At 41.8% G+C, this 123,928-nt stretch overlaps 3 protein-coding genes and 2 non-coding genes across 8 annotated transcripts; 3 read left to right on the top strand and 2 right to left on the bottom strand.

Moving 5' to 3' along the window:
- Positions 1-14,148: 14,148 nt before the first annotated feature.
- Positions 14,149-50,297, bottom strand: Ndufs1 (NADH:ubiquinone oxidoreductase core subunit S1). Of its 4 annotated transcripts, XM_042679144.1 has the most exons (21): positions 50,182-50,297; positions 49,625-49,722; positions 48,558-48,604; positions 47,769-47,833; positions 47,260-47,357; positions 44,460-44,567; positions 42,044-42,120; positions 38,874-38,955; positions 38,653-38,783; positions 38,043-38,228; positions 35,828-35,962; positions 33,822-33,936; positions 32,114-32,259; positions 31,704-31,832; positions 28,605-28,734; positions 26,524-26,684; positions 24,839-24,993; positions 21,127-21,302; positions 18,853-18,987; positions 18,680-18,752; positions 14,149-14,616 (listed from the first exon to the last, which is right to left on the bottom strand). In XM_042679144.1, exons 4-21 carry the CDS (start codon positions 47,827-47,829, stop codon positions 14,525-14,527), a joined length of 2,190 nt encoding a protein of 729 aa, XP_042535078.1. In that variant the 5' UTR covers positions 47,830-47,833; positions 48,558-48,604; positions 49,625-49,722; positions 50,182-50,297; the 3' UTR covers positions 14,149-14,524. The 4 variants fall into 4 exon arrangements, with proteins under 4 accessions (XP_042535078.1, XP_042535079.1, XP_042535077.1 ...); XM_042679145.1 differs by lacking the exon at positions 49,625-49,722; XM_042679143.1 differs by lacking the exons at positions 48,558-48,604; positions 49,625-49,722.
- Positions 50,298-50,701: 404 nt separating this feature from the next.
- Eef1b2 (eukaryotic translation elongation factor 1 beta 2) lies at positions 50,702-53,722 on the top strand. Its single transcript, XM_042679309.1, has 6 exons — positions 50,702-50,903; positions 51,408-51,530; positions 52,168-52,294; positions 52,587-52,653; positions 53,299-53,424; positions 53,525-53,722. Exons 1-6 carry the CDS (start codon positions 50,824-50,826, stop codon positions 53,677-53,679), a joined length of 678 nt encoding a protein of 225 aa, XP_042535243.1. The 5' UTR covers positions 50,702-50,823; the 3' UTR covers positions 53,680-53,722.
- Positions 52,426-52,505, top strand: LOC122107595. Its single transcript, XR_006147381.1, has one exon. It is a non-coding gene; the product is annotated as a small nucleolar RNA SNORD51 (small nucleolar RNA).
- Positions 53,055-53,186, top strand: LOC122107597. The gene has a single exon (XR_006147383.1). It is a non-coding gene; the product is annotated as a small nucleolar RNA SNORA41 (small nucleolar RNA).
- Positions 53,723-57,014: 3,292 nt separating the features above from the next.
- Positions 57,015-101,904, bottom strand: Cmklr2 (chemerin chemokine-like receptor 2). The gene is made up of 2 exons (XM_042679266.1): positions 101,809-101,904; positions 57,015-58,368 (listed from the first exon to the last, which is right to left on the bottom strand). The coding sequence occupies exon 2, from the start codon at positions 58,339-58,341 to the stop codon at positions 57,277-57,279; it is 1,065 nt and encodes a 354-aa protein (XP_042535200.1). The 5' UTR covers positions 58,342-58,368; positions 101,809-101,904; the 3' UTR covers positions 57,015-57,276.
- Positions 101,905-123,928: the final 22,024 nt, after the last annotated feature.

Here is a 123,928-nt window from a genome sequence, read left to right as displayed (position 1 = left end):
TAAGCATCTAAAATTGAGTTTACTGAGCTACAATTAAAAGGCCATGTTCCTCCTGAAGGCTATGGGAATTACATCTTTGCTCTTCCCAGCTCCTAGAGGTTACCTGCATTCCTCGGCTTCGGTCCTTTGCTTCATCTTCAAAGGCTGCAGAACAGAATCTTTCAATCTCTTAACTCTAGTCCTCTGCCCTTGCTCTTACAATTATCCTGATAATGAGGTCCACCTGGATGACCCAAGAATATCGTCTTCCTTTAAGATTTTTAACTTAATCACAGCCACAAACTCCCTTTTGCTATGTAAGGTAACCTATTCACAGGTTCCAGGATGAAGACACAAATCTGAGAGCCATTCTGCCTTGTACCTGAATGGATCTGACTAATAGCTCTATAATTATTTCAAAGGAAAATATCTACTCCTCCCTTTTTTCTTTTTTGAGATAATCTCATGTGGACCTTAAACAGAAGATCCTCCTACTTCTGCCTCCTGAATGCTAGGATCCCAGGCAAGTGCTATCACACCTGGCTAAACTTGCCTGGGGGAGGGGGTCAGTGGGGATCCCAGCCACAGCTGCATGGATGTGGGACTATAGCTCTGGAGTTTAGCTATGTCTCTAGCCCGTAAAATATTCCTTTAATAGCGTGCTCTTTTGCTTCTTAGTTCAGTGAGTAGCATTTTAAAATATACTGGTACATTTGTCTTAATCCTTCATAAAAAGTAAATGTCATGAATCCTCTTGGTGAATTAATGTCCACAGGACATTGCTTTTGATGTTAAAAACTTCTGTTGATCCATCTGTCTGTCCTCCTTCACATTTGTCACCAGCAGACTTTTTCCCAGTTGCATGGTGCTTTATACTCTGTTGTTATATGATCCATATTCATGTTGCTTGGTTGGGAATTCCTAGAGCCAAATGAAAAAAATTACCGGTGTTCTAAACAAGATACAGGGCTGCCTATACTTCCAGCTACTCAGGAAACCTGAGGCAGGGTTCACTTGAGCTCAGATATTTATGGTCAGCTTGAGGGACCTACTGAGACCCTGTCTCAAAAAAATAAATAACTGTTCTTTGTGAACCCATCTTTTTCTTGCAGTACTGAGGATGGAACTAAAGGTTTTGCACTTGCTAGGCTGGTGCTAAATGCTGACTCCTGCCTCCAGCCCCGTTTTGTTTTGCAGGCTATATTTCAGAAAGGGTGTTGCTTCCTGCTGGGATGTACACCTAGACCACAGTCTGCCTATTTTTCAGGAGCAAGCCGTAGCATACAACTTTCCTCTCTATAAAGACAGAATCTTTTTTTTTTTTTTTTAATTTGCCAGTCCTCAGGCTTGAACTCAGTCCGAGCTTCTTTTGCTCAAGGTTAGTGCTCTACCACTTGAGCCACAGCACCACTTCTGGCTTTTTCTGTTTATGTGGTACTGAGGAATCAAACCCATGGCTTCATGCATGCTAGGTAAGCACTCTACCACTGAGCCACATTCCCAGCCCCTAGAGAGAATTTTTTTTTTTTTTTTTTTTGTCGGTCATGGGGCTTGAACTCTGGGCCTGGGCGCTGTCTCTGAGCTCTTCAGCTCAAGGCGAGCGCTCTACCACTTGAGCTACAGCGCCACTTCCGGTTTTCTGGTGGTTTATTGGAGATAGGAGTCTCACGGTCTTTCTTGCCCGGGCTGGCTTTGAACCGCGATCCTCAGATCTCAGCCTCCTGAGTAGCTAGGATTACAGGCGTGAGCCACCAGCGCCCGGCTTTTCCCTAGAGAGAATTTTATGGACTTTACTACCTCAGCTGGTCTGAAACTGGTCCTCCCAATCTTAGCCTCTCATGTAGTTTAGGGTGAAAAGTATATGCTACTCTGCCCAGCTATGTGTCAAGAAAGGGTCTTACAAACTTTTCTTCCTAACCTGGCCTGGAATTGTGATTCTCCCAATATGTCTTCCAAGTAGCTAGGATAATAGGTATGAAACACCAGCACCTGGCCTTATACTCTTGGCTTTACGTTCTATTCATGTATTCAGTAAGTAAATGTTCATTGAGTATCTGACTTTGCAAGGTTCTACAATGGATATTGGTGACAATAAGATGCAATAAATTATAATTCAAAATATGGACACTGCTTTTAGTAGTTATCTTAGGGAGTAATTCAAGTATCTCATTCATTCATATATCTTATGACTAGCAGGTAGTTTCTAAAACTAAAGACTTCCCATCTTTTTTTTTTTTGTCAGTCGTGGGGCTTGAACTCTGGGCCTGGGCACTGTCCCTCAGCTCTTCAGCTCAAGGTGAGCACTCTACCTCTTGAGCCACAGTGCCACTTCCAGTTTTCTAGTGGTTTATTGGAGATCAGAGTCTCATGGTCTTTCCTGCCCCGGCTGGCTTTGAACCGAGATCCTCAGATCTCAGCTTCCTGAGTAGGTAGGATTACAGGCATGAGCCACCTGCGCCCAGCTTAAGACTTCCCATTCTTATTACTTTCAACTGACTAGAAATAAAATGATCAGGAAGTGGCACTGTAACTCAAGTGGTAGAGTGCTTGCCTTGAGCTGAAGAGCTGAGGGATAGTGCTCAGGCCTAGAGTTCAAGGCCCACGACCGACAAAAAAAAAAAAGAAATAAAATGATCAATATAAAGCATTGTGTGTAAAAGACCATGTAAATTGGACATGGTAGCACACAGCAGTTAGGAGGCTGAGGCAGAAAGACAGAGTTCAAGGTTAGCCTGAGCTATCTACCTTAGGAGACTCAGTCTCAACTGAAAGACTTCTATTTATTCACTATTGTACCGGGACTAAGGCATAAACTCTCATTTGGGTTTTTCTTTTCTCTTTCTTTCTTTTCTTTCTTCCTTTCTTCCTCCCTCCCTCCCTCTCTCCCTCACTCCTTTTCTTGGCAGTCCTGGGGGCTGAACTCTTAGCCTGGGCGCTGTCCCTCAGCTCTTTAGCTCAAGGCTAGCGCCCTGCCACTTGAGCCACAGCGCTACTTTCAGCTTTTTTTATGTGGTGTTGAGGAATCGAACCCAGGGCCTCATGCATGCGAGACAAGCGCTCTACCACTGAGCCACCTTCCCAGCCCTCACTTGGGTTTTTCATCTAACCACTCCAGCCACACCTCCAGTCTAGTTTTTATATGTTTATTTACATATTGCTGGTCTAGCATAATAAATAGATTGCTTAAGTCTGAACCAAACACTCTGGCAGTCAGAGTGGCTAACAAGGGCTAACTCGCAGGAGTCACCAGGATGATGATGATGATGATGAAGAAATAGGAATACTTCACGGTCACTTTTCCAGGAGAAGGAAAGGATAAGGCATAGTACAGTTAATTGAATTTAAGGGCAAGCCTACTTCATACTTAAAGAAATTCTAATTGACACTTAGAGTGATAAGGGGACTAACACCTTAGAAGTTACTTCGTTTGGTGGGGAGTTCAAGAGAAAGACTAAGGAAAGAACTATGGGCTGTATGGAAATGATAGGAAATGGATGGCTGGTATCTTTTTGGTCGTAATGTGAACAGATGCAATACTGCATCAGACCCAGCAGAAACAATAACTTCAACCATTTATTGTGTGTGATCATGCTGAGTCAGAGGGTGAGTCAACCCTACTCTGCAGAGAAAATGCTCCCAAGGAGAAAGGAATGACCTCTTCCTGAGCAGAAGGGTCTACTTAGAAAAATCTTTTGCTCAATCCCTTAATCAAGATTTTGTTGTCTGGGGAGAATTATCTGTTATTCCCAGGGGTAAGCCGTTGACTTGTTCTATTCAACACTGGGACAGGACATAATAATTAGAGTTAACATCTGAATGTTCACATTTAAGAGCATGTTGGATACTGCCCAGTGTATAATATTGAGTACACTCAGTTCTTATCTTGTAGCCTTAGTTGTAAAGCTGCTAAGGGTAATAGCGTGTTGTTGTATTAGAAGCATAAAAGCCCCTAATGGTCCATTTGCTGTCTCATCTAGCTGAAAGGGTCCTGTGCCTTTTGAGTATTTTTCATTTTTCTCCCTGAAAATTATTTCTCTTGCAATGTACTTACTGGATTAAACCACAAATATGAGTAGAGGAACTAATCAAAACATTTGAGACTTTCAAGAATCAAATATATTATTTAAAATGATTACAGTCAGGTACTGGTGGTTCACACCCATAATACTATTCAGGAGCCTGAGATCTGAGAATTGTGAAGTCAGCCTGAGCAGGAAAAGTCTGAGACTTTTTTTTTCTTTTGTTGGTCGTAGGGTCGGAACTCTGGGCCTGGGCACTGTCCCTCAGCTCTTCAGCTCAAGGTGAGCACTCTACCAGGTAGAGTTTTCAGGTAGTTAATTGGAGTCTCATGGACTTTTCTGCCTCGGCTGGCTTTGAACTGCGATCCTCAGATCTCAACCTCCTGAGTAGCTAGGATTTCAGGTGTGAGCCACCAGCGCCCATCTAGTCTGGGAGGCTTTTATCTCCAGTTAACCAACAAAAAAGCCAAACGTGGGGCTGTGACTCAAGTTGTAGAGTACTATCATTGAGCAAAAAAGCTCAAGGACAGCACCCAGGTCCTGAGTTCAAGCCCCAGGACCAGCATTAAAAAAATAAAAAAAATTATTCATTTTTGGCACTCAATAGGGGATTTAAAGAAAAGTCACTCCATGGTATTTGTCCTAATATCCCATTTTTGGATGAGAATCATTCCAGTTTCACTAAAGAGAAATATATTTGGTAAGCCAAGTCAGAGTAAAGGACAGAAAAGGTGGAGGTGATGTGTACAGGTGTTGGTGGCTTGGCCTATAATCCTAACTACTCAAGAGGCTGAGATCTGAGGATCATAGTTGAATGCTGGTATGGGCAGGAAAGTAGAGCTGTGGCTCAAGTGGTAGAGCACTAGCCTTGAGGGGAAAAAAAAGCTCTGACATCACTCAGGCCCTGAATTAAGCCCCAGTATTGGCAGGCACGCATGCGCACGTGCGCACCCACACCCACATCCACACCCCCACAGATATGTAATCATTTCAGTTTTCATGACGTGATAGTAACACTTGATTGGGAATGATGCGAGAGGAACATATTGAAGCAAGCCACTGGAAACAGATGATAGACTTAAAAGTCCATTCTGTCTCTTCTGGAACAAAAACTTTGCAAACAGATGGACACACACACTTGGAGAGCAAAGTGAAGGATAAACAAGAAGACACACAAGAGCTACTGAAGAATAACCCACTGCTCAGGGAGTGGCGCTACCCAGGATACTTTCCCCAGCCCTTTCCCTCTGGGTTTGTACATACAAAACAACCCAGTCCATGAAGAGATGCGGTGGTTTAGTTCTTGCTAAGTAAACAAGAAAATTCCAGTTTATACTGTAAGGGAATTATAGTTTGTGAAGCTACAGGCAGGTCTTTGTTCTATTATTTAATTTTATCTATGCAGTGATACACTTCAAACAAAGACCAGGTTGCTTTCATTATTAAAAGGGAAAAGGGGAGCTTTTTTTTTGCTTTCCTTTTTAAGTCTCACTTCACTATAACTTCTCTTTGTTGTTGGTTTGTGAGCCTTGAACTCAGCCTGAATGCTGTCCCTAAGCTCTTAGGCTCAAAGCTAGTGCTTTACCACTTTGAGCCACAGCTCCACTTCAGTTTTCTGGTGGTTAACTGGAGATGAGTCTCACAGACCTTCTTGCCCCAGCTGGCTTCAAACTGCAGTCCTCAGATATCAGCCTCCTGAGTAGCTAGAATTACCGGCATGAGCCACTAGCTCTGGGCTTGCTATACCTTTTTCTATTTTTCCTTTGGTTGTGGGGCCTGAACTTGGCCTAGGCACTGTCCCTCAGCTCTTCAGCTCTGGGCTAGCACCCTACCACTTGAGCCATAGCACCACTTCCGGCTCTTTCTGCTTATGTGGTACTCAGGAATTGAACCAAGGGCCTTATGTGTGTAAGGCAAGCATTCTACCACTGAGCCATCTTCCCAGCCCTCGCTATACCTTTTTGATTTCAGATGATCCCCGAGCTTCTTACCAGCAAATTATGTTTCTATTCTAGACCAATGGGAGCAAGTTACTACCAACAGGAACAGAAGGCAAATTTTGTCTTGGGAGAGTTAAAAAAATTTTCAATAGCCTGATCAGTCCTACTTTGTCCCATGATTTTTTTTAATTCAGAAAATACATTTATGATAATATAATGTTCCATTGTTTGGCAGGGAGGTTGCTTATCTTGCTAAAAAATACAGTAAACCTCATGCAGCAGAAGTAAAGAGGCTATAAAAACAGTTTGCATTCAGACACTATTACTTCATGTTAACCTCTAACAACCTAACAAAGAACCAATTCCGCCTATGAAAGCTTAACCTCAGAAAGAGCATTTCAGAGCAGGGCGCTGGAGTCTCGCACCTCTAGTCTTAGCTACTAAGGAGGCTGAGATCTGAGGTTCAAAGCCAGCCCAGGCAGAAAAGTCCGTGAGACTCTCATCTCCAGAAAACCACCAGAAACCCAGAAGTGGCATTGTGGCTCAAGTGGTAGAGAACTAGCCTTGAGCTGAAAAGCTCAAGGACAGCACCCAGGCTGAGTTCAAGCCCCATAACCAACCAAAAAAAACAAAACCAAAACAAAACAAAAAAAAACACAAAGAGCATTTCAGTTGTTTATGCATAAGTTCTTGAACTACATTATAAAGCTTAAAGGGGCTGGGTTATGTTCAGTCTAGCGCACACAAAAAAAATCTGTATGCTAAGTCATAGGTTTTATTCTATGTATAACATGCGGTCTGCCAGCTCTGTACTAGATAATAAGAGTTTTGTATGTAGCAAGTGATGAAAAAATGTATTATGGTCTCTTTATGTCTATATTATTATGGTATACATTACAGGGCTTATGGGAAAATCTAAGTATCCCCCAGTATCTGTTCTTTTCTCGTGTTCTTTTTGTTTGCTTGTCTGTTTTGAGAGTCTCCCTATGTAGCCCTGGATGGCCTCAAAATCAAGGTCTTACTTCTGCCTCCTGGCTCCTGGGATTATAAGCATGAGCCAACATCTGGCTGGTTTTACTTTTTTTTGTCGTTTGTGGGGCTTGAACTCTAGGCTTGGGGGGCTGTCCCTGTGCTCTTCAGCTCAAGGCTAGCACTCTACCACTTGAGCCACAGCGCCACTTCTGGCTTTTTTTTTCTGTTTGCTTATGTGGTGCTGAGGAATCGAACCCAGGGCCTCATGCATGCAAGGCAAGCGCTCTACCATTAAGCCATCTTCCCAGCCCCTTGTTTTTACTTCTTTAGCCATCTTTCCATAAAGAAGCAAGGTGCAGCTGTGTGTGGTGATACATACCTGTAATCTTGGCACCCAGGAGACTGAGGCAAGAGGATGGGGAGTTTGAGGCCATGTCTCAGAAAACACACATGCACATACACAGGATAAAAAGGAAGAGAGATAGGGAAGAATTCCTGAGTTTTTTTTTGTTGTTTTGTTTGCTTTTTGGTTCCGGTCGTGGGGCCTGAACTCTGGGCCTAGGCGCTGTCCCTCAGCTCTTCAGCTCAAGGCTAGCGCTCTACCACTTGAGCCACAGCACCACTTCCGGCTTTTTTTGGTTATGTGGTGCTGAGGAATCGAACCCAGGGCCTCATGCATGCAAGGCAAGCACTCTACCACTGAGCCACCTTCCCAGCCCCAGAATTCCTGAGTTTTAAGACTGATTTTACCAATAAAATGCAATGGAAACGATGCTATGTAACTTCTAGTCATAATAAGTCTCCTTGATCTCTAATAAAATAATCTTAAAAGACCTGAGCTACCCTTTAGAAAGTCAATCACCCCGAGACTGCCATGTTGGTAGATATTTAGAAGCCATGGAAAGCAATCCCATTTGAACATGTCAATCCAGTGAAGGAGCAAACATGTGAGTGAAGATGCCAGCTGGGAGCTAAATCCTTCCACTGCAGCTGTTCCAACTATTCCATCTCCAGCCCCTTGAGCTATCCCTTTAATATACCTATCAGGGCCCCAGCCTTGTGGAAAAAGAAGGGTTGTTCTCTTCTCTGCTGTGTCCCTTCTGTATTCTGAACCCACAGAATCTTACAAGCATAATCAAATGGCTGTTTTCTACCATTATTTTGAGATAGACAGTTTGTTGCACAGAAAGACCTAGAATGCCCTCTTAGAATCTCCTTTTAGTTTGGTAGATGGCTTCTTGGCTACATTTCTTTTCCTTTTTCTTTTTTTGGTTGTGAGGCTGAAACTCTGGACCTGAGCGCTGTCCCTCAGCTCTTCAGCTAGTACTCTAGCACTCTGAGCCACAGTAGCACTTCTGAGTTTTTCTATTTATATGGTGCTGAGGAATCGAACCCAGGGCCTCAAGCATGCAAGAGCAAGCACTCTACCACTGAGCCACCTTCCTAGCCCCCTAGCTACATTTCTTAACCTCCTTTATCTTTATCTCCTGTATCTTTAAGTCCTTGGCATGTGAGTGAAAAATAATACAATTCTAAATCATATCAATACAACATTAAGTGTTAGCCCTCTATTGCTTTCCTCTTATCACTTCTTACGGGCTGATTTAGTGATGTCTAGAGCAGCTATCTGGGATCCCATAGACAGACAGTGGATGTCATGGATTGGATTCTCCAGACTTTGAGCAGCATTTAATGTGTACAATATTTACTAAGGAGCTCCCTGGGGGTCAACACCTAGGTGAGAAGACTAAAGCAAGCAAGAGTGTGCAAAAGAAAAAGTTGTGCAGTAATGCATATTCAACAACACTTTAGCCAGGCTCAGGGACTAAAACTGTCCTCTTTGGGGCTGAGGTGGCTAGACCCTTTTTTTTTGCCGGGGTGGGGGTGGGGGGTTGAGGTGGGGGCAGGGAAGCTGGGGTGCCTGTTCTGGGGCTTGAATGCTTAGGCACTGTCTCTGAGCTTTTTTTGCTCTATAACTAGGCCTTTACATCAACCACCTCTTCACTGGTTATGGGGTATCCTAACATATACTTTTATAGCTATTATAATCAGTTTATTAGGTATCTATTACTATATAACAAAACAACTCAGAACTTTAAAATGGCTAAGAACACAATACATTTATCTCACACAATTGCTGCGTGTGGGAATCCAGAAGCACAAGGCTCCAGGCTTCAGGCTCAAGCTATTTTATGAGGTTACAGCCTAGGGTGACAATTATCCCAACTCTACTATGGCCAGTGGAGTTATCTTACCACCAGGGTTGCTGGCAGGCTTCTTCTTACATGGAACCTCCCCAAGAGTTAGTATTCCTAGAGACCAAGGGCTAAGCTGCCTAAATGTTCTCACAATGTATTTGATTTGAGGAGTGATTTAGCAGTTGAGTAAACCTGAGGGGAAACAACAGTCCTTTCAAAACCTACTATCTGCAATGATACATGTTCAGTAGCAGTGATTAAGTCCCATTCACTCAAGGGGAGGGGATTACAAACACAACATGGATCCCAGCAGGCAAGGTTGGCTAGGGTCATCTTACAGGCTGACTACCACTGTAGCATGCACATAATTTTGCATCCTCTTATTTTTCTTTGCTTTATTGAGGCAGGGTCTCCCTAGTTTTCCAGGCAGGCCTCAAACCTGCCTCTGCCTCCTGAGTCATAGGCTTACAGGCATGTGCCATCACGCATGGCTCAATGTTAGTATTTTTTTTTTGGAGGGGGGGGGGGGTCTGGTCGTGGGGCCTGAACTCTGGGCTTGGGCGCTGTCCCTCAGCTCTTCAGCTCAAGGCTAGTGCTCTACCATTTGAGCCATGGTGCCACTTCTGGCTTTTTTCTTTTTACTTATGTGGTGCTGAAGAATCGAACCCAGGGCCTCGAGCATGCAAGGCAAGCGCTCTATCACTGAGCCACCTTCCCAGCCCTCAATGTTAGTATTTTTAAAAAACAAACAAACAAAAAACATATTACCACTGCTTTGGCTGCTAAACCTGCTACATTTCCCTGGGGAGCTTGAATAATAGTTGGGTAATTCTGATCCAGTTAGCTGACAGTTTACATTATCCTAGTGCTTTTTTGTTTTAGTTTTTTGGACTTTCCTACCCAGGCTGACTTTTAACCTGGATTACATGCATGAGTCACCTGGCTACTACTTTTTTTTTTTTTTTCTGGTCATTGTGGGGCTTGGAACTCAGGTGTGGGCGCTATCCCTGTGCTTTCCTACTCAAGGCTAGGTCTCTACCATTTTGAGCCACAGTGCCACTTGTAGTTTTCTGGTGGTTAATTGGAGATAGGAGTGTCAGACTTTCCTGCCTGGGCTGGATCTGAACCATGATCCTCAGATCTTAGCCTCCTGAGTAACCAGGATTACAGGTGTACATACCAGCACCCAGCCACTGTTTCCTCTTTTGACAATGTTACTTCTGCTCTTAGAAGCAACTCAGTAAATCTTACTGCAACTGGCAAAAATTCCATCAAAATAGGGCTGGGAAGGTGGCTCAGTGGTAGAGCGTTTGCCTTGCATGCTCAAGGCTCTGGGTTCGATTCCTCAGCACCACATAAGCAAAAAGAAAAAAGCCAGAAATGGCGCTGTGGCTCAAGTGGTAGAGCGCTAGCCTTGAGCTGAAGAGCTGAGGGACAGCGCCCAGGCCCAGAGTTCAGGCCCCACGACCGGACCCAAAAAAAAAAAAAAAAATCCATCAAAATAAAGAGAGTTCTACATAATACATTTATTTTCACTAGTCTTATGGTCTGTAGTAGCACTAGGTTAACCTCAGACAACTTATTAAGTTTTTCTGAGTCTAAAAGGAATGCATTTCTTTAGGAAAACATAAACTGGAGGTTATACAAGGGACTTTCCCTCCCCTCACAACCGAGTTTTTCACTTTGTTTTAAGTTTTAGGATCAATGACATACACACAAGGACTTTCACTACGAACTCCTAAAATTGTCAGCAGCATTTTGAATATGCATTTTCAAATAATGATAGTACTCAATTATTAAGTACACCATTATACTTGCTGTCAGTCAGGAAATAGGTTAAGGTTTGTCTGTCTGTTAATTTTGTTTTTGGTACCTGGAGCTTGAACTTAAGGTCTGGGCATTGTCCCTATGCATCCTCAGTGCCCTCTTCCCCCCACTCATCACCCCCATAGCTAGGATTACAGGCATGAGCCAGCAGCACCAGGCAGGTTAACGTTTTTATAAGCTTTCTAATTTAATTTTCATTAACAACTCTTATGTTAGAAGTAATACAATGATGAAGAAACAGCTTTCCAACAAGGAACAATCAGTAATAAATGATTGTAGGCAAGCATGGTGGCACTCCTATAATTCTAGCACTATGAAGCAAGACTAGAGGATTATAAATTCAAAGCTGGCTTGAGTTACATGGTAGAACCCTGTTTCAAAAATCAAGCACTGGGGAAAAAAAAAAAGTGCTGGGATTGTAGCTTGGTAGTAGAGTACTTGCCTAGCATTTGTAAGGCCTTGGATTAATCTCCCACACCATCAGAAAATAAAAATAAGTTAGCACCATTGGCTCATCCTTGTAATCCTAGCTAATCAGGAAGCTGAGACCTGAGGATCTCGATCCAGCCTGGGCAGGAAAACCCAGGAGATTCTTATCAACTACCAAAAAGTGTAAATGGGGGCTGGGAATGCGGCTTAGTGGTACTGTGCTTACCTAGCATGCATGAAGCCCTGGTACCACATAAACAGAAAAAGCCTGAAGTAAGACTGTGGCTCAAATGGTAGTGTGCTGGTCTTGAGCAAAAGAAGCTCAGGGACAGTGCCCAGTCCCTGAGTTTAAGCCCCAGAACTAGCAAAAATAAAAATAAAAAAAATCCATAAATGGAGCTGTGGCTCAAAGTGATAAAACACTTGAGCACAAAAGCTCAGGGACAGTGCCCAGGTTCTGAGTTCAAGCTCACAGATTGGAACACACACACAAAAATAATAAGGTTGAAAATTGGTTATCAAGAGGTATGGCACTAATATACTCTTGCCACTCTTGCCCTAAGACCAAACACATTCTCCTGTATTCCTAGCTACTCAAGAGGCTGAGGCAGAGGGATCACCTTAGACCTTAGCCCAGAAGTTCAAAATCAGCCAGGGCAACGTAACAAGTAAAAGGCTCTTAACAACATCAATAATCTCACTCTAGACACTAGTCTCTAGCTCTGTAATTATATCAAAATAGCTAGACGCTGATGGCTCACTCCTGTAACCTAGATACTCAGGAGGCTAAGACCCGAGGATCACGGTTCAAATCCAGCCTAGGCAGGAAGGTCCATGCAATTCTTTCTTATCTGCATTAATCACCAAAAAACCAGAAGTGGAGCTGTGGTTCAAAGTGGTACAGGGCTGGCTTTGAGCAAAAGAGCTCAGGGACAGCGCCCAGGCCCTGAACTCAAGCCCTGTGAGTGACCCCAATCCCCCCTAAAAAGGAGGATCACAGTCTAAGCTGGCCTGGGCAATACTACTTCAAAATAACCAGAGCAAAATAACCATAGCTCAAGTAGTACCTACTTGTCTAGCAAATATGAAACCCTGAATTCAAACTATAATACTGCCAAAAGGGGTAAAAATAGAGCAAAATAGTAAACATATATTAAAAAAAAAAAAGAAAGAAAATCTACCTTTAGATTATCTCCATTACTAATCGTAAAATTTTACTTATTTTTTTCCTGTCAGTCCTGGGGCTGGAACTCAGAACCTAGGCATTATCCCTCAGCTGCTTTTGCTTAAGGCTAGCACTCTACTACTTGAGCCACAGTGCCACTTCCAGCTTTCTCTATGTATGTGGTACAGAGAAATTGAACCCTGAGCCACCTTCCCAGCCCTTCACTTGCTTTTTGTTTTGACAAATGGAAAGTATAAAAGCTCCTAGTTTCGGGCCTGGGAAGGTGGCTCAGTGGTAGAGCACTTGCCTTTGCATGCCTGAGGCCCTGGATTTGATTCCTTAGCATCACATAAGCAAAAAGCAAAAAGCCGGAAGTGGTGCTATGGCTCAAGTGGTAGAGTGCTAGCCTTGAGCTGAAGAGCTGAGGAACAGTGCCCAGGCCCAGAGTTCAGGCCCCACGACTGGATCCCCCTCTCCCCACAAAAAAAGAAAAAAGCTCCTAGTTTCGTCTTCAAAGCAGGAGAAATGTCCTGCTTTTGGGGCTATTTAAAAGCCTCAGACATTTGGTCTGGCCTTTCCAAGGCAACCACAGTCAGTACTTGAAATTCAAGAAACATTATTTTTGCCAGTCCTGGGGCTTGAACTCAGGGCCTGGGCACTGTCTCTGAGCTTCTTTTGCTGAAGGCTAGCACTCTACCACTTGAGCACAGTGCCACTTCCAGCTTTTTCTGTTAATGTGGTACTGAGGAATCGAACCCAGGGGTTCATGCATGTACGCAAGCAGTGTACCACTAAGCAAAAGCCCAAGAAACATTATTTTTAAGTTGATAATTTTATATAGCCTATAAATGATGATATATATATCATCATGCTGGTAACTTTTTTTGTTGTATGGCCTTGGACAAGCTACTGCTCACTGAGCTTTAGTTTCTTCATTTATAAATAAAATAATACTGTCTCAAGGGTTGTTGCAAGGACAAAAGAAAATGCATGTCAAACTAGAGTGCAAATCACATGGAAAAGACTGAATAATTACCAGTTATTATGATGACATTATAACCATCCATGACATATATTCACATATACATACTGTATATATGTATATGGTACATGCATGTATACATATGCATATGGCATGTATGTATGTATATGATTTTTTTGGTATGTGCCCACTTTGTGTGTGCTGTGGGGCTTGAACTCAGGGCTTAGGCACTATCCTTAAGTGTTTTTGTCCAAGGCTTACATTCTACCACTTGAGCCACAACTCCACTTCTGGCTTTATTGGTGCTTAACTAGAGATGAGAGTCTCACAGACTTTGCTGCCTGGGATGGTTCTGAAGTGAGATCCTCAGACCTCAGCTTGCTGAATAGCTTGATTATAGGCGTGAGCAAACTGAACCAGTCCTATTTGCCCAATAAGATAGAATGCTTTCATCTTTACTTTGGCATTAGAAAGATGTGAGCCTTAATGAAAGGCTTCTGTATCTCTTTTTCTGCAGTGCTGGGGCCTTCTATCAGACACTCACCCTACCATGTTATGGTATGTCTCCAGTCCTGGAAGATTTCTTCGTCTCATCCATTCAACAGGCTTAAATGTTATATGAAAATAAACAAGATGATTCACATTTTAAGGTTTTCTTTGTATTTATCACAAAGCTTATCACCACTTTTACAGGAAAGAGTAAATGTATACAGATTTTTTTCAGTGCTGGGGATTAAACCCAGGGCCTCATATGCATGCTAGGCAAATACTCTACCACTGAATTGGCCTACATCTCCAGCCCCTACACATAAGTTTTATCAAACATTTACACACAATATACAAATTTGAAGCTGACAAGTTCTTTGATAACTGCAATATTATTTTCAAACAAGCAAGGTATGCATAACCTTAAATATTATGTCATTTTTTTTGAAAGAGATAAGGTTTATGAGATACTCCAATATAATTGTCCATTAGGTATCTGTACCAAAGCTGGGTTCCAAATAGATCTTTCAGCATATGGATGGCTCCTCTACTGCCTGGGCACCCTCTGTGACAGCTTTGACACACTTGGCCATTGTCTGTGAGGCTCTGCTAATTGAATCTGAAAAATAATTAAGAGAATGTTTTTGGGTTTTTTTTTTTTAATTTTTTCAGTTGTAGGCCTGAACTCTGGGCCTAAGTGCTGTCCCTCAGCTCTTCAGCTCAAGGCTAGCGCTCTACCACTTGAGCCACAGTGCCACTTCCGGCTTTTTCTGCTAAGTGGTGCTGAGGAATCAAACCCAGGGCCTCATGCATGCAAGGCAAGCGCTCTAACACTGAGCCACCTTCCCAGCCCCAAAAATGTTTATTTTTAATATAACTTTTTAAAAAGCACATAGTAAAACTTAAATGTTGCACTTACTCAAAAAAGGACTATTAAGACTCTTTGTAATTGGGGCTGGGAAGGTGGCTCAGTGGTAGAGCGCTTGCCTTGCATGCCTGAGGCCCTGGGTTCGATTCCTCAGCACCACATAAGCAAAAAGAAAAAAGCCAGAGGTGGCACTGTGGCTCAAGTGGTAGAGCGCTAGCCTTGAGCTGAAGAGCTGAGGGACAGCGCCCAGGCCCAGAGTTCAGGCCCCACGACCGTACCAAAAAAAAAAAAAAAAAAAAAAGACTCTTTGTAATTATATGTAACCAACAAATTCTAAAGATAAGTTCCATATTGGCTTAATACTTTTAGTAACTACCTCTAGCAATAATCAATCATTGAACAAATGGACAACATACAACTTTATAAAAAAAAAATAGAGAGCCAGGCACTGGTGGCTCACCTGTAATCCTAGCTACTCAGGAGGCTGAGATCTGAGGATCACTGTTCAAAGCAGCCTGGGTAGAGTCTGTGAGACTCTGATCTCCAATAAACCACTAGAAAACCAGAAGTGGCACTGTGGTTCAAGTGAGAGCGCTCGCCTTAAGTTGAAGAGCTCAGGGATAGCGCCCAGGCCCAGAGTTCAAGCCCCACGACTGACAAAAACAAAACGAAGTCAGCCCAGACATGAAAGTCTGTGACTCTTACCTCCAATTAACCAGCAGAAAACTGAAAGTAGAGCTGTAGCTCAAGTAGTAGAGCAATACTAGCCTTGAACAAAAGAGCTTAAAAACAAAACCCAGTGCCTAAATTCAAGCCCCACAACTGCCCACAAAAAAAAAAAAGGTCATAATACCATTATAAAAATGCCTTGAAAATCCTAACTTTAACTGAATAGTCCTACTTTTTGGGTAAATAAAAAATAATATGGCTGGACACAAAAGGCTCATGCCTGTAATCCTAGCTATTCAGGAAACTGAGTAGAGAGAATCAAACTTCAAAGCCATCCTAGGCAGACAACCCTGAGACACTTATCTCCAATTAACCAACAAAATATCAGAAGTGGAGGTGTGGCTCAAATGACAGAGTGCCAGCCTTGATTTCAGAAAAGCTAAGTGAAAGTGCGAGGCCCAGAATTCAAGTCCTATCCCTGAAAGATGAATGAAAAAAAACGTATTTTTTCTTTCTAATTTACACTTTATTGTTATTTAGAGGTGATATTCAGCAGGGTTACCTTTACATACGTCAGGTATTAAGTACATTTCCTATGACATAATGTCATCTATTCCCTCATTTTCTCCCACTCTTTCCATCTCTACCCACGAGTTGCATAGTTCACTCTCATTAATGTCCAGTGTGCTCCACTACTGCATTTTGAAAAAAATGTTTTTAAAAATTGTAGTTTTTTTGTGTAAGTAGAGTCATAATGATTTTTCATTGTATTAGGCTAAGGAATACATTCTAAAACAAATGTACCTTATCGGTTCAACAAAAAGAAAACAAAATTATTAAAACCAATCTTTTTTTTTTTTTTGGTCGGTTGTGGGGCTTGAACTCTGGGCCTGGGCGCTGTCCCTCAGCTCCCAAGGCGAGCACTCTACCACTTGAGCTACATCGCCACTTCCGGTTTTCTGGTGGTTTATTGGAGATAGGAGTCTCACAGTCTCTCCTGCCCGGGCTAGCTTTGAACCGCGATCCTCAGATCTCAGTCTCCTGAGTAGCTAGGATTACAGGTGTGAGCCACCAGCGCCCGGCTTATTAAAACCAATCTTACATACAAACTACATTTTTTTTTTTGGTCCAGTCGTGGGGCCTGAACTCTGGGCCTGGGCACTGTCCCTCAGCTCTTCAGCTCAAGGATAGCGCTCTACCACTTGAGCCACAGCGCCACTTCCGGCTTTTTTCTTTTTGCGTATGTGGTGCTGAGGAATCGAACCCAGGGCCTCGAGCATGCAAGGCAAGTGCTCTACCACTGAGCCACCTTCCCAGCCCTGATTTTCTTTTTTTAAAGGCAGTACTGAGGTATAAATTCAGGGCCTTGCACTTGCTTATTTGCTCAGCCAGCATTGTACTACCTGAGCTGAGCCATGCCCCTAATCTGGCAACTGCTAGTTATTTTGGAGATGGGAGTTTCATGGACTTTCCTGCTCCTGCTGACTCTGAACTATGATCCTCAGATTTTCAGCTTCCTGTGTAACTAGAATTCAGGAATTAGTCACCAGTATTCTGCCTGCCAAAAATTATATATATACATATATATATATATACACATACACACATATATATATATATAGAGAGAGAGAGAGAGAAAGAGAGAGTGTGTGTGTGTCCTGGAGCTGAGGCCATACCTCAGTGGTACAGCAATTGCTTTAATATATATTTGCCACCCTATATCATTTGATGTCCATCATAGAAAAATGGATAATAAACAAAATGATATGTAGTCTTATGTCCTATTTTTCTTTTAGCAAGACTAGCATTTGAACTCAGGACCTTAAGCTTGCTAGACAGGTGTTATACCACTTCAGCCACATACCCCAGCCCTTTTTTGCTTCAGTTATTTTTTTTAGATAAAGTCATTTTTGTGTAGACTGGCCTCTGTCTGAGACCCTCTAACTCTCTGTCTATACCTTCCAGTAGCAGGGACTACAGGCCTATTTGGTTGGTTAAGATAGGTTCTAACTTTTTTTTTTCTACCTAGTCTAAACCCAAAGTCCTTCTAATCTCTACCTCCCTAATAGGCATATACCACCATGCCCACCCCTTCTATATGCTCTCAGGTAGGAAACTATCGTAAAAATTAAATCATTATTTTAAATATTTTAACAACAGCCTTGAAATCTGTAGAAAAAATTTTTCCTAGCAATTTACATCAGAGGCACTTACTAGCCCACATTTAAAAATTTGACCATTTTTTTTTCTTATTGGTTGTGGGACTTGAATTCATGACCTGGGTACTGTTGTCCTTGAGCTTTTTTGCACAAGGCTAATACTCTACCACTTTGAGCCACAATGCCACTTCCTGTTTCCTTGTAGTTAATTGGAGATAAGTCTCATGGACTTTCCTGTGTAGGTAGGCCTCTGAGCTAAAATCCTCAGATCGTAGCCTCCTGAATAGCTGGCACCCAGCTAATACTTGATTTTTCTATCTATAATTCTCAAAAAAAAAAATAAATCTTTGCTGCTGTTTACCATTCAATAATTCTTCCAGACTACTGACTACTACATAAACAGTAATTTTACTCACAGTAGTAAAATCTAAAATCTACTAAATCTTTCTGGATTTTCAAACTTTGGCTACATCCAGAAACAAGTAATAGTGCTGGAATGTAGCTAAGTGGTAGAGCCTATCCAAGAATGTACAAGGCTCTGGGTTTAATCCCCAGACTGGAAAAGAAAACAACAACAAATAACAAACAGTCCAATCAGATTGTATTAGTTCTGATGTTTGAAAATCTTCAGATTAAAAGTAGTAAATGCTGGGTGCTAGTGGCTCATGCCTGTACCCCTATCTACTCACAAGGCTAAGATCTGAAGATCGAGGTTTGAAGCCACCTGGGAGGAAAAGTCCATGAGACTCTTGTCTTCAATTAACCACCAAGAAGCTAGAAGTGGAACTGTGGCTCAAGTGGCAGAACGCTAATCTTGAGCAAAAAAGCTTAGGAACAGTACCCAGGCCCTAAGTTCAAGCCCAGGACCAGACCAAAAAAAAAAGCCCAACTTGTAAATACTAACTACCAGCTAGTTATTTTTAATACTAAATGAAGTTCTTCGATTCCTTCTCATTTTCATATTTGGCAGTCATGTTGATAGTTACCTGTCATGTAGAAGTCTTTTATAGTTAGCTGAGGTGGAACCAGGGGATCAGCAAGCAGTTGCTGGTTCACTAGCTGCAAAACAACCATAAGAGACCAATAGTAATACTGAAAACAAGTACTATTACATTGGTAAACATACCATTATGAAAACTGCAAATAAACAAGCTTTTACCTTGGAGAGCTCATTTGCTTGCTGAAAGTAATTAGCTCCTTCAACATCATCATATCGAACAAGATTTGGAGAGACCTCTTCCAATCGGCTCCTCACTTGATCCAGAGTCTCATAAGGAAGAGTCATACCAGCAATCTACAACAGAACAGATCCATAAAAATGACACAAAGCTTTACTACTAAAAAATGTTAGAGATGGTAATGTGGCTTAGTGGTAGAGTGCTTGTCTTGCATGCATGAAGCCCTGGTTTCGATTTCTCAGTACCACATAAACAGAAAAAGCCAGCTGTGGTGCTATGGCTTAAGGGATAGAGTGCTAGCTTTGAACAAAAGATGCTCAGGAACAGTGCCCAAGCCCCAAGTTCAAGCCCCAGGACTGACCCCCCCCAAAAAAAAATGTTATAGCAGAACTGAGAGGTACATTCCTGCAATCCTAATTCCTTTGGGGGCTGAGGCCTAGATGATCACATTTTAAAGCCAGCCCAAGCAAAATAGCCTGTGCAACTCCATCTCCAAAAGCTAAACTAGATGTGTGGTTCAAGTGGTAGAACACCAGCTACAAGCAAGAAGACTGAGCAAAAGTGAGGCCTTGATTTCATGTCCCAATACTGACATTGGTGGGCTCATGCCTATTAATCTTAGCTAATGAGGAGTCTGAGATCTAAGGATTATAGTTCAAAGCCAGCCTAGGCAGAAAAGTCCATGAGACTCTATTCTCCCAATAAACACACACACACACACACACACACACACACACACACACACACACGCACGCACGCACGCACGCACGCACGCCAGAAATCTAGCTGTGGCTCAAGTGGCAGAGTGCTAGTCTTGAGCAAACAAGCTCAGAAACAGTGCCCAAGACTGCAGCCTCAGGACTTGTGCCAAAAAAAGAAAAATATAATAATAAAAATAAAAATACCAGGGCAGAGCCAGCAGTGTATTCAATCTCCTTCCCAAACGAACATATAAACAAACAAACAAAAAATGCTTAAACTAGCCAGGTGCCGGTGGCTCATGCTTGTAATCCTGCTTAGGAAGCTGAAATCGGAGGATCACAGTATTGAAGCAAGCAAAGGCAAGGAAGTCCATGAGACTGTTATGTCCAATAAACTCCTCAGAAAAAGCCAGAAGTGACATGTGGCTCAAGAGGTAGAATGCCAGCCTTGAGCAAAAGAAGCTCAGCGCAACACTCATTCCAAGTTCAAACCCTAGGACCAGCACACACACTGAAAAAAATGATTAAAATATTTTTTCATTTTGTATAGTTTACTTGTTTTATATATATTATACATACAAACATATGTGCATTGTTTTTATATTTATGCATTATTAATATTACTAATAAATCTAAAATCAACTGTCAACTGGTACCTGGTAGCAAGTATTGAATTTTTAAGGAACCATCAAGTGAGAAACACAAATGTCAAAAATTCTACTTCAGGCCATACACTTGTAGCTTATGCCTGTAATCCTAGTCATTCAGGAGGCTAAGATCTGAGAATCTCAAGATTCAAAGCCAGACTGGGGAGGAAAATCTATGAGACTTTTTTTTTTTTTTTGCCAGCGTGGAATCTATTCAGATCCTCTTTGCAGTTCAGACAATACATAATTTTTTTTTTTAGTTTGAAGATTATTTTATTATTTTTTGGAATGTTTTTATTATCTTTAAGCAGTTTAACAAAGGCTTTCAGCCGGGCGCTGGTGGCTCACACCTGTAATCCTAGCTACTCAGGAGGCTGAGATCTGAGGATCGCGGTTCAAAGCCAGCCCGGGCAGGAGAGACCGTGAGACTCCTATCTCCAATAAATCACCAAAAAACCGGAAGTGGCACTATAGCTCAAGTGGTAGAGCGCTCACCTTGAGCTGAAGAGCTGAGGGACAACGCCCAGGCCCAGAGTTCAAGCCCCACAACCGACAAAAAAAAAAAAAACAAAAAAAAACCCAAAGGCTTTCAACATAGCAGTTTCTTTGTTAGTCATGGTGCTTGAACTTGGGACCTGGATGCTATCCTTGAAGTCTTTTTCCTCGAGGCTAGTGCTCTACCACTTTGAGCCACAGCTCCCCTTCCAGTTTTGTGATGGTTAACTGGAGAGAAAAGTCTCATGGACTTTCCTGCCTGGGCTGGCTTTAAATCATGATCCTCAGATCTCAGCCGCCTGAGTAGCTAGGATTACAGGTGTAAATCACTAGCTCAGTTATGAATTTTAATAAGCTAATATGGCCAATATTCCTTAAGCAACACTACTAAGAAATGTCTCAAAAATAATACCTCAGAGAGAGCTCTTAGGATTTTCCAGTCTTCTCTAGCCAAGCCGGGTGGTGTCACTGCTACTTTAGTCTGCTGAGCTCTGCCCTCAGTATTAACGTATGTAGCAGACTTCTCTGTGTAAGCAGCTCCTGGGAAAATAACATCCGCTATGGGCGCTCCAACATCACCGTGATGTCCTATGAAAAGAAAAAAAAAAGATGCATTGGATTTTACTAAAAATAATGATTAGTAAGCCAGGTATGGTCCACATCTATAATGAAAACACTTGGGAGTTTGAGGAAGGAGGATCTTCAGTTTAAGGTCATACTAATACTGTGTCTCAAAAAGTTTTAAAGTATAAAACTTTAAAAATTCCAATTTTATAACTGACTCTAAAGAAGAAATTCAGAGCTTTATATGCAATCAATCTTCCACTGAACTATATATATGCCCCTTATTTTCCACTTTTTTTTTTTTGTCAGTTGTGAGGCTTGAACTCTGGGCCTGCATGCTGTCCCTGAGCTCTTTAGCTCAAGGCAAGCGATCTACCATTTGAGCCACAGTGCCACTTCAAGTTTTCTGGTGGTTTATTGGAGATAAAAGTCTCACGGACTTTCCTGCCTGGAGTAGCTTTGAATTGCAATCCTCATATCTGTCTCCTAAGTAGCTAGGATTACAGGTGTGAGCCACCAGCACCCAGCATTTTCCACTTTTATAATTACAAAATTATTTTTTAAATTAAAACAATACAGTACTAGATGAGTACTTAAAGTCCATTTCATCACCAACAGTGTAAATACAAAAAATAAGTATTTTGTATAAATACAAAAATACGTATTTCACACATACATAGTAGACAAATATACAACATGTGTGTAAGAGGAATACTACTTACAAAATGGTAATGACCAGATATACCAGTTAGTGGAGGTATGTGAAATTTAAGATAGGATTCTGAGTAATAACAATAAAAACAGCCTAAAGAAAAAATGTAGAATCTTCTAAAAGACTATCATCCACTAATATTTTTATAGAACCAATGAAAGAAAAGGTTACTCAAAAGAGAACCAGTGGCTTATGCCTGTAAATTCTACTTATTCAGGAGGCTAAGATCTGAGAGTCACAGTTTCAAGCCAGCCTGAACAAAAAAGTCTGTGAGATTTTTTTTTGGTCCCATGGTGGGGCCTGAACTCTGGGCCTGGATGCTGTCCCTCAGCTCTTTAGCTCAAGGCTAGCGCTCTACCACTGGAGCCACAGCGCCACTTCCAGCTTTTTGTTTATGTGGTGCTGAGGAATCGAACCCAGGGCCTCTGGCATGCAAGGCATGCGCTCTACCACTGAGCCACCTTCCCAGCCCCTTTCTTTTTTCTTATGTGGTGCTGAGGAATTGAACCCAGGACCTCATGCATGCAAGGCAAGCGCTCTACCTCTGAGCCACCTTCCCAGCCCCTTCCATGAGACTCTTAACCACCAGAAAACTGGATGTGGTGCTGGCCTTGAGTTCAAGAGATCAGGGAGTGCCCAGGCCTCAAGTTCAAGCACCATGATGAAAAAAATAAAAGGTTGCACAATATAGATAGGTCTTGTTACTCTAATTTTATTTTTCTTTTGGTGCCACTAGGATTTGAGATACTACTGAGTATTATCATTTTATTGGAATTGTCGTCCTTTGTGCCAGTATTCAGGCCTGAACAGGGTCTTACATTCTTTATGAAGCTGATGACCTACTACTTGAGCCACACCTCCACTTCCAGCATTTTGCTCAGAGTCTCTTGGATTTGTCTGACCCGGCCAGCTTTGAACCTTGTAACTTTGTAAAATAGCTAGGATTACAAGCATGAGCCACAGGCACCCAGCAAGAACAGGATTTTAATGTATCCATTTTGGTGTAACTACATCAAACTAAAGCTTTAAAATATTCTATAAGACATTTCATGCCAATGAAAGCCTATTATAAATTGTGCTTTTCATGTATAATTACTGTAGAAGTTTATGCAACACTGTTACCTGTGTAATATTTAGGCAGGCTACACAACAATTCATCTATTCCAGGAGAACTTAATTACATTTACAATAAGTAGAACTCAAAAAAATGGACCAAATCTCAAAAACCACAGATTTGTTTTTTTGTGCTGGTACCAAGGCCTGAACTCAGGACCTAGGCACTGTCCCTTAGCTTTTTTGCTCAAGGTTGGTGCTCTACTACCTGAGCCACAGTTCCATTTCCAGCTTTTTGTTAGTTAACTGGAGATAAGATTCTCAGCCTTTCCTGCCTGAGCTAGCTTCAAACCACAATTCTCTGATCTCAGTCTCCTGAGTAGCTAGACATGAGGTACCAGTGCTCTGCCCAATCCACACATTTCTATATTAAATGTAACTCACTAAAGTAACTATACATGGTTACATCCCAGCAATGGAGAGGTGAAAGCAAAAGGATGGACATTTGAAATTCCGCTTGGACTACAAATTAAGTTCAAGCCAGCCTGAGCTACATACAGACTTTGTCCCAAAAAAAGACTGGGAATGTAGCTCAGTGGTAGAAAAGTTGCCTAATATGCCCAGGCCCTGGGTTTGATCTCCACACAACAACGAAAGGTTAATTCACTAAATGTCCTCTTAATGAAGGACTTAAATAATTTCACACTGCTTGTATAAAAGTGATTTCTCTTAATAACAATGTAAATATTCTTTGACACAGGGTGTTTTACTATGTAGTCCATGTTAGCCTTGAATTTACAATCCTCAGGATTATAAGTGTGTACTTTTTTTTTTTTTTGCGTCTGGTCGTGGGGCCTGAACTCTGGGCCTGGGCGCTGTCCCTCAGCTCTTCAGCTCAAGGCTAGCGCTCTACCACTTGAGCCACAGCACCACTTCCGGCTTTTTTCTTTTTGCTTATGTGGTGCTGAGGAATTGAACTTAGGGCCTCAGGCATGCAAGGCAAGCGCTCTACCACTGAGCCACCTTCCCAGCCCTATAAGTGTGTACTTTATAAGACATAATTTAACTAATCCTATGAACATTAGGATTGCTTCTAATTTTCTAATTCTTAGTTCTTTTTTTGGTCAGTTGTGGGGCTTGAACACTGGGCCTGGGCAATGTCCCTGAGCATTTCAGCTCAAGGCTAGCGCTCTACCACTTGAGCCACAGTGCCACTTCTGGCTTTTTCTGTTTATATGGTGCTGAGGAATCGAACCCAGGGCCTCATGCATGCCAGGCAAGCACTCTACTACTGAGCCACCTTCCCAGCCCTAATTCTTAGTTCTTACATAACAGAAGGTAATTATTCTTAGTGATGTGAACTATGACATTATGATAATACCTGTGGATTGTCTTCAAGAATGAATTGGTTGGGGAAGGCAAATCTCAAATGCAAAACATTCAGTCCACCAAATAGTTTTTGTGATTACTCCATAAGCGCGCGCGCGCACACACACACACACACACACACACACACACACACACACACACACACACGTAGGCTCGCCTCAAAGGCATGTGCTACAACTCCTAGTGCTAAACAGTTTACTATATACAATGAATCAGATGTTGTGGCACAAGATGGGCATGGTGGTACATATTTTGAATCCCAGCGCTTAGGAGGCTGAGGCAGGCAGGGGGAGTTCAAGGCTAGCCTGGGCTATGTAACAAGACCATTTCAAAAAAAAAAAAAAACAGTATACACACATACACACACAAATTCTCTTCTGTTTTGGAGGTTATGAGTGCTATTTACCTTGATAAACAATGAAGCAATCTTTTGGTAAGTCCTGTCGTGTGATACAACCTCCATCTGCTCCCAGCAGAAACAGCATTTTGGGAGGGTGCTTGCGAATTGCTTCTACCCCAGGTTTATAACCAAGGTCTAAAGCAGCTACCTGACTCGCAATCCTGTTAAAGAGTTATAGAATGCAACAGTATTGTTAGTGTAAAAAATTCAATGTGTTGTGGGCAGTGATGGAGTGGGAAACAGTAATAGTAGAGGAAGGGAAAAATTGTCATAAGAAAGAAATATACTCATTACCTGATTTATGAAATGGTAACTTCTCTGTATAATAACATCTTAATAATAACAAAATGAGCAGGGCTCATGCCTGTAACCCTAGCTACTCAGGAGGTTGAGATTTGAGGATCTTTGTTTGAAACCAGCCCAGGCAGAAAAGCCCATAAGACTGTTTATCTCCAATTAACAATGTTAGCCTTGAGCAAAAGAAGCCCAGGCCCTGAGCAAAAGCCCCAGGACTGGTACAAAACAATGAAGGACTGGGAAAGGTGGCTCAGTGGTAGAGTGCTTGCCTTGCATATATGAGACACTGGGTTCGATTCCTAGCACCACATAAACAGAAAAAGCCAGAAGTGGTGCTGTGGCTCAAGTGGTACAGCGCTAGCCTTGTGAGAGACAGCGCCCAGGCCCAGAGTTCAAATTCCATGATCAACAACAAAAAAATTTGTCTCCAATTAATCAGCAAAAAGTCAGAAGTAGAGGCATGGCTCCTAAGTGACAGAGCAGGAGCCATCTGGGAAAAAGCCAAGCTAGAACAAACGGCCTTAAGTTCAAGTCCCAGTGTTTGCAAAACAACAACATGGAAAAATAACATTAAAAACATTTGGTACTAGGACTGGGAAGGTGGCTCAGTGGTAGAGCTCTTGCCTTGCATGCCTGAGGCCCTGGGTTCAATTCCTCAGCACCACATATGAAAAAAGAAAAAAGCTGGAAGTGGTGCTGTGGCTCAAGTGGTAGAGCGCTAGCCTTGAGCTGAAGAGCTGAGGGACAGCGCCCAGGCCCAGAGTTCAGGACCCATGACCGGACCCAAAAAAAAAAAAAAAATTTGGTACTAGCTCATAACAGAGAGACAGAGACAGGTATAATGCACATCTGTAATCTCAAAATTCTATAACCAAGGCTAGCCCGGGCTACATAGCAAGGCACCCTTTATTATAAAACAACAACAAAAAACAACTTTTCAAAGAATGTTTAACATTGTTATATTATCAGGAGAAATAACTTTTATACAAACTGTAAAATTATTTAAGTCCTAATACAGGACATTTAGTGAGCTACTTTTCCTCTTTTTGTTGTATGAGGATTAAACCTAGGGCCTGGACAGTGCTGGGCATAACGACTGCTCTACTACTGAGCTACATTCCCAGGCCTCGGGCCACTTATATAGCACATTCCCGGCTACATTCCCAGTCCTCAAGCTGGCCTGAACTCCCTTTGTAGCCCATCCAAGCCTTGAAATCTCTATCCTTCTGTTTTCATTTCCCATTTCCCAAGTGCTGGGATCTGATTAAATCATGCACTACTCTTAATGAATTACAATTGAAAACAGAAATAATATTTATCTGAGTATGACAGCGGACAAGAACAAGTATGTAGAAAGCTATTTGAAATTTTAGTATATAAAACAATCAACAAACCTATGAAGGATATTCATAACTTTCCAATCAGCTGTAACACCACTGGTCACCCGAATCTTCTGTGCAATGTTAGAAACAGTGGCAAAAATAGCTGCTCCATCATTTCTCTGGAGTGCAGAACTGCCTAAAACCACCATTGGTTTTTTAGCTTCCTTTAAGACCTATTAAAAAAAAACAACTTTGAGATAAAAGTATTGCAAGTGAACTAAACTCTAACTGTATAGCTGCCCAAAATGAAAAGAACTGGCATATAGCTAGGCACGATGATGTACACCTGTAATTTTAGCACTGAGAAGTCTGAGGGAGGATGACTGTGAGTTCAAGGTCAGCTTGGGCTACTTAGCAAGACTTTGTCTCCCAAACAACAGCTAAAAGAAATCAGAGAATTAAACTGGGTGGCAGTAGCTCACGTCTGTAATCCTAGCTACTCAGGAGGCTGAGATCTGAGGATTGTGGCTAAAAACCAGCCTGGGCAGGAAAATCCATGAGACTCTTTTTTTTTTTTTTTTTTTTGGGGGGGGGGGGGGGGTCCGGTCCGTGGGGCCTGAACTCTTGGCCTGGGTGCTGGCCCTCAGCTCTTTAACTCAAGGCTAGCACTCTACCACTTGAGCTACAGCACCACTTCCGGCTTTTTTCTTTTTGCTTATGTGGTGCTGAGGAATCGAACCCAGGGCCTCAGGCATGCAAGGCAAGCGCTCTACCACTGAGCCACCTTCCCAGCCCCATCCGTGAGACTCTTATCCCCAATTAACCACCAGAAATCTGGAAGTGGTGCTAGCCTTGAGCTGAAGAGCTCAGGGACAGTGCCCAGGCCCAGAGTTCAAGACCCATGATCAAAAAAATAAAAAATAGATAAAAAAAATCAGAGAACTAGTTTCTATTAGCATCAAGGAAAATAAAAAAAAGTAGCATAGTTGCATCAGGCACTGGTGGCTCCACTTGTAATCCTAGCTACTCAGGAGGCTGAGATCTGAGGATGTTAGTACAAAGCTAGGAAATCCATGAGATTCTCATCTCTAATTAGCTACCCCCAAACTGGAAGTGGAAAATGATGATTATTAGCCTTGAACAAAAAAAAGCTCATGGACAGCATCTAGGTGCTGAGTTCAAGTCCAAGAACTGACTCTCTGACACACACACACACACACACACACACACACACACACACACACACACACACACACACACACACACACACACACACACACACACACACACACACACACACACACACACACACACACACACACAGCATATTCTTTCTCACTTCAAAAAATGAAAGAGCAGCCAGGTGCTGGTGGCTCATGCCTATAATCCTAGCTACTCAGGAGGCTGAAATCCAGAAGATAGGTTTGAAGTCAGCCAGAGCAAAGTCCACAAGGTTCTTCAAAATATACAGCACAAAGCTAGCAAGCAATCCAATCAAGCATGAAGTCCCAAGTTCAAACAAGCAATGGCAATTAGAAAACAAAAGGAAAAAGGAAAATAGTATGACAAGTATGATCAAAGTAGTATTTTAGACTATAACAAACTATTTCAACAGGAATATAATAGACATTCTCAGGAAACAAGATCTCAAGAAATTAGAAACCTAATTTTAAAAAAAGATAAATTAATGAGATACATAAAGAACAGAGAAGAAAAAAAACATAGAACCAAGTGCCAATAGCTCAAATCTATAATCATACCTACTTGGGAAGTTGAGAACTGAAGGATAGCAGTTTGAGTCCAGCCCAAGCAGAAAAATTCTTGATACCCTACTCAAATACAGACAGCAAAAAAACAAGGCTAGCCAGCCTAGACAGAGTAAGTCTCTGAGTTCAAACACCAATACTGCCACGAAACAGGCAAAAATATACAGGATGAGATTTCTTTGAAGAATCACATGGAAGAGGCAAGAGTTCATCTACCAGTGAGTTATATCCCCAGTCCCATGCTGTACTTTCTTCCATGTCCTTTTGCTTTACTGCTAAAACTTCTAATCATAACCATCCTGTTATTACAAAGCTAGTAAACTTAAAAAATAGCAATATTTTTTAAATAAAGAACAATAATGGTAGACACATATAACTTGAGATCACCTGGCTGAATGAATGGCTGCCCGAAGCAATGTCCTGCAGAATTTGGGGGGAGTCTCCCAGGTGATCATATGTATAAGTGAGGTCCACTGGACTGCCTATGAGGGCCACTTTTAAATCATTATGAAGCCAGCTGAAATAAAAACATTGTTTTTAGAGCTAAATAAGTAAAATACAAGTTTTTCTCAACAACATAAGATCCTACCTCTATTTACAATTACAAAATGTTAAGTACAGAAGAACTCAGAGTAATTAACCTTACTGGACATAATTTATGTAATAGTTACAAAAATACATGCCAAAGCAATTCAATGCACTAATTTGGTACACAGGGATGCTAACTGTAGACTCACAATGCTAACAAAGACTCAGAATAACTAATCTGAAGTTTTAAGTTTACAGTATTTGCATAGCAATTATCTTTTTAATTATTAATGGCAACACAGTTCATGTAAATAAACTTACCTATATATTATTTGCACTCAACAACTATGGATCTACTTACTTCATGAAGTTGTAAGTGTGACCACATATTGTGGTTTGTTGACAGTACTAATTTTTATCTGTTAGCAGGAAATAATAAACAGCTTCCTCTTTTTAGTTTCCCAATGTAGACATTAAATTACATGGTTTTAGTAAGTCTCAAAAAAAAAATATTGGGGCCAGGCACTGGTGGCTCATGTCTATAATCCTAGCTACTATGAAGGCTGAGGTCTGAAGAACACAGTTTGAAGCCAGCCAGGGAAGGAAAGCCTGTGAGGCTCTTACCTCCAATGAACTACCAAAAAGAAAAAAAATTGCTGGGAGTAGATCTGTGGTTCAAGTGATAAAGCACTAACATTGAGAGAGAGAGAGAGAGAGAGAGAGGGGCTCAGGGATAGAATCCAGCCCCAAGTTCAAGGCCCAGTACTAACACTGACAAACATGTAGGTGCATACACGCAAAGCCTGCAAACAAAACGGGGCTCTGAAAAGTCATGTCACTGCTTGCAAAGTATAACTTTAGAATGGATGCTGAACAGAAAACATTAAATTGTTATATCAGAAATTATGGAAACCTTTTTGCAAGGCAAGTGCTCTACCACTAAGCCACCTTCCCAGCCCAAGGGTTGGTTATTTTTTCTTTTGGTTTGGGTTTTTTGTTTTAACTATTTTTTTTTTGTCTTTTCTTTTTTGGTACTGGGGATGGAACCCAGGATGTTGCACTTGCTAGGCAAGCGCTTTGCCACTGAGCTACATCCCAGCCCTGGAAAACTTTTTGAAAGCTGAATATAAATTGTGAACTACGTAACTTGTATCAATATTAAATTTTTCTTTTGTAGATTAGGTGATCTTATATCAATATTCGGTTTTTTCCTTTCCTTTCCCCACTACCCTCCCCTTGTTTTTTATGTTTTACACCAGTACTGGTACTTAAACTCTGGGTCTTACTCAGCTTTCTTACTCATGGCTGGTACTCTACTACTTGAGTAAAACCTCTAGTCCAGTTTTTTTGCTGGTCAACTAGGTATAAATCTCTCAGACCTTCTGCAACGGCTAGCTTCAAACCTCATTCCTCAGATCTCAGTCTCATGAGTAGCTAGGATCACAGGCATGAGCCACTGGCTCTTGGCTGAATACTAAATTTCTTAAGAGAATGATTTTATTTTAGGCAACGTACACTGAAGTATTTAAGAATAAAAGGCTATTATGTTTGTAAGTTATTTCCAGATAATTCAGAAAATTATACTCACGTCTATATTTGTACAAAGAGTATACACCATAAAATATGGCATATTGTTAACTTCATTTAACATTACTTGTAAATATTATAAGTAAATGAGAATTTTAAGACTATTTTAAGTATCCTAAATTATTTTAAAGTAAAAAGCTAACAGAGCTGGGCATGAGGTTCAAGTGTGTAATCTTGGCTACTTGGCAGTCTTAGATCATGAGGTCTGCTGTTTGAGGCCAGCAGTTCACAAGAGCACTCCTCAACAAACAGCTGGGAACAGTGGCACGCATCGTTATCAGCTACTTAGGAGGGAGTGAAAGAATCATGGTTCCAGGCCAGACTGGGGAAAAAAAGTTCATGAATCTCCATTTCAACAGAAGCTGGGTATGGTGGCATCTGCTTGTCACTTCAACTGTGGGAAACATAAAATAGGAGTATGGTCCAGGCATACACTAGAAAGATGGCTCAGCAACAGAGCACCTGACCAGTCAGCAAGTATAAGGCTCTGAGTTCAAACTGTAGTACTGACACTCTCCAAAAACAAAGCTACCAAAACGCAAGGCCTGAGCATTCAGGAGGCTGAACCAGATCCAGAAGATCATGGTTCAAATGCATTAGAAAGAACTAGCTCAGGACAGCATATAGGCCCTGAATTCAACCCAGGCACAAAAGAAAACAAACAAAAAAATTAAGGCCAATTGTTTCTAAGTCTATAATTACAAAATAAATACTTGCATTTTTAGAGAGAGTGAGAAAGGAGGAGAAAAGGAGAGGAGGAAAGGAGGAAGGGAGGCATGGAGGGAGGGAAAGAGGGAGGGAGGGAAGAAGGGAAGGAAGTGGGTTAGTTACTTAGTTCAAGGCCAGCCTGGGAAAAAATAGTGAGACTCTATTTTGAAAACAAAATGGGCCATAGTTCCAGTGGTAATACATTTAATTAGCAAGCGTGAGGCCCTGGGTCAAACCCCAATATTAAGAATACTCAATGGTGGAGTGCTTGCCTGACATGCATGAGGCCCTGGGTTCAATTCCTTAGCACCACATAAGCAGAAAAAGCTAGAAGTGGCACTGTGGCTCAAGTGGTAGAACGCTGGCCCAGAGCTAAAGAGCTGAGGGACAGCACTCAGACCAAGTTCAGGCCCCATGACCAGCAAAAAAAAAAAAAAAGTATATAAATATTTATTACTATATATTTAATAAAAAATAAATTAATTAAAGAGATGGTATGGTGGGAGGTAGTCAGACAGACCTGTTTAAAACTGTCCTTCAATTACCTTTAGTAATTATTTAGTCTGACTACAATGAATACTAGGAATCAACTAAAATATATATTAAACAAACAAAAAAAAAAATCACATACTTAAAAAAAAAAAAACTCTATATATTACTAACCTCTTTCGAATTCTAGCATTAAATAGTGGTGCTTCAAAACGTGGATTTGTACCAACCAGAAGGATTACATCTGCTTCTTCCACACCAGCAATTGTTGTATTTAGGAGGTAATTGGAACGCAAATCCGTACTAGAAATACAGTATTTAAAATGAGTTTTCTTTAAAGCTGAAAACACCTGGCACTCCCCCAAAATTTCATGAAACACGTCTAAATTAAAACAAAGTTCTAATACTTATTATTAACTAAATCTCCTAAATTCTCCTTTAGCTCTTGGTTTCATTTTGGTCTATAAGTAAAATGGCATTGGTGACTATTTTGGAGAATACACTGTATACCACAAATGTCTTTTACACATAACTGTAACTGAAAGGAATAATGTGAACCTGGACCATAACTTCCTATTTCTCACCCAGCTCCTGCAGTGGGGAAGATCTCTTCAGTACATAAGATGTCAGAATCCACTCTATTCAGTATATCTTTCAGAGCTACCAGGGCTTCAGCATCCACCAAACCACCTGCAATTGCTGCCACCTCTTTACCTTGAAAGCTCTGCAACTAGAAATGGATAATAAGCAAATCAATGACAAACATATAGTAAGCAATGAGTTGCTCAGAAAAAAGAATAATTTTTTTTTTTTTTTGCTAGGTCGTGGGGCTCTGGGCTTGGGCGCTGTCCCTGAACTCTTCAGCTCAAGGCGAGCTCTACCGCTTGAGCCACAGCACCACTTCTGGTTTTCTAGTGGTTTATTGGAGATAAGTGTCTCACAGACAGCCGGGGTGCCCGTGGCTCACGCCCGTAATCCTAACTACTCAGGAGGCTGAGATCTGGGGATTACAGTTCAAAGCCAGCCCAGGCAGGAAATGTCCCTGAAACTCTTATCTCCAATAAACTACTCAGAAAATCGGATGGAGCTGGGCTCAAGTGGTAGAGCACTAGCCTTGAGCTGAAGAGCTGAGGGACAGACAGCGCCCAGGCCCAGAGTTCAAGCCCCACAACAGAAAAAAAAAAAAAGAAGAGTCTCATAGACTTTCCTGCTCGGGCTGGCTTTGAACTATGATCCTCAGATCTCAGCTTCCTGAGTAGCTAGGATTACAGGTGTGAGCCACTGGCGCCCAGCAATAATCATCATTTTTATGTACCAAGAAAGTAACACACTTTTAGTTTTATTATCTAATCTAAAAGTGCAAACAGTAGAGGTGCGTGTGAGGTAAAGCTGGTTATCATCTTAGAGGGAAGTCTTCTAGTTAGGAACAAAGGAGCTGAAAAATAAAGTCTAGAGAATGAAGATTATGGAGTTAGTTACAGGAAATGTGACCACTTCTGAAGTACTATCCCCTCTAGGCCTTAATTCTGTTTCTACCTTGACTTTTCTATCTAGAAAACTATTCCTCCTGCTTTTTTTCTTCTTTGAAATGAAGCACAAGGCTTCATTCATGCTAAGCACATATAAACCACTGGGTATGACCCAATTCTCTTCTTCTTCTTTTTTTTTTAATAGGTCATGGGGCCTGAACTCTGGCCCTGGGGACTGTCCCTCAGCTCTTCAGCTCAAGGCTAACACTCTACCACTTGACCACAGCACCACTTCCAGCTTTTCCTGCTTATGTGGTGCTGAGGAATCAAACCCAGAGCCTCATGCATGCAAGGCAAAGCACTCTACCACTGAGCCACCTTCCCTGCCCCCCAATTCTCTTCTTATGCTGACAAGATCACATTTATTTTTAGGATTTACTAAAACAAACAAATAACATCTTATAGGAAGGCATCTTGGTACTCGTTTTAGTTAGGTCTCTTATTCCTATGTGCTTTCTCTCAAATCAGTCCACAAATTGTACCTACTTAGTATATTTCTTCCTAAACTATAGCATTCTGGTAGGTAAAGATTTTGTGTTCGTGGTCTTTATATTCCCATATTTAGCATAACATCTAATATACAGCTCTCAAAAACTATCAAATGGAAGATTAATTATAATCTTTATAATACAAAACAGAAAGGAAGAGACCCATTCATTAACTTATGGCAAAACTATTTCTTAAAAGTTACACACTAATTATTTTACATTTCTTTCCTTTTTCTCTTTCTTCACTCCTTTTCTTTAATATTTAAAAATTTTACCATTCCAGCTACACGAGAGAGTGCATCCTCCCAGGAGGTATAGGTTAAAAGCCCTTTTTCATTTCTGACCATTGGCTCAGTAAGTCTTTGACGTTTCAGCCCATCATAGGCAAATCTAGACAAAAGAAACACATCGTTTATAGAATCTCAGTAAAGAAGCAATTATAATTTTTTTGTTGTTGGTCATGGGGTTTGAACTCAGGGCCTGGACACTGACCCTGAGCTTTTTTTTGCTCAAGACTAGCACTCTACCACTTGAGCCACAACACCACTTCCAGCTTATTCTAAGTAGTAAGTCTCACAGCCTTTCCTGGGCTGGCTTTGAACTGCAACCCTCAGATCTCAGCCTCCTGAGTAGCTAGGATTACAGGTGTGAGCCATCAGCACCCAGTCAGTAACTATAATTTTCAGGTTTAAAAATCTATAAATATACAATTAAATATACAATTGGTTAAAGTGACAACTAGAATAAATCTCTAGACATTACTATCCCACAAGTTTTTGTGGGATAGTAAAGATTATTTTATGAGCAATTCTTTTTTTCTTTTGGGTCCGGTCGTGGGCCCTGAACTCTGGGCCTAGGCGCTGTCCCTCAGCTCTTCAGCTCAAGGCTAGCGCTCAACCACTTGAGCCACAGTACCACTTCCGGCTTTTTTCTTTGTGCTTATGTGGTGCTGAGGAATCCAACCCAGGGCCTCAGGCATGCAAGGCAAGCGCTCTACCACTGAGCCACCTTCCTAGCCCTTATGAGCAATTCTTAAAACCAAACTACTATCTAATAAGGTCTGATTTGGAGCTAGAGGTGCATCTTGAGTGATAAGAGCATTTCCTATCAAAGTCCCAGGTTGAATCCTCTGCATACAAAAAAAAATAAAGTTTCTTAAATTTCTAATCTGAGTAATCTTAAAACTTACAACAACAACAAAAAGGTATGATCTGGAGGCACGGTGGCTCAAGCTCACAATTCTAATTACTTGAGAAGTGAGATAGGGGCTGGGAAGGTGGCTCAATGGTAGAGTGCTTGCCTCCCATGCATGAGGCCCCCTGGGTTTGAGTCCTCAACATCAGCAGAAAAAAGCCTGAAGTAGTGCCGTGGCTCAAGCGGTCAGAGTGCTTGCCTGAAGAGACCCAGAGTTCAAGCCCAACCACAACTGACAAAAAAAAAAAAAAAAAAAAAGCATCTAAGAAGTGAGATAAAGGGAATCAGACTCTTGTGACCACGAATAACAACAATAACAAACACCAACCAAAAAAGCAGCGCGCGTGTGTGGACACAAACAAAAACACCTCCATATCCCACCATGGTGAAAGAACAAACAGGTAGACTGCAATCCAGGTCATAAAGTAAGACCTAGTGCAAAAATAACCAACATAAAAGGACTGGCAGTGTAGTTCAAGTGATAGAGAGTATCGCTTAGTAAGTGTGAGCCCCTGTGTTCAAACCTAAGAACTACCCAAAAAATATCTCCCAAAACCAAAAGACATAGCTGAAAATCATAGAACTTGAGTACCGCTACTTTATTGAGATTATGTTGTGCAAATTCCTATATTTAACGTGAATTAACGTAAATTACTCTACTTTAAATTCTCTAGATGGGAGGAAAATTCTTTATATCCAATTTAATATGAAAACTAGCAATAGATCGATCCGGAATTGTTTTTTTTCCATTTGTATATAAAATCTCAGACTTAGCCAGTGCTAGTGGCTTATACCTTTAATCGCAGCTATTCAGGAGGCTAAGACCTACAGCATCACATTTTGAAGCCAGCCTGCACAGATAAGTCTCTGAAAGCATAATGCAAGTCTGGAAGTATGGTTCAAGGGTTGACTGCCAGCCATAAGCAAGAAAGTCATCCCAGAGTACAAAACCTGGAGTTCAAGCCCCAGTACTGGCAATAATAAAATGAATAAATCTCTCAGACTTCCATAGTATTATTTTCATTAACTAATTTGCAAATGAAAATAATGATTTCTCATCAAATGCAAAAGTTTAGTAAAACAATACCGGGTTTTATCAGAGATCCATTCTTCATTGATGTCCTCATGCATCCGTGGCAAAATCCTCATCACCTCTCCAGTTCTCGTGCTCACTATAATATTACTTCCAATTGCATCCATTACATCAATGGATTCTGTCTTTCTGAGAAAATATACACACATACTATGTTGTGAGAATAAAGTTTCTAATAGCTGATTTATAAAAAAAAGATTAACAATTCTTATTCTCAATTTCAGAAAAATAGTACTAAAAATCTTCATATTGTAAATCATCACCTAAATTCTTTTTTTTTTTTTTTTTTTGGGTCCGGTCATGGGGCCTGAACACTGGGTCTGGGCGCAGTCCCTCAGCTCTTCAGCTCAAGGTTAGCACTCTACCACTTGAGCCACAGCGCCACTTCCGGCTTTTTTCTTTTTATGTGGTGCTGAGGAATCGAACCCAGGGCCTCATCCATGCAAGGCAAGCGCTCTACCACTGAGCCACCTTCCCATCCCCATCATCACCTAAATTCTTAATGTGGTATAACCTTTAAAACTATTTTTCTGACAGAGATCAATTAGAAGGAATCTAACTAGTTAAATATGGGACAATTTTTTTTGGGGGGGGGTGGGTGTCAGTTGTGGGGCTTGACCTCAGGCCCTGGGTACTGTTTCTGAGCTTTTCTGCTCAAGGGTAATGCTCTATTGCTTGGAGCCACAGCTCCACTTCCTGAGATAATTGAAGATAAGTCTCAAAGACTTTCCTTCCCAGGCAGGCTTTAAACCTCAATCCTCAAATCTCAGCCTCCTGAGGAGCTAGGATTACAGGGGCGAGTGACCAGCACCCAGTTTGTTATTTATGTTGACAATCAAATTGCCACAGCAGAATACAGGTGGCTCACGCCTGTAATCCTAGGTACTCAAGAGGCTGAGTTCTGATGATCACAGTTCAAAGCCAGCCCAGAGGAGGAGGCTGCAATGCTTGGTAAGAAATGTACGCATTAGGGGCTGGGAAGATGGCTCAGTGGTAGAGCGCTTGCCTTGCATGCCTGAGGCCCTGGGTTCGATTCCTCAGCACCACATAAGCAAAAAAGAAAAAAGCCGGAAGTGGCGCTGTGGCTCAAGTGGTAGAGTGCTAGCCTTGAGCTGAAGAGCTGAGGGACAGCGCCCAGGCCCAGAGTTCAGGCCCCACGACCGGACCCAAAAAAAAAAAAAAAAAAAAGAAATGTACGCATTATCCTGCCCATGTAATTGTAACCCCTCTGTACAGTATGTTCACAAATAAAATAAATTTAATTAAAAAAAAAAAACAAAAACTAAAAAAAAAAAAAAAAGCCAGCCCAGATAAGAAAGTCTGTGAAACTCTTATCTCCAATTAACCACCAGAAAACCAGAAGTGGCACTATGGCTCAAGTGGTAGAGCACTTAGCTTAAGCTGGAGAGCTCAGGGACAGTCCCCACACCTCAAGTTCAAGCCTCACAACCAACAAGCTCACACACAAAAAAGGGGAGCTAGTTAAATAAAGTGTAACATCCAGTTGAAACTTCATACACAGTAAGAGACGAGACTATAAAAGGATCAAGACTTTTTTTTTTGGTCGTGAGGCGTGAACTCTGGGCTTGGGCGCTGTCCCTGTGCTCTTCAGCTCCAGGCGAGCACTCTAAGGCTAGAGCCACAGTGCCACTTCCGGTTTTCTAGTGGTTTATTGGCGTAAGAGTCTCAAGGACTTTCCTGCCCAGGCTGGCTTTGAATTGAGATCCTCAGATCTCAGCCTCCTGAGTAGTTAGGATTACAGGTATGAGCTACTGGCGCCTGGCTCATCAAGACTTTTTTTACTCCTTAGAACAGGTTAAAAAAAAGTGGTTAGGTACTTAAACATAGTCTCCTAGAAAACTACAATTTATTTGTACAAGTTCATCCTATCCTTTAATCTAATTACTTATCTTCAAATAAAAGAATGTTTACAGACCAAACCAATTAAAATTTAGGAAGACAATGACACGGAACCTTTTGAATAGCAGTCAAAAAAAAAAAAAACCAGGGGGGAGGCTGGGAAGGGAGGTGAAGGGTAAACAAAGGAGGAGGCTGCAATGCTTGGTAAGAAATGTACGCATTATCCTGCCCATGTAATTGTAACCCCTCTGTACAGTATGTTCACAAATAAAATAAAATTAAAAATAAATAAATAAATAAATAAATAAATAAACCAAAAACAAGCTTACCCAAAATGAAAGATAAATACCTTGTTTCCCAAGGTCGGGCAGTAAAGGCATAGGGCTTAGAGGTTAGGGCACCCACGGGGCAGATATCAATGACATTCCCAGATAATTCAGACATAAACATCTTCTCTACGTATGTTCCAACTTGCATTTCATTTCCTCTGCCTGTTGTTCCCAAATCATCTACTCCTGCAATCTCACTCGCAAACCTATAATATAAAAATTTATCATCAAATGGTTGGGTCTAGCAAAGTTATTTCCTAGGCATAAGGATAATGAACTCTGAAACTCTAAAAAGGTATTAGCTATTTTCAATGGCAAGAATAGTCCTTGAATTAAAAAATTCAACCAATGTTTGCTTTTAATTTAAGGTATAATATACAAACAGAAAATTGTACAAACCATATGTATAAGCTTGGCAAGTTATCACAGAATGTTTATAGATTATTAATTTAAAAATCAAACTGAAAGTTTATACTAAAAGTGAACAACTCCTCCCCCCACCCCAACAACCCATTAAAAACAGCTCATTCTCCTACTAAACTTGTCATTCTTCCCAGATGTGTTATTCACTAAATTTTAGGGCTAGTAAGGTCCCCATAATATTCTGGAAGACAGAAGGACAAAAAGTACCTGATGCACCGGGTACACTGAATGCACCTAGTCATAATGGTCTTTACCAATGGCCCGATGTTCTTGTCTTCTACTGCACGTTTCCCCTCTAAAAACCGGCTTCGATCACTTCCAAACATCATGGACTGGTCCTTAAGTAAATTAGGAAATAGTTAAATCTACTGCTGCTTATGAAATTAAAAGAAGAAAATCAAAAAGATTTACAAAGGTCTATCAGATACCTGCAGATCACATTCTCCACCCTGGTCACAAATAGGACAGTCCAAAGGATGATTTGCTAGTAAGAACTCCATCACACCTTCTCTGTATGAAAAATTGTAATATATATAATATATAATAATATAAAATGATACAAATACCTATCACTCAAAAAATTTTATTTATATAGGCTATTTAAATAATCTTCACAGTAAGCGGGGCACCGGTGGCTCATGCCTGTAATCCTAGCTACTAAGAAGGCTGAGATCTGAGGATTGCGGTTCAAAGCCATCACGGGCAGGAAAAACCATGAAACTATTGTCTTCAATAAACCACCAGAAAAAAACGGAAGTGGCGCTGTAGCTCAAGTGGTAGAGCGCTAGCCTTGAGCTGAAGAGCTGAGGGACAGTGCTCAGGCCCAGAGTTCAAATCCCATGACGGACAAAAAAAAAAAAAAAAACGATTAAAAAAAAAAAACTTCACAGATACTTTATTAGAGTTACTATTAGTTTTATATTTGTTATAGATATGGCAATATATCATTCAAGTAGGATTAAGAGCACAATGTAGAAAATGTTTTGTAAGTGTTAAGAATAAAATAGTATAGATTCTAGGAAACCATGCTTTTTTTCAGTGTTGAGGATCAAGCCCAAGGCCACTACATGCTAGGAAAATGCTCTACCATTGAGCTACACCTCCGCCCTGAAATAGTTTATTTTTTTATTTGCTGTATATGGGGTGCTGTTTAAATATTTCTATACATATATACAATGGACCCCAATCAAACTCACTGTATCATTCTCCTGTAACTCCCATGCTTCCTTCTTCTTAGAAGGATTTCAATAAATTTTATTATTCTATTTTTACACATACAAACTCTGACTACATTCATCCCTATTAAATCTTCAGTAGTCCCACCCTCCTATGGCTAATCCATTCCCAACAAAGTCTGTTTTAACTTTCCTATCTTTTTTTTTTTTTGGTCGATCTCGGGGCTTGAACTCTGGGCCTGGGCACTGTCCCTGAGCTCTCCAGCTTAAGCTAAGTGCTCTACCACTTGAGCCATAGTGCCACTTCTGGTTTTCTGGTGGTTAATTGGAGATAAAGTGTCTCATGGACTTTCCTGCCCAGGCTGGACTTCAACCACGATCCTCAGATCTCAGCCTCCTGAGTAGCTAGGATTAGAGGCATGACCACCAGCACTTGGCAATTTTCCTTTTGTTTTATTTTAGTGTAAATTAATTGCACCAAAGAGTTTCACTATATATCAGATATACATATTACATTTTGTTCAGAATATCCCCCTCCATTACTTTCTCAGTACCCACTCTCAAAACCTCCTATTCAGATTCTTTGTCATCATCATACATAGTTGCTATATATTTAAAAATTATTCATCCTCTTCCATTTCCCTCTTTCCTCTCATCCTCATGCATTTTTTCCCCCTGGTTCTGAGGATTGAATTCAGAGCCTGGGTGCTGTCCCTCAGCTCTTTGGCTCAAGGCTAGCCCTCTACCATTTGAGCCATACCTCCACATCCAGCTTTTTTTGGTGGTTAACTGGAAGTAAGAGTCTCATGGACTTTCCTGCCTAGGCTGGCTTCAAATCATTATCCTCAGATCTCAGCCTCCTGAGTAGGTAAAATTACAGGCCATCAGTGCCTAGCAGATAATGTCTTTTATTCTCTTTGTCCCCAGAGCTAAGGACTGAATTCAGTGCTATGCACTTGCCAGGTAAGTGCTCTTCCACTGAGCTAAATCTCCAACTGCAGATAATGACTTCTAACAATATATAATTACCAAAGTTGCTGAGCCAGTGGTGTATGCCTGTAATCAGTTACTCAGGAGGCTGAAATCTGAGATTCACAGTTGAAGCCAGCAGGCAGGAAAGTCAAAGAGACTCTTTACTTTAACCAGCCAAAATGCTGGAAGTGGAGGTGTGACTGATGTAATCGAGTGTCAGATGTGAACAAAACCGCTAAGGATCAATGCCCAACACCTGAGTTCAAACTCAGTGGCACACATCAACACACACACATGTGTGCGCACACATAAACCAAAAAAACTGCTGAAAATCTTCATACTAATTCAAAATGAAATTAAGAGAAGCTCAGTGCATGACTGATATGCACAAATCCCTGGGTTTGAATATCAGTATCATAACATAAGAAGTTAATAATAACCAGTCACAGCAGCTGGTAATACGAAACTGAAACAATTCTGCTCAGGCTGAAATTCTAGGAGCTTCATCACAAGTTGAGTAAATTAAGGGATTTTAATGGTGATCCCATACCAAACTGAATACCAAAATGTCTCAATTGATCACTTCTGCTGTGTACTCCTTTTTGTTGCTCTTAAAAGTAAAGCAGCCAGGCACCCATGGCACATGCCTGTAATCCTAGCTACTCAGGAGGCTGAGATATGAGGATCATGGTTCAAAGCCAGCCCAGGCAGTAAAGTCTGTAAGACTCTTATCTCCAGAAGTGGCGCTGTGGCTCAAGTGGTAGAGTGCTCACCTTAAGCTGAAGAGCTGAGGGACAGTACCCAAGCCCAGAGTTCAAGCCCCATCACCACCACCACCACCACCAACAACAACAAAAGGAGTAAAGCACATCAGCCAGGCAGCTGGCGACTCACACTTGTAATCCTTGCTACTCAAGAGGCTGAGTTGAGGATCACAGTTCAAAGCCAGTCCTGGCACAAAGTCCCTGTGAGGCTATTATCGCCAATTAACCACTCAAAAACTGGAAGTGGCACTGTGGCTCAAATGATAGAGCGCTAGCCTTGAACACAAAGAGGCTCAGAGACAGCACCCAGGCCCTGAGTTCAAGCCCCACAATCAACTCTTCCCCCAAATAAATAAGTAAAGCAACATCTTTCTAGTTTGACACTAAACTCCACAACTGTAAGATACTTTTAAACATCATGCTAAGAAGGTCTGATACATACAGACATGGTGGCACAGTCCTTTAATTCCAGCTCCAGAAGTGGAAGCAGGATTGTTGAGTTTTTCTAGGCTAGCTTAGACAAAGATAGAAAGACCCTATCTCAAACATGAAATAAAAACTAAAGGTCTGGGAGTATAGCTCAAGCGATAGGAGTGCCTTCAAACATGTAAAAAGCCTAAGATTCAATCTTTAATACTGAGAAAAAAAAAAATAGCAAGAAAGAAAATCAACTACATTAATAAATACCTGGCTTTCTTAGTTTTTTCTGAGTTTGTCAGGATATTCCAACCTTTCATTACTGGCATAGCACAAGCAGCCACAACCTAGAATTTCAAAGGGAAAAACAAAAACTTGTATTTATAAGCAAACTTGTAAATATAAGCAACCTAGTGTGCAAAGCATTAAATTACATAAAAGCATTAAATTATACTTTAAAAAAGCAGAAAGTATTTTTTTTAGAATTTTTTAAGTTTCCATAATCATAATGTGCTAATCTGACCTTTCAACCTTCCTCTAACAAACAAATAAGACATTGCTATGGTTTCATTATGGCCTATCCCCCAAAGATCCATGTGTTGAAAAGTCCATATCCATCTAATAACATTGAAAGATGGAGGGATGGGACTTTTAGGAGATGGGGCCTAATGAAAGGTTAACTGGACTATAAAAATTAATTCTGAGGGCTGGGAAGGTGGCTCAGTGGTAGAGCGCTTGCCTTGCATGCCTGAGGCCCTGGGTTCGATTCTTCAGCACCACATAAGCAAAAAGAAAAAAGCCGGAAGTGGCGTTGTGGCTCAATTGGTAGAGCGCTAGCCTTGAGCTGAAGAGATGAGGGACAGTGGCCAGGCGCAGAGTTCAGGCCCCACAACCGGACCTCAAAAAAAAAAAAAAAAAAAAAAAAAATTCTGATTTCTCAGAGCAGTTAGGTCTGTAGGAGGAAGTTCAAGCCCCACGACCAACCAAAAAAAAAAAAAAGAAGAGCTGGGAATGTAGAGTGCTTTCCTAGCTTGGATGAAGCTCTCGCTTCAATTCCTCAGTACCACATACACAGAAAAAGTCAGAAGGGGCACTGTGGCTCAAGTGGTAGAATGCTAACCTTGAGCAAAAGAAGCTCAGAGACTCTTGCCCATGTAATTGTAACCTCTCTATATGGTATTTTCACAATAATAATAACAACAACAATAATAATAATAATAAAAAGCTCAGGGACAATGCCCAGGCCCTGAGTTCAAGCCCCAGATCTGCAAAAAAAAAAAAAAAAAGTTCTCATAAAAGTGGACTTTCATGAAGCCTGAGGCCCTCAACAGAGGCCAGCTACACGTGTCAGTTAGTTTATAAAATAATCTCTCTGATATTTAATTATCATAACACAACAAAGACATTCAATACAATTTCCCACTCTGCTCTAAAACAGAACATTAAAAAACTGTGCTTCAGGGGCTGGGATGGTGGCTCAGTGATAGAGCGCTTGCTTTGCATGCCTGAGGCCCTGGGTTCGATTCCTTAGCACTACATAAACAAAAAGAAAAAAGCTGGAAGTGGCGTAGTGGCTCAAGTGGTGGAGCGCTAGTCTTGAGCTGAAGAGCTGAGGGACAGCGCCCAGGCCCAGAGTTCAGGCCCCACAACAAAAAACCAAAAAAAACAAAACTGTGTTTCATCTATAATCCTAGCTACTGAGAAGGCTAAGATCTGAGGATCACAGTTCAAAGCCTGCCAGGACAGGAAAATACGTAAGACGTTTATCTCCAATTAACCACTAAAAAGCCAAAAGTGAAGCTGTGGCTCAAGTGGTACAGCACAAGCCTTGAACAAGGAAGCTTAGGGACAGTGCTCAGGCCTGATGTTCAAGCCCTAGGACTGGTAAAAAACAAAAACAAAGAAATGTGCTGTTACACCACATCTGTAATCCTTGCTACTCAGAAGATTGGGATTAGAGGACAACAGTTCAATGCTGGCTGAGCAGGAAAGTCTGTGAGACTCTTATCTCCAAAACAAGTTAAAAATGGATCTGTGGCTCAAGTGGTAGAACACTAGCCTTGATCAAAAGATGCTCAGAGACAATGCCCAGGCCCTGAGTTTCAGTCCCAGGACAGGAAGGAAGGAAGGAAGGAAGGAAGGAAGGAAGGAAGGAAGGAAGGAAGGAAGGAAGGAAGGAAGGAAGGAAGGAAGGAAGGAAGGAAAATAGGTGGCTCATACCTGTGTTAATTCTAGCTGCTCTCAGGAGATTGAGATGTAAGAATCATAATTCAAAGCCAGACCAGGCAGTTGAATCTGAAACTCTTATCTCCAAATAACCAGAAAAAATCTAGAGGTGAAGGTGTGGCTCAAATGGTAGAGCACTAGCCTTGAGTTAAACAAGAGTGTGAGGCCCTGATCTCAAGCCCTTGTACCAATGCTTGTGTACATGTGCATGCACACATATACACCCCCCCATCATCTTTAATTTCTAGACTTGTTACAATTATATGACACGTATGTTCAGAAAGCCTATCTATAAATATGGTTTCAGTTTTGAAATGAATTCCACAAAAAAAATACTCAATTCACAGATAGAAATAGACAGGATGATGATATCGTCTACAACAGTATTGATATGGTTTGCTACAAGATTTAAAGTCTTCTACCTTCTACAGTATGGTGTGGAATTCTAGGTATCAGGTACCTTGGGAGCCTTCTCAATTTCAACTAGGCACATCCGGCAGTTTCCAGCAACAGATAACCTTTCATGATAGCAGAATCGAGGGATCTGCATGCCAACCTTCTCACAAGCCTAGAAGATAAAGGAAAAACATGGTTTTGTACTATAATAACTTGATATTACCTTGTTCTTGATTAGTTAGAAGGGGGGAAAAAAAGAGGCCATCTTATTATTATTATTATTATTTTTTTTTTGGTCGGACAGGGACCCTGAACTTTGGGCCTGGACACTATCCTTCAGCTCAAGACTAGTGCTCTACCACTTGAACCACAGTGCCACTTCCAGCCTTTTCTGCTTATTTGATGCTGAAGAATAGAACCCAGGGCCTCATGCCGCATGCAAAGAAAGCATTCTACCACTGAGCCACCTTCCCAGCCCAGGTCTCATTGCTTTTATCCATAAATATTTCTTGATCTGTTTTAACTTCAATTTCTGAAGAGATTTATCATCTTTGCTTTTGATCTCAACCTATCAGTGCTAAAGGTGCCTCAGAAAATTGAAGTTTAAAGTTCTCCAGCATGCTTTCATCTTTTATGGAAGAAAGTACTAATCTGTGCTAAACGCTTTACTTCCTATGTCTTCTTTCAACCACTGTCCACAAAGGCTTCCTCTTCAAACTCTGATCTTGTGGTTTCATACCTGGACTTCCTCCTTGCTTCTTTTGGGCTCCCTTACTTTCCCACACTAGATGACTAGCATCTAGTTCTATCTTTGGTATGATATACTCCTCTTACTACTTACATTCTTTCTGGGCCAATCTCTTCCCAGTATCTGTTTTCCCAAATATGGAAAGTTAAGTCTGCTCCACCAATTATAACTCCTCCTTTTCTGTTAATTCCTTTCTTCTGGTCTATGTTTATATTCTAGTTAGGTCTTCAACCTTCAGCTTTTACTCTGAAATAATTTTATAGCTTCCAGTGTTTTACCTTTTAGTCAGCAAAAATGTATTAAGTTTTCATGTGCTAGACGCAGCAGGCATAAAGGTAAACAAGACAAAATCAGCATCTTAAACTTCTTCACATATTGTATGATTACATCTAGGCCTTCACTTGCAGCTACAGTCCCCTTCTCTAAGCTTCAGACTTAAATAGGCATTTACACATGTACATTCAACAGACAGTTTAAATTTAACCTATTTTTCCCAACCTACATCCCCAAATAAGCTAAAACAACAACAACAACAAAAACCACATTGTTTTCTCAGTCTCCATCATTCCAAAGGCCTGTTAATCTATATTCTTAGTCTCTCCATCTTGTATTCACTTACATTACTACAATGGTTGTTTTTTTATTTCCTTCTCTGAAAATATCACATACTCTTTCCTTACCTTCTTCAGTTTTTCTTCTTTTCAGTTATCAATTGCTACAGTCACAGTCACATTACTAAGTAGCTATTAAATTTTCTGATGGATCTATTGAGTTCTCTAGCGACTATTTTATTTCATGACCAGAACTTCTCTGCCTCAATTACTTGATATACTGTCACCTCATCTTTTATTTGTACTATGTTTTATCAACATCAAATTTTGAAGCTTCCTGAACACAGAAAGCATCTGTTTTAGCTAATTACTTTCTCCATAGGAAATGTGTGAGCCTCTTCTTCTCACATAAATATACCTTTTCATCGTTGGGATCAACTGAAAACTCTTCCTACCAACTCTTATTCATGTCAAAATACTTTCCATTGTACCTTGAACACAGTTTTCTTATATATTTAGTACTTTCATGTGTATTCCTGGGTGAGAGCCCAGAAATGAATGCTAAAATGAACAACATTTGGCTCTGTGATAACCTGCAGATGGAATGAAGCATCACTTCTCCATGACCAAATTTGTTACTTTTATAGAAACTAAATATTTAAGGTATGAATTCAATAACAGAATACCCTTCATATACTTGCTTTATAGAGTACATTCATAGAAATGTCATTAAAGCCAGGCACTGGTGGCTCACACCTGTAGTCCTAGCAACTCAGGAGGCTGAGATTGAGGATCGAGGTTCAAAGCCAGCATGAGCAGGAAAGTCCGTGAGACTCTTATCTCCATTTAACCACCAGAAAACCGGAAGTGGCACTGTGGCTCAAGTGGTAGAACACTCACCTTGAGCTGAAGAGCTCAGGGACAGTGCCCAGGCCCAGAATTCAAGCCGCACGATCAAAAAAAAAAAAAAAAAAAAAGTCATTAAGAACAGAAAAGTGTATGAAAATGAAAAGGACTAAGCAGGCTCAAAACAAATTAATGTTACTCTTTCACAAACTGACGTATGGCAAATAGCAATAAATAGCAATTTATTTATGGTCATTTCAAGTTTCTTAATGGGTATCACTTGGAAGATAAAAATAAAAACCAAAAAAAATTCCATGGTATATAAATGATGGATCACTTTGAAATGCCAAGACTGAAAAATAAAAACATTGTCATGTAGTTTTGCTATCTATGGTTCTTTTTAGAAATAAAAGGTGTATGGGCTGAGAAGGTGGCTCAGTGGTAGAGCGCTTGCCTTGCATGCCTGAGGCCCTGGGTTCGATTCCTCAGCACCACATAAGCAAAAAGAAAACAGCCGGAAGTGGCGCTGTGGCTCATATGGTAAAGCACTAGCCTTGAGCTGAAGAGCTGAGGGACAGCACCCAGGCCCAGAGTTCAAGCCCCACGACTGGACCTCCCCCCCCCAAAAAAAAAAAAGAAATAAAAGGTGTAAAGAATTTTTTTTTTAATCAGAAAAGAACACATATACTCACAAGAATAATTAAAAAACATGTGCTTACTTGAAGGACAGTAGTTCCAGGTTCTACCATCACAGACTGACCATCAACAAATACTTCAATCAAGTTGCTTGCTGCTGTTGCGGTTGTTCGAACTGACCCTAAAAGTAAAGAGGTACAAAACAAATTAATAAAGCTGGACTTCTTAGAGCAGAGATTAGTAGAATAACTATATATAGAATTTTCTTCAGCTTATACTCTTTCTCTAGATCCATACTTTAAAAATATTGAATTATGAAAAAAGCATTTTCAGTCTTGAGTATTAGAATATGGTTATTAAAACTGAGAATAAAAGTAGTGTAAACTGAGACTTTTAATACCATTTTTCGAAACAAAATGAGCATTGGTATTGACATACACATCTATACAGATTTTTGTAACTAAGGTAAAGTTTTATTTTGAAAATTATTCTGATAACTTATAGGTTTAGAATTTGTGAAGAAATATTCCATGGACCTAGAAATTTTCAAAGATAAAGCCTAGTAATCATTAATGTTAAAAAACAAACTTACCATATCCTTTCGGAGAATTGGAAAGGCCCACTAAGGCCCTTCTGACCGGTATCCGTAACATATTGCTAAAAATAAAACAAAGAAGAGTCATATTATTGTAAGAAAACCTCCACTTTATTACAAACTTTTTGGTAGTTTTATGTTTTGGGGTTGTTTAGTTATATGGGGTTTTATAGTACTTCAAATATATTGACAGTGAACATTTCCATATTTTAATATTTTCCCTCAAATTCAGTAGTTGAGAATACTCAGAGACATTAACTTGTGCTATATCATCAGCTAAAAAGCAGTACCTAATGTATAAATTGTGCTTTTAATGCAATGGATTGGGAAGGGTTGTTTTATAATCGTAAGAAAACTTAAAAATACTATAATATAGTCAGCACTTGACTAAATCCTAGTACTCTGAAGGTAGAGCAATAAGATTTTGTGTTTTAGGCCAACTTGTGGAAGATAGTAAGCACTTGTCTCACAAACAAACAAACAAAAAACATGTTATACAATAAAATAGCTGAATTCCTGAAAGAAGGAAGAGATTCAAAATCAACAACTGATGGGCTGAGGATGCTGCTCAGTGGTGGAATGCCTGTCTAGCATGTACAAGGCCCTGAAGGTCAAAACTCAGCGCCCCTAAATTAATAAATCAACAACCAGCATTTTAGACTAATTTAGATCTGAGGATCGTGATTCAAAGCCAGCCCCAGCAGGAAAGTCCATGAGACTCTTAATCTCTGATAAACCACTAGAAAACCAGAAGTTGCACTGTGGCTCAAGCGGTAGAGCACTCACCTTGAGTTGAAGAGCACAAGGACAGTGCCCAAGACCAGAGTTCAAGCCTGACAACCAACCAAAAAAAAAAAAAAAAAGAAAAAAAAAAAACTTTAATATTCCTGCTCTAATACAATATAGAAGTATGCTCACATTAGACAACCAACATATTTAGGTTATTTGTTCAACATACAGTATGAAATGGAACTACTTAGCTCCAACATAAAAAATCGATTTGCAACGCTGAAGAGCTGTCTCATCAGAGGCCTAACTAGGGTATGTGAACAAGTGAATATAACTGGAGGTGAACAATGCTTAAAGGACTACTGGAGAGAGAATAAGGATCGTGCAATCGCAGGAGGATATATATAGCAGGGGTATACCTACAATTCATTTCATCCTACTGTGTTCAGCTTTGTGCTTGGTGTGCAGCAAATTCAGGTTCTGCTTTTGAGAAAATTTTAATTTTTTTCTGTAGTATTTTTTATCTGAAATTCATTCTGAATCTAAGGTTGTGACACCTGCAGACCTAGAGAACAACTGTATCTTTATTAGATGGAAAATGTTAATAACCACTTATAAAACTAGACGACCCTTTTCCACGCTAGAGTATGCCCACCCATGTCCTACACCATACATCTTTCCTTCAAATTAATTACCTTGAAATAGATACCACCCAAGTCCAAGTCACCATTACCTCCTGCCTGGACTCTAACCGTTTCCTCCCTTCCACAGCTTCTACACCAGTTCTCCTCCCAGCAGCCACTCAGGCTGAAAGGTTCTTCCTTTTTGGCCTCTCCCTGTCCTTCAAATCTTGACTTAAAACCTTTTCTTCACTCTTTCCTTAACAAAGATTTCCTACTTCCCAGTCATATTATTCAATTTTATCCTTCTTTATGTTTTTTGGGATTCTATACAAGCTCAATAACTAGTTGCTAAATCAATTACATATCCAGTCCTTTCGGTAATCCCCGGAATTAAAAGCTGGCAGGTGCTCTTGCAGCCTTTTAATGATACACAAATCAATGGGGGGGGGGGGAGAGGGGGAGAACATGGGGGAGGGGAAGAGAAACTTGATGTATATTCACCAGAAACGGACGTCTCATCTTTTTCATACTCTGAATTCGTGCGTGAACGGTTATGTGTGATGCGTGATCTTACTGCATATGAACTGGATCTCTAGAACCTGTAAACAACGTAGCTGTACGATGCGTAGTGGGAACTTTGGGCAAACTTTTCAAATGTCTCTTTTTTTTTTTTTTTCGGTTTTCTGGTCAATGAAATGAGCAAAAGGGGCCAAATGAGAGGTCTGGGCGACGGCCACAGGTATAGCAACTAAGATGCCTTATTCTAGGAGCAGCAGTAGAGATCTGGAAGCGCTCAAGGGTCAAGCCGAAGGCAGTCGTGAGAGGGGTGACGACGCTCCTCACAGGCCATCCTGCCTCCCCCACGCGGACAGGGAGGAAGCCCGCACCGGCCCAGACCCGGCCCAGGCTGAGGACCCTCGGCGGCCCGCACTCCCGGCGGAGTGGCCGCAGGGGGCGGGAGGCGGGCCCGTCAAGGGCAAATGAGTCGCGCGGGCCCAACTAAGAAAGAAAACCCTAAGCCGAGGCACCTCAACCTTCCCGCCCAAATACGACCTCACCTTCTCCCCGGAGGAGTCGAGGCTGCTCGGAAGACGCTTTGGGCTCACGTTGACCCCTCTCAGACACCCGGCCACTTATTCAATATGGCGGCCTCGGCTTCTTCCGTCAGCCGGAGACCGGCGGAACGGAAAGCCAAGAGGGACCAGAAACTCCAGGTTCGACGAGACGACAACTTCAGTCAGTCCGAGGGAAAGTGGGCGGGGAGACGGCGAGGAGGAAGTCTAGGACCCGCAGTTCCGCCGGAAGTGGCTGAGACCTGGCGGCCGAGCGTCTTCGGTCATCTCCGGCACCTCGTGGGGGCGGGACCCTTTAACTTTTCGGAATCCCGGAGACACGAATTCTTGTTTTAAAGACATGCCGCTTTTTATTAGTTTACTTCTGGACGTACGGCGAGGGCGGTTGCGGACGGTTTGTGGGTCACGGAGTCCCGCACTCCCAATTTTTACTGGAAGGAAGTAGTGACGCTCCTTGACCTTTAACCTCCGGCCGGCACGGCGAGGGAAACGCCTCCGTCTCTATATAAGGAATTTTCCGGCCGGCTTGAACCCTTTTTTTTTTTCCACCCCCCGTGTGTGGACGCCGGGCGCGGGCTTGTGCTCCTTCCCTTAGCCGCTGCTCAGCTCCCGGATACGGCCGCCGCTATGGGCTTCGGAGACCTCAAGAGCCCCGCGGGCCTCCAGGTGCTCAATGATTACCTGGCGGACAAGAGTTACATCGAGGGGTGAGCGGACGCGGCGGCTGCCGGCGCGGGCCGGGCGGACGGGGCCACGTGGCGCGGGCCGGGCCGGCGCCCGGGAAGGCAGGCCTGCCGGCCCGGCCGACTCGGGCGCCTGGGAGGCCGACGTGCCCCTCCAGTGTGGCCTGCGGGGAGGGGAGGGGGCCGCGAAGGAGAAGAGTTCCACTGCGCTTCCTGTTCCCGTCCCTTGGGTTCCGTCGGGTTTTGCCGCGTCTTTGCCTCCATTTGGTCAGTGGTAACCTGCAGGCAGGCCTTTAAAGATGAGAGATTGCAACCGGAGAGGGACACACATTCCTCGAGGTGGCCCCTCGACCCAGATTAGACGGTCTCTGATCTCAAGCAGCTTCTGATTAAATACATCTAAGGAGGCTTAGGCCCGCCTGGTAATAAATAGGTGTGGTCCCATGAATTCGCTTGGCGAGCTTGGGATGTGCCGAGGTTTACTGGCTGATGTAAAGGTGTGTGTAATTGTGCTTCTGCCACCCGCAGGTATGTGCCATCGCAAGCAGATGTTGCAGTATTCGAAGCAGTCTCGGGCCCACCTCCTGCCGACTTGTGTCATGCCCTTCGTTGGTATAATCATATCAAATCCTATGAAAAGGAAAAGGGCAGGTAAAAGTATCTTTGTATTCACTTGAAGCAGTAAGAGAACTTTCTAAGCTTAAGGTTTTCACACAAAATTGTACCCACAATACTTTTAGCCTCATTAGAAAGTTGTAAATTTCTTTGTGCTCCTTGAAGGTCAAGAGACTGAAATCTCAGGGACAACAGCAGTTCAGGTTTTCCCCACACTGCTTTGCCTATGTGCTTCGAACCTGGTGGAGGGAGACGCAGAATGAGAATGTGGCTCATTCATTTCAGTCCTTGGCCATTCTTCTGAAACTGCCAACAAGGATGGAAATTTTGGAGGGTGCCCACTAAGACTGGAATTGAGCATACTTAATGAGATCTCAAACAGAAATGTTGATACTGAAATAGTTACTTGTAGTGGGTATTGATTATAATGTCTCATGTGCTACTAATGTTTTTGGGTGGAATTGGACATGAGCCGGTTGCTGGTGGCTCACGCCTGTAATCTTAGCTGCTCAGGAGGAAAAAGAGTTGGACATGAATTACTTACCTGGGGTTGTAAAGAGTATTAATTACTATTACAAGAGGAAGTGAGCATAGTGATAAAGTTCTCTTCCTTTGACCAGTAAAAGATGTTACACCAACCTAGAGGTGGTCATTCAACAGAACTTTTTTTAAGCCTGCCAGGAGTGAAGAAACCTTTGGGCAAGTATGGCCCTGCCAACGTGGAAGATACCACTGGAAGTGGAGCTGTGGAGAATAAAGATGATGATGACATTGACCTCTTTGGGTCTGATGATGAGGAGGTATGTACCTTTTTATCTGAGAAAGTAAATTGAGAGGCAGTTTATCTTCGTGCATAATAAGCATAGGCGCTAGCCATGTTATTTGGACTTGAGCCCTGGCTTCACTTAATCATTTGCCTTTTAAATTCCCACTGGTTACATGATGAATAAAATCAAATCACCATCTTTCGGCTGAGCCTCATGATGGATTTGCTTGTTTCTGATAAAGTTGGTCATTTTTGTGATGGCTCTTCTACCAACAGTAAGCAAAGAAACCAGCTTTGTTGAAGTCTATTATATTTTTTCTGCACAGGAGAGTGAAGAAGCAAAGAAGCTAAGGGAAGAACGTCTTGCACAGTACGAGTCAAAGAAAGCCAAAAGTAGGTCATTTGACAATTAAGTAATTTTTTCTCTTCATATCATAATAATGTGAGTAATCTTTCAAGCATATTTTTATTAATAGATCAAATCTTCTATGAAGTTTTTTTTGGGGGGTTGGGGTTTTTTTTGTTTTTTCGGTCAGTTGTGGGGCTTGAACTCTGGGCTTGGGCGCTGTCCCTAAGCTCTTCAGCTCAAAGTGAATGCTCTACCACTTGAGCCACAAGTGCCACTTCCAGTTTTCAAGTGGTTTATTGGAGATAAGAGTCTCACTGACTTTTCTGCCCGCGCCGGCTTTGAACCGTGATCCTCAGATCTCAGCCTCCTGAGTAGCTAGGATTACAGGCATGAGCCATCGGCGCCTGGCTTGGGGGGCAGCAGGGAGGTTGTTTTTAAATAAACCCTCCACAGCTACTGGTCTGCAGCTGTTCTTAATAACAGTTGTGGCATTCCTCTGTGGGAAAGAAACTGTTGCACAGTTAAACACCACTTTCTTAACCAAACAGAAAGAGGGCACACAGTGTGACAGACACAAGATGTATTCTCAAATTTCGTTTGAAGAGAAGATCTATTCCAAAACAGGTCATTTTGGATTATGGTGGGGGGAAAATTTTACTACATAAATAATGCTGTTTTTACTCTTCTAGAACCTGCGCTTGTTGCCAAGTCTTCCATCTTACTAGATGTGAAGCCCTGGGATGATGAGACAGATATGGCAAAATTAGAGGAGTGTGTCCGAAGCATTCAAGCAGATGGCTTGGTCTGGGGGTCCTGTGAGTTTAGTCTTTGTATTTTGAAATAAGTATTGAATTTGTGTACATTTTCAGCCTTTGCCCATCAAGACTTTTCTGAGCTTTTTCTTAATCTTTTTAGCTAAACTGGTTCCAGTGGGATATGGAATTAAGAAGCTTCAAATACAATGTGTAGTGGAAGATGATAAAGTAGGAACAGACATGCTGGAGGAACAGATCACTGCTTTTGAGGACTACGTGCAGTCCATGGACGTGGCTGCTTTTAACAAGATCTAAAATCGCCCTGATCATTGCATTTAAATAAAAGTTTGAAGGATAAGCCTTGCTTCTCCTGCCTGTTAAATAAAGGGTGTTGTATATTTTTCTTTCGGTATGTAGGTGCAATTACCACAGAGTTGGGCTCCCAGCCCAAATGTCCTTTTATGGGAATGAATCTGATTTTTTTTTTTTTTTTTTTCAGGTAGGGGTAGGGTTTATTCAGTAGACCTGCTGGGACCAGGCAAGGTTGGCACTCCATGTGGCTAGGAAAGGCCTGGGAATGAGAGAGAGCTGGGAAAGAGCAGAGAGAGCTAGAAAAGAACAGAGAAAGAGGAAAGAGCAGAGAGAGAGCAGGGAGAGCTAGAAAAGAATTGAGAGGTGAATCTGATTCTTATCTAAATTATTTTGGTTGGATGCCTGATGACAGGTCTTGGTTCAGCATTAATAGTAAACATTTAGCACTTGTGCAGTCCGGTCTTCAGCAGAGCATGATAAGGATGCAGTTTGTTTGAGCTCAGCATTTTCAAATTGGAATTCAGAGATGAAAAATTAACAAGTTTCATCCAAAAATAATGTTCTTGGATTTTAGTAGATGTACAAGAGTATCCGGATACCTAACCAGCCCAGGGTTTTGGCTTCTCAGAATTGGCAGTAACTTATAACCGCTTAACCATGTTACAACTCCTGCGTTGTGGTTTGGGGTTGTTATCCTGGGATGAACGTTTATCAGATTCACAAGATGCTTGAATATTGAATATTTCACTTGGACAGGGGAATCCAAAGATAGATATTGGGTACAATAGTGTTACACAGGAATAGTTTTGTTGTAATGGTACTAGGATTGTACCGTTGAGTTACATCCTCAGTCCTTTCGGAGACAGTAGGTTTTTGCAAATTTAGAGCTTGAAAAGGTGGTTTTTTATGAAGGTTTATTTGATAATTTTGTTTTGGGTTAGCGTTTCCGTTCAGCCAGTCAATATATTAGTGAAACATCCGAAGCAGAAAGCTTGCAGGTTGCTGCAGAAGCCAGCAGAGGGCAGCATTTGTTTTTCTTTCTGGAAAGCCAGAAAGCTGCTTAGGAATACTGGAAATGTAATCAGGAATGTAAGTAAGGTCTTAGTCTTCCTTACATCAGTGTCTATAAACATAGCAACAAAAGTTAGAGCTCTGTCTTTACACACATGTATTGTCTGAAATTCTGAGACTGCCCAGCCTGTAAGCCATCTGGACCTTATGTTAGAATTCTCCAATACACACTTGCACCTAGCCAGGATTTTCCAAACAGTGCTGTCATAAGTGAATAAAGATGGGCACAAATGTTTTGACACTTACCTCAAGAGATAGGGTTTTATGTACTTTCCCCGAAAGCCATCCTAGGCCTGTGTTAGGTAATATAAATCAGTTGTATAGAAATGCCATTTGTATCCTTGAGAAGTATTGGAAATTTCTGCCTTGGTATCTTGAAGCTCAGGCCACCCTGAAGCACATTGAGACAGCCACTTAGCTAGCCTTGTTACCACCCCCACCCCCACCTCAGGCCTCTGCTGTTTGCATTGTTAAACTCCAGCTGGGGCTTCACACAAAGAAGCTGAGGTAATATCCTCTCCTCCCCCATCCCCTTGTTTGAGCTCCTAACTCAGAATTGTGAAAAACGGTATGGCTTCTTTAATTAAGGTCTTTATTAGCATATGTGGGTTCTACAAGGGGGACTTCATTGTGACATTTTTCATACATGCATACAATGTACCCTATTAGCCTCCCCCCATCACTTATTGCCTCTTAAAACAATTTCATCAGGCTTCATTGTTCTATTTTCATATATGCAAATAAAATACTTCAACTTAATTCGCCTGCTTCTCCTGCTGATACCCATCTCAACTCATTTTGCTTTTCTATCATCCATTTAGTGTATATTAATAAATGACTGTTTTAAGCAACTAGATTTGTGGGCCGTGTTAATCAGTTAGCTGGAAATTCTAAACTAATATAGCCAACTAATTCATAAAGGTATATACATAGATTGAATATATATATATATTAGGAATAATTCTTGTGGGGCTGGGAAGTTGGCTCAGTGGTAGAGCACTTGCCTTGCATGCATGAGGCCCTGGGTTCGATTCTTCAACACCACATAAGGAGAAAAAAAGCTGGAAGTGGCACTGTGGCTCAAGTGGTAGAGCGCCAGCCTTGAGTTGAAGAGCTGAGGGACAGCGCCCAGGCCCAGAGTTCAGGCCCCACGACAGGACCCCCCCCCCCAAAAAAAAAAAAAGACCCACAAAAACAAGAATAATTCTCACTATGTCCTGGTATGATTAGTTCACACCTATAATGTTAGCCACTCAGGAGGCTGAGATCTAAGCCAACCCAGGATTAAAAGCCGGAGTTACAGGTGTGGCTCCAATGGTAAAGTTCTCCCTGTGAGCCAAGTTTCAAGCCCCACTAATAATATACACATATAAAATAAGAGTTACTTGTGCAAAATTAAAATTTTAAGCAAATATACTTTAACATTTTTGAAATTATATGTCTTTTTTTTGGCAGATTATATTTGAACTGAGGCTGTTTTTTTGATGGGGCCTGTTTTTGCCATAGTTGGCCTTGGACCAAGATCTCTTACCTGTGCCTCCTGTGTAGGATTATGACATGCATCACTGTGCCTAGGTTTGTTGTGTGTGTGTGTGTGTGTGCCTTGAAATGGAGGTCTTGCATTATAGCGAGGATGCCCTTAAACTGCCATCTTTCTGATCTCAGCCTTCTCAGTAGTAGTAGTAGTTAAGCCTAGTTATCTATATTACAATTTAGAGCTTTTAAAATTGATGGTTAAGGGCTGGAAGTGTGGCTTAGTGGTAGAGTGCTTACCTAGCATGCATGAAGCCATTGGTTCAATTCCTCAGTACCACATAAACAGAAAAAGCCAGAAGTGCTATGGTTCAAGTGGTAGCGTGCTGGCTTTGAGCAAAAAGAAGCTCAGGGACAGTGCCTAAGCCCTAAATTGAAGTCCCAGGACCGGCAAAAAAAAAAAAAAAAAAGATGGTTAACCAGGGATAGGGTAAATGTAATCCCAGTTATGTGGGAGGCTCGGGCAGGAGTATCACTTAAGGCCAACCTGGGCTACATAATAAGACTTAAAAAAAAATTACGTGTGTGTGTGTGTGTGTGTGTGTGTGTGTGTGTATGTATGTGTGTGTGTGTATGTGTGTTTTGTGTATGATTGAAAAGACAATGTCGAAAGAAAACAACCACAAAGAAAAAACTACAACAGTGATTAATCCATTGTGATAAATTTTATATAAAGGATATAGTTTATCAGATGCATATGCTATTGAATAAAATCTTTGTTATGCACGATTTAGTTGAACACACAGCTTAAAATTGTGGAAATGTACAGGTTGTCATTGTTACAAGCGCCAGCAGAGGGCAGCTGGAAAGACATCATTAAGCAGCACAAGGAAAAATAAAGGAAGATCTTTCGAGCACAAAAAAATACAAAGGTAATAAACTGACCAAAACCAAAAACTCGGTCAGTTCTAAATCTTAGAACTAAATTTAATCTGGAAGCATCTGCCAAGAGACCCACATGAAAACATTACATTGATTTTTTTTTGAAAAGTGATGTTATTGGGTTGTTTCCAGGAGAGGCAGATTCTTGATTTCAGAGTTCCTGAGCTGTTCACTGACTGTGCCAGAACAGCTGACTTCCCACAGCGTATGCTTTAGCATCTCAGCAACAGAGGCCCTGAAGCGGGCTTGGAACTTTTTACTAATTAGGACGTAAAGGATGGGGTTCAAGCAACTGTGGAGGAATGCTAGACCAGTGGAGAGGGGGATTCCAGCCTGCAGCACTGGGTGGAAATAGCTATTGTGGTGAATGGTGAGCTCCAAAATGTTAAAAAGGTGGTAAGGAGTCCAGCAAATCAAGAAGGCCATGACCACAGCTAGGATTGTCCAGAAATGTATACTGGAGATTAAGATGCTTCGCTTCTTCACTTTGCAGATGAGACACAGGTAACAAATGCTCATTGTTAGCAAAGGGAAGAGGTAGCCAACAATAAATTTCACCCAGGTAAAAACATGGTGTCTCATCAAGGTCAGATCAGTGTCATGTTCGTGGAATTTATTATAGCAAAGAGTGCCGTTATTGAACTCCACCGTGTCCCGGAAATATAGGGCAGGACCACTAATTAGAGAGGCTAAAAGCCAGATGAATATAATAACAACCAGGCAATTCTTCAGGGTTCGGTACCGTTGAGATAAAGCAGGATGGATTAAATGAATGTAGCGGTCCAGGTTGATGGCTGTCAGGAAAAAAACACTAGAAAGCATGTTCAACTGGGCAATGAAAGAATTGGCCTTGCATAACCAAATGCCAAAGGGCCAATGGAAATTCATGGCTACGTAGGAAATGTACAGAGGCAGGAAGAGAACAAATATGAAATCTGCTACTGCCAGATTAAGGAACCAGAGAGTGGTGACTGTCTTCTTCCACTTGAATCCTGTGAGCCAAATGACCATGGCATTTCCTGGAATTCCCAGAACAAATGCTAAGCCACACAACACCAGGGAGACCCAATGAACAGCACCCAGGTAGACTTTCTCCTCCAAATAAGGCTCTGGAGAGGAATATTCCGGGTAATAGGAATAGTACTCATAATCTTCCATTGTTTCTTCTAGATGTTCCATAACTTGATTGGTGGAGAAATAGGAAATCTATAGAAGCAAATTTAAAGAGAAAAAAATAAGTTCAAGGAATGATAAACAACAAGGATAAAAAGTATTTCATCTTTTGAACAAGTTATGGTACACATATATGTGTATATATATAATTTTGATGTAACTATTTACTTAGTACCAGTATTGAAACATGAACTCAGAGCCCAGGAGCTGTCCCTTAGCTATTTTACCCAAGGCTGATGCTCTACCACTTGAGCCACAGCTCTACTTCCAGCTTTTTGGTGGTTAATTGGAGGTAAAAGTCTCATGGACTTTTCCTGCCCAGGCTAGCTTTGCAGAGATATGAGTCACCATCACCCAGAGGAATCAACTTTTTTTTTTTTTTTTTTCCAAATGGGGCTGGTAGAATAGTCGGCTTAAGAAACACGAGTTCCAACCAAATCTGAAAGAAAAAAAAAATCCTCTGGCACTGGTACCTCACTTGTAATATTAACTGCTCTGGAGGCTAACATACAGAGGATTGCAGTTTGAGGAAAGCATAGGCAGAAAGTCCTGTGAGACTCTATCTCCAAAATAACCACCAAAATGTTGAGATGGAGGTAGAGCACCAGCCTATCAAGCTCAAGGTGCTGAGTGCAAACTGCAGCATGGCCAAAAAGAAAACCCTCAAAACCTATACATACATGTTATTTCTGTAATATTCAAAATAAAGTAAAATAGATGAATAATTATATTCATTTCATGCAGCTACAATCATTTTTAATCAGCAAACACATAGTAAAAATTGGTTTAGAGAAGAGGTCAAAACACATTGTGTTGCTCACAGGCTTCTTGAACTCAACTATCACTGAATTCATTATCTTAACTAAAAGTCTTTTGAGGAATCTATCAATGCATAATTACAAAATCAAAAGCAATTCAAAGCTTTTTCCTAGACCCAGGCAACATGGTTTTGTTCTTCAACATTCAACACAAATGCCACCTTTCCTTGGAATCATTTCATGATATTACCTTCTTAAAGATAATTATGATCATAGCTGTAATTGTTATAAATAATTGTGTTATTGTGAATTTAGTAGCCACTAGGCATGGATAGTCTAATTTGATCCTCATAGAGATGTTATGCATTAAGTACTATGTTTATTCTCAATTTCAAGAAAGGATGTGAAAGCTCAGAGAAGCTTGGTGGTTTATCTAGGCAGGATCACACAACCTGCAGTGCAGAGTTAGGCTATGGAATCACATCTGCTGGACTCAGAGCCTGAGCTGGTAATGACTGTAGCATCTCTCTCCTCTCTCCCCCATCCTCCTAAGCACTAGCCTCATGCTTCTCTCATCACACTTAACACTCTATATTGACATTGATGTATTTTTAATTTCCCCCCTACCAGGCTGTGAACTTCTTGGAAATAATGGCTATTATCTTTGTGCCCCACAGGGCCTCATACAAGTCAGAATATATCACAGATACTTAACGTTTGCTTAACAACTGATTGGCTCTGAAAGGATCCTATTCAGAACCAAAGATAATTTAAAAGCGTCAGAAACGTATTTGAGAGTTTACCCCAAGTCTATGCTGCTGCTAGAGCTCTGTAACCTCAACCCACAGTTCTACTCCTTGTGTTATTCTGTTTGACACAAATGCTCTCTCTACTCGAGCAAGAATTGGCTTATTATTGTTACTATTATTTGGATAGGGTCTTACATCCTAGGTTTTCCTTAAATTCATGATCCTCCTGCTGAAATTATGGGCACATATCATACGTAACTGGCTTCTGTCTTGCTTCTCCCTGGATTTCACCCTACTTCTAATTCCATCTGGTCTCTGACCCTCCCCAATATCAAATCCTTCGAAGTTTAGATTCAAACTCCTCTGTCTTGGTTTTCTATCTGCATACTAAAACACCTTTACCCTCCTGGTGCTTAGGTTCTTTTAGGCTATTAGTAATTGTGTAACCAAATGACCCAGGTGCTAAAATTCTCACCGGTGAACAGAAGGAATCTCATTCCCCATGCAAAGAAGAGCCACGGAAAAACCCTAAGAGCTCATATCACTCTCCTCATGAACGTCCAGCACCTCCCTCTTCCAGTGTCAATTCAAATTCAGCTTGGGGAGAATGCAAATGGCAAGACCTGCTGAAGGACACCAAACTCCTCTTCCTAATTCGTGTGTGTGTGTGTGTGTGCATGAGCATGCATGTGCTGGTACTGGGGGTTTAAACTCAGGGCCAGGGAGTTGTCCCTTAGCTTTTTCACTCAAGGCTGGTATAGCTTCCTTTTCAGCTTTTTCCTGGTTAATTTTAGACACGTCTCCCAGACTTTCTTTCCCAGGCTGGCTTTGAACTATGATTCTCAGATCTCAGCCTTCCAGGTCGATAGGATTACAGGTGTGAGCCACTGGTGCACAGCTTCTGGTTCTCTTCCCCCCCCCCCCCCCCCTCCACCACCCCAGTCCTGAGGGTTGAACTCAGAGCCTAGGCACTGTCCCTAAGCTTCTTTTGCTCAAGGCTAGCACTCTACCACTTGAGCCAAAGCACCACTTCCAGCTTTTTCTCTTTATGGTACTGAGGAATCAAACCAATGGCTTTATGCATGCTAGGCAAGCATTCTACCACTAACCCTAGCCCTAATTCCTGTACCGCTAATTCCTAGCCCTCTGGTTCTCTCGATGAGCCGAGGGAACACCTTGAGGATGGATAAGTGATTTTTTTGAACAGAATTCCTTCAAACAGAAACTAAAGAGGTCCCTAATCTTCTAGAAAACAGAAAATAGACCCAGAGACCAGTTCAGGCTTGAAGAAAAACTTCAGGAGTTGTTGGATACTACTCAGCTGAATCGTGAAAGGTGAGTACAAGCTGGGAATTTTATGACTCAGAGACAATGTATTTGTAAGGTTTTGATGGTGAGGGCAGGGACATGATGAAGAGAAAAGAAAGGCAGAGTTCAACAACTAGCTACAAATGTGTAAGGAGTCACAATTAACCCTGGAGGGCATATTCTTATTGAATTATTGTACCTTGTTTATATATTGCTTTACAGTGTCCAGGTTCTTGCAGATCTAATTAAGTTTCCAAACCTCACTTAGACTTACCCAAGTATCTAGAGACTATCCGTTTCCTAGGTAACAAGGCACCATAAAATATGCGACTGTGCAGTAGAAGATAACAGTCTTATTGTCTCAGTCAGAAGGTTAGAAATATGAAATCAAGGCTGTTTCATATTCTGCAGTTGTGAGAAAAATCAGCATTGGGCCTCTTGCCTATCTTCTGCTGGTCCGGTGGAGAACTGCCATTCCCCAATTTGTATATGCATTTTCCCAGTCCCTGGCCCCTCTCTCCACTTTCTTCTTGGTGCTTGTATTAGGGCTTGAACTCAGAGATTGGGCTATGACCCTTAGATTTTTCACTCATGGCTAGCACTCTACAACTTGAGCTACAGCTTTTTGCTGGTTATTTAAAGATAATTTCCTGCTAGGGCTGACTTTGAACCCGTATCCGCAGACCTCAGCTTCCTAAGTAGCTAGGATTACAGGCATGAGCCACAAGCACCTAGCTTATTTATGCCTCATATTTGTGTGACATTCTTTCATGTGTTGTATGGTCTGTGAGTCCAAATTGTCTCCTGTACTAACCAAGGTGACCACAACTTCTGAATTGTTTTTTCCCTATTATTGTTTTTGTTTTTTTGAGATAGAATCCCACTATATCGCTGAGGCTAGCTTTGAACTAGAGGTCCTTCTTGTCTCAGCCCTTGAGTGATGGGATTATAGGTATGTGCACAATGCTTGGTACCATGTCTGAATCTGGATCACTCATTCATTCAGCAAATATTTAAAAGTGCCTAAATATGTCAGACACTATTCTAGCTGATTGGGACCCTTCATTAAATAATACAAATATTTCTTCTCTTTTAAATTTTAGATTGCAGCAGTCAGAGATAGTAAAAAAAAAAAACCCAAACACAATAAGAGAAGTAAATTAAAAGATGTTGTAGAAAAAATTTAAAAATATTAGGCTGTGTTGGGAATGTGGCTTAGAGGTAGAGTGCTTGCCTAGCATAAATGAAGTTCTGGGTTTGATTCCTCGGTACCACATAAACAGAAAAGGCCAGACTGGCACTGTGGCTCAAATGGTAGAGTGCTAGCTTGGAGCAAAAGAAGCTCAGGGACATGCCCAGGCCCTGAATTCAAGCCCCCAGACCAGCAAAGTAAACAAACGAATGAATAAATAAAGTAATAGGGCAGGATGAAGAGGACATTCATTCATTTAGTGCCAATACTAGGCTTGAACTAAGTATCTGGGCTCAGTCCCTTAGCTTCTCCCTCCCCCAAGGCTGGTACGAGCTCTACAATGTGGACCACACCTCTGCTTCTAGCTTTTTGCTAGACTTAAGTTTGGAAGATTGGAGATAAAAGTCACATGCCCAGGTGTCTAGGCTTTGATCCACGATTCTCAGATCTCAGCCTCCTGAGTAGCAGGGATTACATGTGTGAGTTACCAGCACCCAGCTTCTCATCCCTTATTACATCAAAAGCTATACCAGTGGTTCTCAACTCAAGTCCATTTTGCCTTTCAAAATCTGGAGACCAGCCAGTTGACACCACCAGGAATGGAGGGTATGTGCTACCGCCATCTAGTGGGCAGAGGTCAGGACTGCTCCTAAATGGCCTATAATAGCCAAGCGATAAAAATGAATTAGCTAGTTTTAAAATGTCAATGAGGCAAAGCTAAGAAACTCTGATTTATGCATATTGAGCTCAGTTTGTACTCCTTGCTTTTATTTGTAAGAGCAGAAAAAAATCTGCTCTTTTCCAATGGGTGCTCTCACTTTGGAGTCCTCCTGGCTCAGTCTGGTCTGGTCCATCCAACTACCTAGCAACCATGCTTCATAGATGGTGTGAACTGTTGGTTTGTGTGTTTAACTTGGCAGAAATAGTATTCCAAATGTTTGATGTAAATGCTAATATTTAAACATTGGGAAAGTTCACAAAAAGATTTTTTAGTGTCTCCTGGTGCTTTATATTATCTGGGTGTAAATTTCCTCTGGCAGTATTTGAATTCCATTTTAGACAAGCTATACATGTAATCTCGTATTTGCTGTAGTCAGCTCTAGGTCTGAACCACTTATAATATCTTCAAAGATGCTGTAAGCTATTGAATTTGCAATCTGTAGAAGCACTGTGCCTTGTATACAGTTAAGAAATAAAGTTGTGAAAAAATAAGGAAGACCGAGCAGGGCACCCCTCAGGGACCCCTCGCCCCTGTGCCTTTTGCCAGTAATCCTAGCTATTCAGAAAGCTGAGATTTGAAGATTATGGTTCTAAACCAGTCTAGGCAGAAAACTCCATGAGATATACTTATCTCCAATTAACCAGCAAAAATCCAAAAGTGAACTGTGGCTCAAGTGGTAGAGGCTAACCTTGAGCAAAAAAGCTCAGGTACAGTGTCCTTGCCCTAAGTTCAGAATAGACACACACACACACACACACACACACACACACACAGAGTACATGTATGAGAAACTTCAATTTCACTGTACTACTTGTAGCCTCCAAGTGAACATGGAATTGACAAAGAAATCTCTCCATTTTATGCATTTCTATAATTGAATTATACACGGGTCTTTTAAAACTATTAAAAATAGAAAATAAGCTAGATGCTGGTGGTTTATGCCTGTTATTTTAGCTACTCAGGAAGCTGAGATCTGAAATCAAGGTTCGAAGCCAGCCCAGAAAAAAAAGTCTGTGAGATTCTGATCTCCAATTAACCATCACCAGTCCTTAAGTGGAGGTGTGATTTTTTTGATAAAAAAGCAAAGCAAGATTATATATGAGACCCAGCTAGGCGCTGGTGGCTCTCGCATGTAATCCTAGCTATGTAGGAGGTTTAGATATGAAGATCACAGTTCAAAGCCAGCGGGGCAGAAAGGCCATGAGACTCTTTTTTTTTTTTTTTATTGTGAGAATACGGTACAGAGGAGTTACAAGTACATGGACAAGATAATGAGTACATTTCTCATCAAACATTGTTGCCCTCATTGTTTCCCCTTCCCATCCCTTCCCATATTCCTCCCCTCCCCCCAGCCATGAGACTCTTATCTCCAATAAGCTACTCAGAAAAATCGAGAAGTGGTGCTGTGGTAGAGTGCTAGCCTTGAGCCAAAGAAGCTCAGGGACAGTGCCCAGGCTCTGAATTCAAGCCTCACAACCAGTGCATGTGTGCATACACACAGACACACATATACACACGTATATACACACATGTGCGCACATGCACACACACACTCAACACACAAAGGAGTATGAGACTCTTAAGTTCAAGCCCCACTACTGGCACACAACAACAATAACAAAAATCCTTGGAAACTGGACATAATGTTACACATCTATAATTTTAGGACTACAGAGGATAATGCAGGCGGAACATACATTCAAGGCCAGCTTGGGCTATATAGTAAGATATTGTCTCAAAATAGCCAAAAAAGGGCTGGGAAGGTGGCTCAGTGGTAGAGTGCTTGCCTCACATTCATGAGGCCTTGGGTTCGATTCCTCAGCACCACAAAAACAAAAAAAGCCAGAAGTGGCGCTGTGGCTCAAGTGGTAGAGTGCTAGCCTTAAGCTGAAGAGCTGAGGGACAGTGCCCAGGCCCAGAGTTCAAGCCCCATGACAGACCCCCCCCCAAAAAAAAACCCCTATTACCTGACTTATGCAACCATAACCCCTCTGTACATTATCTTTACAATAACAATAAATTTGTTAAACTCAAAAATGCACAAAAATTGGGAGTTGCCAAGATATAGCTCATTGGTAGTGCACTTGCCTAGCATGTGTGAGGTCCTAGGTTTTATCCACAAGTCCAAAAGAGACAACAAAACCTTAAAACAAACAAACAAATAATAATGGATATAGTAGCTCTTGCCTGTAATCCAAGTTACTCAGAACAGTGCTATGTGGAGGACTGTAGTTCAAGGAAAGAAAGAAGGAAGGAAGGGAGAGAGAGGGGACTAAGGGAGGGAGGGAAAGGGGGAAAAAGGAGTGGGATGAGAGGAAGTCTTCAAACCCCTTTTTTACTAATAAAAATGTTGGGCCCTGGTGTGCACATCAACAGATACAGGAAGTATAAATAGGAGGATCACAATCTGCGCTGGTCCAGGCGAAAGGTAAGAATTTAAAATGACAAGAACAATGAAGAGGGCTGATGGCATGGGGCAAACATTTAGTGCTTGTCTAGGCAAATGGTCCTAAGGTCAAGTCCCACTACCAACAAAATAAATGAGTGAATTAAAATTCAATTTTTTAAAAATGTAATGGTGCTGTAGCCCCAACTACTCAGGAGGCTGAGGCAGGAGGATCACTTGAACCCAAAAGTTCAATGCCAGCCTGAACAACCTAGTGAGACTCCTATGTCCAAATAAATGAAAGAACAAAAATCTTATTATTCTCTATAACCAATCATGTTGTATTATACTTGTTATATAATACTTCTCTACTTATTTTTGGTGTAATCAAAAGGCACAAATGACATAAGGAAACGGAAATTTTTTTCTTTAATTTAACCAATTGGAGGTAGATAGATAGAATACACAAACACACACACATTTGCACATATATGCATAAAGCTTTTTTTTTTGGCAGTCCTGGGCCTTGAACTCAGGGCCTGGGCACTATTAATGAGCTTCTTTTGCTCAAGGCTAGTACTCTACCACTTGAGCCACAGCGCCACTTCTGGCTTTTTCTGTGTATGTGGTACTGGAGAACTGAACTCAGGGCTTCATATATGCTAGGTAAGCACTCTACCACTAAGTCACCTTCCCAGCTGTATAAAGCTTTTATATGGTACTAGGGTTTGAACTTGGGGCCTTCAACATTCTTGAGCAAGGTAAGTATTCTACTAATATTCCAATCCTGCATGTCCATATTATTTGGGAGGTGGTGGGAGGTGTGAATGAAGTCTCAGAGTTGGATGAAAGGGATCTGATATATGGGCAATAGAAAGCAGCCGTGTTGAACAGTAACCAGCAAAGAAGATGGTTAATGGGCAGATATTAGGTCTTTAAGCTTTGGTTTAGAGGAAGTCTTATCACTAATTAACCAGGGTCAAGTGGTCTTGGCTGACAGTGACTTTTCTTCAAAATATCAATTTTCTGAGTTCAGAAGAGCATAATAACAATGTTGGGATGAGGCTTTAGATGACTGAGCTCGGAAATAGCTGCTGTGTTTGTCTTAAACCACATGTCCTTCTGAAAGGCAAATAAGTAATTCTGACTAAAATAAAGACTAATAAAGCTATGCCTACTCATAAAATCTAAGAGCAGTCACTCAAATAACTGACAGGCTGCACTGTCAACATGAATATATGTAGGAACACCCAAATCTATTGCTTTTGATAATATGTGGTGTAGAGCTAAGTTTCGGGGAACCAGCCATGAAGTCAGTGGTTTAGTTCCCTAAAATACAAAGTGGATATTTACTTCAGGGACGCAGCTGCTGTGAGGACCCACGTTCTCACATACCTGGCTTACATTTATTTAGATACTCAGAATGTCTGGTCTTGGTGTACATATGTATTTATTGAACTAAACAAGTTTGACTTCTGATCTACTCCAAATTAATAGTTGGTAAAGCTGAAGTGCTTGTCTGAACAAATAAATTTTATTGCAAGAGTCCTGGCAGAAATAGTAGTAACAAATAGTCTATAAAATCCAGATGATTTGGGGGGAAGGACATCTGGTACAAATGTGTATCATTATACTTTTAGACAAGGCTTGACTGTAGAGGGAAACATTTTTATTCATCTACCTCAACAAAACACGAAGATCCTTCTGGCAGGACATTTGGTGAATGCAGAGATTTAATTTAGTTCCATAACATTGAGTTAGATGGGTTTTCATGAATGATTGCAAAAATGTGTAACTAACAGAATCTTAAAGGAGCTTAAGTTTTAACCTACTTCAACAGAGGAAGATTGCTGCTGCTGGCCTTTTTCTATGTACATTGTCTGAATAGCACTCCCCTTACCAAGAGTAGAATATATTTCCTAATATAGTCACTTGGAAGTACGTGTGTTTTGCCTTTGATGGAATAACAGGAAGGAATGGAATCTATTTTCATGAGAAATTCTGATAACCATAAATCTATGATCCATCAAACATATATGGTCAATAGTTTTAAAGGACCATTTTCTTTAGGAAGGAAAGATTTTTGGGAATATGTGTAAATATGGTTGTGAAGTAGCGGGGAGGTATTTGAGACATGGTTCAATGTTCTCTACTAATTATGAGACATAAACCAGATGCCACACCCCAGAATGCACTCAAGATGTTTGGCACCAGCAGAGCATTGTGCTACCCTTTGGATGAACAATCTCTGCTTACAAGGTGTTGAGGTGTAGCAATCTTTTCTTTTTGGTTGTTTTGTTTTTGGTCAGTCCTGGGGCTTGAACTCAGGGCCTGGGCACTGTCCCTGAGCTTCTTTTGTTCAAGGATAGCAGTTTACCACTTGAGCCACAGTGCCACTTCTGGCTTTTTCTGTTTCTGTGGAACTAAGGAATTAAACCCAGGGCTTCATGCATGCTAGGCAAGCACTCTACCACTAAGCCACATTCCCACAGTATAAAACATTGCCACATAGCAATGTTTTATACTGTTTATTTACCCAAAGAGATTTCATTTTTCCCAATGTGGAAGAGCAAAACTACTGCCTCCCACATGCTAAACAACAATGGTACTTAAATTGAAATGAAAGGTTAGGTGGTAAGATGATAACCTCTCCTGCTTGGAAGGTAGTAGCATAGTGATTGTCAAATTTCACCCTCCCAAACAGGGCACTGGTGACTCATGCCTGAAATTCTAGCTAGAGGCTGAAATATGAGGATTATGGTTCAAAGACAGCCTGAAGTCCAGGAGGCTCTTATCTCCAATAAACCACCAAAAAGCCAGAGGTGGAACTCAAGTGGTAAAGCACTAGGCTAGGGCAAAAAAAGCTAAGGGAAAGGGCTGGGAAGGTGGCTCAGTGGTAGAATGCTTGCCTTGCATGCCTGAGGCCCTGGGTTCGATTCCTCAGCACCACATAAGCAGAAAAAGCCGGAAGTGGGACTGAGGCTCAAGTGGTAGAGCGCTAGCCTTGAGCTGAAGAGCTGAGGGACAGTGTCCAGGCCCAGAATTCAGGCCCCATGACCGGACCCCTCCCCCCCGCAAAAAAAATAAAAAGTGCCCAAGGCCTAAGTTCAAGTGGGAGGGGAAGGGAGGGGAGGGGAAGGGAGGGGAGGGGAAGGGAGGGGAGGGGAGGAGAGGAGAGGGGAGGGGAGGGGAGGGGAGGGGAGGGGAGAGGAAAGACTAGGAGAGTCACCGCACCCTCCCTTTCCTTGCCTTTTTGTTGTTCCCAAGTCATTTATTGCTTAATGCCAGGCACAAAAACAAATGAAAATATTCTTTGGTATACTACAAAGAACGAAATGGAATTATTTTCATTTGGCTAGAAAATAGATAACACGAAAGGGAGTGTTCTAATGATGAAGACTTTTCAATTGGTGGTTAAGGATTTAGATTTTATCCATGGTCAGTTGGGAGTAAGTAAAAAAATGTTTGATCAGGGAGTGACGTGACTAGAACTTTGTTTTTGAGAAAAATAAATCATCTGGGCTCAGTTTAGAAGATAGGTTCAAAAAGGATTTCAATGGCAATAAGATAAAGAGAAAACAGCAAAGAGACTACTAATACAATTGAATATAAAAATAGAGGGAGACTTAGATACTAAGAATTAGAATGGAGGGACATATTTGAAAAACACTGATTTAGCAAATGAACTTATAATCAGGAAGCTTAGCTGAACCAATTATAACCTTTAGACTACTGTTTTGAGTTGGTATTGGAAATCTACCTTGGACAGAAAAGTTAGTTGATTTTAGGCATGTAAATGTTTTACTCAATCTAAAGGCTGTGAGGTTGGGAGAACATTTTTCTTTTCTTTTTTTTTTTTTTTTTGAGGGGGGGGGGGTCCGGTCGTGGGGCCTGAACTCTGGGCCTGGGCGCTGTCCCTCAGCTCTTCAGCTCAAGGCTAGCGCTCTACCACTTGAGACACAGCGCCACTTCCGGCTTTTTTCTTTTTGCTTACGTGGTGCTGAGGAGTTGAACCCAGGGGGTTTGAGCTGAAGAGCTGAGGGACAGCGCCCAGACCCAGAGTTCAGGCCCCACGACAGGACCCCCCCCCCCCAAAAAAAATGCAACAAGCTGGGAGCTGTTGGCTCATGCTTGTAATCCTAGTTACTCAGGAGGCTAAGATCTGAGGATCATGGTTCAAAGCCAGCCCAGGTAAGAAAGTCCCTGAAACTCCTATCTCCAATAAACCACTAGAAAACCATAAGTGGTGCTGTGGCTCAAGTGGTAGAGTGCTAACCTTGAGCTGAAGAGCTGAGGGACAGCGCCCAGGTCGAGTTCAAGCCATAGGACCACCACCAACAACAAAACCCAAAAACCAAAACACCAGAAAGCCAGGCACTGGTTGCTCATGCCAGGAACCTCAGGAGGCTGAGATCTGAGGATGGCAGGTTGAAGCCAGCCCAGACAAAGACCATGAGATTCTTATCTCCAATTAACTACCAAAAGGCCCAAAGTGGTAGAGTGCTAGCCTTGAACACTTCAGCTTACAGACTGCTTAGGCCTAGAGTTCAAGCCCCAGGACCAGGGGAAAAAATTGAACCAAGTAGAATTTAAATGAAACCTAGTTTTCACTATGCTGGGGTTAAATCCTTTACTTGAAAAGAACTTGCAAGTTGATCTGCATGTCTAACTCCCATATTTCAGTCAGATTGTTGGAGAAAAAGAAGAGCACATTAGCAACATCAAGACCTACTTATACAGCAGTTATTTTAGTGCTACATTCAGAAATTGGGGTCCCTCGCTAGGCACCAGTGGATCATGCCTGTAATTCTAGCTACTTAGAAAGCTAAGATTTGAGGATCCTGATATGAAGCCTGCCTGGGCAAGAAAATCTGTAAGACTCTTATCTCCAATTAACCAGCAAAAAGCCAAATATATAGCTATGGCTCAAAGGGTAGAATACCAGCCTTGAGCAAAAATGCTAAAGAAGAACACAAGACCCTGTTTTCTAGCCCCAGTACTGCCACTGAAATTCCAACTTGTACAATCTTGTCTTGTCTTTAAGCTCATTATCACCAGGTTTGTTTTTTTTTGGGTCCGGTTGTGGGGCCTGAACTCTGGGCCTAGGCCCTGTCCCTCAGCTCTTCAGCTCAAGGCTAGCACTCTACCACTGGAGCCACAGCGCCACTTCCGGCTTTTTTCTTATGTGGTGCTGAGGAATTGAACCCAGGGCCTCAGGCATGCAAGGCAAGTGCTCTACCACTGAGCCACCTTCCCAGCCCATCACCAGGTATAATATAAATACCAGCCTATGTAGTGTCTATGTAGGTTCTGAAATCAGAAAATCTGCTTTCAAATGCCAGTCTTACCTCTTCCTGGCTGCAGAATCTTAGACAAACCACCTGCTACTTTGAAATCTCATTTTCCTCACTTGAATAGTAATAGAGGCTAATTCATAAAGTTGCTGTGATGATCACAGGAAAAAATCTTCAAAATATGCTTAGCTCCGTGCTGACACAGAAAACATGCTCAGTAATTCTAAGTACTGATCATTACTGGTTTCAGCAGGTAAGCAGTAGGGAACAGAGAGGAGTGGAGAGGGTGGAATATCTTTGAGTTACCACGAGAGATGGGTAAGAAAAATTTAAGTATACTTAGTCCTGTAAATGTGTATAGAGCTCACGTATTGCTAGATTCCTGCCATTGCCCAGTCCTAAAATGTCACATTTATCCCCATACTTAGCTACATGTACAGAAAAAATGAATGGCACTTTATTTTCCTTCTTTCTCTCATTTCTTTCTTCCTTTCTGTGCCCTCCCTCCCTCCTTCCTTCCTTCCTTCCGGTTACAGTCCTGGGACTTGAACTGGGGCCTTGTGTTCTCCCTTAGCTTTTTCCACTCAAGACTAGACTTCTATTACTTGAGCCATACCTCCACTTCCTGCTTTTTGCTGGTTAATTGAGGATAGATTTCATCCTCCTGAGTAGCTAGGATTACAAGTATGAGGCACTGGCATCCAGTGAAGATATGTTTTAGATCTATATCTTACTCCGTTGCAAATTTTATTTACAGTGGAAAGGAATCAACATCAAATGCCAGGTACTGGTTGCTTGTGCCTCTAATTCTAGCTACTCAGGAGGCCAAGATCAGAGGTTCAAAATTCAAAGCCCTCCTGGGATGAAAAGTCTATGAGATTCTATCTCCAATTAACTAATCAAAACTGGGGTAGAGGCACAGATCATGTGGTAAAATGCCAGCTGTGATTATGTAAGCTCAGCAAAAGTTCAAATCCTAGTATGGGCACACACTCAAAATAAAGTCACCACCATCAATAATAAAATATTTCAAAGTTCTGTTCTGCTTGGAGAAAAGATAAACAAATCACCACTTTCCTGCAAAGGGATTTAAAAAATATATATTATTATTTTGCCAGTCCTGGGGCTTGAACTCAGGGCCCAGGCACTGTCCCTGGGCTTTTTTGCTCAAGGATAGCACTCTACCACTTGAGCCACTTTTCTGTTTATGTGGTACTATGGAATTGAATCCAGAACTTCATGTATGCTAGCTAGGCATGCACTCTACCACTGAGCAACCTTCCCAACACCTGCAAAGGGATTTCTATAGAGGCAATTAACTTTTTGTTTGTTTATTTTGTGCCAATCCTGGGTCTAAAACTTGGGACCCGAGTGCTGTCCCTGAACTTTTTCTGTTCAAGGCTGTGCTCCACCACTTGAGCCACAACTCCACTTCTGGCTTTCTGGTGCTTAATTGGAGATAAGAGTCTCATGGACTTCCTGCTCAGGGTAGCTTTGAACCCAGATCATCAAAGCTTAGTTTCTTCCTCCTCATCTAGTAGCTAATATTATAGGCATGAGCCACCAGCACCTGGCTACAATTAACATTTTTATTTTTTCCAGTTCTGAGGATTGAATCCAGGGCCTTGCGCATTGTAGGGAAGTGTTCTACTACTACCCACTTCCCCAGCCCTACAAGGAAGTTGCATTAGGAAGAATGCAGACACTGAATTTAGAAACCTCAAGCCAGGCAATGGTAGATGATACCTGTAATCCTAAGTACTCAGGAGGCTGAGATCTGATGATCGTGGTTCAAAGCCAGCCCAGGCAGGAAAGCCCCTGAGACTCTTATCTACAATTAACCACCAGAAACCAGAAGTGGCACTGTGGCTCAAGTGGTAGAGCGCCAGCCTTGAGCTGAAGAGCCGAGGGACATTGTCCAGGCCCATGACCAATAAAAAAAGAAAAGAAAAGAAATCTCATGACACAGGAATTCCGAAAAGTTAGTTTGGTAGGACTTATTCCTGAAACTACTATAGATCAGAACTGTTTAAGTTATTTGCAGGTATGTTAATCCATTTAAGGAAAGATAATATTTGAATTCTTTTTTATTTTCTTCTTGGAAATGTTATGTTGTTGAAGCATTCTTTTTTTTCCCCCCCCTGGTCATGGGGCCTGAATTCTGGGCCTGGGCACTGTCCCTCAGCTCTTCAGCTCAAGGCTAGCGCTCTACCACTTGAGCCACAGCGCCACTTCCAGCTTTTTCTGCTTATGTGGTGCTAAGGAATCAAACCCAGGGCCTCATACATGCAAGGCAAGCACTCTACCACTGAGCCACCTTCCTAGACTCTGTTGAAGCATTCTTTTCTTTTTTTGTCAGTCGTAGGGCTTGAACTCTGAGCCTGAGTGCTGTCCCTCAGCTCTTCAGCCCAAGGCTAGTGCTCTACCACTTTGAGCTATAGCACCACTTCCAGTTTTCTGGTGGTTTATTGGAAATAAGAGTTTCATGGACTTTCCTGCCTGGGCTGGCCTTGAACCACGATCCTCAGATCTTAGCCTCCTGAAGCTAGGATTACAGGCGTGAGCCACCGGTGCCCAGAGTGTTGAAGCATTCTTAAGCCTGTATACCGAACAGATTATTGAACTTCTCACAAATACAGAAAAGATTTAAGAAACAATTAAAGGCAAAATAGGGGTTAGGCATATAACTCAGTGGGAGAGTGTTTGTCTGCCATGTGCAAAGCCCTGGGTTCAATCTCTAGCACATCAAAAATTAGAAATTTAAAATGAAAAAGCTAAACATGACTGGGCTTGTCTAAGTTTGGAACCTTTAACCATGACCTGAAATCTCTGCAGAGCAAGATAAAACTTGGGAACAACCAGAAGCACACAGTAGGGTTTTACGCTGCTATATCTCCTTCTTTCTATTTCTTTCTTGTTTGGCACTGAAGATGTTTTGATTCTCAGGGACATTTATAGAAGTCCAGAGGGGATACCAGGTTTAGGGTAGAAACTAAATTGGCAGCCCCTATATTCTTATTTTAATTTACATCAAGACATTTCCTGTAAAGAAAAAGGAGGCTCTTCTAAAGGAAGAGGAACAATGCTTAGGGAACCTGCAGAATAAATCGAGTTGAAGTCACTTCAGAGAACAATACTCTTTAGCATCCAGAGGTAAAACTTGAGCTTGATGAAGGGGGTGGAAAGGAAATTTGTTTGGGTAGTAACAATAATTCTATTTCACCACCACAACAAAAGGGGAGGGGAGTGGGAAGAACAACAATTTAAAACTTCCTTTCATTCATACAAGGCTATGCTTAGACACTTGCCTTTTTCCTCCTAGAAGATCACAAGGAGTGGGGGATAGAAGGTAGACATGAAAGATAAAAGAAAGCACAAATTGGAAAACTTGTCCATAGTAATGGACAAGCAGACAGTGTGGATGCCTGATTCATGATTTGGATGGTTTAGAGATAGTCATCACATACCCTTCACATTATTTTATGGGAATGAACCAGGTCCAGGTACTGAGATATTATATCAGGGTCAACATATCATAACCAGACTTTGAAAAGACCCTGGAAGGAGTGTGGGTAAAGACATGCGAGTGAAATGGGGACTGTTTGGGAAGAAATCAGTGAGGGAGATGTGGTGATGAAATGGAGTAACAGGGTGAATATGATCACAGGATACTACATACATGTACCACAAAGAAACAATGAACCTGTTAAAAATTGTTTTACAAAGAGAAGGAAGGAAAGTGTCAGTGGCTCAAGCCTAGCTACTCAAAAGGCTGAGACTGAAATTTATGGTTCAAGGCCAGCTGGGGAAGGAAAAATCCATGAGACTTATGTCCAATCAGCCAGCAAAACATTGGAGGTGGAATGCTGCCAGCTTTGAGCAAAAAAAATCTAAGGTAGGGCTGGGAAGGTGTCTCAGTGGTAGAGTGCTTGCCTTGCATGCATGAGGCCCTGGGTTGATTCCTCAGCACCACATAAGCAGAAAAAGCTGGAAATGGCGCTATAGCTCAAGTGGTAGAGTGCTAGCCATGAGCTGAAGAGCTGAGGGACAGCGCCCAGGCTCAGAGTTTGGGCCCCACAACTGGCAAAAAAAGAAAAAAAAGAAAAAAGAAAAAGAAAAAAATCCAAGGTAGAGTGCTCAGGCCCTCAGTCTAGTCACTAACATTGGCACAAAAAGAGGAGGAGGGTAAAGAAAGAGTAATAGATGGAATGAATTTGACCAAAGTATTTTGTATGTGTATGTATGGAACTATCACAATGAAACCTTTAGTGTAATTAATATATGCTAATAAAAACAAAATGAAATAAAATCAAGCTGTGGGCACAAAAAAAAAAAAAGAAAAAAGGAAATACCAGGGGCTGGGAAGGTGGCCCAGTGGTGGAGCGCTTGCCTTGCATGCATGAGGCCCTGGGTTCGATTCCTCAGCACCACGTAAGCAAAAAGAAAAAAGCTGGAAGTGGCGCTGTGGCTCAAGTGGTAGAGTGCTAGCCTTGAGCTGAAGAGCTGAGGGACAGCACCCAGGCCCAGAGTTCAGGCCCCATGACCGGACCCCCAAAAAAAAAAAAAAAAGGAAATACCAGAAAACAAGTAATATAAAAGAAATGACTCAGGAGAGTGAGGGAAAGGAGTTAAAACAATGGGTTTGATGGAGAGAAAGGAATATGTAGGGATTTAGCTAATTTTCTCAGAATCATAAAGATGAGGAAAAAGTACTATTATTTCAAGTGGTTTGGATTTGGGGACCAAGCTAAAACTGTTAGTGTAATAGCTAAGAAAAAAAATTGACTTAGAGAATAAAAAATTTCCATCTTTTCAAACTGAGATCAGATTCCACCAATCAACAAATCAAACAGAGGTATTACATTAGGTGAGCAGAACAGGAGTTGACACAGCTTCAAGATGGACATACTCTGAAAAATGCTGAAGCTTACATTAAAGGGCTTTTATTTATTGTTTGTTTGTTTCTTGGTCGTGAGGCCTGAACTCTGGGCCTAGGCGCTGTCCTCAGCTCTTCAGCTCAAGGCTAGCACTCTACTACTTGAGCCACAGCACCACTTCTAGCTTTTTCTGCTTATGTGGTGCTGAGGAATCAAACCCAGGGCCTTGTGCATGCAAGGCAAGCACTCCACCACTGAGTCACCTTCCCACCCTTAAGGGGGCTTTTTAATATCCCTCTTTAATGGCAAGGATCTAAGAGAGTATATATGATAAATTGACATGGCTAGAATTCTTTTTTTTTTTTTTGTAGGTCAGGGGTCCTGACAGTCTGGGTGCTGTCCCTCAGCTCTTCAGCTCAAGGGTAGCATTCTACCACTGGAGCCACAGTGCCACTTCCAGCTTTTCTGCTTATATGGTGCTGAAGACTCGAACCCAGGGCCTCATGCATGCAAGGCAAGCACTCTACCTCTGAGCCACCTTCCCAGCCATGGCTAGAATTCTCACTCCCCAAAAATCTTTAAAAAAGAATTCTTATCTAAATTAGTAAACAACTATATTCATACCTTCTTGACTTCTGGAGTCCAAGAAGACTATAAGCATGCTCAGAGGATTCCAGAGTTTACTTATTTATTTATGCTTCCCAGGGCCTGGGAAGCACTTAGTCTACCACTGATCTACACCCAGCACTCATCCTAAACTTTGATGATTCTATCCTAAATGAGAAGCTCAAAGATGACAGAACAATGAAAGTATTCTACCTCTTCTTTAAAATAGTTTTATTATTATTATGTTTTGTTTGTGTGGTACTGAGGAACTGAATCCATGCATGCTAGGTAAGTACTCTGCCATTAAGGCACATTCCCAGCCCTCCCTCGCCTCTTTTTATTTTTATTGGTCATGGGACTTTGAACTTTGGGCCTGAGTGCAGTCCCTAAGCTCTTCAGCTCAAGGTGAGTGCTATACCACTTGAACCATAGCACCACTTCCAGTTTTCTGGAGGTTAATTAGAGACAAGAGTCTTATAGGCTTTCCTGCTTGGGCTGGCTTTGAACTGCGATCCTCAGATCTCAGCCTCCTGAGTAGCTAGGATTATAGGTGTGAGCCACTGACTCCCAGCCCCCAATTTTTTTTTAAACTCTCTATGCCCAGACCCTGAGTTCAAGTCCCAGGACTAGCAAAAAAAAAAAAAAAGATGGAGCAGCCATAACAGGTGTGGGCATGGAAGCAAACACCAACACATGTTCTCTGGTAGCAGGTTGTTGCTGGCTCAATGCCTATTGACCTCGAAGAGAAAGATGGACTAGAAGACAAAGATGATGGATATGAAAATTGACAATCAAGAAATAACTATCAGTGGGAAACTGGTGCAAAGTGGAGGAACAGGTGACACTGTCCAAAAAAAAGAAATGTCCTCACTTACCTGATTTATGAAATGGTAACCCTCCATACAACACTTTAATATTAACAATAAAATGATCTGCCTATCTATCTATCCATCCATCTGACTATCTTCATATGAAAATGATGTCAGAACTCCAGAAAGGTTCAGATTGCATCTAGAGCCAAACAAGAAACTGAGTGTAGTGCATGTGATCACTATAGTGCATGTGATCCCAGATCTCCAGATGCATGTGATCCCAGATCTCCAGATGCTGACTCAGACTGGTAACCTCAAGACCTCCCTGGGCTAGATAGATACTAAGATAGAAAGGCTGAGTGCTGGTGGCTCAAGCCTACAATCCTAGCTACTCAAGAGGCTGAGATCTGAGGATTATAATTCAAAGTGAGTCTTGACAGGAAACTCCAGGAGATTTTTTTTTTTTTTGCCAGTCATGGTGCCTGAACTCTGGGCTTGGGCACTGTCCCTCAGCTAGCCCTTCAGCTCAAGGCTAGCGCTCTACTACTTGAGCCACAGCGCCACTTCCAGCTTTTTCTGCTTATGTGGTGCTGAAGAATGGAACCCAGGGCCTCATGCATGCAAGGCAAGCACTCTACCACTGAGCCACCTTCCCAGCCCATCCAGGAGATTCTTATATCCAGTTAACCAGCAAAAAGCTGGATGTGGTAGAGTTGCCACCCTTCGAGTAAAGAGCTCAGAGACAGGGCCCAGACTCTGAATTTAAGCCCCAGGCCTGGTATGAAAAAATAAAGGAGAAAAGAGGAGGAGAAGAAGTTAAGTTACTGCTACTGAAAGTACAATATCATGCTATTGAAGTGGATTGTGTGCTTATTGTAGAAAAACCCTTTTCTGGTAGGTCCCCTAAGTCACATGGGATTTGTGTGTGTGTGTGTGTGTGTGTGTGTGTGTGTAACAAGCTGTATCAAAAGCCAAATTTAAGAAATCATGGTACTAAGGACATGGCTCAAGTGGTAGAGCTTTTACTCAGCAAAGATGAGCCTCTGGGTTCATCTTTGAGGGGAAAAGAAAAGTGGAAGTCTCTGACTTTATTTTTATTTATTTTATTTTTTTTTTCAGTTGGTTGTGGGGCTTGAACTCTGGCCCAGGCACTGTCCCTCACTTCTTCAGCTCAAGGAGAGCACTCTACAATTTGAGCCATAGTGCCACTTTGGTTTTCTGGTGGCTTATTGGGGATCAGAGTATCAGACTCTCCTGCCCAGGCCGGCTTTGTACCATAATCTTCAGATCTCAGCCTCCTGAGTAGCTAGGATGACAAGAGTGAGCCACTGGCACCAGGTTCTCTGACTTTATTCCAGGAAAGGTAAGGGAACTGCTTTGACAAGCATTTGGGCTCACAGTTTGGGTTGGTATTAGGGCTGATATTAGGCTGTCAATAAGAATGGAGTGCTAAACGGATTTAAGAGAACTAATGCATATACTTTCCTTGAAGTGTGTAGTATATTTCAGTCAACTAAAAAACAATACCAATATATTTCTACTGAGACTTCCAAAGAGACTTCCAAACAGCCAGTGGAGTGGTCAACATTGAACACACTCTGAAAATTAGATATCTGAATGACAGAGTAGATGAGTTTTTAGAAAAGAGCATGAACTCTTACGATACTGAATTAGTAAGAGATGAATCATGAGTGGGAGTGAAGAAAAATGCCTGTGACTCCAGCTACTCTGGAGGCAGAGGCAGGAGTTCAAGTCTAGACCAGGCAAAGTTAGCCAGAACCTATCTCAAAAACAAAGAAAAAACAAAAAGGGGGGGGGGGTAGGGAAGGGTATGAGAAGGGATGGGAAGGGGAAACAAAGGAGGAGGCAACAATGCTTGATAAAATGTACGCGTTATCTTGCCCGTGTAATTGTAAGCCCTCTGTATGGTATTTTCACAATTAAAAAAAATAAATAAAACAAAAAACACCAACAAAAGAGCTGATATCTTGCTGAGACTTGCAAACTTGAGGCCAAAGTACAATCTCTAGGATGGCAAAAATAAAGAAATGAATCATGGGAGATTATTAAATCTATTATGCACAAGATTCTATAAACAGACATTCTTCAAGAAGACGTCTCTCCTGAGTATAACTAATGTAAGAACTGCTCATTTGTTCAACTTGTGAAAAGGCTCTTATTTACAATATATTCTGGTTCTTGAAGTTTTCCTTTTACATAACTGAATGTGCTGGATATATCAGTTGTCAATGTCTTTCCCGCCTGTCTCAATGCATTCCTCACTATTAGTTTTGAACAGATTAAAAAAGGTTAATGTCAAAATTAGAACAATAACTATTTTCTCTATTGAATTTTTTTTTTTTTTGGGTCCGGTCGTGGGGCCTGAACTCTGGGCCTGGGCACTGTCCCTCAGCTCTTCAGCTCAAGGCTAGCGCTCTACCACTTGAGCCACAGCGCCACTTCCGGCTTTTTTCTTTTTGCTTATGTGGTGCTGAGGAATCAAACCCAGGGCCTCAGGCTTACAAGGCGAGCGCTCTACCACTGAGCCACCTTCCCAGCCCTCCCTATTGAATTTTATAGCTTAATGTTATTTTGTAGTTTTGGGTGTATGGGCATGCATATGTGCATGCACACACACACCTGTGAGTGTATACACACGTACACATACCAGTATTGGGGCTTGAACTCAGGGCTTAGGCACTGTCCCTTAGCTTTTTACCCAAGGCTAGTGCTCTATTACTTGAGTCATACTTCTACTTTGGCTTTTTTTTTTTTTTTACTTTAAAATCTGCAATCAGCAGGGCTGGGAATGTAGCTTAGTGGTAGAGTGCTTGTCTAGCATGCCTGAAGTCCTGAGTTCAATTCCTCAGTACCATTTAAACAGAAAAAAACTGGAAGTGACACTGTGGCTCAAGTGGCAGAGTGCTAACCTTGAGCAAAAAAGCTCAGGCCCTGAGTTCAAGCCCCAGGACTGGCAAAATAAATAAATAAATCTTTAATAGGCTCTTTTTAAAAAATTTTTTAAATTGTTATTATAAAGGTGACATACAAAAGGATTAATGTATACATTATTTTTAACAATGTCATCCCTTTCCTTGCTTTCTCCCATCCCCACAAGTTGTATAGTTCATTCTCAACATAGTGTCTAGTGAGTACCACTGCTGCATTTGTTCACCCTTTGTCCCTCTATTTCTTTTCTTTTCTTCTTCTTCTTCTTCTTTTTTTTTTTTTTTGTTGGCCATGGGGCTTGAACTCTGGGCCTGGGCATTGTCCCTCAGCTCTTTAGCTTAAAGCAAGTACTCTACCACCTGAACCACAGCAACACTTCCGGTTTTCTAATGGTTTATTGGAGATAAGAGTCTCATGGAGGGCTGGGAAGTTGGCTCAGTGGTAGAGTGCTTGCCTTGCATGCATGAGGCCCTGGGTTCGATTACTCAGCACCACATAAGCAAAAAGAAAAAAGCCGGAAGTGGTGCTGTGGCTCAAGTGGTAGAGTGCTAGCCTTGAGCTGAAGAGCTGAGGGACAGTGCCCAGGCCCAGAGTTCAGTCTCCACGACCGGACCCTCCCCCCCCCAAAAAAAAAAAAAAAGAAAAAAGAGTCTCATGGACATTCTTTCCTGGACTGGCTTTGAACCACAAAGCCAGATCTCAGATCTTCAGATCTCAGCCTCCTGAGTAGCTAGGATTACAGGCATGAGCCACTGGCACCCAGCCTGTCCCTCTATTTCTGTGCTCCCTTTGAACCTCTCAACGACAGATAAATGAGCAAACAAGACAAAAAGAAAAAAAAAAACCAGCAACAATAAAAAATCCTCTTGTTTGGCTCAGTGGTAGAGTGCTTGCCTTGCATGCATGAGGCCCTGAGTTCAATTCCTCAGCACCACATAAGCAGAAAAAGCCAGAAGTGGCGCTATGGCTCAAGTGGTAGAGAGCTAGCCTTGAGCTGAAGAGCTAAGGGACAGTATCTAGGCCCAGAGTTCAGGCCCCACAATCAACAAAAAAAAAAAAAAAAAAAAAGAGAGAGAGAGAGAAAGAGAGAGAAAATCCTCTTGTTTCTATTTCCTGGAGTTCATTTCGAAAAATATGATTTTATATGATCAGATGCCACTTCTGGCTTTTTGCTGGCCAATTGGAGATAAGAATCTCATGGGCTGCCTGGGCTGACTTTGATCTCAGTCTCCTGAGTAGCTAGAATAACAGGCTTGAGCCACTGGCACCACATTTACTATGTAGTTGTAAGATTTTTGTTGTTGTTGATTGTGACTCAGGACTTGGGTGCTGTACCTGATCACTTTTGCTAAAGGTTAGTGCTCTAGCACTTTGAGCCACAGAGCCACTTCTGGTTTTTGAGTGGTTAATTGGAGATAAAAGTCTCACTGATTTTTCTGCCTACGCTGACTTCCAACTGTAATCCTCAGATCTCAGCCTCTGAGTAGCTAGGATTACAGGCATGAGCCACTGGCATCCCACAAGGAATATATTTTTTTTAATTAAGTTTGATTTTAAGTAGTTGTGCAAAGAGAATTGGATTCAATAAGTCAGATTATGAGTATAGTGCATTGTGATCAATGTCACCTATAAAGGAATACTTTTTACATGGGAAAGTTTGTAAAAAAGTTAACAAAGAAATTTTATGACATGGTAAAATATTGATCATGATTTTTAGTTCCACATTTTTTTGGTAAGTAGGATGAATTATGAAGATAGTCTCAATCTCCTAAAATTTGTTTTGATTATTTTGTTAGGAGCAAAATCAATATTTACCAGAAACTACTGGTTTTTAATACTTGGAAGATTAAACAGGATGACTGACCATATGCCACTGATTATTACAAAATGTTCCATAGTGAAACCCTAATAATAAACATGAAGTGAAAAGCCTTTTTAAAAATTTAAAATTAAAAAAAAATCAGTCACAATTGTAACAAAAGATGGGCCAATGTCCAAGAGAAAAAACCTACTCAAATGAAAAACATTTGGTAAATGAAAACAAAATCTCCCCAAATAAAAACATACTTTCCTTCCTTTATTGGTACTATAGAAATCTGCAATGATTGTTCTTTCTGTTTCATTTCAACAGGACAGAGTCTTGTTGTCTTTTTTATTTTTCCAGGAAATAGTCTACCAGACTTTCAGGTTGTGATTGAAGATGGCTTATGCAATCACTCAGCCCTCTGGGATTTCTTCCCATCTGAGGATCCACGTACCACCCCAATGAGTCACATTTCATAAAATGTAACATCTGTGAGAGAATGTTATAAACATTACAGTGCCCAAAACAGCTGTAGAACTTTAGGAGAAACAGAATCTCTACTTCTCAACAAGTTCTTCATATTTCAATTTGCAAAATTAAAATGAAGACAACACTCAATTCCATGTCACCCACATACCTTTCCTTTTATCTCTCTCTCTCTCTCTTTTTTTGGTTTGAGAAAGAGAAATATGGGAGAAGAAAAGGAATGGTAGACCAAAAAGAGAGAAGATCTAGGTTCAAGGATAAATATATGTTTAATATTTTGAGGTCTTTTGTAAAACTATTAGCTTATTTCATATACATATTATCTGAGACTCCTTGACAATGATTATATATAAATTGTTTCTGGGGCCGGGAAGGTGGCTCAGTGGTAGAGTGCTTGCCTTGCATGCATGAGGCCCTGGATTCGATTCCCCAGCACCACATAAGCAGAAAAAGCCAGAAATGGCTTTTTCTTGAGAGGTAGAGCACTAGCCTTGAGCTGAAGAGGTGAGGGACAGTGCCCAGGCCCAGAGTTCAGGCCCCATGACTGGCCAAAAAAAAAAAACAAACCCCAAAAACAAATAAATTGTTTCTGAACACTAAGGGCATATAGCCATTATGTATATAGTAGATTATTTGTTTTATTTGTGTGTTTTTGGTCAGTCATGGGGCTTAAACTTAGAACCTAGGTGATGTCCCTTTTCATTCAAGGCTAGTGCTCTACCACTTTGAGACCAACTTCATTTCCAGTTTTCTGGTGGTTAAATGGAGAAAAGAGTCTTACAGACTTTCCTGCCTGGGTGGGCTTCAAACTAGGATCCTTGGACCTCAGCCTTGTGAGTAGCTAGCATTATAGGTGTGAGCCACCAGTGTTCAGCTCATGATTTAAGTTTATTTTGAACTTTCTTCCATATTTAAAATACTTTGTCCTAGAAACAAAGGTTTAGTATTTGAGAGTAGCAAAATGGATCTTTGTTATTAAGTATTATGGTGGCTCATACAAAACTGGATACAGGCACACACTTGCACTGTCCCTGTGGTGACAAGGACTTAGATAACTGAACACAATTGTGTCACCAAGTACTCAAGTTCAAGAACCTACTGAGAAAATATTGTAGTTCCTATACAACTAATATAATACACTTTCATTGCAACATAATGAAAGTGGTTTATTTCCTGACAAGGAACTCAGCAGGTATTCAGTTAATAAACCAGCTGACACAATACAATTTCTTTGTAAGGACTCTACTTTCAGAATAGATTCTTATATCTTTTCTCCACACTCACAGATTTTTTCTCAAAGGCAGTGTCAAATAGACAAACTGTCTTCAAGCGAAAACTTGATTTTCTGAAAACGAACTGAAAATGTGTGTGCCAATGTATTAAAACACACACATACATATATACACACACAAGCACACAAATTCCCCCTAGAGCAACTTGAAGTCCATTTTAAGACTCAGTGGGACAGATATATCATAGTATGCATATGTATCATCAGTGTAAGAAATTTTGATTTTTCCTGCGTTCAAGACAGTTACAAGGTTCCAAAAGGAAATCGGAGTGGTCAATTCCAATATCTCTGAAAGTATCTAATTCCACTATACTAACCTAGAAATTGCAAAGAACAAGCAGTGCTCAAAGAGAACAGTAGAATTATGGCATCTTTCATTTCAACAGTCCCTTACTGAGCAACACCAACACTGAATTTTATGCTCTGTAGTACTAAGTGAGCCACCATTTCAACAGGTTTTCTTAGCTGCTAATGTGCTCTGGCCGCAGGTACAGGCCAGAATTTTCTCTAAGATGGATTTGGTAAGCCTACATGAAAAATATACATAATATTGGCTAACAGCATATTCAGGTCTGCCATAAACCATTAGAGAATGGGACCTTTCCATTTACAAACCAGTTTCTAGTCTTCAATCTTCTTGAAAACGCAGGCTTCCCAGTGGAGCAAGGTAAGTCAATGTTGATCATGTCGAGAGGGATAAAAAGCCACAAGCCACTGGCCCGTGGCACCTGTGTCCCCACACCTGGGTCAGCGTTCAATTCACTTTGTTTAGAATGTGGGTCTCAGTCCATGCCTCGCGCACATCAGATGCTGTTCCATGGCTCCAAAGGATCAAGTCTCACTGTGCCATGTCTCCAAGCCCCATTCTTCATTTTCTACCACCATGTGCCACGTCCCATGGTTCCAACAGACCGAGTTCCAGCCGCTGCGCCATGTCACCAAACCCCATCCGCCATTTCCCACCATGCCACGTCCCATCCCTCCAACAGATTGAGTCCCAGCCGCTGCGCCATGTCGCCAAGTCCCATCCGCCATTTCCCACCGTGCCACGTCCCATCACTCCAACAGACCGAGTCCCAGCTGTGCCATGTCGCCAAGCCCCGTGTGCTATTACACACAGTGCCACGTCCCATGGCTCCAACAGACCGAGTTCTAGCCGCTGCGCCATGTCGCCAAGCCCCATCCGCCATTTCACACCGCCATTTCACACCGTGCCACGTCCCATGGCTCCAACAGATTGAGTCCCAGCCACTGCGCCATGTCGCCAAGCCCTGTGTGCTATTTCACAGTGCCACGCCCCATGGCTCCAACAGACCGAGTTCTAGCCGCTGCGACACGTCGCCAAACCCCATCCGCCATTTCCCACCGTGCCACGTCCCATGGCTCCAACAGACCGAGTCTCAGCCACTGCGCCATGTCGCCAAGCCCCGTGTGCTATTTCACACAGTGCCACGTCCCATAGCTCCAACAGACCGAGTTCTAGCCGCTGCGCCATGTCGCCAAGCCCCATCCGCCATTTCCCACCGTGCCACGTTCCCATGGCTCCAACAGACCGAGTCCCAGCTGCTGCGCCATCTGGCCAAACCCCATCCGCCATTTCACACTGTGCCACGTCCCATCCCTCCAAGAGACCGAGTCCCAGCTGTGCCATGTCGCCAAGCCCCGTGTGCTATTTCACACAGTGCCACGTCCCATGGCTCCAACAGACCGAGTTCTAGCCGCTGCGACACGTCGCCAAACCCCATCCGCCATTTCCCATCGTGCCACGTCCCATGGCTCCAACAGACCGAGTCTCAGCCACTGTGCCATGTCGCCAAGCCCCGTGTGCTATTTCACACAGTGCCACGTCCCATGGCTCCAACAGACCGAGTTCTAGCCGCTGCGACACGTCGCCAAACCCCATCCGCCATTTCCCACCGTGCCACGTCCCATGGCTCCAACAGACCGAGTCCCAGCTGTGCCATGTCGCCAAGCCCCGTGTGCTATTTCACACAGTGCCATGTCCCATGGCTCCAACAGACCGAGTTCTAGCCGCTGCGCCATGTCGCCAAGCCCCATCCGCCATTTCCCACCGTGCCACGTTCCCATGGCTCCAACAGACCGAGTCCCAGCTGCTGGGCCATGTCGCCAAGCCCCATCCGCCATTTCCCACCGTGCCACGTCCCATCACTCCAACAGACCGAGTCCCAGCCGCTGCACCATGTCGCTAAGCCCCATCCGCCATTTCCTACCGTGCCACGTCCCATGGCTCCAACAGACCGAGTCCTAGCCGCTGCGCCACGTCGCCAAACCCCATCCACCATTTCCCACCGTGCCACGTCCCATCCCTCCAACAGACCGAGTCCCAGCCGCTGCGCTATGTCGCCAAGCCCCGTGCGCTATTTCACACAGTGCCACGTCCCATGGCTCCAACATACCGAGTTCTAGCCGCTGTGCCATGTCATCAAGCCCCATCTGCCATTTCCCACCGTGCCATGTCCCATGGCTCCAACAGACGGAGTCCTAGCCGCTGCGCCACGTCGCCAAACCCCATCTGCCATTTCCCACTGTGCCATGTCCCATCCCTCCAACAGATCGAGTCCCAGCCGCTGCGCCACGTAGCCAAACCTCATCCGCCATTTCTCACCGTGCCACGTCCCATGGCTCCAACAAACCGAGTCCCAGCCGCACCACGATGCCAAGCGCCATCCACCATTTCACATTGTGCCAGGCCCCATCCCTCCAAGGGTCCATGTCCCGCCGTTCCACGTCACTGGGCCCCATCCTCCATTTCCTATCATCCTGTCTCACCCTGCCACGTCCCATCACTCCAAGAGAGACCCGCCCCCCAGCCAGCATTTCCTCTTACCATTTCTCCAAGAGGCTAAGTTCCACCGCGCCATGTCGCCAAGCCCCATCTCCTGCTGTTTCCCACCACAGTGTCCCACCGTGCCACGTCCCATCTCTCCAACGTCTTGAGTGCTACTGCGCCACTTCGCCAAGCCCATCTACCATTTCCCACCTTGCTAGGTCCCATTGACCCCGCAGATCCAAGTCCCACGGCGCCATATCGCCAAGCCCCATCCCCATTCCCTACCACGCAGTTCCACCGGACCACGTCTCACTGCTGTGAGTGCCACCGTGCCACGTCCTCCCATCACGGCCCGACCTGCCATGGCCCATCTCAGGCATGGCCCGTCGTGCCATGTTACCTTGTCCGTCCATTCCTGCTTCCCTTAAAACTCACCCCACATTGGTGTTTCCCTCCATCAAACCTCCCTCCCCGCGCAACGGCCCATTCATTCACCTATCGAGGTACCTGGCACTCGCTTTGAAGAGTGAAATGGGATTATCTTACACAATGGTGTGCACAGTCTGGTCATCACACCGATCCAATCCCCTTTGTTGGGGTCGGGATTAGGGGTTGAAGAGGGACTCAATTACTAATGGCCAATGGTTGAATCATGCATCCATTACATCTCTACAACTTCCGGGTTGGTGAATACTTAAGAGGTTCTGAAATCGTGGTGAGTCCAGAGCAGCACTGCTTGCGTCTTTACCATCAGCCAGTTCCGGAGTCTTGTAAGTAATCTGTTTTGCTGCTTACTTCAAGCTATTTCTGATAAACCATGAAACAGAAGGATGGGTATGAAAACTTCTGGTTTTATATTTGGTTATTGTATAGGTAAAGACCTAGGTATAGCTGGCATTTCTGTTTGGATGGTGGGCAGTCCGGGATCTGAACTCTCAACCTGTGGGGGGGGGGGGTGCTGTTTCCGGGTAGATAGGCTGAGAGCTGAATTAATTTGTACAATAATTAGTAAGAGAAACTCCCCCAATGTTGCCAGAAGTGAAGCACTGAGAATATTATGAATATAGAACAGTAATAGTAACCTATTACTGAAACATTCTATTTCCTCTCTCCTATTTCCATTTATTTATTTGTTTATTTATTTATTTATTCTTTTGTGCAAGTCCTGGAGCTTGAATTCAGGGCCTGGGTGTTGTCCCTGAGTTTTTATGTTCAAGGCTAGTAGTGATCTACCACTTGAGCCACAGTTCCACTTCTGACTTTTTAGCAGTTGGTTGGAGAAGTAAGGGTCTCATTGACTTTGAACTGAGATCATCAGATCTCAACCTCTTGAGTAGCTAGGATTACAAGCATAAGTCTGTGTCTGGTTCATAACTTCCTTTTCTATTTTAGTAATTTATTGTTATTATAAAAGTGATGTATGGAGGAATTACAATTACATGAGTCATATAATGAGTACTATTTCTTCTGTACAGTATCTTCCATTCCCTCACTCTCTCCCAGTCCCTACCTCTACTCAATGAGTTGTATAGTTCACTTTCATGTGTATCAAGTGAGTATCATAGCTGTATTTTTCTCCACCCCTTTTCCCTCAAGTTCTGTACCTTCCTCCTCCACCCTCTCAAAGATATATACTTGAATAAACCATACATAAAGAAAACAGGACAGAATCATCAAAGAAAAATTTCTTGTTTCCATATCTTTGAGTTCATTTTGAGATACTACATATAAGCAGTATATATTATATAATTATTATAGATTACATAAATTATTAATTATACATATTTTATATAAATATGAAGAGGGGCATAGACATTGTGTCTTTTTGTTTCTGGCATAGAGTATCCTCTTTTGGTCTCACTGTGTCTATCTAGAATCTGTATAATTGATCATATCCCAGTATCTTTTAGATGTAATTTCTGTGTATCAGAGAGAATGTGTCATTTGTCTCTCTGAGCTTGGCTTACCTCACTTAACATGATTTGTTCTAGTTCCATCCATTTTCCTGAAAATGACATTGTTTTATTCTTTCTAATGAATGTATAAAATTCCATTTTATATAGGTACCACATCTACTCATCTATTGTGGGGCATCTGGGCTGTTTCCATATCTTGGCTATTGTGAATAGTGCAGCAATAAGCACGGAGGTGCAGGTGTCTTCATCATGTCCTGACTCATGGGTAGATGCCCAGGAGTGGTATGGCTGGGTTGAAGGGAATAAATATATTTAGTTTTTTGAGGAACCTGCAGACTGTTGTCCAAAGTGGTTGTACTAGTTTACATTCCTATCAACAGTGCAGCTGGGTTCCTTTTCCCCCACATCCCTGCCAACATTTGTTGTTGGCATTCACAATATTGACCCGTAAGATGGAATCTCAGGGTTCTTTTGATTTGCATTTCCTTTATGGCAAGGGATGATAAGCATCATAACTTCCTTTTTACTGGTATGTCCTTATTACTTTTTTATTGCAGATTGGGGATAAAAATCAAGGTCTGAGCTTACTAGACACTCTACCACTAAGTTACATCTTCAGTCCTTGTTTTTTATTTGAGACTGGGTGTCAGTATAAAATCCAAGGTAGCGGGGCTGGGAAGGTGGCTCAGTGGTAGAATGCTTGTCTAGCATGCATGAGGCCCTGGGTTCGATTCCTCAGCACCACATAAGCAGAAAAAGCTGGAAGTGGCACTGTGGCTCAAGTGGTAGGGCGATAGCCTTGAGCTAAAGAGCTGAGGGACAGTGCTCAGGCCCAGAGTTCAGGTCCCATGACTGACAAAAATAAATAAATAAATAAAAATAAAATAAAATCCAAGGTAGCTGTTTTTTGTCGTTGTTGTTGGCTGTAGGGCTTGAATTCAGGGCCTGGGCGCTGTCTCTGAGCTTTTCAATTCAAGGCTAGTGCTCTACCACTTTGAGCCACAGCACCACTTCAGGTTTTCTGGTGGTTAATTGGAGATTAGAGCGTCAGGGACTTTCTTGCCTCAACTGGCTTTAAACCTTAATCTTCAGATCTCAGCCTCCTGAGTAGCTAGGATTACAGGTGTGAGCTACCAGTGCCTGGCTTCCAAGGTAGCTTTGAACTCTAAATTTCCTGCCCCAGTTTTTCAAGTGTTGGAATTTCTAGCATGTATCACCACTCCTGGCTATACATTTTTTTGTTTGTGGTTTGTTTTGCCAGTCCTGGGGCTTGAACTCAGGGTCTGGACGCTGTCTCAGGAGTCTCTTTGTGCTCAAGACTAGTGCTCTACCACTTGAGCCACAGAGCACTTTGAGCTTTTTCTGAGTAGTTTATTGGAGATAAGAGTCTCACAAACTTTCTTGCCTGGGCTGGCTTTCAACTGTGATCCTCAGTTTCCTGAGTAGCTAGGATTATAGGCATGAGTGAGCCACTGGCTCCAGCTTACTTTTTTTTGTTGTTGTTGTTACAGTCAATTCATATGTTTGTGATCTGGGAAGAAAATTTATAAGTAAACCATTCTGTTTGTTCTAAGAATTATTGAGATAGTATACCTAAGTTTGAAGCATAGTGCCTGACTCAAAATGACAACCCAATAAATGTAATAGCTTCTTATGACTTTGTTCAATTAATCCTTTCATTAAAGGGATGAATTACAAAATAATTCATGTGACTAACATACAACTTTGTGGAAAGGAAGCAGCAAATTTGGGGGCTTCTAGAGAATTTTTAATGGCTCCTTTGGGGATATTGTTATTAGGGTTAAGTTTTTGTTGGTTTATTTGTGGCATTAAGGATTGAACCCAAAGCCTCAAGCATGCTGGGAAAATGGTCTATCATTTTACTATATATCTTCAGCCTTGTTTGTTGTTAGTTTGATAAAAAATTTTGGATCTATATTTAATCCAAAGGGGAAATAACAGAAACTACCACAAACAATAAGAAAACTATTACCGTAAGACTACTTTGAGCTCATTTCTTTTTTAAAAAATTTCCCCCCAATCGGGACATTCTGATCCTGTGATAATGTTCTAGTAAAGGAGTTTGTTTATTTCGCATCAAATCATCCCATAGATGAGTTCATTTGTGGTGATGAATATCTGGAAAACACAGCCGAGCTTCTAGCTATGGTGTCACTGACCCGCTGTAATCCAACTAGCTTGAGAGCTAATCAATTATCTCCCTCAGCAAGACAGAAATTCTGTCTGGGCACTCTCGGGTTTGATGAATATATTACATACTGATTGCCTGAGAAAAAATGTAAAAGCAAGAGATGGTCATTCTGTAGAAAATTACTGAAGAGTGCCCAATCAATTTTAGCAATTTCGTTTATAATAGCTAGAAAACAGGTTTGTTCTTTTTTTTTTTTAAATCAAGCTTTTATTTATTTTAGTCTGAAACAAATGAATGTGGATATTCTTGTAAATATTCCAGTAAAAACATCAAATGGCCATATATTCTATAAATTATTTTCTTTCCCTCCTGTCTTTTGGGAGATAGAATACATATCTGAGCACATCTAAAAACACCACCTTGATATTTCTCTACTGTATTATAATCCTTATGGAAAAAGCAGTCATACCCATGGGCTGAAATTTTCCAAGTTCAATAAATTTCCTCCAAGCAAAAGGTGTTAGGGGGGGGAATGCTTATAGTAGCTTTTGAGAGCAAGTATGTTATCTTTCTTAGACAAGGAAAAAATGAATTTATCTAGTGTGCTTTTATCATCCTTTAAATTGTTCCAACTTCTTTGGTTTGTGAATATAAGAAATTGTAACTAATTAAATATCCAGTAAACTTGCCTTATTCCTGGGTACATTATGCATGGTTTGAAAAAAGCATGATGAAATCATGATGAAAAAATAGTAATTCTGAATAAAAATACTCAAAGATTTTTTTTCCTCTCCTCTTTTGGGGGGGCAGTACTGGGGCTTAAACTCAGGATCATATGCTGCTCTAGTACTTGAGTCATTTACTCTGCCAAAAGAGGTTTCAAAAATTTTTAATTTAAATTTCCACATGCATTGTGCTGTTGGTGCAGACTCTCATTCAAGCTCTGTTGTTATCAGTTGTGTTTAAATCATTGTGTGATCAGTTGAGCATTTTTCTATCTGTGGTTTTGAGAAAATTCACCCTCCCCCCCCCCCCAAAAAAGCAAATGGATCCCAAAGACAAGATTAAAGTGAATATGCTTAATTTAAGTGGTAAAGCAAAAACTTTTGATTTGCTGAAAGGTGGCATGTCTGTAGTGGTAATTAGCCATGTTATGGGAAAAAATTGGATCAGAGATCACAGTGCAATATTGAACATTGCTCAATTTTTCCTTCACTGCAGTTAGTCTCCTTGGAACCATAGTCTTGTGGATAGCAAAGTTTCACTGAACATGTGTGTGTGTGTGTGTGAGTGTGAGTGTGTGAGAGAGAGAGAGAGCGGGAAAGAGAGAGAGAGGGAGGGAGATATGAGAAAACCATTCAAGAGCTTAATAATTTTAACTATAGTTAACAAATAAGAAACAATATAGAACACAATGATAAATGAAAAGGTCATGTTTAAGATTAAAAACACAAAAGGGAACTGGAAGTGTGGCTCAGTTATCAGAGCACCACCCGTGAGGGGGATGGGCTAGAGTGCAAGGGTTTAAGTTCAAGCCTTAATACATATATACATACATACACTCACACACTCTCTCTACAATTTGGTGATAGAATAATTTCTATTAGCTTATATTTTCCATAAGTTAACCATACAGTTAATTGGACTTTTATTTTATCTTGCTGATGGTGTTGAAATTGAGTTACTTTCCTAAATAAATTCTCCTCAGACCTCCAGAAACTTATGTCCCAGTCTAAATGAAGGTCCTTGTTCTATACCCTTCCTCAGAATATTGTTAGCTATGTATCTGAAAGCTTTTCTGATGAAATTCTACCATGCTCTAGTTTAGCTCACTGGTATACCACGGAACTTCTGAGTGCCTAGTAAACAAGAAAACTCACAAGAGAAGAAAGGCACTCATGCCTGTGGACATCTCTCAGCTATCAGAGAAAACAAGGGGGAATGAGAGGAAATCAAATTCTTACTAATCAAGTCCTTTACATCAGTTTTTATGTTCACTTCCTTTTTCTTCTAAAAGGATTAAAATATTGAGTATCAAATCTGCCTTCATCTCCATAGCTATTCCTTTAAACTTTAGATTGATAATAGGTCCCATCTCCTGAAAAAGAGGATGAGATTTTTCCCCAACTATTATCAAGAGCAATGTTCATCAGAGGACCTAGTCAGTGCTTACCAAGTACACTGGCAGTACCAAAACTGTGTTAGCAACTGGATGTGGAAGACCCAACTGTAGTCCCAGTATTAGGAAGACTAAGGAAGGAGGTTTGTGAGTTTGAAGCCAGCCAAAGCTACATAATGACACCCTATCTCTAAAGCAAACCAACAAAACAGAACCACATTGTTTAGTACTATTATTTCTACCCATACTATGTAGAAATAAAGAATACACATTAAATGTTTATAGAATCAAACCCATGATTAGATATATCTAATTTTTATTAAAATGAACACTGTTGTTGTTTTTGTTTTATTTGATGATTTCTAGGATTATAAGCATGAGCCACGATACCTGGCTTAGTCTATACTTTATTTTGGAGCACATGGAAACAAGCTGTCATTATGTTAGGTCAGACATAGTCTGATAATATTATAGTATGGTACATGTAATAAATAGAAACCAATGTGAATTCTTATATAATTATCAGAATGCTCCAAAATGAGATTTTTTTTTCCTCTCAGAAGTTCATTATTGCACACTAGTAAAACAAATTTTATAATAAGCATGTTCTGTCTATATATACATTCTTCTAGGTTCAGTGATCAACTTGTAGCCTTATATTTTATATATTTCATACCATTGGGGACACTAGTTCTCATAGAAATTCAACCAGCATGTATAGTATTAGACTTGCTTGGATACTCTATCTTTTCCATGCTGCCAGGTTGCATAATTCTTTTCAAAATCCGCCTCAGGCCTAGCCTTTTTAGTATTAGCTGCCTTTATCCCAGGTCTTAATCTATATTCTAGTCTTCCTCAGGTAATTTGATTTTTTTTTTGGGGGGGGGTCCGGTCGTGGGCCTTGAACTCTGGGCCTGGGCGCTGTCCTTTAGCCCTTCAGCTCAAGGCTAGCGCTTTACCACTTGAGACACAGTGCCACTTCCAGCTTTTTTCTTTTTGCTTATGTGGTGCTGAGGAATCGAATTCAGGGCCTCAGGCATGCAAGGCAAGCGCTCTACCCCTGAGCCACCTTCCCAGCCCCGGTAATTTGATTTTTGTTTGGTGCTGGAACTGGGGCTTGAACTGAGGGCTTGGGTACTGTTCTCTAGCTTTTTCAGTCAATGCTGGTACTCTCCAACCTGAACTACATTTTTACTTCTGGCTTTTTTTGCGGTTACTTGAAGTCTCACATAGACTGGCTTTGAACCAGGATCCTCATATCTCAGCTGCTTAAGTAGCTGCGATTATAGACATGAGTCACTGGTGCCTAGATCTTCTAGTACTTTTGTAGTGGTTCGATTATGTGTGTTTATAGTGATCACATTTATAGCTGATTTTTTTCTCTTCTTCCAGTACTTCAACTTAGTCCTTCACTCTCTCCACTCATAGCTGGCACTCTACCACTTGAGCCATGTTGCCAGTCTGGCATTTAGCTGATTAAGACTGGCTTCTAACCATAATCCTTAGATCTCATCTTTCTACCTAGCTAGGATTAGAGAAGTGAGCTACCAGTAACCAGCCTGAATATTTGTCTAATTGTAGCTGATTGTATAAAGCATTTGTAATGGAACAACCATTTACAATGAAAGAGCTATATATAACTCATTTTTATTTGTTAGGTGACTGGTTGACTATGGATAATTAATAACTTTTTTTGCATTATAAAATCAGAAAATTAGTACCTCAGGGAGTCAATGTGGATGCCATAAGAATCCCCTGTGAGGTCTACTCTGTTTCCATTAGATTCCTGAGAACACTATGACTTTTTTATTAAATATCCTCTGTGCCAAACTTTGAAATGAATTACTTTGTTTCACCTTGCTTGGAACTTTGACATCTAGAAATTACCTGTTTTTTTAGTGGTATAAGAATATCCATATAATCCATTGGTGACTCTGAAATCTTTTCTTCCTCTATAGACTTTAATTTCAAACTCCACTTAAAATCTGCTTGGAAATTTCCTGGTCTCAATTTGGGTTGGCCTAGCTTTGATCACTGCCAAGGTCATCTGTTACCTTGATTACTTCTGAAACACATATGTAGAAAGTAACACAGATAACAATTTTTTTTTTTTTTTGATACTCAGGATTGAACTCAGAGCCTCATACTGTTAGGCTGGCACTCCACTACATGTATGGTAAAGGGGACTCCAACCAGCCTTTGCTTTTGGCTGGTTGTTTTGGAAATTGATTTCTTTTTCCTTTTTTCCTCCTTTAAATTGTTATTATAACGGTGACATACAAAGTGGTTACAGTTGCATAAGTCAGGTAATGATTACATTTCTTTTTGGACAATGTCATTCCTTCCCTTGCTCTCTCCCAGTTTGGAAATGGATTTTATCAAACTTTTCTGCCAAAGCTGGTTTGAAGTATAATCTTCCAGACCTCAGCCTCATAAATAGTAGGATTATAGACATGAGCCACCAGGGCCAGGCTAGATAACAGGTTTGGAGAACTCAAATTAAGTCTGTATTATCCATAAAATGGATAATACTCTACAGTGATATAGAGATTTGCACAGTGAAAAGTATAAACTGCTATGTAAATATATTTTTGTTGAAACCTGAAAGTTATCTTACAGGGAATACAAATGGGATATTATTTAGCTTTAACTTAGGGTTCATTAGTGTGCTATTTCATCTGTGTACTGTGTTGGCCCAATGGATATATTACATTTGAGAAGACTTGTGTGTGCCTGCACATACACATGCCAGTTCTAAGGCTTAAATTCAAGGCCTGGGCACCGTCCCTGAGTTTTTTGTTTTGTTTTTTTGCTTAAGGCTATGGCTCTACCACTTGAGCCGCAGCTCCACTTCTGGGTTTTTGGTGGTTAATTGGAGACAAGAGTCTCATGGATTTTTCCTGCCCTGGCTGGCTTTGAACCACAATCCTCAGATTTCAGCCTCTCCTGAGTGTTGAGTAGCTAAGATTACAGGCGTGAGCCACTGGTGCCAGGCTGAGAAGGGTTTTTGTAAAAGAACCATGTCCCTAAATACAGGGAATTGTTTTTGTTTCTAGGCCTCCTGTGGATATTAACATTGGTGGAAGCTTAATTTGTTTATGTAAAGTGGTGTCCACTGGCACCCAAGATGCGGGTGTTCACTACTAGATGCTGGTGAGGGCAGTGGGGAAGTACCCGGGAGATTGGCGAGTGTCTCTACTGAGTCTATTGCTACCAACCTGAGCATGAAGCTAATGCTGTCGGCAGAAAAAGACAAATCTTCAAACAACAACAAAAATGCATGTAAAAGGGAGACAAAGATTAAGGGAATAAAGACTGAACTGGCTAGTTAATAAAAACAAAACAAAAAAAGCAGAAGCACAAAGAGAAAACGAGAAACTAAGAGCAAGGATGTGAAACAAGGAGTGAAAGAGATCAAATCTGATGGATACCATTCAGAGCCCCGTGGATGTTCATCCTGTCCCCTTCCCGCCGTCCCCAATCTCCCTTCTGGTACAAACAGAGGAATCATTTCATCAACTGCTTGCCAAATATACACGTAGCCCTGGAATTTTATTTTATTTTATTTATTTATTTTTAAATGGAAGCTGTCCTACTTTATCCCATTTAAAAATATCAATGCTTGCCTTTTAAAAGCAAAATCATTAGTTGGTGGAGGGGTTTTGTGTGTTGGGATTTTTTTTTTTCAGTAAAACCAGGAAATAGTGAATTAATGAATTATTGGGGGGGGATTTGCCTAGCTTGGGGGTCTGCTTACCATTTTCAGGGTGTGCAAGGTAGCAGTGGAAATGGTCTATATGTCCTATCATACACATTTGTGGTAAATTGTTACATTTCATGTCGCCCCGGCATCTATTTTCAATTAAGGTGGACTTAGTCATAGCAAAAGCAAGGCTTAGTCACCCTTGACACTTTCCAATTTTCCCCGGTACTCAAGGTGATGGATACAGATTTCTACCTTACACAGCTGTCTCTAGGAGACAGCCGGCTCGCCTCGCCACTGACGCCCACACCGTTTATGGACAGTGCAGATCTGCCACACTAGTCACTTCTCAGACACAAAGTGTCTGTGCAGAATTAGTTCCCATTTGCTGTAAGCCCAGGAGCAAATTACAACTCCCCCATGGGAAACCTGCCTGGAGACATCTTGAACCCAATAACCTGGGGGCCTGTCATGTTCTTTTCCCCACTCCTGGCACTCGCAGCAGCTTCCCTCTTCCTGAGCTCTGCAAAGCTTGCTCCCTTCCCCCTAAGGCTCTGCAAAGCTTGCTCCCTTCTTCTCGCTGGCTCTGTAATTAATTATAACAGGGCTTGTCGTGTTTCACACTCTGTCTCCCCTGACCCACACACTTGAACTCTTCTCCTGATCAATGCAGTCTTACAGAGTGGCTATCTTCATAAGAACAAACTGGACAGAAGACAGACAAAAGCTGTAGGATTCTGCCAAGATAGACAAACCTAACTGAAGATTTTCTACTTTGAGTTTGCTTGGAAAGTGACAGGCATTCAGTGGATATCGTACTTCATAATTTGAATTCTGATTTTTTTTTTTTTGGCTAGCAATATTCAGCCATATACACTCTTCAGATGCTGGGCAGGGCACGCAGCCACAGCTCTCAATCAGCCATGCAATCATGAGGAGGGGTGGGGGAAAAAAAACACATACTCTGAAGTGCACTGTGTTGCTAAGCAACGATGTTCAGAAGGTTACACACATTCAATCTGTTTTCAATTGAAAATATTTTCAGCTTACAATGGTTTTATCGAGGTGTAACCCTCTCATAAATCCTAGAACATCTGTCTAAACAAATTTTCTCCGTGAGGGACACCTGGCCACAGGTCAGACACTTAACTATTAGGTCAGTCTAAAGAAGTACTCAGAGAAAGGCCTGGTAACACCCATGATCATGTCCACTACAGCCCTTCCAGAGAAAAGGTGGGTCCTGCTCTTTCTCTTAGTACCAAATTAGGGAAGATGCAATGCAGGAGAGCAGCGTGTGTGGCTGTGACCATGAAGGATACAACAGAATACCCTTGTCCTTCCCTCAGCCCTCTGGTGTGGGGCTCCTACACATATGCACAAACACAAGGCTTGTTAAGCACACACACACACACAGCAAAATTGCAGGTTTTCACTGAAGGCCTGTTTTCCTTCTATATGTGCTGCACAATGCCTGTTGCCTGTCTTTTCTTCCCCAAAGTATTGCTGTTGCCAGTATCAGCAAAAAGTCCTTCCAGGAGGACGCTGGTGGCTCACACCTGTAATCCTAGCTACACAGGGGGCTGAGATCTGAGGATCAAGGTTCAAAGCCAGGGGCAGCAAACTCTGTTAGTTTCTTTCTCTCTAATTAACCACCAGAAAACTAGAAGTGGGGCTATGGTTTGAAATGGTAGGGCGCTAGCCTTGAGCAGAAGAGTTCAGGAATAGTGCCTAGGCTTCATGACTGACAAAAAGGCAAAGAATAAAAAGCCCTTCGGAAGAGGGCAAAATGACCCTCACCCCTGCTCTATCCTGGAGAATACACCACACAGACAGCCCAGACTCACGCTAAAGACACACAGAGAGTTTTCTACTTTGGGCCAAGAAGAGCCATTACCTCTCACCAAGGCGAAGCAATTCTCCCAGCAAGGAAACCAGGAAGATGGCCCTGTCACCATGCAGCTAGAGTCATAGCAGGACCTCCCATCTTAAATAAGAAGAGTAAGCTAGTGACAAGAAGCCAATGGCAGCACCACAGGGGAAATAAAGCTGAAGCCTAGGGTTTCTTTGGGGCCTTTCTTTGCTTCTGTGTTGTCCTTCTACCTTAGCAAGAAAGTGAGGGGGCAGGCAGCGGGCAGTGAACCCAGCCAGAGACAATGAAAAATGAGGCTGCTGATTCAGCAGGGGCAACTTGATACGACCAGAAGCCTGGCAGAGTGAGGAAAAAGAATACTTCAGACCCATAGAAATACAAATCTTTCTCTAGACGACAGGTTTTACTTCAGAGGAAAAAAAAAAAAAGGCTGAGAATGGCGATGAGCCTTAGAGGTAAAATGATATCCTAATACCCGCAAAACCTAGGCTTGAGCCACAACACTGTTAAAAAATGTAATGGGAGGGGAGATTGTTAATTATGTTACAGTTAGGGCTTGGAGCACCAGGTCTATTCTTATTGCCTTATTTCCTCTTACCAACCAGAGACACAATCTAAGAACTACTGCAGATGGATAAAAGGCTAAAAATCGAACACAATGACAGCAATAACAACAACAAAAATGTAGGGGAGGGAGGGAAAGGCATCAGTCAGGTGACCTAACAATCAAATTGGAAAGAATTTATATTTACAAAACAAAAACCTTACTAACTGGCACTTTGGAATCATCATCTTGTAATTAACATGTCTTGAATTAATTGTTCTCCGATATTGTTTTTAGGAGAATTGTTTGCTAAGGAAAATCTCTCCTGATCAAAGCACACTGTCCCTGGAAATATAATTAAAGCCCTTTGTACAATTAATGTGTGCTAATGAAAACAAAAATCTCTCCTTGCTCTGGGCTCTGTTGGGCACTGTTCTATCTTTCTTGTGAGAGTCCAGTTTTTCTAATAAGCTTGTGTTAAAAGACTGAACAGGCCCAACAGTTCCGTGTGTCACTTGTGATATTAAATTGTGAATTAACAGCTTTCTGACACTTGGAGACACTGACACTTGATATCCCCTTTAAGGAAACCTTTAGGCTGAAAAGAATCACAACTACACGCTGGTTTAAATTTTCAGAGCAGTATACTAAGAATTAGAGACAAATAGAAATGTATCTATCCTAAAGATCTTCTCAGCACATCCTGGAAAATCTCAGCTGTGCACAAAAACAAGGGCAAAACATGGCATGCCAGGCAGGCCTCCATGGCCCACGCCTGTAATCCTAGCAACTTCAGGAAGCCAAGACTGAGGGTTGTGTTTTGAAACCAGCCTGGGCAGAAAAGCTCTGTAGACTCTCATCTGCAATTAACTAATAAGAAAAAAAACTGGAAGTGTGGTGAGGCGCTGGTGGCTCACGCCTGTAATCCCAGCTATTCGGGAGGCTGAGATCTGAGGGTGGAGGTTTGAAGTCAGCCCGGGGAGGGAAAGTCTGGGACACTTCTAGCTCCCATTAACCGGAAGTGGCGCTGTGGCTCCAAGAAGTAAAGCGTTAACCTTGAGTGGCAAAGCTCAACCAACACAAAGAAAAAAAAGAAAACGCAGGAAGCGGAGGCATGGCACAGGTAGTAGAGCGCCAGCCTTGAGTGGGACAAAGCCAAGCTAAGAGCGCTCTGGCCCCCGAATTGACGACCTAGAACTAATGCGCATGTGTGTAGCACACACACGCGCGCGCGCACATGCATGCATGCATACGTGCACGCGCGCGTCCGCACACACATACACACAAAAGGAATATGGACAGCGGTAGCCCAACACCCGTGGCTCACGCCTGTAATCCTAGCTACTCAGGAGGCTGAGATCTGAGGATCGCAGTTCAAAGCCAGCCCAGGCAGGAAAGTCCATGAGACTCTGATCTCCAATAAACCACTAGAAAACCCGAAGTGGCGCTGTGGCTCAAGCGGTAGAGTGCTGGCGGTAGAGCGCAGGGACAGTGCCCAGGCCCAGAGTTCAAGCCCCACGACCAAAAAAAGTTCCAATTTGCAGGATGAACAAATTGTGTGTGGGGGGGGGCGGTCCTGCCACGAGCACGTGAGGTCCACACCCCGAACAGGACACGCGTAAAAGCCTCGAAAGGCCAACTTCAATGTACATTTTACTACAAGGAACCGAAAATAAAGGAAGGCTCCGAAGGTGCATCGCCACCGGAGCGATCGCACCCAGCCCTCACCCCCTCCCACTGCCCGCCTCCCACCTCACTTCCGCTTGGCCCTGGGCTGGGAATCCCCGTGCACTCGGCACCCGCGTCCAGGGGAGGTGAGTACAACGCAGCGGGCCTCTGCCTTCCTGCTGGTCGTGTTCGCATCCGTGTAGTACTCTACCTGCTCCAAAGAGTGACCGGGATGTGGGGTGGGCCATTCTTGCTGTGGGCACGGGAAGAAGGAGGTCCCCGGGTGTTTAGTAACTACCCCATGGTGCAGGCCCGCACTGGGGGCTGGCGTGGTGACCAGAGGGGTGTGTGCGTGCATGTGTGCGTGTGTACGTGCGTGTGTGTGTGTGTACGTGCGTGTGTGCGCGCCCCACGCGCCGCTTGTGTTGTTTCCGGTCTGATTTTGGGGGGGTCAGGCTTTCTCGGCCTCTGATGTACGGCCTAGGAGAGCTGACTCATCTCGGAGCGCACACCAGCCCGGGGAGGACCTCAGGGTAATCTCCGTGCCTCGGGGTGTCACGTGGGCGATCCCCGCCACCCCCGGCCACGTGGTTGGCCGCACAGACCACCACACCCCGGGTCTCGTGGGGGAAGGCGGGGGTGCCACGGACAGGTTTGTTCCCCGCCACGGAGCGTGGCCCATGGCCCGGCACTGCGGCACGCGCATCGCGCACTTTGCCGCAAAGTGACTGACCCCCACGCAGGAACCGAGGGGCGGACGGTGCCCCCAGAGTTCTCAGACGGGACGGGGGCAGCGGGTCAAGGGTGGGGGGATACAGATCCCCAAAGAGCTCCCAGACAAGAGCGCCTGTTGTAGGAGTGATCCTTACAACCCTGACTGTTCTGTTCTGGGAGTGGTCGGCCGTGATCGGCCGTGAAGTTCCGGAGCGCGGCCCGAACTAGGAAACCCGAGAGTAAAGAGGCTGGGAACCACTTTTCTGTTTTGTTTTGTTTTTCCCTGCCTGGTGATCTTTAAAAAAAAAAAACAATAGTTTAACTGAGTTTTCTTTTTCCTAGTTCCTCTACAGTGAACCTTCCATAGCTAATTTTTAGCCTTCTGGATCACAGCGACTCACAACCCAAATTTATGAGTTGTTATAAACTAGGTAAAGACTGAGAAAATTACTGAACATTCTTCATCCCGCCCCTCCCCAGCCCTGCAACGTGCTCTTTTTCTGTCCTTTTTCTTGATCCATTAGCAGCTGTAGCCAATCCCGGACAATCGTCCCTAAATACCTTAGACTGGGCCAGAAGATAGGCATTTTGGAAACTATGAGAAGTAGTCTCTCCCTCCCCGTCTTTTTTCTTTCTTTTTTTTTTTTTGCTACCTGGCAGCAAGTCCAAATGCTATTTTGTTAAATAAATCATGTTCAAGAATCCTCACCAGGTCAGTTGAATTTATGTCATTTTGAGGAAAACAAATATGCAAACTACTTACCAGTTAATGTTCTGTGAAGAGAGAAGTATTGTGATTTCTGGGTGTAACCGCCGGCTCCAGCATGAAATGGAGAATGTTTTTCCAACAGCTAAGTTGCACACTCGTTCTAGCTTCCTGATGCTGTTTTTATCTGGCTCTGGAAATGACACTGTAGGGAAGAATGATGCTAGGTCTTAAATGTGGTTCTTCCCTGCCTCCACCACCCTTTTATGGTGGTAGTGGGGGGAAACCACATGTACTCCAGGAACTAAGTACCCGGTGAACATACTGTACAGATTACTTCCTTCACTCCAAGTGTTGTGTCACAGGACTGTCCTTTAGAAATCATTGCTTTTTGCCACTCTGCTTTAGGCAAAAAAAGAAGGAAAAAAAAACTGAAAGAGAGTGATTGAAACTTCCTCCTCCCTTCCTCCCCTCCCCTCCCCTCCATCTCAGGAGCTTTGCTTCTGAAAAGTTATGTTGTATTAGCAGCAATTGAATGAAAAGAAGCCTTATAAAGTCAAGGAAACTTATTCAATACACAGAAAACTATAGAACTCATTACAAGAGGTTTTATTTTGGAGGGTTGGGGAATGGTCCTGGAGTTTGAACTTAGGGTCTGGGCTAGCATTCTACCACTTAAGTCATAGTTCTACCTCTGGCTTATTTGGCAGTTTAGTGGAGATAAGAGTCTTATGAACTTTCCTTCCAGGGCTGGCTTTGAACCGTGATCCTCAGATGTCAGCCTCCTGAGTAACTAGGATTATAGGTGTGAGTTACTGGTGTCTGGCTGGGTGGTTGTTTTTTGTCAATCATGGGGCTAGAACTCAGCTATCTCTGAGCTCTTATGCTCAAGGCTAGGGATTGACCACTTTGAGCCACAGCTCTACTTCCAGTTTTTTGGTGGTTCAGTGGAAATAAAAGACTCACTGAGTGGGCTGGGGAGGTGGCTCAGTGGTAGAGCGCTTGCCTTGCATGCCTGAGGCCCTGGGTTTGATTCCTCAGTACCACATAAGCAAAAAAGAAAAAAGCCGGAAGTGGCGCTGTGGCTCAAGTGGTAGAGCGCTAGCCTTGAGCTGAAGAGCTGAGGGACAGTGCCCAGGCCCAGAGTTCAGGCCTACGACTGGACCCAAAAAGAGAAAAAGGAAGACTCAGTTTCCCACCTTGGCGGGTTTTAACCACCATCCTCAGATCTCAGTCTCCTGAGTAGCTGGAATTACAGGCATGAGTCATCAGCACCCAGCTAGTTTTGTTTTGTTTTTGTTTTTTTTATTCAATAGACAGTGAAGAATGGAACCATCTTTTTTTAAATTCAACAGATGGTGAAGAGTGGAATCATGTAATATTAAGAGGTTTTTCTTTTTTCTTTTTTGGCCAGTCCTGGGGCTGGAACCCTGGGGCTTGGGCGCCTTTTTCTTCTTGCTCAAGGCTAGTACTCTACCACTGGAGCCACAGCCTAACTTCAGGCCTTTTCTGGTAATTTATTGGAGATAAGAGTCTCATGGACTTTCCTGATTGGGTTGGCTTTGAACTGTGATCCTCAGATCTTAGCCTCCTTAGTAGCTAGGATTACAGGCATGAGCCACAGGCGCCTGGCACTGTGGGTCACACCTATAGTAATTCTGTAATTTGTCTGTTCAGGCTGTCTTGGAACTACAGCCCTCCACTCTCAGATCCAGATGTAGGGATTGTGGTTGGAAGCCAGTCTGGACATATGAATCCATGAGATTCTTTATCTCCAATTGACCAGTAAGAAGTAAGAAGTGAAGAAGTTGCTCAAGAAGTGCAGCCATGAGCAAAAAAGCCAAATGAGAGTGTAAGCCTCTGATTTCAAGCCCCAGTACTTCACACATAGATTAAAAAAAAAAAAAGGAAGTTATTTTGCTGGGGGCTAGTAGCTCACGCCTATAATCCTAGCTACTCCGGAAGTTGAGATCTGAAGATGGGATCTGGGTTTGAAGCCAGCTTCCAATTAACCACTAGAAAACCAGAAGTAGTGCTGTGGCTCAAAGTAGTAGAATGCTAGTCTTGAGCACAAAAGCTCAGGGACAGCACCCAGGCCTCCAAACTGACTTCAGAAAAAAAAAAAAAAAAAAAAAGGCTAGTGCTTGTGGCACTATAATCGTAGCTACTCAGGATACTGATATCTGAGGACTGTGGTTCAAAGCCAGCCTGGGCAGGAAAGTCCATGAGACTCATCTCCAATTCCAGAAAACCGGAAGTGGTTATAGCTCAAGTGGTAGAGTGCTCACCTTGAGCTGAAGAGCTGAGGGACAGCACCTGGGCTCAGAGTTCAAACCCCATGACCAACAAAAGAGACAGAGGAGGAGGAGGGGAGGGGAGAGAGAATCTTGATTTTCTATTGTCATAGGTGGTTTGAAAGAGAACTGTACTCATTCTGAAGAAATTAGAGGTTTGATTTTTGTCCCTTATGACCCATCTTCTGGGACCCCTGCAGATGTGAACATTTCTATGAATGAGAGGCAGGACTCAGAGGTAAGAAAATCCAGGGATGAGGGCTCTGGGGACCACAGGTAAGCAAACCAGGGTGCTCTTAGCTTTCCTCGCCAGAACTGTCTTACCTTTTTTTTGGGGGGGGAGGGGCTCTGGTCATGGGTCTTGAACTCTGGGCCTGGGTGCTGTTCCTCAGATCTTCAGCTCAAGGCTAGCGCTCTACCACTTGAGCCACAGCGCCGCTTCCGGCTTTTTTCTTTTTGCTTATGTGGTGCTGAGGAATCGAACCTCAGGCATGCAAGGCAAGCGCTCTACCACTGAACCACCTTCCCAGCCCCTTACCTTTTTTTTTCAGCATAAGGGTAACATCACTGTAATCGTGTGATATTTGAACCTGAAATTCTTGGTCATAAAAGGTCAGCTGCCAGAGAAAGCACATGATTTTGTGTTTGCCTGCTGTCAGTACCAAATTTAGAAACATTGAAAGAAAGAATTCTCATGGTGGCAGTGTGATGGGGTGGATACACTTTTTCAAACCACCCTTGTTTCTGGGTTGTGGAAGACATGTATACTCCCACACTGGCCTTCCTAGAGATTGGCAAGCACTCTTCAGGAGTTTGGATAGTTCTTTCTCTTCCTGTTATCTCCTTATTCCCATTCCTTTCCATCAACAGTGTTAGCGTTTACCCATAGTGCCTACTGTATTTAGTAAGAGTGTTAATCACACCAAAGCACAATTATATTCACAAGAGGCATTTCTGAGTATTTCTAGAAGTTTTGGTTACTTCACATGGTTTTGAAGTTTTATGGGGTAATGCAGGAAATAATAACAAAGGAGAAAACAGCAAGAGAAAATTCTTGGCCATATATATATATATATATTCTACATATATGTAGAATATACTGTGTGCATTATAATATAATGTGGGATATAGTATGGGCTTTTTTTTTTTTCTTTTTCTTTTCCTGCCAGTCTTAGGGCTTGAACTTGGGGCCTGGGCACTGTCCCTGAGCTTCTTTTCCTCAAGGCTAGTGCTCTACCACTTGAGCCAAAGTGCCATTTTTGGCTTTTTCTGTGTATGTGGTACTGAGGAATGGAACCCAGGGCTTCATGCATGCAAGGCAAGCACTCTACCACTGAGCCACCTTCCCACCTGGGCTTTTGTTTTTATGGTGAGCAATCACTTAATACTATGGAGTTGAGCTGGGATATAGTGGCTTACTTCTGAAATCCTGGGTACTTAAGGAGGCTGAGACCTGAGGGCTGTGGTTCGAGGCCAGCTCAGGGAAGGAAGTATGTAAGACTCTTCTTACCTCCAGTTAACTACCAAAAAGCTGGAAGTGGAGTTGTGACTCAAGTGATAGAGTGCTAGCCTTGAACAGAAAAGCTCAGGGACAGTGCCCAGGTCCTCAGTTCAAGCCCCAGTCACAGGGGGCTCAGACCTGTAATCCTAGCTACTCAGATGGCTGCCCTGATGATTGTGGTTAAAAGCCAGCTCCAGCAGGAAAGTTTGTGAGACTTTTATTTCCAATTAGCTAAACCGCTCCTGTCCATGTCCCCCCCCCCCCCAAAAAAAAGCTAGAAGTTGAGGTATGGCTCAAGTGGTAGAATGCTAGCTTTTGTACAGAATAGCTCAGGGACAATGCTCAGTCTGCTCTGGAACCAGCACCAGGAAAAAAAAAAAGAAGAAGAAAAAAGGAAGAAAGAAAGAAAAGAAAGAAAGAAAGAGAGAGAGGAGAGAGAGGAATTAGTCCAAGAGACAGTAAGCAAAATTATATAGTAAATAAAATCTTGTAAATAAGCACTATTTGGTTTGTTACAGTGTTTGAAGAGCATTTTTTTTTTGCTATTGTTCCCAGCTGGCCTAGGTAAATCCCCTAATCTCCATGGGTGTTCGCCACCTGTGCCCACCTTTGAAAAGCCCTCCCTGCCAGTCTAAGAAAGCTTGCTTGCAGTTAATGAGATTTGCAAATGTAGGTGCTTAGGTGTACTAGATAATCTGTCTGGCACCCCTGAGCATTAAGGCTGCAACAGATAATACATAATAGATCAGCCAGGCTGTTTGGACATTGGTTAAGCTGGTAATTCAGTTAACTGGAGAGCCTAGTACAGCCTGTACCAAAAAGGATAGGATTGCGGTTTGGTCTCTTTTAAGAGATTTACCCTTTAGGTTATCCATCCCCTTATTGGAAAATATGTTTACAGAATTGAGTGAATGGAAGAAAGGAGTAGCAGTAACTTTTACCAGATAAAAGATTTCATGACAGGTCACCATTAAGCCATTTGCAAATTCCCTGAAACCTGTTGAGGGTAGTGCTTCAAAGAGTTGAATGTATGATTCATGTCTAGAAGTCCATCTGGCCCCAGCTGGGCAAGATAAACAGTGCCTCTGTCACATCTTCGGCAAAACAGGATTATCCATAACATAAAGATAGCTTTTTTCTCCACTGTGTCATAAAAATAGCGTAAAAGAAAGATTTGTAGGAATTTAATGGAGTTCTAATACTTAGAAATAGTTGGGTGATTTTAAGTGAGTCATTGCTTCTATCTGTTTTAAACCCCATCTGCATAAAAAAAAAATTGGGGTTAACAATTTAACTTGGCTTCCCATTTTGTTTTTTATATTTTATTTTATGTTCTATGTGTGTCAGTACAAGGGCTTGAACTGAGGGCCTTGCACTGTTGTGTGGCTTTTTCCACTTAAGGCTAGTGTTCAGCTGCTTGACCACAGCTACTCTTGTGGCTTTTTGGTGGTTAATTGTGAGTCTTATGGATATGTCTGCCTGCCTGGCTTTTCACCATGATCCTCAAATCTCAGCCCTCAAAGTAGTTACGATTATAGATGCAAGCCACCAGCATTAGACTGGCTTCCCCTCTCTGATAGGATCAAGAATAACATTTTTTCTCATTCTTGTCTGATGTTAAAACAACAGTGTTGCCCTAGGATGCCTAAATGATGCTAGGAATTTTAAGGATATTAAACATTTGGGAAGATACTATTGGTCTTGTTCATTTTTACCAATCATCATGCCTAATCTTGTTGTTTCAAAAGAAAAATGAGTCCAAATAGAAATACTGGAATAGATACACAAAGGGACTTTTTTTTCCCCACAAAGAAGTTGATTTGTGAAAAATGGATCCACGTTTAGATTTTTCTTTTCGTCAAAGATGATCACTACACATATAAAATCCCCTTTTGGGCCTGCTTCTTCTTCAAGGTAGGCATGGTTAGAGATGGGTCTTTGTGGCCTTTCTTCTATTTGGCTTCTCATTGAGGTTGGAATTGGGAAAGCTTTCTTCAGCTAGAAATGGCTTCACAGTACAGACTCTGTGGCCCTGCAACTTTACATGGTAACTCTGCCACACAGGGTCATTTTCACACCACTTAAACCAGAGAATTCTTAAGGGCCACTGAGGACAAAAAACTTACCCACATTTTAGCTTTTTAAATCCTGTATAACCTCCTGCAGGAACTGAGCCTTGAGAGTATTAGGGAACAAAGGGGTGGAGAGCAGATCTGTGAAGAGACAGCTTCTACATCTTTTTCACTATGATACATGAAGTTCTGAGTCTCTGAGGAAATAAGAGGAATGGCTCCTATTTTCTCTCTAATTTGAATAAACCTTCACAATCTACCAAATGTCAATTCAAATGAGATCTAGATAAAAGGCTTTAAGTTGATTTTTTTTTTCTTACCTACACTCTACTGACTCACCTGCACAGCAGTGTTAGAGTGGGAGGGTAAAGCTTTTAAGAATCAAATAAATACTCACCTCTGGAAGGTGCCTGTGCCGTGGGCTGTGAGAGGGCCAGAAGGCAGGCGTGGAGCCAGGACTCCTGCTCTGTATCCTTCAGATTTAATGCTTCTTTCTGGGAGAACTAGTTGCAGCTGCCTTGAGTCAATCAAGGAAGAAGTATTTTCTCCCTTTGGAACCAAGGGAGGTAAATAATCTTTTAACTTTTTGCCCTCGAAAAGGAAATGTGGTTTGCCAGCAGTTAAATAAATCTGTTGTCCATCAGTTAGTCCACAGGCGTCTGATGACAGCATCCTTGGCCCAGGCTCGAGAGAAAGGACTGCTCTGGGAGTTCAAGCCACTCCCAACTACCTACTCTAATTACACAACTTTTCTCCTTAAACTGCACATAATTACAAACATGATGTAAGGATATCTATGGAGGTTTTGTAAAATGTCTCAGTTTTAGGGAAGGAAAAGGGTCAGAGAATAAAGCATTTTTTCTCTTTGAGCTGCTTCAGCTTCTAGTTTTGCATGTTTCATTAGGATATTGGTAGACTAGGGACATAACTTCAGCTGTGGGTATATTTTGTTTATATTGCAGTGTTTGCTAGAATTTGAATTAACTTCTTTTTTATTTTCTTTTATTTTTGGTCTGGGGCTTGAACTCAGAGTGTGGGTACTGTCCCTGAGCCTCTCTGTGTTCAAGGTGAGTGCTCTACCACTTGACACACAGCACCATTTCCAGCTTTTTCTGAGTAGTTTATTTGAGTCTTACGGACTTTTCTGCCAGGCCTGGCTTTGAACTGTGATCCTAAGATCTCAGCCTCCTGAGTAGTTAAGATTATAGGCATGAGCCACTGTCAACCTGCTTTGAGTTAGCTTCTAACACTACTACTACTACTACTACTACTACTACTACTACTACTACTACTACCACCACCACTAATAATAATAATCAAGGGCTGGGAAGATGGCTCAGTGGTAGAGTGCTTGCTTTGCATGCATGAGGCCCTGGGTTCCATTCCTTAGCACCACATAAGCAAAAAAAAAAGCCAGAAGTGGCACTGTGGCTCCAGTGTTAGAGCGCTAGCCTCGAGCTGAAGAGCTGAGGGACAGCGCCCAGGCCTAGAATTCAGGCCCCATGATGGACATAAATAAATAAATAAAATTAAAAATCAAGACCTGTTAAATGGTCACCTAGATTATTGACTCGTCATGAAAACATGTGGCAATTGTGAGAACACTGGAGCAGGATATCATGAAGATGTAGGTGGCTGAGTGGCAGGGGTTCGTAGAGCCACCTGTCCACCTGGGTGGGCATTGCTTCTCAAACCCACACCTGTCTACCCTGCTCTCCTCACTCCTGGACACCCTCTGTTTACATTTTCCAGCATTTTGCTGTGAAAGTCCTGTTGAATTTCTCTATTTTAAGAAAGTTGAATACACAGGATGAAAAGTACATTAGGTAATCATTTTTATTACATAATGGATTTTAGGTGTTTTACTTGTTTTGCTGGTACCCAGGCTTGAACTCAGGGCCTTGTGCTTTCTCAGCCCATGCTCTACCAGTTGAACCTCAAGGTCAGTTTATCCTTTTTTTTTTTTTTTTTTTTTTAGGTCATGGGGCTTATACTCAGGGTCTGAGCTTTTTCCCTCAAGACTAGTGCTCTACCATTTTGAGCTACAGCTCTACTTCCAGTTTTCAGGTGGTTAATTGGAGATAAGAATCTTACAGACTTTCCTGCCTGGGCTGGCTTCAAACCATGATCCTCAGATCTCAGCCTTCTGAGTAGCTAGGATTATAGGCATGAGCCAACAGTGCCTGGCTCAGGTCAGCTTTTTGCTGCTTGATTTAGAGATGGAATCTATATATTTTTCTGTCAAGGCTGTCTTTGAGCTTTGGTTCACTGGATCTCAGCTTTGTGAGTAGCTAGGATTACAGGTGTGAGCCACCAGTGGTCAGCAGGTTTTTCCATTTTAAAAAAGTGAACCTTTGCACTCAGGAAGATGAGACAGTAGAATCTGGAGTTCTAGGCCAGCCTGGGCTACCTAGCAAAATATTGTCTCAAGACAACAAGAAACCAATGCATTCAGGTATTTTCCTAGTAAAACCTGAATGCATTACAAAGGGTGAAGATATTAACATAATAAGCTTGAGTGAAATTAGAATGATCTGATGATTTTTGGTTTTGTTTGTTGCAGTGCTGGAGATTGAACTCAGAGCCTGGTGCTTGCTGAGCATGCCCTTCCAGAACTTAAAAAGCAGAGGTACAGGGCTGGGAAGATGGCTCAGTGGTAGAGTGCTTGCCTTGCATGCATGAGGCCCTGGGTTCAATTCCTCAGCACCACATAAGCAGAAAAAGCTGGAAGTGGTGCTATGGCTCAAGTGGTAGAGTGCTAGCCTTGAGTTGAAGAGCTGAGGGACAGTGCCCAGGACCAGAGTTCAGGACCCACGACCGGCAAAAAACCAACAAGGACATCCCCAGCCTTTCAAAGGATGTGTAACAGGAAGCAATCCACACAGGTATAGGCAATAAGGGGTGCATTGTATAGGGAATTGAAAAGCAACAATAAAACTACAATTTATCACAAGTAAGCAAATCTAAACAAGATCAGGGGTAAAATATTCTTCCTTTCAAACACTCTTTTATTAAGTGAGATTCCCTGAGTTCAATCCTCACTTCGACCAAAAATAGAGAAACAGAATATAAAAAAGCATAAAATGATTATTAAAACCATTCTTCGAAATTCTTTGTCATAAATTAATTGTTCAAGAGGGTTATTATCTTTATACACATGAATATAAATACGCATTTTAATGAAATTCATCTGATCTGTATTACTTATTTTTCTACCTCTCCTAAATCATATTTAACTACACCGTTTAGAGAAGCCAGTCTTGACTGATATATATAGTATTTTAAATATCTAAGTGGGATTGAGTTGTACAGAGATTTTCATTACCCACCTAGTTTACTGATACCATGAGCATTTTTTCAGTGCCATTAGATATTACTAAAAAAAATATTGGTTGTAGCAAGGGAAGGGGTGACATTATCCAAAAAGAGATGTACTTATTTCCTGACTTATGTAACTGTCACCCCTCTGTACATCGCCTTTATAATAACAATCAAAAAAATTCAAAAAATTGCTTGTAGCCATGGCTCTTGCCTGTAATTCTAGCTATTTGGGAGGCTGAGGTCTGAGGTTTGACATTTGAAGTGAGCTGGAAAAATTCATGAGACTCTTATTTCCAATTAGCCACCCAAAAGCTAGAAGTTGAACTGTTACTCAAGTGGTAGAGTGTGCAGGCCCTGAGTTCAAGCCCCCGGACCAGCACACATACACATTCACACAAAAATTGCTTGCAATAACTTTATTATATTAGACTCTGCAGATGTTCTTCAAGGCATTTTAAAAAGTGAGAACTTAGCTGGGTACTGGAGCCTCATACCTAGAGCCTGGAGCCTCATACCTAGCTACTCAGGAATCTGAGATTTGAGGATCACAATTAGCAGAAAAGTCTAAGGAAATCTTAGCCTGAGCAGAAAAAACCATGACTTATCCCCCAATTAATCAGCGAAAATCTGGGAGTGGAAAAGTGGTTCAAGTGGTAGAGTAACAGCTATAAATGAAAAAGCTGAGCAAGAGTGATTTAGGCTCTGAGTTCAAGCCCTATACACACACACACACACACACACACACACACACACACACAGAGTAGAAACGATTGCTACCCTAGAAAGTTTTGATGCTGTCAAATAATCTTTCTAAGCTATTACAGGCTGATCTTATGCAGAAATAAAAGTTGGCTTCTAACAGATAAGCAAATTTTAAGAAATATTAAAGTGAAATATAAAATCCTAGCACAGGCTACAATTTAGGCAAACTAGAAACAGATTCTGGCATTATCTGTCAACAAACAATTTAGGAAGCTATTTTATAAAATTAAATAATGTGATGTGTTATACGCTGCACTTATAGCAGAGTAATTACCATAATGAGACATCTTTAATATAATAAGACTATTTTTAAAATGCTGTCACACAGAGCATGCTCAGGGCAGCACCATTGAAGTTTTATGAGACCTAGGAAGCAAAAAGGACAAATTTGTGTTGTATTATAAAACATGTAAGAATGGGGCTGGCCCCCGTAGCTACCATCTGTATATCTAGCTACTCAGGAGGCTGGGATCTGATGATTACAATTCAAAGCCAGCCTAGGCAGAAAAGTCCATGAGACTCTTATCTCCAATTAGTCAACAAAAGCCTGGAATTAGAGGTATGGCTCAAGTAGTAGAGCACTAGCCTTGAGCAAAAAAAGCTCAGGGACAGAGCCTAGGCCCTGAGTTCAAGTATCAGTAACTGGCACAAAAACCAACTGCAAAAACATATGGGAATTGAAAAATGAAAATTGCCTGCATCCTCCAGCAAAGGTTAGCAGAACTGCATATTTCTAGCTTCAGCTGGAGCTTGCCAACCCCTGAATGATGATCACAAATTTAGAGCATAATAAAAGAGCATACTTGATATTTTATTTCCTATTCTCTTGTTCTGTCAAAAAGTTGCAAAAATAATCATCAGGGAAATACAAATCAAAACCACAATGAGATATTACCTTACTCAACCAGGCTCAGTGGCATGCATCTGTAGTGAAAGCTAGAGGGGAGGGAGGCTGACGAGGGAGGATCACTTAAGCCCAGAAGTTCAAATCTAGCTGGGCAATATAGGGAGACTCCATCTCAACAACAGAGAAACCTATTTAAAAACCAAACCAAACCAAATACTCCAGAAAGAATAGCTGTTGTCAAAAAGACAAAAGATTGCAAGTGCCGATGAGGATGTGTGGGGACAAGATAAACCTTGCAAACTGTTGATAGGAATGTAAATGAGTGCATCCATTCTGCAAAATAATATGGAGGTTCCTGTAAAAATTAAAAATGGAGCTACCATATCATCCAGCAATCTCACTTTGTGGGTATGTATTCAAAGGAAATGAAATCAGTTTGTCAAAGAGACAGCCACACTCCTGTGTTTATTGCGGCATTATTCACAATAGCCAAGGAATGGAAACAATCTCAGTGTCCATCAAGTGATGAATGGATAAAGAAAATGTAGTACATGTGCGTGTGAAATACCACTCAGCCATAAGAAGGGATGAAATATTGTCATTTGTAACAACATAGATGGAACTATGAACTGCAGATCATCATGCAAAGGGAAATAAGACAAGTATGGAAAATCAAATTTCACATGATCTCACTCACATTAGGAATCTAAAAAAAGTTAATCTCATAGAAGTTGAGTAGAATGTTGGGTGTGAGAGGATTGGAGGGAGTAGGGAGGAAAGAGTGGAAAAGGGCAATTAACTGGTAACTCAGGTAAGTTCTAGTGTGCAATTGCCAAGTAAGAGGACTGTAGATTGTGTGTGTGTGTGTGTGTGTGTGTGTGTGTGTGTGTGTGTATTTCAGAATGCTAGAGGACAGGATTTGGAATTTTCATTATTGTTTTGTTTTTGTCAGTTGTGGGACTTGATCTCTGGGCCTGGGTGCTGTCCTTGACCTCTTCAGCTCAAGGGAGAGTGCTCTTCCACTTGAGCCACAGCACCACTTCCAGTTTTCTGGTGGTTTATTGGAGATAAGAGTCTCATGGACTTTCTTGCCCCTGCTGGCTTTGAACACTGGTCCTCAGAGCTCAGCCTCCTGAGTAGTTAGGATTAAAGGTGTGAGCCATGGGTATCTGGCTTCTTGTTGTTGTTGTTATTTTTTACTATAAAGAAGTGTTGCTGGGTGCAGTGATTCACACCTGTATTCATAGCTACTCGGAAGGCTAAGATGAGGATCATAGTTGGAAGTCCAAACAGAAAAGTCCATAAGACTCTTACATGTAATTATGAAAAAGATGTGGAGCTGGGGTCAAGTACTAAAAAGCCAAGTAAGAGTATCCAGTCCCTGACTACAATCCCTAGTATGGGCACAAAATTTAAAAAACACACAGTAGACTGAAATATAGATATGTTTAACTTCATTTAACTTTATTTAAATATTACCTAGTGTATATGTCTAAGGAAATGTCATATGCTATAAATATGTGCAATTTTCATGTGTTTTTGTTTTCCTCCCAGTTCTGTGTCTTTTGAACTCAGGGCCTAGGCACTGTCCTTGAGCTTCTTTTGCTCAAGGCTAGTACCCTACCACTTGAGCCACCGCACCACTTCCAGCTTTTTCTGTGAATGTGGTACTGAGAAATCAAACCTAGGGCTTCATGCATGCTAGGCAAGCACTCTACCACTAAGCTACATTCCCAGCCCTAATTTTTATGATTTTAAGTATTAGTTTCAAAGTTGTTGTTGCTGTTACTGCTGCTGCTGCTGTTGCTTTTTTTTTTTTTTTGGTCAGTTGTAGGTCTTGAACTTTGGGCCTGGGCGCTGTCCCTGAGCTCTTCAGCTCAAGGCTAGCGCTCTACCACTTGAGCCACAGAACTACTTCCAGCTTTTTCTGTTTATATGGTGCTCAGGAATCAAACCCAGAGCCTCATGCATGCAAGGCAAGCACTCTACCACTGAGCCACCTTCCCAGCCCCTGCTTGTTTTTTCAGTTTTGTATCTGTCCTGGGTACTCAATGCCTGAGTGCTGTCCCTGAACTTTTGTGCTACAGGCTAGTGCTCTACCACTTGAGTCGCAGCTCTACTTCTGGCTTTTTTGGTAGTTAATTGGAGATAGGAGTCTCCTGGATTTTTTCTGCTCTGGCTGGTTCAATGAGCAACTGGTATCCAGCAGTTTAAAGTATTTTTTTTATTGTGAAAATACTGTACAGAGGGGTTACAATTACATGGGCAAGATAATGAGTACATTTCTTATCAAGCATTGTAGCCTCCTCCTTTGTTTCCCCTTCCCATCCCTTCCCATCCTTCCCTCCCACCCCCCTAAAGTATTTTTTTAAGAACAAAAGATTATTGTTAGCAATTATTTGTTTGTTAAGATTATCTTTTAGGGCTGGGAAGGTGGCTCAGTGGTAGAGCGCTTGCCTTGCATGCCTGAGGCCCTGGGTTCGATTCCTCAGCACTACATAAGCAAAAAGAAAAAAGCTGGAAGTGGCACTGTGGCTCAAGTGGTAGAGCGCTAGCCTTGAGCTGAAGAGCTGAGGGACAGTGCCCAGGCCCAGAGTTCAGGTCCCATGACCGGACCCAAAAAAAAAAAAAAGATAAAAAAAAAAATTATTTTTTATAGAGTTTCTCCCCAAAGAATCAGTAAATGAAGATCAAACATTTAATTCAAGCTGGACACCGGTGCCTCACACCTATAATCCTAGCTACTCAGGAGGCTGAGATCTGAGGATCGCCGTTCAAAGCCAGCCTGGGCAGGAAAGTCCGTGAAACTCTTATCTCCAATAAACCACCAGAAAACCAGCAGTAGCACTGTAGTTCAAGTGGTAGAGCGTTAACCTTGAGCTGAAGAGCTGAGGAACAGCACCCAGGCCCAGAGTTCAAGACCCACAACCAACAAAAACAACAAAAATAATAATTCAAGAATGAAAAGTCTGTATACATGGGTTGATGAAATGGCTCAAATGGTAGAGTGCTTGCCTAGTAAGCTTTGAGGCCCTGAGTTCAAACCCCATTACTGCAAAAAGAAAAACAAAGAAGGGGGGAGAAAAAGAAAGAAAGAAGAAAAGGGCAACACGTAAGATATATTACTCTTAAAAATGTATCTGGACAAAGATCTGTTGAAATGATTGAGACAGCAGTGCGCGTGGAATAATAATGGAATAATAATGCTAAGAGCAGGGACACTGTTGGCCAAAGCAAGCTCTGTGCTAAAGGGCACAGCCTGATGACGGTGCCAGCCACACTTGCCAGGAGGCTCTTTTCCAGTGTGTGAGAGTCCTTTGTTTCAAAGAAAGAGGGGAAACCCTCACATCCTGCCTTTAAAATCTTGGACTTTACAAGAGCTGGAGTTCTAGGCACAGTTGCTTCTCACAGTTGCCAAATGGCTGAATGACATTGAGTGTATCTTCGCAATTCTTCAAGCCTTGGTATTGTTTTATGTAACCTGTACAATATGGTCATGACTATACATGATGGTGGTGTTGAGTGGTTTGGGGTTTGTTTTGTTTTGTTTTTGTGCTGGTATCAGGGACTTGAACTCAGAGGCAAGAGCACTCAGCTTTTTTGTTGAAGGCTGATGATGCTTTATCACTTGAGACGCCGCTCCATTTCCAACTAGTGCTGGTTAATTGGGAGTTAGAGTCTCACATATATGTCTGCCTGTTTTGGCTTCCAACCTTATTCCTCAGATCTCAGCTTCCTAAGTAGGTAGGATTACAAGTGTGAGCCATCAGTGCCTGGCTGTTGAGAGGTTTTGATGAGGTTGTGTATATATGTAAAGCATATGAAGAATCTGCAGCCTGGTGTGGTTGTCTAGAGAATGCCTATAATCCCGGCACTGAGGAAGTTGATGCAGCAGGATTGCAAGCATGAGAGCATCCTAGGTTAAATAGCAAGTATTTGTCTGAGAGAAAAAAGGAAATGAAAGAATAAATAAAATAAAAATAAGCTTGGCACTGGTGGCTCACGCTTGTAATCCTAACTACTCAGGAGGCTGAGATCTGAGGATCATGGTTCAAAGCCAGCCCGGGCAGGAAAGTCCATGAGCCTCTTATCTCCAATAAGCCACCAGAAAACCAGAAGTGGTGCTGTGGCTCAAGTGGTAGAGTGCTAGCCTTGATCTGAAGAGCTGAGGGACAGCACTCAGGCCCAGATTTCAAGCTCCACAACTGACAAAAAATAAATAAAATAAAATAAAAATGAACCAGGTATCAGTAGCTCATATCTGTAATCCTAGCTACTCAGGAGGTTGAGATTTGGAGGATCACAGTTCTAAGCCAGCCTGCGTAGAAAAGTCTATAAGATTCCATCTCCAAAATAACTAGCAGAAAGCCAGTGGAGGTGTGGCTCAAGAAATAGACCATTTGTTAGCAAGCCAAACAAGGAAGGGTAAGGTCAGGAGTTCAACCTTCAATACTATGAAACAAAACCCTCAATCTCCCCTCTAAAATAAAAACCAGAATGTTACTCCATGTTCATGTGGTTAATGCTATTGATAGCTATTACTATTAATTGATATTAATACTATTATTTCTTTTTTTTGGGGGGGGGTCTGGTCATGGGGCCTGAACTCTGGGCCTGGGCACTGTCCCTCAGCTCTTCAGCTCAAGGCTAGCACTCTACCACTTGAGCCACAGTGCCACTTCCAGCTTTTTTCTTTTTGCTTATGTGGTGCTGAGGAATCGAACCCAGGGCCTCAGGCATGCAGGGCAAGCGCTCTACCACTGAGCCACCTTCCCAGCCCACTATTATTTCTTACATGAATTTCCCAAGGTGCTTTCTGGTTATATGTCCTACTAATAAAGTACTTTTAATTTTGCCTCACAACAGGGATCACAATTGTCTGCACAAAATGTATTCTCAACTTTTTGCTTAACCGTCTATCATTATTTCATTATTTCAACAACATATATAGACAAAACACTGCATTTACTAGGTTTCACTGACACTGCCAATGGACCACTGAGATTTATTTTATTTTAATAATGGGGTTTGAATTCAAGGCCCTCCACTGGCTAGGCAAGTCTGTGTGTGTGTGTGTGTGTGTGTGTGTGTGTGTCCATGTGTGTCCATGTGTGTACACATACATCCTCACTTCTCCACACGTTCATACTGTGATTTAAGCAGCAAACATTGGCTGGGGGTTCACTGAACTCACCTCTTGAAAGATGGCTTCAGTGGCTGGCAGTGTGGCTCAGTAGGTAGAGTGCTTGCCTAGCATGCATGCAGCCCTGGTTCAATTCTTCAGTACTACATAAACAGAAAAAGGCAGAAGTGGTGCTCTGGCCCAAGTGGTAGAGTGCTAGCCTACAGCATAAGAAGCCCAGGAACAGTGCCCAGACCCTAAGTTTAAGCTCTAGGACTGGCAAAAAAAAAAAAAAAAAGTAGTTTCAGCAGAACTAAAAGGAAGGACAAGTAAAAGTGGAAGCAGGGGAAAAGTTATTTAAAAATCTAAAATCCTAAACATCTTAACCTTGAGTTCTTAGGAAACAAGGTGTCACGGAATAGTTCAAACTGGCCTTGACCTCCCCAACCTGTGGCACAGGCCACTGTTTCCATCTTCAACCTGGCAATTGTGAGGCACTAAAGTATGTTAGCAGCAACCTTCTACCCCAAAACTTATTTGGAGGGAGGTCTGAGCCCTTATGTAAATTGGTCACTCTTCCTTTGAATTTGTGATTTTATGTTGTCAAAAGTTTGATAACTTGATACATCATGCTGTGTCAAATCCCTTGAAAAATGATGACCAGGTATCATTACATGAGTCTAAGTACATGTTTAGTTGTAATTTATTGGCAGTACTGGGGTTTGAATTCAGAGACTCATACTTGCTTGACTGGAGTTGTATGTAATACTTAAGCCACTCTTGATGGTTATTTTAGAGATAGACTGGCTAACTTTTCTGCCTCAACTGGCCTCAAACTTGATCCTCCGATCTCAGCCTAGTGAGTAGCTAGGATTACAGGCATGAGCTACCAGCACCAGGCGGTACAGTTGTTTTTAAAGCAACCAACAACAACAACAAAAACTTAACTGAATAACTCTGCCATATAGAATTGTTATAATGATAGAATGAAAAGAAAGCACCTAAGTTAGTTTGCCTAACGCAGTCTCTGGCACATTGTATTTACTCAATTCATTGTTGTTAAAATTCTAAGGCTACTTCTAAAGTAAGTAGAGCTCTTCTTTGTTCTTGGAGTAGAGAGCAGGTGCAATTGCTTTTATGGTTCATCAAAATGAACTTGTGGGTGGACTTGACAGTCATGATGTTAAGGGCAATAAGCAAGTCCCACAGAGACAAGTGGCATTTGTTTTCTCTTATTTGTGGAAGTTAAGGGAATAAATTCAAAAACAAGGTCAAGGAGAATGGATGGAGAAGGAAGAGAAAAATGGGGAAAGAGAAAGGAATAAGAAGGAGTGAATTTATCCAAGTTCATTGTGCACATGTATGGAAACTTGATGGAACTCATTATTATGTACTTAAGGAACTTGATTAATGGATCCATTCTTCAGGAGGACTTCAGCTCAGAAGTGACTGAAAAGATAAGGTTTAAGGGAGAGTCGGTGGATTTCACCAGATGTGAAGCAAATTGTGTCCTGGCATTCTGTACAAGTAGAGAATGTATAATGTAAACTCTTGCTCTTCTTTTTCTAGAGGTGACAGATCTTGTACCCGAGATCTGACCTGCCAGTGTGACTGTCCAACAGGATTTAGGATCAGTAGCATTTATGCCTGTGCTGAGAGCTCACCATCTCCTGATTCTGCTGCTCATTCCATCCAGGCATCACAGCACAGAGTAGGAAAGAACTCCGAGGCTCTTTGTGAACTTTGTGGATGATTTTGAGATCTGCAAGGACTGCCTCAATCTGTGGTGGTCAATGTGACTGCTGACTAATAGGTAACTATAAAATTTCCCTAGGGACATTACTCTCTACATGCCAAGGAGGATTTTTTTTTATTGGCTTAGTATGTTTTAATATCATCTGATTTTTTTAAGCTGTTAAAGAGCAATAAAATGGAAGAGACAGTTTCCAGAAGATGTGTGTTTATCTCATCTTAAGTTTATTCTCCCCCAACGTAGGAGACATTTGTGTGAACTTTGCTGGTGGTGTCTTGAGAGGCTGGTATCAGATACAGCATCCTGTTGGACAACCAGTGTACTCCACAAGGAGGAAAACACACAAAAGGTAAAATTACTGCTTCCTATAATTCCACCTTGCTTATATAAACCATGACCTAATTTAAGTGGAAGGGAACATTTTTCTGTGATAGCCATTCACAGATATGTCGTGCAAGCTGTATTTCAGATAATATCAGTAATTACGTTATAAAATTACAAACCTTTTTGGGATAATAGAAAACAAGGTAATTCAACTCTGTGCTGTTATAAAAGAGGTATGTCTAAATCAAAGATTATGGTACATGTACACAACAGATTCTGTTGTATATGACAAAGGAATAAAGACTCTATTTTCTAATATTCAGTAATAACCAAGCTATGTTTTAGGAGAAAAGAACTGACTCAGAATATATATTACGCTACTGTTTGAATAAGAAAGAATGTGTGTTTGAGCATGGATGTATAATTCATAATAATAAAATGATTATTTTTAGATGAGGTAGGATAAGAGCTAGACTTTTTTAAGAGTTAGACTTTTCTAAATGTACCTTGACACAAAATTTTTGTCTTGGCAACCATGTTTTTTTATTATTAAAAGAACAAAATTGAATCAACAGAAGCAGTCAGTCATTAAAAACTGAAAACAAGGCCTGACAAAGGAACTCATGTCTATAATACTAGCTACTTCAGATTCTCCCATGATTGGGAGAATCATGGTTTGAGGCCAGCCAAGGCAAAAAGTTAGCAGGAACCCATCTCAATCAGTATGCTGAGTGTGCTGGATCCTGCTTGTCATCACCAGCTATCCCAGGGGGCTGTAGATAAGACTGATCCTGGACAGAAATTGAAGGTCTTACCTGAAAAATAACTCAAGCAAGCTGTAATCCTATCTAATCATGAGGCTGAGATCTGAAGATTATGGTTCTAAGTCAACCCAGGCAAGAAAGTCTAATTAACCACTAAAAAGAGAGAAGTGGAGCTGTGGCTCACATGGTAGAGCACCAGTTTTGAATAAAAAAGGCTAAAAAACAGTGCTCAGGCTTAGGCTTCGTTCATACCCCAGTACTAGTGAACACACACACACACACACACACACACACACACACACACACACACACACACACACACACACACACACACACACACACACACACACACACACACACACACACACACACACACACACACACACACACACACACACACACACACACACACCAAAATAAATAAGTTAAGAAAAATAAGAAACAACTAAAGCAAACAGAGAAGGGCACTTGGTTGGGCACAAGTTATAAAATATTGCCTAGCAAGTGTGAGGTTGTAAATTCAAACTCAGTACTGCCAAAAAACATTAAATTAAAAGCAAGCTAAAAATAATGAATCTAATACGTATGAAGTTGGGGGGGAAAGTACTTCAAATGAGTTTAAAACATATTTTACCTACATCGCCCTATGGAACTGAAGAATTATGAATAACTATTATAGATCTACTATTATAGATCTACTGAAATATTAACTGAGATTAAAGTTCATCAATATTCTTCAGCATGAAAATATTCAATGTAAGAGCAAAGAGGTAATTAATGTACAAAAATTAAAGGAATTAAGCGAATACATTGAAATCTTAAATTTGAACTGTGAATATATGAATGAACTCAAAATTATTTTCCTGACTTAAAAAAGGTACATTCTATCTCTGCTCTTTCTCCAAGACACCTAGAAGCAACAAAAAGCCAGTAGCAATCAGCACCAACATTGACCAGATGGTAGGCTCTAAAACCCCTTGGTGCTCCCTTGGGAAGTGACAGGAAAAGTGTAATAGGAGATCAGTGCCCTTGTGCTGGAAAACAAAGATGCCTGAGTCATTCCAGAAAGGCTCCCCTCTGGTCTGCAAAGAGGCACCAGGGGCAAGAGTCACGATAAATCATGACTGCAACTCATCAAATACATTAAAGGTCTATGACTTCATAATGATGTTTAAGGAAAAATTCCTTAGAGGTTGTTAAGACGTCATTACTCATTTACTCTGATTACCCTGGAAATAAGGAAGCATTTTCTGTGGATTTCCTGCCGACACTGTATTCCAAGATAGCCAAATAGTTGGGAAGGGAAAGTTCTTTACATAAAAAGTCCATCTAATAATAAAAGTAGAAATTGACCATTTTGCAGCCTTTGTTTTTCTTTCTTTCTTTTTCTCTCGCCCTCTTCCCCCACTTTTTCGTATTTGGGATTGAATTCAGGGCTTCATCCTTGCTAGTATTCAACCATGTGAGCCACACTCAAGCCCTTTTTTACTTTAGTTATTTTTTGGTTAAAATCTTGAGTTTTTTGCCCAGGGCCCTAGGCCTCCCATGTAACTGGGATTACAGGAGTGCAAGCCCCAGCACCTGTGCTTCCCATTTCATAACTCTTAAGGACATAATAGATCTAGGCAATGATCTTCAGTAGATGCTAAAATAACTAGATTAAAGGTTAATGTGGGGGTAGAGTTTACAATTGAGGAATCAGATTGTTAGTATCTGAACCCATGGATCAATCTTAGACTCATTTAAAGTGGGATGACCAGACATTCTGTGCCTCTTGATGTGCTATAATCAAAAGGGCAAAGCATTATCTGTGAAGTTATTGCCTAAAATAAGCTGAACTAAATCTGATCAAGTCTCTAAATCTAATTACCGTTTTATAGAAGCTGCAGGGGATGGAGATGTTAAATGACCTGAGAGAGAAACATGCTGGATACATGCTCTCAAAAGGAGCTACCTTCAGCCCCTAGAGACAAGTTAATATGTGCAGGGGTATTAAATAAGACAGGTAAAAAAATTTTTTTAATCTTGGAACATTCTAAAGGATGAATAATATGCCAGCAAATCTATGGTATGAGGATAATAGTATTTAAGGGGAGAGACTATTATGAAGTAAAAGAGATTTAAGGGATATCATAATCAGATAAGATGTGTAAACCTTGTTAGAGTCATTGCTTTTTAGACAATCAGGGAATATTTTTTTTTAATTGGGGACCTAAATATAGGTTCTTCCACTAAGCTACACTTCCTGCTCCCAGGGAAATTTTAATGGGCAATGATGGCTTTTTTTTTTTTTTTTTTGCCAGACCTGGGGTTTGAGTGCTGTTCTGAGCTTCTTTGTGCTCAAGGCTAGCGCTCTACCTCTTAAGCCACAGTGCCACTTCTGGCTTTTTCTTTATACATTACATTTTATTTATTTATTTATTTATTTATTTACATTTTTTTTTGGATCCGGTCGTGGGGCCTGAACTCTAGGCCTGGGCGCTGCCCCTCAGCTCTTCAGCTCAAGGCTAGCGCTCTACCACTGGAGCCACAGCCCCACTTCTGGCTTTTTTCTTTTTGCTTATGTGGTGCTGAGGAACCGAACCCAGGGCCTCATGCATGCAAGGCAAGCGCTCTACCGCCTTCCTAGCCCCACTTCTGGCTTTTTCTGAGTAGGTTTTTGTTTGTTTTATTTTTAAATTGAAAATGAGAGTCTTACAGACTTTCTTACGAGGGTGGCTTTGAACTATGATCCTCAGATCTCAGTCTCCTGAGTAGCCATTTGTGAGCCACTGGCACCTGGCTTGCAATGGCATTTTAAGTAAGATAGGTAAGCTAGGCTTACCTGATGGCTCTTGCCTATAATCCTAGCTACTTAGGAGGCTGAAACATGAGAATTGAGGTTCAAAGCCAGCCCTGGCAGGAAAGCCTTTGAGACTCTTATCTCTAACTACCAAAAAAGCCACAAATGAAGCTGTGGCTCAAGTGATAGAGTGCTGGCCTTGAACAAAAAACTCAAGGTTAGTGCTCAGGCCCTAAGTTCAAGCCTTAGGATTGGCACACACACACAAAAGGCAGGTAAAGGACTTTTTGCTCTTGTTGTTGTTGTTACTTTGGGGCTTATGTCTTGAGACACTGTCTTGCTATTCAATGCAGGCAAGTCTTGAACTCAAGGTCTTTTGGCCTCAATTTCTTGAGTGCTGGTATATCCTGAACCAAAGCATATACCACCACACTTGATGTTAATTTTGATCATGGAAAGATGGTTCTATGTTTTTTAAAATTCTTGGTACTTAACAGTGAATACTGATATATTTATGGGTTCAATCATATGATACTTCAGATTTTAAAATATTCTCATGCTCTAATGCTAAACAAAAAGACTTGAAGAAGGGTATGGTCACTAGACTCAAATCTTTCAGAGATGTCCAATAGCCT

This window comes from Dipodomys spectabilis, unplaced genomic scaffold (genome assembly GCF_019054845.1).
Source record: "Dipodomys spectabilis isolate Male_0828 unplaced genomic scaffold, ASM1905484v1 ptg000051l, whole genome shotgun sequence".
In the NCBI taxonomy this organism is placed as follows: Eukaryota; Metazoa; Chordata; class Mammalia; order Rodentia; family Heteromyidae; genus Dipodomys; species Dipodomys spectabilis.
This window is presented reverse-complemented; position numbering and strand designations above follow the sequence as displayed.

What these genes read in the sequence shown, in the direction of transcription:
- Eef1b2 (XM_042679309.1), top strand. Translation starts at nt 50,824, where the DNA reads ATGGGCTTCGGAGACCTCAAGAGCCCCGCGGGCCTCCAGGTGCTCAAT. An exon ending in GACAAGAGTTACATCGAGGG is followed by an intron (nt 50,904 to 51,407) that starts GTGAGCGGACGC and finishes TGCCACCCGCAG; the next exon opens with GTATGTGCCATCGCAAGCAG. An exon ending in TTGGGTCTGATGATGAGGAG is followed by an intron (nt 52,295 to 52,586) that starts GTATGTACCTTT and finishes TTTTCTGCACAG; the next exon opens with GAGAGTGAAGAAGCAAAGAA.
- Ndufs1 (XM_042679144.1), bottom strand. Translation starts at nt 47,829, where the DNA reads ATGTTACGGATACCGGTCAGAAGGGCCTTAGTGGGCCTTTCCAATTCT. An exon ending in GTGGAGAATGTGATCTGCAG is followed by an intron (nt 38,784 to 38,873) that starts GTATCTGATAGA and finishes AATTTACTTAAG; the next exon opens with GACCAGTCCATGATGTTTGG. An exon ending in CAGTGTACCCGGTGCATCAG is followed by an intron (nt 38,229 to 38,652) that starts GTACTTTTTGTC and finishes TTTATATTATAG; the next exon opens with GTTTGCGAGTGAGATTGCAG.
- Cmklr2 (XM_042679266.1), bottom strand. Translation starts at nt 58,341, where the DNA reads ATGGAACATCTAGAAGAAACAATGGAAGATTATGAGTACTATTCCTAT.